Genomic DNA, 127,283 nt, shown 5'->3' with positions numbered 1-127,283 from the left:
CAGACCGGAATCAGAATCAGATTCTGTATTATGTTGTTTTGGTTCATTAAGAGGCTGGAATCAGAATTAGCCATGATTTCCAATTTTTCCCCTAACAAAAATAAAAAAAGTGCATGAAAATACCAAAAAATACAGAAATTGCAGAATTTTTGCAGGAAATGTAAAAATTACAATAATTTTATAGAAAATTCAGAAAAATTCATGAAAATACTCAAATTTTGTAGAAATTGCAAAAAAAAATGTAGAAATTTTGCATAAAAAAATGCAGAAACACCATTTACAGAAAAAATGCAGAAAAATGTATAAAAAGAATTTTATTAAGAGGTGTCTATTAATTGGGGTGCATATAAGTATTAACTCCAAATGGGGAGGGGAACCGTTGGCTGTACAAGGTCCAATACCACTAGCTCTCTACAACTACAAATACTATACCACGTGGAGTTAGTACTTACAACTAGACCTGTTCATGGGCCGGGCCGAGCTCGGGCCGGGCTTTTACTCTTCATTAACAGAAATATGTTAGCCCGAGCCCAAGCCTGACCCGACCAATGGGCCTATAACATGGGCCCGAGCCCGGCCCTAATAAAAAGCCCGAAGCCCGAGCCCGAGCCAGAAGCCCGACCTAATAAAAAAAATTAGAAATTTTTCCTATTCAATAATCAATATAAATCAGAACTTATTTACATTAAAAAAATATATAAATTCAAAATTTATTTATATTAAAAAATATATATAAAGAAGGGAAAGAGGATGTGGAGAAGAAGAATTCGGTTGGAAAAAGAAGAGAAAGGGGTGAAAAAAAGAGGGGTATTCAATTAGGGTTTTTAGGTTTATTTATAGGTCGGGCTGGGCCGGGCTCGGGCCAGGCTATTTTGGCAAATCCTGAGCCCGGCTCGAATTTATTGCGGGTCGGGCTTTTTGGCCCGAGGTTAAGCCCGCAGGCCTATATAGGTGTTCAAGCTCGTCCGGGGGCCGGGCCGGCCCGTCGGGCCACCCGGACCATGAACATGTCTACTTACAACGTACAACCATGTGGGGGAATGTCGTGTTTCATTGCAGGTGTGTATGACATTTTGGTAGCATTTAACACATGGGAACGGCATTCCTTGGGGTGGCGTTGGGAATGGGCATTCCCCCATAATGAGAATGAACCATTCCAATTCCTTAGGGTCGGGAATGGGAGAATCACATTCTGCCTAGAATGGGAATGGGATTTCCATTCCGTTTAACCAAACATCCAAAATGAGAATGAACCATTCGATTCCAATTCTAGACTCCTATTCCCTCGAACCAAATAGACCCTAAGATCGTTATGATCACCATCAGAAATGCATGAAGTTTTTGGCGATGGCATATCCTTTCGAACAAAAATGAGAGCACCAGCTGCTTTTTTGGGAATTGGAATCTTTTGCAAACAAAACAAATTCCAACCCACTACCGAATTTGATCTAACACCGCACATCTCTCCGTCAATGGCTTTTTTTGCGAATTATCGAGTTTAATTTGTGGTCTCACCGACTTCATGGATGGCTTTTCTTGCGAAGGACTGCTTGCCTCTCACCTTTCACAAATATGATCCATTGTAGAGTGAGGAGGGATAATTTCTTCTTCACGTGGTGGAACGGTTTTCTAGGGGTTGTTTGGCATCATTGCCATTTCCTGGAGCAATGGTGCTACATCAGTGCCACATTGGAAAAAACGGTGCTCTAGGAAACATGCATTTGTTTGGAACTGTTTTTCCATAAAAAACAGTGCTCCAAACCATGCCTCAGAAATCAGGAATCCATGGCTTGGAGCAATGCCAAATTTGGCGTTTCCTAGAGTTGCAGCTCGTTGCTGCCAATAGGGCAGTGATGTGGCACTAGATAATGGGTACCAGTGCTGAAGACATTTCCTGGAGCAATGGTACCAAACAGAAAAAGTTGTTGTTTCTCCTTAAAATGTCCTATCTGACAGCAATGATTCCAAACACGACAGTTTTCTCAGAAAACGATGCTCCAAACCACACGTCAGCAGCACAATTTTCTCGGTAAGCGGTGCTGCAACTGCAACATCGATGCCAAACATATACTAATTTTCCAAACAAACTGTAGAGGTTTTAAGCCAAAAAATGAGTAAACCAACCGAGGGCTGGGTCGTTGGTGTATTAGTGTTGGAAAATCATTTATCAAAAACATAACCTAGCTTACCTCTCCTTTCCGCTGCTTTCTTCCCCATTCACCGTCTTCCACTGAGTCACTTCCCTCAATGAATGACGTTGCAATTGATGCCTCCGTCGCCTCTGCCATCCTTGCCATTGCTACCTCGACGTTGCAATTGACTCGTTTTAACGGAGTCGAGAATTAACAGCATAAACTCAATGACTCATTTCGTCTACCAACACAGGAAACTTTCATGTTCCGGACATCATCTCTAATATCACTCACCCACACAGTGAGAAATATCCCAAGTCCCAACCAATTGTTTACTTGCAACTAAGCAGTACCTTGAGTGCCCTAATGATCTTTCTTTGTCCTCCATGGATATGACCCTCGCGACATTAGTGAGAAGAACCATGGTTGAATCCCCAGGCCCATTCTCGTCATTAGAGGAACCCCTATCTGAAATTGGGATCAAAATCATTTGACCTGTGACCAAAAATAACTCGATGACAGACAGTGAATCTTCGATCAAGTCAGGGTTGTCGGGTTGACAAAGTTATTATCCATCCTCATGCTACGAGTGAGAGGCTGAAATGACAGGCGAAGAAAGAATTGAAGATGAGGTTTTCAGCCTTGTTGGTCCCTCAAAATCTACATCCAATTCCACAATCGGATCAGAAATTGGGGAAGGTGTGTGGTAACCACCACTTCCATTGGTGCCACGAAGGTTGTTGAAAATCTTTTGAATGACAGCCAGCCATTTTCTTGTAGGACCATTGTCCTCTGCTCCCAAAACATTTCCAACATTCAGCAGAACAAATTCTTGAAATCTAAAAGAGAAAGTGATCAAATAAGGTTTTACTAACATTGGGGAAATTGCAGAGTTGGAGAATAAAAGACTAAATCATTTGGCATGTCTTTGCAGAGTTGGAGAAGGTTGGACGTTTCGTGGACCGTGAAAAGAAATTATCTCCAAGGAGGCAATCTTATTCCTGAGTTTTTCCAGGGCTCAATCTCATTTAGCATGTCTTTGCATCAAACAAGCTTCTGCTTCATCTTGGCAGAAGAGGGAGATGAACTAAAACTCAGACGTCATGGAGATGCTGAGAAAGACCAAATTTCTACGGGTTCTGAGTCTCGGGTTGCAGCGGCAGTGATCCAACGAGTTCTCGTGGGCAGGAGATCCGGAGTCAGAGAGGAATGAACGAGAGAGAGAGAGAGAGAGAGAGGAGGGGATGGGTTGGGTTGGGTTGGGCCTTGGGCGAATTAAGTTAAAATGAGTTTTGGAGTCCAGACTGCCATTAAGTAGGGCTGTCAATTGGACTGGATTTGGTCCAATCCAGTCCAGTCCAACATTGGTCATTTACAAATGGATTGGATCAAATCCGGTCCAAACCCCATACAAACCGGATCCAGTCCAGTCCAATTGAAATGCAAGTGGACTGAATTGGAACCAATCCAGTCCAAATTAAATGTATTCCTCAAAAAATGTTTTTCCTACTTAAAAATCAACATAAAAGGATATGATTTCATTTCACACAATCAGTTTATTGCGTCATTTGATCTGATTTGAAAGTCATTAACATCATCTAAAAGCCATTAAAAGTCAACATAAAAGGATATGATTTAATTTCACACAAGCAGTTTACTGCATCATCTGGCGGTTCAGTTGTGGGTCACTATCATTAACGTCTCAGTAAACCTTCTCATCTCTGTGGCTCTATAGTAATCAATTATCAGGGATGATACCAAAATCTATTGGGAATTGTAATAAATTGGAAGAACTCTATCTTACTGAGAACCAGTTAGTTGGAGTTCTGCTTGAGAGCCTAAACAATTTTCGGTTCCTTGCTTACTTGGATGTCAGTTCGAACAGACTTGAGGGCAAGATAAAGTTGGGGGGTTTAGGTAGTTGCAGGAGTAGGTCTTGACTTACAATTAATTTGATGGAGAAATACCATCAGGCTTGGGCAATTGCAGTGGCTTAAGATTCTTGACAGCTCTAGGTGATAAATTAACAGGTCAGATCCCCTCTTCCTTTGGATTACAAACTAAATTGGAGCTACTTTACCTCAATGAGAACTCTTTGTCAGGGGTAATTCCACCAGAGATTGTGACCTGTAGTTCCTTGAAGGTTAATCTTGCAGAAAAAACCAACTCGAAGGCAAAATTCCAAGTGAGTTGGGATCTTTGAGTAAATTAGAGGAACTTGCGTTGTTTACAAACAGATTGACTGGAGAGATTCCAACCCTCAAATATCTCTATGTCTATCAGAACAATTTGTCTAGGGAATTACCTTTAGAGATTCCAACCCTCAATGTCAGTGATGATGAGGCAGAAAAGGGCTTTAATGCCGCAGAGGCCTTGAAGGCTCAGGTGAATGCTGAAGAAAGAGATGAGCAGACTTCAAGTTCAAGTGGAAGCAATGAAAACAGTAGTGAGAGTGGGAACAGTAGCAGTGGTAGTGAAGCGGGTGATGAAGATTCAGTCAATTCTATCTGAAATATCAAAGTAAGGTGGGGTTAACTTTTATTTAAGCACCCAAGTAACATGTCTTAAGATACAACAAAAACAAAAATGTGCTCTGCAATCGGTCAAAGGGAAAAACAGAAAAAACAAGTAAAGTGTTCCTCCATGTTAGGGAGCATATTTGGATCATGCAGGAATATTTGTACAGGGTGCGTGATTTTTACCTGCATATGTATGGTCTCCAAACTCCCATTAATATCTTTTCATGTCTTTTAAAACTCTGGCTTGTAGAATTTGACATAGAGCAGTAGTCCACAGCAGCTAATCCCTCATATACCATCACATGGCTGATATCTACTTCCATAGTCTCTCTAATGAGAGCAACCCTTCAGAGCTATTTTCTATTCTATGTACTTGTCAACACATGAACTTACCTTAGAGATCAAGTGTAAGACATCATATGCATAGACTTCAGTTAAAATGAAAGAGTAAAAAGCCCAAATTGAAAAAAACAAATTTAACATCTGAAAGTATAGGCATCAAAGGCCAGAGTATAAACAGAAAAAATCAATTATTTTAGGCAAAAAAAACTTAAAATCTAATCAGTGATGATATTTTTTTATTAGGTATATTAAAAAACAAATTTATTGTTCATGGTCCAATAAGTGAAGTGGGTTTTTCAATTACATATCCAACCTAATTTATTGTCCTAAAAGAAATAGAAAGCCTAACCCAAATGATCAAAACCTCGTAATCCCAAACAATAGTTAAATATATGTACAGCGTCATTAGATAACTGTGAATACAGTTGGGCAAATGTTCAAAATATCACAATGTATCAGTGCATATCATACGATATGTATCCCTATTTACTAGGAGATAATAGATCTCCATAAACCCCTCTCAACGTAACGGTCAGTTTCCCTTTGGAAACTCCCATTTTTCATATCATGAGTGTTTATACAATGAATCATGCATTTGGCTTTCTAAAACAGAAAAGGAAAATAAAAGAAAAAATCTGAATAAATCTATCACTCTTTTAACTGAATCATGCGTTTCGCTAGAATGACTCCCATAGGTACCCATAGTAGCACAGCCGACACGTTTAATGGTGTAGGCCTTGCCACCGCCCGTTCGTCGTGGAAGATTAATGGCTTTGGATAATCCTTTCTTGGCAAGGATGGGGCCTTCTCCTCCATCGGAACGAAGTATACTTCCTGCAAGTGACAATGGCTCAAATGTAGGGGAGAGAGAGAGAGAGAGAGCACATGGCATCAAGCATGGTGAAATAACAAAATCAGGTGATCAAACGAAATACTGTCGTCCGCCGACGAGACTGAGGATGGAGCGATGGAGGAGCGGAGGCGCTAAACCCTAACCTTTGAAAGCTTCCACACTTGATGCTTCAAAGTTCAAACGAAAATGAACATTGAACGGACCATTCGAAGTAGTGGCTTTGTCCACTTTCGGTCCATTCTATGAATGGACTATTCATGTTCGGACCGATCCGCGTCCATATCATTTTTAGGACCGTCCAGTCCGTCCATATCACTTTCGATTCGGACGGTGTTCAACTCGAAACCGGTCCATTGACACCCCTACCATTAAGTCAGATTCCATCAAGTTTCAAATAAAAGATGGTGTGGTAGTTTTTTTTTTTTTTTTTGTCTCCTAAGGACAGGCGACGTGAATTCCTATTCGATGGCCCATGCTGGGTATTTGATGGATGGTGTCATGGTGATATTTGACTATAATAATGTGTTATTTATTAAAATTTATGGGTGGGCTTTGATTGGTAAAAACTGGTAAAAACTCTTTCCATATTATATTTTTATTGCAACAGATTTTCCCTACATTTATATCTTGGGTACAAATCAAAGTTCATATACAGTTTAAGTCTTAAAACAATTGTATAACACACACACAAAAATAAAAAAAAGACAATCTTCACAAAATGTTAAGATCTGAATTTCATAATTTGCATATAATGGTGGTTGCATATGCATCAGATTAAAACATCAATGCACCAAATCAATGATAAAATTGCACTAAATAGTATTACATATAGATACAATTCATCCCAATGAAACATAAACTTCATGAAGAATTAACGGAATGCCACTCTTAACCAATCTCCTTTTTTGTGATTATTTAAAATCTATGAAAATAATTACTATTATTGGTTAGGAATAAACTAAGCTATTATGTTATTTTTACTAAGTAACCATTGAATAGCAAAAATCATTATCTAAGAATAAAGGTTATTACAAGAGTGAAAACCTTGGACAATTGAATAAAACCCAACCTAAAATTCAGTCCTAGAGTAAAGATTTATGTGACTATTAAATAACTTACATTTAAGCCTAAAAACAGCTCATAAAAACATTTTCTTCTTACTTTTTAACAATGTTTTCAACTCACAATTGATTCGGTTGATTGAACTGTTCGAACCATCACCTGACTAGGATTTCTGGTCCAATTTTGTTAAAACCCATCAATCTGTCAAAAACCATTAACTTGGTCAAAAATTGTCTAACTCGGGTAGTTCAATCGTTAGCCCGTTTGACCTAGTCACTGTGTTGCGGGTTGCACACTCAATGGATGTAAACTTTCGGTGATCATAATTTTGCACTCTGATATCTGATTGGGGTGATCTTTTTTATTTTAATTTTTGGTAAATTTTCGAGATCTATAATCTCAAGGAGTCAAAGGCGCCTTGCCCCACTTTTTTTGCAAAAAAAAAGAAAACTTTTTTGGCCTCAAATTACAAATAATATTTTTTTATAAATAAAAAATTAAAAATGAATTAAAATCATAAATATAAAATAATACATATATCATATCTAAAACATAATTATATATTATTTATTGATAAAATATATATTTGTACACATACATACATACATACATACATATCTGATCCGTTCGACCCAAACAGTCAAACCGGTGACCCGCGACTTGGAGGAAAAAATGGTTTGACCTCCGGGTCGGTTTTTGAAACACTACTTTTTAATTAAGAGGAGATAAAGAAATTAGCTAGAAGCAAAATTTATCAACCAACCACTAAAGTAACATGTATGTGGAAACCTTTTCTTATCCAAAGAGTTAATTTCACACTATTCATGAGAAATTAAGATAAGCCATCAAGCTCTCATTTTGTTTTTACATCAAACTCTTAGTTTGTTATCCAAAGAATTATAAGAATAATCAAAATATGAGAAGAGAGACTAAATTAATTCTATTACATATTAAAAAAAACAATTTTTGAAGCTTATGGGGAATTGGTTATAAAAAATGAAGTCTTCGATTATAGTTTAATGATCAATCAAATTAGAAATTCATGCACATATATAGCAATATTACTGTAAGAAAACACATTCATAAATATGCAACATACTTGTCCTCATCTGCATCCGATTTTGGTTCACACAATTTGGCATCAAGTGCTATACCCAATGAGGCCTCCTTGTTTTTTCCTGAAAGGCCAAAATAGAACTTTATGAACATTTTTCTACTTAAATATGTTTTAGAAAATTATTATTATTCAAAGAAACATAGCATGGATGATAAATCACCTTGAAATGAACCTGTTAAGCATGAAAGACAATGTCATGAGATAAGAGGCTATTGTAAGCAACTATATACTCATTGAAAGTAATCTAGTGCTTCACTCTATTGCCAAAATCCTGGAAGTAGGCAATGTCCATAAAGTATCAAATACTTACATTAACAAAATCCATGACATGTTATAAACATTTTTTCTAGGATCAATTGATGTGTTCTGAAATTTCAAGTTCTACATTTAACAAAAATAGGCCACTATTCGTTGTTTATTTTGATTATTTAGGGTCTTGGGAGGGGTGAATTGGATATAGACCTAATCATTCGCATTTTCTTGCATAATATGGCAAGTCCTAGGTTCAAACACGTATTTCCATGCTTGCCCAAGATTTTATTATCACACTGTAATGGCCCTAACTTATGTTTCGTAAGATATCTGTGGAAAAAGGAAGAAGCAGTGGCACTTATTGTAGGTTCATTAGGTAGAAACTGTTTGAAAGTTGATCATATAGATTTAACATTCTCTCAAAAATATTTTAGTTAAGCTACTGATTTTAAGATGTTCAATTAATTTTGTCATGAATAAGGGATGAGGAGAAAAATTCATTGACCGCTAAACAACTGGCTATCAAACATGCCAGGAGTTGAGAGTAATGCCACTTTTAAGATGAAATCAGCTTTATAAACCTATAGAAAAAGGTTACTAAACCAACTTGAGGTATGGCAAAATTGTATGAATTAGTGGTCTTGTTACTTTTGTTGAACACCTTACTTCAAGGAACAACCTTACAACTTTAAGCTTTACCCCCTATTATTGTATCTGAAAACACAAACCTGCATTACAATAAGGTATTTAGTGTGTACACGTGCACAAGGTACTTGATGAGATATCAAATTAATATTGCCCTATCCTATTGAAAAGTGTTTGAAATCAAAATTGTATGACGACATGACGACATGAGACTATCAAATTAATATTGCCCTTTCCTTGGGTAAATGCAGTTAATTGGATAAGTTTTTTTTGGAAACACTTATTTGGGTAAGTGCATTTACCCATGTTCTTTTATTTCTCATGTAAATAAGTCAATGACCATTTTAACCATAAAAATTCATTATTAAAAGGGGCATTTTTTGTCCCATTCAAGTATTGTCAACTTTCCCTCTAGATGGGAAAGCTATTTACCCATCTAAGAGATGGGTATCACTTACCGGGGTAAGTGGTACTCAGGAAAATAAACTCTCTTTGGTCCCCACATACATTTAAAAAAAGAACATGGGATTCTTGGTCAATGAGATTTAAAATCCCATTGACCAACTTTCTCCTCCCTCAAAATCCGAAAAAAGAACACCCCCCTTAAGCTTATTTTTTAAAAAATGCACATAGGTGCAAATGTAAACAACTCCATAGGGTTTCTAATCATATCATTAAAAGTCTCATGCCCAATTTCACGGATATATATAAGAAGTACCTATTAGGCTTCATCTAATACTAAAAGAGATATGTTAAGACCAGATTACATCCAAAATGGCAAATTATATATTCATGCACATAATAAGTGATAAACTGCCATAGTGCCACCATTGTTGAATTTGCTGATTGAGAGTAGTATAACAAAGCAAATATACTTTAAGGCTCAGTTTGGAAGGAGTATAAATACAAATATGTACTACACAAATATATATAAAATAATACAAAATATAAGATTTTGGGCTCTACAGATTTGTATTTATACTCCTTCCAAACTGAGCCTAAGAGTCTAATCTTGTTAAATATTAACAAAGAATTCATAAATAGACTTAGCAAGTCTTCACCATCACCATTCATCTCAAGGGCGGGCCTCAAGAATCACTATCCTCGTTAGCATAGAAGACTTACTTAGCTAGCTTCTAATTATAAGTTCTATTTTTTGTTGTTGTTGGATGAAAGAAAAATTCCATCTAGTTCTACTACTACAATGTTGTAACAAAGAAAAGTTATTAGATCCGAGTAAAAGAAAGACAAGTATAAAAAATAATAAATTAATATAGGGGTTGAAAATAGCTGAATTGAACCAAGTATAAATCCTAAAAGAATAAGCTTAATGAAGAGGGAAGGGGGGACAGACAAAACCTAATATATGACAAAGGAAGCTAAACATCGATTTTTTTTTGTATCAAGGCAAATCTATATTGCTAGAAAGACATGATACCATAAGGGTTTTGATCAATCAAGAATGCCCCGTGAGTTTTGATGAATGCCGTACATATGAAAAGAAATTAAGTAGCTACATCAAGTTCATACTTTTTACCCAGAATGTGTAACAAATGTTGGAAAAGATGACACATTGAAACATATAAAAGGATATTAAATCCAAGCATCATAAAAGCACTAAAATGCTAGGGGATGAAGACCTAAAAATATAAAGGTTGGCCTAAAATGAATGGATTTTTGTTGCGGATAAGGAGTCATGACCGTCAACCTAAAACTCAACCTGATTGAACAATTGCACATGAAAATTTTGATGTAATCATTTGGAGAGTGGGAACAAACATATTACAACTCTAGAATTACAATACAAATCGGCTTTTCAACAACAAGCACATGTAATTGTTGATTGTTGAGCTGTTGTACATGTAATTGGAAACCTAGACTTTTCAAACTATAGCTTTACTAACAAAGAAATTGCTTCATACTTGACTTTCAGCAGTTAATTAATCCATCCACCAACTAAGATTTCATAACCGGATTACTAGCACTTGATAAATCCATAAAATATAAAAAATATAGTAAAATAAGAAATAAATATTTGAATAAATCAATATGGTCTGAAATTATAAAAGTCAGATCTGTTGGGTTTAGGTGTTGATCGGCTGCAAGAGATAATGAGAAATCACTTAGCGCTTCCAGGCATGTGATCAAGAAGACAGAAAGAGGTCAGAATTGAAAGTCAGTGCTTGAATGGTAAAGATGGTTTCTTGTGTATGATCAACAATGGCTTCTTGCCCTTACGGAACAACAACAGTTGAATGAAGATGTAAATAGAGAACCCTTGTTCACTTGCGTTTAGTTTGTAAAATCAGGTGTTAGAAATGACAATGGCTTTTGTTTTTCTTTTTTTTTTTAAATTTTGCCTACTCGCGTGTTAGAAAAGACAATGGCTTTTGCTTTTTTTTTCTTTTTTCTTTTTTGCCTACAAATGTTATGCAGAATAACCAAAAAAATAAGGGGTAAAATTGGTAAAAAAAATCAGGGTCTTTTGACCACACTAAGGCCCTGTATGGTTAATGGGAATAGGGTTCTAAAATCAGAATTAGAATGGGCTATTCTGATTCCAACTGTTTGGTTGGACGGAATTGAAATCTCATTTTCATTCCTGCTGGAATGACCATTCCCTGTCCCTCTTTTGGGAATAAAATCCCATTCTTGTTGGTTGTAATTGTCATTCCCATTTCTGTCTGAACCAAACAGACTATGGGAATAGACCATTTCAATTCCAATCAAGGTTCAAAGTATTGACACGTATCGACCCGTATCGGTTGATACGCACCTACAAAGATTGTATCAGGTCAGCCATTGGTTCAAAGGGTAACCGGGCCTTAAACCGGCCCCTCTGAACCGATTTTGAAAAAAATAAAAAAACACCAACACAGGCCAATACACCCTACCAGCGTATTGGCCCGTGTCGATATTTAGAACCTTGATTCCAATTCCAAAATATTTTAATTCAAATTCCAATTCTAACTGCAAACCAAATGAACCTTAACTGAATCATTCTCATTTTTTTTATATATGAAATATGAAAATGATAAATATAATCAAGGAAATGTCAAAGAGGGAAAGACAAGTAAAGCCATCCAACCGAAGCCAAAAATACAGCCATATAAGCATATGTAATTGGAAGAGCTTTGACCAATCAAAGCACCTGTTAATTTTTTATGAATACCACCTGATTGAGTTCGACATGCCCATTCGAACAACCTTGCATTGAAAATATTTCCGTACTTATACTTTATTTCATGGAAAGCTATTCCCAATGCAAAATTGCACGAGGCTGTTGGGACAGTATGAGCACCGGCTTGCCCTGACCAAAGCCGATCTCCACCTGATTGGTCATCTCTTTTTGGAGAGTTTACAATTGGCGCTCCACATGCACATTTCAACGCATTGAGAATGTCTCCAGAAGTTGTCATTGGGAGACGTTCCCAATACACAGTTGGGATGTCCTATAAGGAATGCTCTGTGGGGCACAGATGTGAATTCCTTTTATGATACAAGTTGATTGGCTGTAAAGTTTTCCGATATCATGTATTTTCAGTATCGTAGTCGAACCCATAAGAGAGAGAGATGTTGCTTGTAACACAAATTATCTCATTACAATGCAAACCCTAAACAGTATCTCAAAAAGACTTGGGCTCAAGATTACACTTTATACAGCATCAAGCATTTGTGACTTTACTAACCTTCCATGATCACCACAGCTACCAGGAATATTGACTGGGTAACAGGGTAGAATTGTAGAAAATAAGGTCCAAACAGATGAAACCTCCCTCTGCTATGACTGTTCCACATTGCAGGCAAACGCCTGCCTTTATTGTAAAAGTAATACAAAGAGAGAACAGATCCAACAGACAATGTTATTGACCCTTCTTTCTCTTCACCGTTTTCACCAAACTAATAAAGAATCGAGGAGAACATAAACTTACATGGTGATGAACTCGACTTTTGATTCTTCACCCCCAGAAGGGTGAGTTATGACCCACCCCCAAAAATATGATAACACAACCCATACATCTATCTACAGATTGCAGAATCTCACTAGATTGAACTCTCTTTTCTCTTTTGGAAGCTCATATGTAATTGTCTAGTAATGCAAACGAGTCTCCTGCGAAAATGGCATGACCAGATCAAGCTCCAAAGCAATTGAAAACCCCTGGGAGCAGAAAAATGCTAATTACAGTCCAGTCCACATTCTTCCAGGACAGGTCCATCCGACTTGGCCAAGAATGGATCAATCCGGACCCACAAAAGGGAAAAGATAGAAGCAAGAAGAATGGACCAGACAATGATGATTGTGGGTGTCCTGTTCTGCCGGCCCAATAGACCCTTGAGGAATGGGTAGAGATGGACAATCACCCAGAAGGCAAAGAAGAGCTTACCAAACAAAGGACCCCATGACTCATACCCGTTGTTTATTGCATTTGAGACACCAGCAACAACACCGATAAGGTTTATTATTAGCAATGTTGTTGGTGGGATAAGCAATGTAGTCCACTTAAATGCATATAGCTCTGAGAACTCATCATCATCCCCAGCCTTCGATGTCACAGTGAAGTTGGTATCTATACCAGCCAATACCTTTAAAAGACCCTGGAAGACTGCAAAAAGATGCGCAGAAACACCCCCAATGACCCAAAACTGCTCATTCCGCCACCAATCATCAAGACCAACACCACTCCATCTCATTTCCAGGATGCTTGTAGCGAAAATACAAATGAAAAGTGACATAAACCATAAACTTGCGATGTTGCTAAGCTACACCAGAAACAAGACAAAAACATATAAGGTCTAGTGCACTATAAAAACTAAGCAAGATGTTCCCCATCTGGAGACAAGTTTCATACCTCTGGAGTGATAAATTTGCCTGTGAGCAAGCACACAGCAGGTAAGGTACAGTATGCTAGCAGTGGAATTGATGTCAATGGATAAACTGTAGCACCTATGTAAGACCAGCGCTCCAACCATTTCAAGCCACCTCCATATCCATACCATATGGGACAGTGCCTGCTCAAGAAAATTTCCACAGAACCAAGAGCCCATCGAAGGACCTGATGCAGACGATCAGAAAGATTGATGGGTGCAGATCCTTTAAATGCTGGCCTCGGTGGGATACAATATATTGATCGCCATCCATGGCAGTGCATCTTAAAACCAGTAAGAATATCTTCTGTAACAGAACCATAGATCCAACCAACCTGATGACAAATATGATTATTGGCAGGTGAATGCAATTCTAAAAGAGAGAGCCCTCTGTAATAGATGACAAGAGAAGCAGCAGCCTAGTGAATATTACCTCTTTTCCCCAATCTGTCTTGTCTTCATAGCCACAGCTGATGACATGAATGGCTTCTTTCAGCAAAGATGCAGGGCTTGCACTTTTCAGTGTTCCACCATTCTCAAGCAGGGTGGATGCAACGAACACGGGAGACTGTCCAAACTTCTTTTCCAACTTCTCCTCAGATATCACAGTTGATTTTGAACTCTCAATCCCTGCATATAGAAATTGCAATGAAAAAAAAATCAATAGTAAATAACAAAGAATGGGCCTAATAGCTGGCAGAATCGCATCCTAAAGAATCAGAACTGACAGGATTTGCAAACTTTATTGATAAGGATGATTTTATCAATAAAGATTTCATAGCTGAGATGGATTCATAGGACTTCAATATTTGAGATGCATAATTCCACTTGAATTGCAACAGAAGTTGGCTCATAACAAAACAGAACTAGTTGAGATTAATAAAAGGCAACCTTTAAAAACTTTAGACATGAATTACAAGCCAGTACTTATTTTACAATTTGGTGCACCCTAGTCATTTTTAAAGGCATCAACCAATACCAAGTCATCAATTTGGTAGACCTTTTGCCAAGTTGGAAAATTATCCAATCCCCAGCAAAGTTGAGCTTGCACCAAAAAAAATAATAATAAAAAAACAAAGTTGATCTGAATTTGTGGATATATGATTATAACTGTATCAGCAAGTTTCTAAAAATTGCTTCAAATAGGCAAAAACCTATATCTTTCTAGAAATTTCGAAGGGATAATGAATAAAGAAGAATCTAAATACAAACTTTAATCATCACAAAACAATAAAATTTCAGATTCCATAGGGCATCAAACAAGAATTTTTTTTAGTACCTTCAATGCCCTCCAAAGAATATGCAGGTGGTATCAAATTTCGAGAACCCCTTTTCTTCTCAGACTTGGGCTTAGTGGTCTTCTTCCTCTTCCCAGAACAGCAGCATGCACAGCAACACCACTTTGGCCAACAATTGCAGGTCCTTGTTGGTGGCTTCTTTGTCTTTGGAGCATCATAACCATAGAGCGCCTGCCTTCTAAATGCACACCCAGTCCCCACATATATGGGCCCTTGTATCCCATCTAGACCTTTCATGTTAATCTGGTACAGGAAACTTATCCATTAGCTTACTCATAGAAACAATAAGCTTGTTGAGAATATAAATAGTAGATTACAGAAGCAACTTATAAGAATGGAGAACAACATGCTTACATCAAAAAATACAACATTTCGGTTGGCATATCGGTCATGCCTATCAATACCATCAAACCTTTGTGGGAATTGCACATAGCACACTTTCTTTCCCATCAATGGATCCATCATGAAACACATTGCCTCCCTGAGAGCTTTGCTGTTATTGATGTAGTGATCACAATCCAAGTTCAATAGATATGGTGCATTTGTCAGCACAGCTGAGACTCTGACCTGTTTATGAAAAACAACCAGCAAATAAAGAATTACAATCTTTTGTTTCTGACAGGAATTCAGAGACAAGAAATTGTTCATTTGACACTCACCAAAGCATTCATAGCACCAGCCTTTTTATGGTGAGTAAATCCTGGCCTCTTTTCTCTGGAGACATAAACTAGGCGAGGTAGTTCATTTCCTTCAGTGTCATGCCCTCCACTTTGGCCTAGAAACACCTGGAGTGGACCATAGAAGAAGCATTAGAACCACATTCTTAGAAAGGGTATTAATAACAGAACATGTTTGTACCTGAATCATGCCAGGGTGATCTCGGACATTATTTCCAGGCCATGGAGTCCCATCTTGCATTGTCCACCCTTCTTCCGGGACCTTCTGAGCCTTGGCAACCAAAGCATTGATCCGAACTTTGTACTCCTCATATTCTCTCTGCCAGCCAAAACATTCTAGCATATTTAGACACATGGCCAACAAAAACAAAATGTAGTTGTGTTATGAACAAAGATTAGATTTAACTAAGACATCATTACCTTCATGGCCCTTCGCTCTTTTACAAATGAAGGGAGGACCTTATCCTTGAGATAATCAATCTTCTGAGCAAAATACCACTCAGGTGCTCGTGGCTCAATATTGAACTTCTTGCAGAAAGGAACCCATTTCCGTGCAAACTCAGATGTTTCAGACAATGCTTCAAATGTCAGCATAGCAGCACCATCATCTGAAACGTAGCAAGAAACCTTTTCTACAGGGTAGTCGACAGCAAGAATGGATAGAACGGTGTTTGCAGTAACCAGAGGAGGTTCTTTTAATGGGTCTACTGTACTCACAAATATATCTACTGCAGAGAGTTGAGAAGGCTGGCCTTCTTTTTCATACCTGAAAAAATCAACTGCCAAAAATCATAAGCTTTGATTCTGTGGTTGGGTGTAAATGCAAACTAAAAAAAAAAGAAAAAGATAACTGAATTTGACTGAGCACTAACCGCAAGGATAGTCTGTCTAGATAAGTTTCCCGATCAATTGGTAGCCACTTTGGAAACTGATCAAGGATCCATGAAATGGCAAACCAAATCTCACAAATAACAGATATGAGCCACAATGCATATGCATCAGGTGCTGGATGTGTTATTCGGTAATGAAAGAAGAACCCAAGAACTACAAGCCGTATAATGATGATCATGCGATATGGGTTTATTTGGCTCGATGGAATTGGTAGTTTCCTTGATAACGGTTGTCTAGCCTCATCCATTCTGATGAAAAACAAGGTAAAGCACCAATGCTTAGCATTCAAAATCAACAGTACAAACTGAAAGGAGTTCATGGTAATAAAGTGCAAGAAAGGGAGGAATAATTGATTCAATATATCAAGTCATCATTACCATGACATATGATGATTAATAAATACTTTGGGATTTGATCTAGTTGGAGAAAACTTGTAGGAGTACAAAAACCAGTTAACATTAATGTTCTTAAAACTGTAATTGTCTCATAAATCATAGAGAATGTTGAGTTTGAATCATAAAACATATTGTGAATCATAACATTATTTATAAATTTTCCAAAAATTAAAAGTAGATATTTTAAAAATTTAAGTATTTTTTAATAAAAATTTATACATACATACATATATATATATATATAGAGAGAGAGAGAGAGAGAAGTGATTTTGGCCCATTTTTAATTCATTTTTTTCTGATATTTACCTAAACATTTGTATTGAGTGCCATAAAAGAAGCTCCCAAGCTTGTCCAGGCCAGACATCAGGGGTAAAGTATACAAACAGCATAAAGCTAACCATACACTAACTCTTTTTTTATAAGTACATACACTAACTCACAAATTTTAATTTGTATCTACCATATATGTACTTAACACAATAGAGCTTACCATTTATACACTAGAAAAATAAGATGATATGATCAAGTTTGACTTGAAAACTGACTAATCCTCTTTAAAATGGTTCTTTAACCTAAATATGATAGAAAATAGACTCAATAAGGTTCCTAAATAAGGCTTCAATAACTTAGACAAACCATATTATAGAAAGGGTTTTAAAACAAGAGACCCTTGAAAAAAAAATCAAAAGAAACAAATGAATGATAAAGTTGAGAATTAAATCTCAATTCCAAGGTGGTGGTAGGTGGTTGAAGAACCCTGAGGATGCTGTGTAGTGTTACAAGAATGAAATCAAGAAATTTAAGTGGCTGACAAGGAATTTGACTGTTTCTATACAATGGGTGGGGAGATCAGCAAATGCATTGGCAAATGGTTTAGCCGGGCAAGGGGCAAATAGGGAAGATTTGTTTTTGGGCTCAGCTGTAATGTTCGTTTCTTCTTTCTAGTTTCCTTGTAATCTGTTGGGAGAGGCTGCAGCTCATGCCTCCCCAAGGGCTGTTGTATGAGTTTAAAGTTCTATATTAAGTTCTGAATTAATAAAGTTTTCTCTTCATTCATAAAAAAATGATTCAAATCAAATGAATTGTATAAATCATATAATTCACAAAATTAAATAATAGAATTAAAATAGTAATTGCAACATATTTGCAGAAGCAGAAAAATATACAGACATAATATTTGAATCAAAACCATTGGGATTCATGATTTGAATTGTGAATTGTAAGATTTTGACAATTATGGTTAACACAAATAGGCCAAAGCCTCAACCTTTTATCAGTTGACTTATCAAGAGAGAAAGGTAAAGAAACAGCTAATCCACAGGTTACATAGATTCTATAAAATTTAATGGATTTACTGGGTACAGGAGCTGCACATGAAAACATTATCCATTAACATTTTCATATACCAGAGATGCTTCTCAAGTGCTTACAGGGGTAGATCTGGCCCATCACCATCATTGTCCCAATCTTTGCCACCAATTTCATTCTTCATGACTTGTAGCTTCTCTTGTTTTTGCTTCCAATTCTCCACCCTCTCCTTCCATGCAACACTTCCATAACCATAAGCAGCCAAATCCTTGGATGGATCCATGGATCTAGGTTGGACTGCAAATGAATAAAAAGAAATATCTCATTTTAGTGAATAAGATGTAACATAATAATGAATGGCATTGCAGCTATAATCATTACTGAAACATGAAAAATGTCAAAGCACCTGGGAGACTAGGATCTGCGAATGGAAGGGGGTGGACCCTTTTTCCTCCACCCCCCATGAAAGAAGGAACCAAAGCATGCTGTTCTGGAGGAATATCGTCAACCTACAACAACCCATGTCGCTAGTTCAATTGGAAAACCATTTTACCTTTGATATTAGAACAGTGAAAACTAGGCCACATAACAATGAGAGAGTAGTAGTTAGAGGTACTCATCTACAACATATATATTAGAAAAAAAAAAAGAAGTCAATTAAATAAACCACAGAGAAAAAAAAAAGGAATTTGCATAGTTGATTAAATACCATCTGGCCATCGGTAAGAAGAGGAACTTGAGGCATCGTATGAATAACTTGAGGCATGTATGCATCCCCGGCTCGGCCATAGCTCATGTGGCCATGAAGCATGGATTCAGCAAGATATTGCATATCTTGCTTTTCCCTCCCAGAAAAACTAAATTCGTTCTCAAGGTCATCGATGCCATCTTCTTCTTCATCACCCGCAACTCTAGCACACCCTGTAAATTTTCAACCTATTTAAACCAAAAAATGCCCCAAAAGAAAATAACTTGCACAATCAAATATTCAAATGGTAAGATCTTGGTCACAACAAGTAGCTCACCCTTTAGACGTTTGAACCTAGTTTTACACTGTGGGCAGACCTGGCTTCCTTCTCTCCGCTCATACTCGTAGCAAGTCCTGCAAATTGGGAAGGCACATTCATTGCAGGCAACAAAGAGCTCACCATCTACATTAAGCCCCACATCATCCCCACAAATTTGGCAGATTTGCCCACTGATTGGCCGCAACGGCTTCGGCTGCAACAACAAGCAACATCCACAAATTAGAAATTCTCGATTCTTCAAAAATGAAGCACAGGAACTGTAAAACCAGACTCTTCAAGACCAACAAAAAGAATTCATCGTTTTCCAATATCATATCTTTGAACTTACTCCAAATTCTCCCTCGCGACGGATGACGACCAGTTCATTCCTGTTGTGAGAGCCTGCCACCAAACCAGCACTGGCCTCCATGACTCAAAATAAAGAGGCCACACCCAAATACCCAAATTTTCTCCAGATCTGCTCTCCTTGGAAACCAGATAAAAATCCGATCTTTTTTGTTATAATTTTAGGTTTTGAGCAGAACCCAGTTGATAAAACTCGATGTTCAGGAAATCTAGAAGAAATACATCTCACTGGAGATGAAGCTCGAGCTCCCCATCTGAGCTGTAAAACCTGTGGAGGGGAAGCTAGAAGGGGCCTTATTTGTGAACGCACAGAAAGACTTCCCCCTCTTATTATTCCTTCCTTGTTACCTCAAACACTAGCAAAAATCCCTCTCTTTCAGTGAAAAAAAATATATCGAGCATCTTCGATTTTCAGGAAAAAATAAGAAAAATTATAAAAAATTAAATAATGAATACCATGCTAAGACTATTACACCAACCCTTTCTCTCCTACAACCTTCTATTTGCCACTCGTTTTTAACACCTCCGCCGACACAGTTAACACGTCAGAGATAGACACAATCTCTCACTCTCGGTTAGAGATTTTAACTGCAAATTTCTTTCTCGGTATAAAAGCTCATTCACGTAATGTAGATTAAAAACAAAACAAAATTGAGGGTTGATTTGGACGGGAACCGGATCTACAAGGCATAACATAAAGTAAGTACGTTAAATGCGAATTTGATAGTATTTTGACAACTGTCAAGTTTTAATCTTTTTCAAGGTGGGCTGAGGGTATTTTAAGTAACAGGTGTCAAAAAATTTTTAAGTGCTCATTAATCCTATTTACAACATTGTGGTTACATGATCCAAATTGGGTTTGGACATCCCTAGAAAAGACAAAAGAACCTTATAAAATAATGTTTTTTTGATAAATTACAAAGACCCCATATACTTAATTTTTATTTGTAATAAAGATTCTCTAAATTTTCACTTTATAACAAATACTCCCTCTATTAGACTTCCTCTAATTAACTTGAAAAAAAATCAGCTGTTTAAAATTTTGTAAATCCACAAAATACCATTTTCTTATTTATTTAAATGATTTATGATTTGAGTAGTTTTCTAAATATAACATTAAAGCCCCCTTGATTGCTCCAATAGATCCTTTCAAATTTTTGGTTGATTCAGTATTCAAATGAAATGGTAGAGATTTCTTTCTCAATATAAATTTATTGTTTTGTTTGGTTTTTCCTGATTTATTGGAGAAAGTAGTGGATAATTTTTATATTTTAAGATAAAGAGAGGTACTTGTGTGAGGAAAAATGAATCAAGAATTAAAAAAAAAATTCTATGCCAATGAAATGATTATTATTATTATTATTATTATTATTATTATTATTATTATTTTAGCCATTTTCATTAAGAGAATATATAGGTATTTTTGGTCAATTAGGGTTTAAAAGAAAAGTGTGAGAAAAAGAAATTAAGAAAAGTTTAGATGTGCATTTTAGTAATCAATGGGGTATTTGTTGCAACGTGGGTATTTGTCACTTACTCTATAGTACAGAGAGTCTTTGTAATTTACCCTTTTTCTTTTAAAAAATGCCTTTCTATAATGTGCCAAAGTTTGGAAGAAGAAAAGCACTAGAAAAATAGAAGGGAAATACATATAATTTTACTACATCAATAATTTATAAAATCTATTGGTGGCTTGCTGAACTGAAAGTTCCTTCGGGTTATGCTAAGCCAACCCATATTTTGGGTCAGATTCAGCTAGAGGGTGCGGAAGGACATGTTTGTATGTCCAGCAGAGAAATTTTTAATTACTTTTTTCACACTATGTATAGTCTTTCGCGGGTACTAGATTATATTCATTGAATGTAGAAGAATGGATTGAAGAGCAGATTGAATCAATACTTTTTTACTTAACTGACTGAGAGCTGAAGCTTTCCACCTATTTAGTTTCGAGTTGGATTGTCCAAAACATAATTCAAATTAGCATCTAGAGCAACACAAAGGAAGCCCTAAATATATAGAGTGAGGATTAAGGGGATTAATATGAAGTTGCCTTTTAATCATTCTTTTATGACGTGGATGAATGTTTTTACTGAAGAATATTCATGATTTTTCAAAATTTATCACCTTACCAGAAGAGGATTGAAATTGGTCTAAAATTTATTTCAAATTGTCCAAATCCTCCCTATAAACGGGCTTTAAGAAAAAGTATTACATCATCAACAAAAAAGAAATGAGAATTGGAGGGGGAGTGATTCGAGATTTTAATTCCTTGCAACTGCCCCTCATGTTCAGCCTTGAAAATCATGCGGGAAATTATTCAAACACCCATTTTTCCTCCGGAAAATTCAATGCATTGGGCTTGGATTCCTCGTAAATCATGTAAATTCACCACTAAAGAGGCGTATAAAAATTTACAACAGTCGTTCCTGGTATCTGTTCCTATTGACTTCCGATTTTGTCTTAAATGGATTTGGAAATTAACTATTCCCCATAGTTATCAGTCGTTTTTTTCTGGAAGGTTATTAGTAATTTTGTTCCAGTGAAAGAGTTGATATGTTTGGATCAGCAAGAGAAACATTGTGTATTATGCCATGGGTATGAATCATTTGTTTTTTGAAGGTACTTTTGCACAAGCTATCTTCTTTGCAACGCCATGGAATATTAATCTTAACAGTTTACTCCAAGGTTCATGAGTGCCTTGTATTAACGCTTTGTTTATTTTTGTGTCTGATAAATAATTGCTTACTAATGTTTTAGGTTGGATTGCAATTGCTTTTTATTATATTTGCTTGCTAGGAATGAAAAATGTTTTAGAAACCACCAAATTATGCCTCAAAATCTCTGAAGTATTATTAACCAAGCATTCCAAAATTCTAGATTGTCTCAATCTGATCGAAGTCGTACACAAGATTCTCGGCCAAAATTTTTGCTTCAAGTTAAACAGTCGACAGATATTATTATCATATTTACTGATGCTGGGACGATTACAAATACCTGATCATTCTCTTTTGGGATCATCGTATTATCCAGGAATCTATCATGTCTGAAAATATGGGGCAGGGTCGATAATTTCGATTCTATTGATCAAGCTGAGCTCTTTGCTGTTTTGCAGGCTTTTTAATTTGTACAGCAATGGAATCATGGGAGTATGGTTTTATGTTCTGATATGCAAAGGGTGGTGTGGGCGTTTGAAGAGAAGTTTCTGTAGACCTGGTTTTGCCATTGGCTTTTGATGAAGATTAAGGCTCTTATTAAATTTAGTGATATTTCTTATTGTTATCTAAATAGAAAGTATCAGCTTCAAAAGATCTCAGTCAAATTTGTTTATTTATTTCTGAGAAGGGCTACTCCGTCTTGTGTATCCCCTCAACTTTTCCTATCAAAACAAATAAAGTGTAATATGTCAGCCCATGCCGCGTTGCAGTTGGCCAAGAGCCATCCGCTAGAGTACCGGTGATTCAGGACTTTGTAGATAAAACGGTTTAATACAGTACTTTTATCTTTCAAAAAAAAGGAATAGATAAATTGCAGAGGAAGTTCTTTTGGGGAATAAACCAAATACAAAAAAAAATAAAAATAAAAAAAAGGTTTGCCTTGGGCGGATGGGAATGGATAAAAGTTGCATGTGTAAGGAGGAGGGCGGTTTGGTATAAGAAAGATGATAACTAAATAATGCAAACATGATAAAATTAGGATGAAAAAGAAAAACAATCTATGGGTGAAAGTTATTAACAAAAAATATTTAAGGAATAAAAAATTCTTGAATGCAACATCCCAAAATCTGTTTCCTGGGCTTGGAAATAAATTCTTAACAGAGAGAGAAATTCTGAAGGGAATGGGAATCTATGCAAACTATGGACACATACTTGGATCAATAATAAGCCCCCGACATTAGGAGAGAGAAAATATGAATATATATATATATATATGTGTGTGTGTGTGTGTGTTTGGGTTATGGATGAGTTGGTCAGGGATACCACGTGGCAGTCTCTGTGGTCACACGCGGGATAGATAATCATGACCAAGGAGTGTCTTGCACGGATGAGGAATTTAACTCCGCTAAGGAAGAGGAGACATCCCGATGACCTCGGTAGGCAACCTCATCCCGACAACCCTGGAAGCCTCATCCGTCTAGAACACGGACATCCAACTTTAAATAGGTAATATTCGCTCAAGGTAAATGACTTTTGGACTTGGAATACTTTTACACCATCTGCTCATACCAGCATTTTACTTACTCGGCCCGGCCACTTATCTCTCCATTCAACTGGCTTGAGCGTCAGAGTACCTACCTAGGGAATAACTCATCGGGCCTTTAACCTTCCCTCTTGGTTGCAAATCCTAATGTGCGGCTTTGTCCTTCCACCTTGGCTTCGTCTAATTGACAAGATTATCTGACTATGTCCTCAGTTCGGGACACCTTGGATCAGACAACATCAGATTGGCAACGTTTGTGGAAATGCACAAAAAGTCATTTCCAAAACCTCCTTCCACACACTCAAAACAACCATGCCTAAGAACACATCTGACCACTCTAGAGCCCGTTCCCATCTCAGGGCTCCTGCTCCCATTGCAGCTCTCCACCTCGAGAGCCTCAATAGCAAACCACGGTAGACCCTATGCAATTCCAGGCGATGTAACAAAAAGTCGACCACATTCTTGCAATGATGGAGACGTTGGGGCAGCTAATTCAAGCCCCTTAAACCGTTCGCCCTGCTGCGCATAGGGATGCAAACGGATTGAATCATATTTGAATCTGGGTGAATTCGAATTCGATTAGATAAAAAAATCAAATGATTTGAATTTGAATTTGAATCCTTCGGATTTTGTATTCAATGGTTCGAATTCGACTCGAACCTTTTCATTAGATATCCAATTCGATTCAATTGAGCATTTTCGAATCAAATATCCAATTCGATCCGATTTGAACATCACCCATTTAACCTATAACCTATGCATTATCAACAATTTAACACATATCTAAGCATAAATTTAACCTGTAAATTTTCACCAATTTAACTTACACTTAACACAAATTTAACCTGTAAAATTTCAGCAATTTAACCTCTTAATTATCAACAATTTAACATTGACTTCTAACATAAATTTAGCATGAAAATTTCACTATTTCACCAATTTAACTTGTGAATTTTTCAACAAATTAACATGTGACTTATCAGCAATTTAACCTATAATTTTTAGCAATTTATGATAAACTTGTAGAACAAATTTAACTTGTAAATTTTCAGAAATTTAATCTAATTATCAACAAATTTATCATTTAAGTCTAGCACAAATCAAATACACTCATACGAAAACCTAAATGGATAAACAAAATTTGACTCTAACAAACCCAAACGGCTAAACCTATTCCATATGATAAAACTCATAGAAAAGGGATTGGAAAAAAATAGAAGATGGGAGGAGAAAGATTACCAGCGGCACTGTTGAGTCGTGAATGGATGAATGCGAGGAAACCAACGACTAGCAGTTTTCAAGATTGAACCAAACAGGTCAAAGGCAAGTCAGTAAGTCACAACCTATGACCGGTCACCGACGATGGCAGCAGGCAACAACACACTGTCGTGTGACAGATAGGGTTCTTTGCCTTCTTCTCACTTTCACTCTTTCAGTTGTTTAGAAGTTAGAAGAGAGGAAGAGTCTAGGGTATTCGAACTCCACTTTTTAGTTTTTACTTTTGTTAGATAGGACCTCATTTTTAAATTTACAATTTTAGACCTATGTAATTAATTAAATTACATAGGTGAGAAGCAACAGTCATCTAGAATACGAGACCCCCCAGTTTGGTCCCATCCACATGACATCCACAGCAAGTGATATCACTCCACTTGAGTACCGGCAAAGGAACAGCTCGGCCAGCATCTACCATAATCGTCGTTCTCGATAGCTGAGTCCAATTAGGTCCAAGATCGGCCTGCAACCCAAAAGGAGAGAAGCCCGTGGACGCGACCCTAGCCGACAAAGACGCCGAGATTTGGAAGCCAAGAGAAAGGCTAGCCGAATTGGAACGAAGCCAAGCAGACAAAAGCATGGCTCCTCCAATTGCCCAACACCTAGAACAACACCGTAGCCAGCTTGTGAAGGAACATGTCTTCATTCAAGAGATCGTGGACGAGCTTCCACCAGTTGGTTAGCGACCTCCTCAGTTCGAGAAGTTCGATGGAGCCTCGAAAAGTATGGTAGACATGCCATGTGAAAGAAGGTGAAATCCATCATATGGATGGCCGAACCATGATGGATGGTTGGACGAAATTTCAAAAATTTTCTTTCATCCTTTTGGGAATTGCATTCCCAGTTTCAGAAAAAATGCATTTTTCTAGGATCGATCTTGCACCGAAATTGAATCAGATTTGAAACCAAACAAGAGGGAAATGTATACCTGATACGGAATCCACAAATGTAGCTCCCAAAGTGGTAGGTCACGCCAAAATCAAATCCCAAAACCAGTTTCCACTGAATATGGCACAGCTTGGAGTGAAACCGGTTCAACAACACAGTTTTCACCAAAATTGTAATCCAAATCTTTGGATCAAACAAGGGAGGCGAGCATGGTTTTTCGCTGTATTTTTCTTGCAAAAATCAGAGATAGAACTTATCAAGATCAGTCCCCAAAATCAGATATCTAACTAGGGTTTCTAGGGTGGCAAGTGCAGAGAAAGAGACCTAAAAGCAAAGAGTAATCTGAAGCAGTTCGATCTCTCTTTCTCTTAATCCTTAAGCAACAGCACTCCTAATCGAATTAAGAAATTTGATCCAAACCTTTATTTGGATCTGGACTCTATCAGTAGATAGGTCTTATCCTCTTATGAGAATGGGTGCTCCAAACCCAGATCCAAACCCATATTTGCCCATGTCACATGACACCTTAAACAATCATGTGACATCTTATTAATCATGGGCTTTAGGCCCATTAACCAAGTGGCTCATGTCCCAAGAGTGTTGCTAGCCCATTTAGGTTTGATTTGTATGGAATGAGACCCCAACAATGACCTCACATAAGCCCATGTGGGTTCAACCCAGCCTCTGTGAAAAGGCCTGCCCGAATTCACTATTGAATGTAGTGAACCCCTGAGCTTATCAGTATATACTCAAATTGGACCCACCATTTACAACTAAATGATCATTGAGTCTAGCAATCCTATGAAGGCCCAAGGATAATGGATTTAAGTAAGATATAGCCCATCAGGTAATTAGCCCTTAATGGTCTCTTACACTTAACCCCTTAGCCCACAATGATCAAACACTGCCCGACAGGAAAGGACCTCTCCCCTAACTACAAGGTGCAGTGTCACACTCTCTGCTCGAATGGGTCTCAGGAATTAAAACATTTTGCAAACACTTTTTCTTGAAACATAATATATAAATATATCATATAAATATATTTTGCAAAACAAATCTCAAACATGGTTGAAATCCATTACTGACAGTTTAGGTTTCCATTAGGGGAAGTGAAGTCTCGATCATTCACTTTGTCCGAAAAAAGGGCTGATCCTCACTATGATCACCCACTGAAGTGAATTCTCAGACTGCCCCAACATACCCAGGTTTTGACCCCCAAAGGATCTCACTGATTGGCATCTCAAAAATAACCCGATCCAACACCCAGTGTAGTACCATAATCAAGTCTAGGGGTTATGTATAACTTTCCAGTTTTGCCCATCAATCTCCAAGGTCCAAAGCATAACTGGAAAATTGTCATAGTTTAGTGCTTTAATCAAACACACATTACATGTGCTTTGGGTCTAACCCTAGCAGTTGAGACAAGCTACCCCAACTCTTTGGTAGCACATTAGTGTCAGCCTTGGCAGGATAAACTCACCAAGTCTATCCAATGGCTGAGAACATTCTAAACTAACACGAGTCTCTTAAGTGTCTAGTTTAAGGGGTAATTTTCATAGAAACATACCAATGGCAACATGAAACAATAATGCACTTTTATTCATTTACAATAAATGTATATGTACATCAATTTGATTGGAGCTAAGAGCATACACTATCTAACGGATTAATCCTGAGGTCATCACCCATCACTTCTCGATGCTGGTTTTATCCAAGAAGTGACCTACCTGGACTGGCTGGCAAATATGGTGATGGTCAAGGAATCCAATGGAAAGTGGAGAATTTGCACTGACTTCACTAACCTAAATAGGGCCTCCCAAAAGATAGTTTCCCCTGTCGAGGGTCAACCAGTTCATCGACACAACAACAGGGCATGAACTCCTGAGCTTCATGGATGCCTTCTTTGGTTATAACCATATCCAAATGCACCCATATGACCAAGAGAAGACAGCCTTCATCACCGACCAAGGACTATATTGTTACAAGGTGATGCCCTTCAATTTGAAGAATGTCGGCACTACCTACCAGCGGCTGGTGAACCATATATTCAAGGAGCAACTCGGTCAAAACGTGAAAGCTTATGTGGACGACATACTGGTGAAGAGCAAGAAAGTCGAACAACATCCGGTCGACCTAAAGGAAGTCTTCGACACCCTCAGGAAATACCAAATGAAGTTGAACCCGATGAAGTGTGCCTTCGGCGTTAGTTCCGGTAAGTTCCTAGGGTTCATGGTCATGCAGAGGGGGATTGAGGTAAACCTATAAAAGATTCAAGCCATCCTCAACATGCAATCACCACAAACATACAAAGAAGTGCAACACCTCACCGAACGGATAGCCGCGCTGAGTAGATTCATGTCGAAGTTCACGGGTTGGTGCTTGCCCTTCTTCAGAGCGTTAAAAAAAGGTGAATGACTTCTAGTGAACCGAGGAATGTGAATGGTCCTTTTGGGAATTGAAACGCTATTTGAGCTTGCCACCTCTACTCACAAAGCCAAGCCCAGGAGATCTACTCCTATTCTAACTATCGACCGGTGACGAGGTGGTCAGCTCAGTCCTAGTAAAGGAGGAAGGCCAGACACAAAGGCTGATCTACTACATCGGCAAGGTCCTCACAGGCACAGGAACATGGTATTCAAACTGGAGAAGTTGCCTTCGCCTTAGTCACCTCGGAAAGAAAGCTCATGCCCTATTTCTAAGCACACAACGTCCGACTGCTCACCAACCAACCACTCAATTTAGAAATGAAAAATTAATTAATAAGATAAAGTTCCTCAACTGAGGACCATAAATCTCTTCCGCGTCTAACCGTAGCCAAATACTACACTCCTCAACTTCAGAATTTGGGGAGTGGTGTTTGGGTTATGGATGGATTGGCCAAGGATGCTACATGGCAACCTTTGTAGCCATCTTCTCTCTCTAGCCACATCAGCACCACACAGGACAAATAATCACAAGGAGTGTCTTGCACAAACGAGCAACTTATCTCTACTGGGGAAGGGGAGACATCCCAAGGACCTCGACGGGCAATCTCATCCCGACAACCCTGAAAGCCCCATCTGTCTAGAACACGGATGTCCAATTATAAATAGGTAATCTCCGCTCAAAGTAAAGGACTTTTGGACTTGGAATACTTTTTCACCATTTCTTTTGCTTGGACCAGCATTGTTATTACTTGCTCATCCTGGCCACTTATCTCTCCATTCAACTATTTGAGCGTTGAAGTACCTACACAGGTAATAACTCCTTGGGCCTCTGACCTTCCCTCTTGATTGCATATCCTAGTGCACGATTTCGTCATTCCACCTCAATTTTGTCCAATTTGTAGGATTACCTGACTGCATTCTCGATTTAGAACACCTTGGATCAGACCATATAAAGTGAAGTGGAAATTAATGTATTAATGACCCTTAAATGCATTGATAAAATCGATGAATTAATATATTGATAACCACCTCGTACATTGGTGGATAAGGATGGTGGGACAGCTAATAGATCACATAAAGTTCCACATAAATGAATTAATATTTAAAATAAAATATATCAGCCCCATAAAATAAAAAATAAAGCCTCTAACAACTTCATTGAGTACAATAGAGCCAACAGTGAATGTGGAAGAAAGAACAAAAAACAAAAAAAAAATCACATAAATTAAATAACATGGAAAAGCCCATAGAAAGAGGAATTAAAATTAAATTTTAATGCATCAGTAAAATCAAATGGACAATGTGCCTATGGAGTTATATTAAGATATTTTAAAGGAGAAATAATCCAAGCAAAATGGGTAAGATTGGAACTACGACTATGAGATGTGAAGGATCTCATTCAACCTGAAGGTGTCAATCAATCCTAGAGGAGTGCAAGAGGATAACTCGTCTTCAAAACCATTCTTTTAACATAGCTTGAAGGCTGTTTGATAACTCACTTTTCAATCAATTATTGTGTTTTTTAAGCATTTATTAAGATGAATATATTTGGAGACTTACTTTCCCCACAAGTACTTATATTGACTTAAATGATACTTTTAACCTTCACTCCACACATACTTATAAACAATGCTTTCCATATCATTATAATACTAGTGAAATAAAAATATGGTTCAACCCCAAAACCAGGGGACTCAATGAACTTTATTTATTTTTTTTCATTTAAACCCTTTATAATTGTCCATCCTTGAAAATGGGCCCACCAACTATGCAAATAACAAGGAGGTTCTCACTGTAAGCATGGCGATTGCGTTGAATATGCTGAGGAGCTGAGCCCCCCCTCCCCCTACGGTGAAAGTGACGCTGCAAGCACGAACCCCCTTGGCACGGGCATACATATCTGCAGCTTATCCAGAATTGAGCTCGTTGCAACAACCTATGAGGTTAAGCTGCAGTTCAACGACGAGGTGGTCGAGGGTGCGACTAGAGGAGTTACCTTAGGTTTCTGTTTAATTCTGGATACACTATAGGACTGGCTTTATTTTGGGCTTCTACTATTGATTTTAGGTTTCTGTTGAAAGAGTGCGAAATTGTGAATCAAACAGAGTTAAGCTTAGGATGGTAAAGATGCGATCATGGATCTCCACCACTACCATACTTAAAAAGGGAGAATGGAGAAAAGAAGACATGAAGCAATGCCTAAAATGAGAGAGGAAGTGTTTCGATTTGATAATTTTACAGTTTTTGTTCCCTTCTTGTGTGCTGGAGCCTGGAGGGTTGTTTAAACTTTAAACTTGGCATGCAGGAAGATTGCATGGTGCATGCAACTATGCAAGAGGCCACGAATTGAAAGGTTGTTAAGAAAAATATTTTTTCTTTGAGACTGTGCAGAATGCAGATATGTATTATCCGTCGGTTGATCCTAATGGGCATACTTCATTACCTTCACACGTGATTCTAAAAGAAAATAAAAGAAGGATAAAAAATCAACACGTGAATATTTATTCAGACCCTCATTCGACCTAAATTCTCATGATGCAACAAAATTCATGTGCGGAAACTAATTCTTGCATGAACAGTGGGCGACGGAGAAAAGAAAACGATCAGCAATATAAGGATTGATTAATTGAATATATGATTTTGCTGTAGAAAAAAACGGATCGAATTAACTTGAAAAAACGTAGCAAAAAGCGAACAAGAAAAGATGGAGAAAAAAAATGACGTGGGTGGACCCTTGAGAACATTTCTTGATGATGCATGATGACCAAAACTCCGCAAAACCAGTCGGAACGGCCAAATCAAGAAGAAGAAAGAGTTCAAAACCAGGATATTCACATAGACACCCATACGCGTAAGAAACGAAGGAGAAAAAGAGAATCATACACATACGGGGATAGAAAAAATTGAGAAAAGAAAAACAGAAACTGGATTCAGAAAAACAGTAAAGGCTGTAAAGGCTGAACGGGGCCTTGCACTGATTGAAGCCGATCTCAGAAAAACAGTAAGCTGAGAAAAAAAGGGATATTCTGCAACCAAAAGAAACTAGGAAAAAAACAAAAACAAAAAAGGAAAGAGGCTTTTATTTTTATGTTTTCATCGTTTCACTTCACTGTTGCTCATAAATTTCGAGATTATCAAATTGAGAACAGTAACATAACTTGGACAAATTCAATCTAACAAACAGGGGAAGAGGGAATTCGATTAAAAGCTGCAAAACAGGGGCTTATAGATTATCACTTTTTACAAAGAAAACTAACAAAGAAGAAACACGGAAGATGCATTATAGACAATGTCATCCTAGCCAAGGAAATCACTCACAAATTCAAAACCCAAAAAGGGAAGAAGAAATGGGCAGCCTTGAAAATAGACATGGCCAAGGCTTTTGATAGAATGGGGTGGAGGTTTATAATTGAGTCAATGAAGAAAATGGGATTTCCATCATATTGGTGTGATCTGATCTGGTAGTGTATATCCACAACATCCTTCTCGGTCAAACTCAATGGGACAGTCATGGATTTCTTCAAAATCAAAAGAGGTTTAAAACAAGGAGACCTCCTCTCACTTTACCTCTTCATCATAGGAATACTGACTCTCTCAGCACTCCTCAATAGAGAAGAGAACCTCTCAAAGATCCAAGGAATAAAACTTTCAAGAAACTTACAACCCATCACCCACCTGTTGTTTGCAGATGACTGTTTCTTATTCTACAAAGCAAACCCCGAAACATTCCACCATATAAAATCCATCATTTAGATATTTGAATAGATTTCAGGACAGCATGTTAACACTGCAAAATCTAGTGTGATGTTTAGTAGAAATATGCACAGAACCCACCAAAAGTTGTTGAGCCGTATAGTTAAAATGAAAATTATAAATTACAACTCAAAATATCTAGAAACCTGACTGGAAGATGGGGAAAATGGTGTAAATAATAACAAACATCAGCTGTTATATAGCTTCTCCCATAGGATAGAGTACTGGCAAGCAAAAACCTTGTCCTAGGTAGGATGTACAACACTCAAAAAAGCAATTATCCAGAGTATACCAGTGTATACCATGCAAACAAATCTTCTCTCCTCAGCCTTATGTAGAACCTTGGATATAATGCAAAAACATTTCTGGTGGGCTAGTAGTTCAACCACAACAAGAAATTGCAATTTGAAAGGGGCAACAATCTACTACCCGAAATCCTTGGGAGGTTTGGGAATAAGAAAATTCTCTTTGATGAACAAAGCTTTAATCCTAAAGTCAGTCTGGAAACTACTAAACTCAAGGAGCAGCTTTTGGTCCTAGCAACTGGAAGCAAAATATTTCAAGGAAAAATATTTCTTCAAGTTAAAGGCAAAAGCCTCAGACTCCCTTTGGTGGAAATGTATTATCAAATTAAAAAATGAACTAAAAAATCACTTTTTTTGGAAGATTGGAGATGGCAGATCTATCTCAACATTTATGGACCCTTAGGTGCCTCAACTTGAAAACAACATCCTAGCCAAAAGAACTGAGAGCCCTGAACTCCCCCACATGAAAGTGCGTGAACTAATTACAGATCATCAAACCTGCAATGTTGACCTCCTCAACAACCTATTTGAAAAAAGAAGTGCAGAAGCAATACTAAGTATTCCTTTGATGAATATGCAACAACCTGATAGATTTCTTTGGAAGAATACAAACAATGGAGAATTCACGGTAAACTCAGCTTATCACTCACTCGTAGAACCTCCTCTCCAAACACAAATAAGCCCTCTAAGCTGCCCAAAATTTGGAAAAGACCGTACTCCCACAGATGCCAAATCTTCATGTGGAAGGTTCTCCATAGAGTTATTCGAACTAAGACAAAAATATGGAACTGTAGGAGAAAAGAAGAAACTAGGTGTACTTTCTGCAAAGAATCTCTAGAAACCCATGAGTATCTTTTCCTGCATTGCCCTCTCTCTAGGGCGGTCTGGATTTAGGCTTAGGTTGGTTTGGTACCAGAACTCTATTCGAATTCTGGCTAAGTGGACCTAATCCAATGGTGGTGGCAACACAATTCCCATCTGAAAAACAAAGTGATAAAGTATAACTATATTGCAAAGATTTGTGCCATATTCAAAAGCCTATGGATGCAAGAAATGACCAATTATTTAACAAAGTCAACCCAGAATCCCTTCAAATTCTGAGAAAGGCTGAAAGCTACTGTAGCTACAAAGAACCGGGGCATAAACTCCTCAATCCATCAAATCCTCAATCAGAATGGGATTTACAACAAGTTTTCTCCTTAGACTTTCCGATCATTCTTGTTGATGGATCATGGAATCCATTCACACAAACTGCATCTATTGGTATATATATGTTCATTCATAGGTCTCATCTTATCCTTGCAGAAGGAGAACCATGCTTGGCAAGATCCCTAGCAATAGCCGAGCTCTGGGCAGTAATTAGAAGACTAAGAAAGTTTTTTTGTATGGGTGTAAAAAGACCATTTTTTTTGTTTTCAAATGCCAAAGCAATGTTAGTGAAGCTCAAAGGGACAGACAAATAGATACCGTGGGACCAACAAGCACTTTATGATCACATTTTGGAACTTCTATCTTTTTTTGAAAATATTAAAATCATGTATTAAGAAGGGATGTCGTTTTGCCAGCCCATGATCTGGCAAGGAGAGCTCGGCATATGAACTCTTTTGTAAATAGTTATGCCAGCTCAGTAAACCTTAATCATCTTTTTGTGAATCCATGTAAAGGGATCCAAATGTTCCCTTATTTTCCCGTTAATGAATTTCAGCTCTATCTTTGCAAAAAAAAGAAAAGAAAAGAAAAGAAAAACTTCAAACAACAAGCCCATCATCCCTATCGTTATGGATCAAAAATAAAGAAATTGGTAACGAGAATTACACGAATATTCCTTGAAATCTAACTGCATCTGTGAATTCTTTGAAAATCTCTATTTGTCTGGAAGAAAGAAATGATTTTGGGCTGGAATTGAAGGAGAAAAGGGTGAGAATCTGGTCACAGACGTGAACTCGTGGGATTTTATTGTGAAATTGAAAAGCGAATCAAGTTATTGAATTGTGATAAAGAGATTCGAAAGGAAATTTTGGGGAAAAAAGAAATATTTGAGTTATATTTGCACGGACAAAAGGATTTTACGTGTGGATACCATTTCTTGTGGGAAGAGGAGGCTATGTCGTATTAACGATGACCCTTCCCACTTTAATATACAGAGTAAGTTTTTTAAACTACTCTTATGATTTAGCAAATTGGCTAAATGTACTTTACTGTTTAAAAATTGAGTAGATGATGCTAACTCTATTCTCGGGCATAGACCGGTTCTATTGTTGAACCAATCACTAGTTGAACCAGTCACCGTCATCAACACGACAGGGATCGACCTGTTGTTAGCAATCTCCGGCACCGGCACAGACATAGGAAGGGAAAAAAATAACATCTCCAACAGTATCCTTCGAGTCCGCACAACCGTTGTCATTCGGCTTCCAAATCCGAACGTGGATACCGCCCTGCCCAAATCATCAACCGCTGTTACTCGGGTTTCTCTCCATAAAGTACATAGTCACAACAGCGACAACGAAAACACCTTGAGGGAGAAACAGCGGCATCCTTTGCTCCGATGGAATCTCCAGATTGGGGAGAAGCACTGGCGGCGCGGCACCTGGGGAGAAGCACCAGCATCGTCTGCTTTGAAGGAATCTCCGGATTAGGTACCCTCTCTCAATCTCTCACACTACTACTGAAGCACTAGTGGCACCTAGGGAGAAGCACTAGAATCCTCAGCTTCAATGGAATCTCCGGATCAACACCGACATCCTCTACTCCAAATTGGAATTTCACTGGTTTGCTTGCTCTCTCAGACCAGCAGCACTACGATCTGCAAGGTATAGTTCCGGCCCCACTCTCACTACCGCCCACTCATTGGTTGTGCTCGAGACCTCGTATTCCCCTTCGGTCGGAGCTTTTCGCCGAAATCAATGGACCAGATGGGTTCTATGCAGATCTGAGAGATAATCAGTAGATCTGGGCACCTGTTCAAAAGTTCTGAGCAACCTACCACCGATCTTGCCACGAAGGTGCCAGTGTTGGAGGGGGTCGATGTAGACGACGGTGGCGGAGCTGAACCTGACTCCAAAGACAGAAACCAGAGCATCAAGCACTGGTTTTTGAAGAAATAAAAGCTTAAGGTACAGTTTCGGCACCGGCACTGTACCGGAAATAAAGCTTCTAAACCTGATCCCAACGGTGGCGAAGCTTCTAAAATTTCAGGCAATAAAAGATTGCTATCCGGTTTTTGTGTCCTTAGTGACCAAAGCTCTGTCGTTCTTAAGTTGCAGGCCGCCATCGTAGGCAATGGCGATGGTCCTCTAGGCATTTTGTTAAAGTGAAACTCACACATGCGTTAAAACGAGGAATAAAAAGGTAAATTTAATTTCCCGTCCAATGTTTGAGTTAAAGGGTAAAATGGGCATTTCAACTATTCCGTCTGGTAAGGCAAGGCTAGTCAATTGTAGAAACAATAAGGATAGTGTTAGATAATTTTTAAAAAGTAAGGATACACTTAGTTAATTCGCTAAACTATAAGGATAGTTTAAGAAATTTGTCCTAATATATATATATGGATATATTTTAATGAAAAATCGTCATATCATTATATTATGACACATGAGAGCCACGTAAGCCCACATTGAATACCACATGGATAATAATAATAATAATAAATACTTCTAAAAAGCATTTTAAATAATCAATTTTCACCAAAGTATTTCCAAAAAGTGCTTTTGAATAGTAGTTTTTACAAACTACTTCTAGAAAGCACTTTCAATGCACAGTTTTCACAAAATACTTTAGAAAGTGCTTTTATGGTGCAACTTTCACAAATTACTTCCAAAAAGCATTTTTAAGGACTAATTTTTATAAAATACTTCCAGAAAGTGCTTTTAGGGAGCAATTTTCACAAATTACGTCCAAAAAACACTTTTAAGGACCAGTTTTCACAAATTCCTTCCAGAAAGCACTTTCAAGGCATAGTTTTCACAAAATACTTCCAAAAAGTGCTTTTCGGGAGAATTTTTCAAAAATTACTTCCAAAAAGTGCTTTTAATTATTAGTTTTCACAAAATACTTCTAAAAAGTGCTTTTATGGAGCAATTTTCACAAAATACTTCCAAAAAGTGCTTTTATGGAGTAGTTTTCACAAACTACTTCCAGAAAGCACTTTCACAACGGAGTTTTTACAAATAGACTTCTAAAAAGCACTTTCAAGGCATAGTTTTCACAAAATATTTCTAGAAAGTGCTTTTAAAAAGTACTTTTCACAAAATACTTTCATGCCATGTTCATTTAATGTGCCCTAAAATGATATAAAAAGTACGAATGTTTGTAAAAGTGCATCTCACTTGGACATGTACATCATGCCCAGTGTAATTACACCAATTAGTATAACGCACGTGGATGTCCAGTATACATAGTTTAATCTAGATACATCATTTCTATCAAATGGCCTGTTAGTTAAAGAATCATGTGAAGACATGAAACAATGAAACTGATAATTTGCTTCTTCATATGTTTTATATGAGCAAAACACTGCACCACTATACCGGTGGACCTGCAAATTGCATTCGGCCCAGCTATCGTATATACTTGGGTGACAACCAATGAACACTACATAATATTTTCTACCAACCATTAATGACCTGTAATGAGAGAATCTATACTATCAAGTACTAAATTAACGTAAAGTATCCAAAACACAAAGTACCTACGTACAATAAATTATTCAAAACACAAAGTACCTACATAGAATAAAGTCAAATACATCTATATTCAACATATACTATTTATCAAAGCTAGAGAGAAAAACAAAGAACATGACCACTAACATGGATTATGTTGACCTACGCCTCCTCAATGGTGGCCGATTATGTTCAGCATATATTACATCTATAAGTTGTTGCCTAAGCAACAATATCTCTTGTTACTGATCCACATTGCCACCATCAATCCCATCACTATATTCCTCATCTGACTCGGATGGGTGTTGAATTTTGAACTCTTCATCATTTTCAAACTCGTGAAACAAGCCATAATTATCAGTCGTTGGTTGTCCCTAATAAAGTTGTGTATTGCCATACAAGCCATAAATATCAATCGTTGTGTTCTTAGTGGATAGCATGGCATGCACTTCAATATAGGGAATTGAGCTTTCAACACACCGAAACTCCATTCAACAACACTTCTCAATGAGGCATGGGCATTGTTAAAGTACCATTCTTTCGTTGTAGGTCATCATCCCCTCCAAATATCAGAAAAATGATATTGTGTATTATGGAATAGTGCCATATACCTAGTCATGTTGGGGTACGTAGTATCAACAACATAATACTTATCTGAGAATGTGTGGGACAAGAATATTATTTTTTGCACAAATTCATATTAATACACGAAAATTTAGATGTGGGAAAGTATATTTCGAATTACGTATGACTTCTGCAAATATGTGGTAATCATGTGTAGTCCCCTACCACCCAACAAGGACAATGTAAACCATGTTGAAATCACATGCGACCATCACATTTTGTATGCTAGGCCCTTTTTTATGCCAGTAGGATGTCTGCTTGTTAGTAGGGACCCATGCAGATATGTGTGTCTCAGCAATAACCCCTATGCAATTCTACAAAAAAACAAAACTAACAACTTTCAATATCCATTTATAATGTAGTTTTAAATTGGACTCAGTGTGTACGAAAGTTACCTTGAAATATGGCCAGTATTTTGGATTATGGAAAATGTGTGGATGAATAGTGTTGAAGTTGGGGGGGGGCATATTATTGACAATGATAGTTTTACTACCGCAATCAACATGTCATTGAAAAAATGACTAATCGTCTTGTCAGAATGTTGGAACTATTCTTGTATCATCTGGTTTCTCTCATTATGTCCAACAACATGAAGGAAAATGGCTAGTGGTTCCTCCACTGAAACATCTTGACTGTTTGCAATGAGGCCTCGCTCTTTCAATGCATTGCACTGCCATATAAACACATGTTTGTCCAAACAGCAAAGTTCATGCAATCGGTCATCGTGCCATTTTAGGAGAGATTGTGTGTGCATAGCTCCAATGCAATCCATGGTGTGTTTGGGTTCTTTATGAACCCACGTATCATAGTAAAACTCAATCACCACATAGGCACCCTCCATAATACACTCCATCTCCTCATCAGTGTCCATCACCCCGTTGAAAGGTAAGTTACTATCAGAACCTAACTCGGTATCCAATTCTACCTCAGTCTCCATTTCGGTTTCCTTATCATTAGCCATTTGTTACACTATCATGCAATTTAATAAACACAAACAAAACTTATAATCGTAGAATGAAAGGCATAAATGCAAAAATATAAAAATCACACACTTAATTAATATTAAAATATAAATCAAGTCCATCAATAATAATCCTAACACAATGCAATCAAAACAAAGAGTATTTAAGTTCTAAAGTTCATGTGACAAAAAACAAAACACATATTGGTGAAAACGTATTTCACACTCTATTGGAATGCTCGTATAACTCTTTAATCATCTTCAATCGCAAAGTAGGAGACCCGATTGCAATAAATAAGTCATGGAATTCACCCTTCATGAACTAGAGACTAGCAAACATGAATATAGGACTCCTCTCTTCAATCTCAAGGATCTCCTTTAGGAGGTTCATGAAACGTTCCGTAGAGGTTAGCCCGGTATCCTTGCCAACTCTATGAGTAGTTGTTAGCTCAAATGTAGAAGCAATTCTTTCCAAATTCTTGCTCATCTGTATAGTACCCGTCGTCTTCTTTCTCCTAATAGAGTTGCTACTCTCCCCTATGTCTCTAGGGGTAACCATATGCGTGTGAGAGCTAATTGGGACTGCTCCAGCCTCCTGCATTGTTTCGGATGCATCAATGGGTGCCTCTGGCTCATGGTATAATTCCTCATCCATCCGGTCATCATCCTAAGTCGGCTGGGTTAATGGTACCACCTCCGGTAGTGCACCTTCATTTGGTGCCCAACTATCATAACCGTGGGCAATCATGCCACCAAATATGATGTCCAAATCTGCTACATGGGGAAGACCCGTGTATCTAAACTATGCCGCACCAAGGTATGTCTATCATACAAGGACATAATTGTATAAGGTTCTGCCTAACAAATTAATTAACCTACATACCTTCAGATAGTCATCCCCAGCAGTGAATGTTTCGTCCACTAGATCCCAACCCAAACCAGTATAAGTTGATAGTTTATGTAATATCTTCCACTCGTTCTTCACTAAATCCTAGTGATTCTTCATTTATTTTTGGGTGTAGTTTTTCCCCATTATCCTATTGAACTCTTGAATCAAATTTGTACACCCTTGTCTATCTAGTATAGTATTGGTTTGGTGACCGGAAACTACTTGTTGCAAACATAGGTCCACCCAAATTTTGTGTAGTTTCGGAGTCCATGTAGCCTGGGAGCCCCCCCCCCCGTCCATTTTTCCCTTGACTACTGGCCATAACCTACAAATTATATATAAAATCAACGAATGAAAATTCGGATTATTCAAAAAAAAAACATAAAAAAGATAACCAATACCAATGAGAATTTAAAAAAAAAGTAGGATACAATTTATTATGCATATTAATATTTGGATTATTCAAAAAATAAAATAGGATAATTTCAACTATACATATAAACCAATAATTGGAAATTCAGATTATTCAAGAAAATAAAAAAACACCACCAATATCAAATTAAAAAAATAAAATATGATGACTAAATTCGGATTATTCAAAAAAAGGATAATATTAACTATACATATAAATCAATAAAAAATTAAAATAGGATAATTTTAACTATACATGTAAATCAATAATTGGAAATTCATATTATTCAAGAAAATAAAAAGACACCACCAATTCAATATACATAATAATATTCAGATTATTCAAAAATAAATAAATAAATAGATCAACAAAAAAATAAAAATAGGATAATTTAAACTATACATATAAATCAATAACTGGAAATTCAGATTATTTAGGAAAATAAAAAAAACACCATATCAAATTAAAAAAATAAAATAGGATGACTAAATTGGGATTATTTGAAAAAATAAAATAGGATAATATTAACTATACATATATAAATCAACAAATAAATAAAAATAGGATAATTTTAACTATACATATAAATCAATAATTGGAAATTTCAGATTATTCAACAAAAAAAAACACCACCATTATCAAATTAAAAAAAAATAGGATGAATAAATTCAGATTATTCAAAAAAATGAAAATTTAGGTTTATCAAAACATATTCTTATTTATTACACTTATTTTTGTTTAATATGATGAATATACAATATTCAACATGTACCCAAATTTTTCTCTAACATTTTCTATATTTTTAATACTCTTATGCGATTTCATCTTTTTTAATTTCATTATTTAATTATTACATCAAGGGTGACACATTTGACCCAAAAGGATGTTGACTTGCTACTAAACAAGAAAACAAATCCATTTTTTTGTTGGTTTTGAATTCTATTTTATTTCCATAATTAATAAACATTTAAAACAATATTTGTTTATCATGTTTAGTTCCTCATATGATTCATATAAAATATTAGAGATATGTCCAAATTTTTTTGTAGAGTTTCTATGTTTTTCATATTGTTTGTATGTTTACGTATGTTAATTTTTATTATTTAATTATGAGATCAAGGGTTGACACATATAACCCGAAATGTTGAATTTTTTAGAAAACAATTTCATTTTTTGGTTGGTTTTTAAATTTTATATTTTATTTCCAACATCAACAAAATTAACTATTATTTATCTTATTTTTATTTGATACGATTAATATAAAATATTAGATAAGTTCCTAAGTGTTTTTTACATTTTTTTGCATTATTACATGATGTTTATATGTTTTTTAGGTTTTTTAATTTTTATTTGATTATGACGTCAAGGTTTGGCACATTTGACTAAAAGGTTGAATTGTTGACCCGCCACCATAGATTGGTTTAAATTTATATCCCATTCCAACATCAATAAGAATAATTATTATTTATCACACTTTTTTATATGATTAATATAAAACATTAGAGACGTGTTTAACTTTTTTATATTTTTATTTTTTGTATTTATTCATACATAATGTATTGACCCATTTGACCTAGATGGTTGAATTGCTTACATGCCACAAGGATGTAAGAATAGTTCCATTTTTTGGTCAATTTTAATTTGTATATTTGTATATCATTAAAAGTATTAGATATATATCTAATTGATATAATTTATTGGTTTAAATAGCTTAAATATGGAATTCAATGAGAGAATGAGAACTAATACCCTAAATTTAAAATGTAATGGGAAAGAATTTAATGAGGAGAAATATAATAGTTTAAATTACATTTTGTGTCTTAACAATTAAAGAGGGACCAAATGCAAAAATAAAGATATTATAGTTTAATAGTAGGATTCAATAAATGATAATAGGAATTAATCATCATCCATACTCATAAGGGATAATAGGAGTTAATACCTTAAATATAAAATTTGATGAGAGAGAATTGAATGAAGAGAAAGTGGTTGTTTAAATTACACTTTTGTCCTTACATTTTAGTCAAACAAAATTTCCACACTCTCATTCACACTTTTAATAAAGCTAGTAAATGAGCACGCAGAATCTTCAATGATGATGATAGTAAATAATATATGTTTTCAAACTTTTCTAATTTTTTCAATTTCTATGTTTATAAAAATTATTCTTATTTGTCACACTTTTTTTTGTTTTATATGATGAATATATGATATTAGAGATGTTTTTTTACAATTTTTTTTGTATTTTGTGTACTTTTATATGTTTTCATCTTTTTAATTTTTATTATTATAAAATTATATAATTTTGACATATAGGATTGACACATTTGACCCAAAAAGGTTGAATTGTTAACTCGCTACCAACTTGGAAAACAACTCCATTTTTGGTTGATTTTAAATTTACATTTTATTTCTATCACCAATAAAAACAATTATTCTTTGTTACACTTATTTTTCTCTATTAACATAGTTAATTAATGTAGGACTCAACAAAAGAATGAGAGTTAATACCCTCAATATAAGAATTAATGAGAGAGAACTGAATGAGGAGAAATGTGGTATTTCAAACATTTTGTGTCCTCACAATTAGAGGGACCAATTAAAAAATAGGAGCATTTTAGTCACAAATAAGATTCGATGAATATTAATGGGAATTAATACCTTAAATAAAGGAGCTAATGAGAGAGTTCAATGAATAAAAAAGTGGTTATTCAAAATACATTTGTCTTTTCAATTAAAGGGGAATCAATTAAAAAATTAATATATTTTAGTCAGACCAAAGTTGCATACCAAAAGTCCCGTTGGGCTACCCGCCCCATCAACTTGTCTACTAATTATCATGGACTCCACAATCCGGGAGGTTGATGAAAGTAACTCTTTGGATTATTATTCAAAGTTTATTATTGATGGATGGAAAAGATATGATATCTGAAAAACTTCTAATCAACTGAAATCATAAACGTGGTAGCCAATCAGGTGTTATTTATCAAAATTGATGGGTTTTGATTGGTCAAAACTCTTTCCATACCATATCTTTTTCGCATCATAGATTTTCCCATTATTAATTGATTAAAACGCGATACCACATGGCGAGTTGGTCAAACGTGCTAGTTGGATAAAAAGAGCGAGGGTCGGGAGAATTGAGCATCTCTCTCTCCTTTGAGTAGTCAAAAACTTGTGGCTTAAAAGGTATGTAAGATGTGAAAGAAAACTAAATAAAGAGAAAATCTCCCGTTAAACTTGGGAACTATCCGAGTCAGTTCTTGCTCGTGTTCTGGCTTCCCCCTGTTGATCTTTAGAAATGTCATCCATTTCTCTTGCAATAACAGAAATTTCTCTTTTTATTTGATTGACACCAACAAAAAAAAATTAAATTGTCTAAAATTAATCATGACTTTTTAGTAGTTCTCTTAAACTTATCATAACTTTTCAAAACATTAAGAAAACCCATGTTGGTAAGTTGATGTTAAATGGACTAATATATGTGGGTAGATTACTATTTTACCCTTTTGTTCTGTTGTAAATGAAAATAAAGCAAATTTTTTATAAAAATAAAAAAAAAATATATCTTAAATATTTCGGTTTAAAAAAATTCACCCATTTTACATATAAAGGGAGCTTCAAATAATAATAATAAAATGCTTGTGATTCAAATAAAACTCATCTAATGCTCCATATCTACTTGCACAACACAACTATCATTTTATCCCTTTTAATTTCAAATGGAACAAGAACTAACATAAAAAAAAGATCTATGGTCATAAATAAGACACGTGGCTCTATAGAATACAAAGTCCACTTGACATGCTATGCTATTCAAGATTGGTCATAAAAATTGCATTTATATTGATTTGGACAATTTTTATTAATAAACAGTTACTCTATTCTAACACATGGTGAGTTTTGAAAAATAATAATTCACTTACATGGAGTGTCTTAAAGTTTTAAAAACTTACTATGAATTTAAGAGAAATGCTGAAAATGATGTGAGTTTAGACAATTGTAAAAACATAAAAAAAAAAACAAAAAGAATTTTACACCCTGTATGACACGAATGGACTAACGTGTCAAACGAAGGGAGAGTTTAATAGACAACAGAATCTGTCAAACGGTTAAGAGCCAAAATTTTCTCAACTAAATGGTTTGTAAATGGCAATGACAATGATCGACAAAGATTCAGAACCAATCCTTTAACAAAGTCCATGCCGCATTACCGTATGGGGAAAAGGGGGCAATTAGGTAAAATCAATCCTTTTGTCTGAAAACCATGTTTTCTTTTTTTTTCTCAGATCCATATAACCTTCCCTTTTCTTCCTTCTAGCTTTCCTTTCCACGGAAGGGAGGGGGCTGGACTCTGAGTCTCTGAAGACAGAGAAGAACCAGAGAGGAACCCCCCTCCCCCGTGAAAAACCATCTCCGATCATCAATGGCATTCCTCCTAGTCCTTTTCTGCGTCTTCCTTTCCACCACAAGCACCAGAAACCTGGCCTCCTCTAAAGAAGTCCCCTTCTCTCCACATGACAACTACCTCGTCAATTGTGGCTCCCCCACCATGACTACCCTCAGCGATGAGCGAACCTTTCGCTCCGATCGACAAGCTGCCTCCTTTCTCTCCTCCAAAGACGACATCCTAGTCGCTATCTCATCCACCAAGGATGTCCCTAACCCTCTGTATTTAACAGCCAGGATCTTCGTCCAACAAGCCACTTATAACTTTAAAATGACTAGACCTGGCTGGGTTTGGATCCGTCTCCATTTCTACCCTATTAACAACGACCAATTTGATCTCCGAAACTCTGTCTTCTCCGTCTCCACTGAGGAGGTTGTCCTCCTCCACAACTTTAGTGTCAATAATGAAACTAAGGTGGTCGTGAAGGAATACCTCCTAAACGTCACCACACCACTTCTTTACCTCAAATTCACCCCCATGAAGCACTCTGCTGCGTTTATCAATGCTATTGAAGTGGTATCTGCTCCAGATGGCTTGATTTCTGACGTGGGTTCTACGCTTTTCCCGGTCGGTGACTTCTCCGGACTATCGAATCGCGCATACCAGACCTTGTACCGGATCAACGTGGGTGGGCCCATTATCACCCCACAGAACGACACCATTGGTCGTACATGGGAATCTGACGACATGTATCTACAGTCTAGAGCCTTGGCTAAGAATGTGTCCGTCTCTCCCAGTATCATCAACTATCCTGCAGGCCTATCACCTTTGATCGCGCCCAATTGGGTCTATGCATCCGCTGTTGAGATGGCTGATGCTATTGAAAAGCCTAATTTTAACATAACATGGAAATTCGATACTGATCCAGCGTTTGACTACCTGATTCGAATGCATTTTTGTGATATTGTGAGCAAATCGCTCAATGATTTATACTTCAATGTGTATATTAATGGGAAAATGGCTATCTCTGGACTGGACCTGTCAACCATCACGTCAAATTTGGCTGTACCTTACTACAAGGATTTTGTCGTGAATGCTTCCTTGATATCGGATCAGCTTATCGTCCAAATAGGCCCCATGAACCAAAACCCAGGTGCAGTTAATGCAATCCTCAATGGCTTGGAGGTCTTGAAGATGAGCAGCTCTGTTGGGAGTTTGGACGGAGAATTCGGCGTTGAAGGCACTGATATGGGGGCAAGCAAATCCAACAAAGGGGCTGTTGCAGCCGTAGGTTTTGCAATGATGTTCGGAGCCTTTGTAGGTCTAGGTGCAATGGTGATCAAGTGGTATAAGAGGCCAAAGGATTGGGAAAAGAAGAACAGCTTCTCTTCGTGGTTGCTCCCTCTTCATGCAGGACACTCTACCTTAATGACGAGCAAGAATTCCATGGGGTCTCACAGGAGCAACTTCTACTCGTCGACACTTGGGTTGGGTCGGTACTTCTCATTTTCAGAATTGCAAGAGGCAACAGGGAATTTCGATCAAAATGCAGTGATCGGCGTGGGAGGATTCGGCAATGTCTATCTTGGGCATCTCGATGACGGGACCAAGGTTGCAGTAAAGCGAGGGAACCCACAATCTGAACAAGGTATCACCGAGTTTCAAACAGAAATCCAGATGCTATCAAAGCTCCGGCACAGGCACTTAGTCTCTTTGATTGGATATTGTGACGAAAACTCAGAGATGATCCTGGTTTATGAGTACATGTCAAATGGACCCCTGAGAGACCATCTGTACGGAAAGAACTTGCCCCCATTGTCCTGGAAGCAGAGGCTAGAGATCTGTATTGGTGCAGCTCGTGGGCTACACTACTTACACACGGGTGCGGCGCAAGGGATCATACATAGGGACGTGAAGACAACCAATATATTATTGGATGAGAACTTCATTGCAAAGATGGCAGATTTTGGGCTATCAAAGAATGCACCCACCATGGAGCAGACTCATGTAAGTACAGCAGTGAAGGGGAGTTTTGGGTATCTAGACCCAGAGTATTTCAGGAGGCAGCAATTGACCGATAAGTCAGATGTGTACTCTTTTGGGGTGGTGCTATTGGAGGCTTTATGCGCAAGGCCAGCCATTAATCCAGCTCTTCCGAGGGAGCAAGTGAACCTAGCAGAGTGGGCTATGCAATGGAAGAAGAAAGGATTGCTCGACAAGATCATCGACCCTCACCTCGTTGGCGCCATTAATCCTGAATCCATGAAGAAGTTTGCGGAAGCCGCAGAGAAGTGCTTGGCTGAACATGGTGTTGATAGGCCAACCATGGGAGACGTGCTTTGGAATTTAGAGTACGCACTACAGCTACAAGAGGCTTCTTCTCAAGGTAAGTTGGAAGAAGAAAACAAAGCAGAAGCTGCTACGACAACTACATCATCATCGGCTGGGGTTGTGGTTGCACCAACTGCTATTGCCCCTGTTAATTCTTCTACTCCAGATAATCCACAGGTGGTTGAAGCCAATAGCGCTCCCGCGCAAGTTCATGCAATTGATGAACATTCCGGGACTACAATGTTCTCTCAGTTTGCAGAGATCAACGGCCGATAATTGATTGAGAGATGGTTAGTTATATTTAATTTTTATTTTCATTTTTTTCCATGGAGTGGTCACTATAGTATGTTATTCCAGTGCATGGATCGGTTTGATTTTACTACCGGACATTGTGTGATTGTAGGTAGATTTACATTCTCTTGCTCCCACTAATTCCCTAGGCGGTTTTTGGTTGCAGTGCAAATTTTGACCGAGTGCAAAATTTTTATCCTGTTCAATTTTACTTTCGCTTGTTTGCAATTAATTATGATTTGCGACTATAAGAATTTGTACTTTTATCTCTTTTGCACTGACAGTATAAACTTTGCATCTCAAAAACTGATGCAAAATTTATACCACCTTACTCTCCTACCTCAATTCCTTGTGGGATAACATCATCTTACATTATTCCTAAAACAAATAAGTAATCCTCCTACCTCTATTCCTTTTCATTTAAATTGGAGGTCACTTCACTTTACTTCCCACAAATAAAGTCAAATCTGAAGCAAAAGGTGATCAGTACACTCAGCCCTCTTGCACTTCCATGCATTTACACTAGTACGAATAAAATTTGTACTGCAACCAAATGATGCAGCCTTATTCAATCTAATCCCAATAGTCTAGATCTCTTACAAGATTTTTATGCTTTTTTTGTTGAAATGACAAGGTAATATTTATTAAGAAAATATATTTTGTGCTAAATATTAATATTTATTAAGAAAATGGTAAGCTTTTATGCTAAATATTATACTTACAAATAGGAGGTGCATAAAATCTATAGGAGTGGTTTTGATTGATTAAAACCACCCCATGAGTATTTTTGAAATCTCAGTGATGCATGAGCAAAAAAAACATGGGAGATTTGGTCTCGGATTTGCTCGCAGCAACACTTTCCAACAAAGCTAAGGCATGCCTCCCATCTCGCTCGACGAGATCTTCTGCCAAACTATGGGATAGTTCCCATTTTCGGACCTTAAGGCTCAGTTTGGTAGGAGTATAAATACAAATATGTAAATAAAATAATACAAAATACAAGTTTTTGTACTCTATAAATTTGTATTTGTACTGCTTTCAAACTGAGAGCCTAAGGGGGCATTGATTTTTTATTTGCCTTCCATTCAATATATATACCTATTTTTTTTTTTGTAAAGAATCAATATAAACATTAAGGCTCAGTTTGGAAGGAGTACAAATACAAATACAAGGTTTTGTACTCTACATATTTATATTTGTATTTCTTCTAAACTGAGCCTAAAGATACATAAATAAACACAAAAAAATATGGTGGATTAAGGGTGGATGTAACACATGTAACTAAGAGGTTTTAGTTCAAATCCTTCTACTTGCATTTTAAAGTTTATAATGACTTAGTGACCTGGGCAGGTCATGAAAACCTGGCTAGTTTTCAACTGTTTTTTTGGATTTTAACCGGTTCTGATGGTTTTCATAAAAATGAAATGAATATCTTACCCATTTTGAAAAAAAGAGAAATGGATGAGTGTCCACCGTCCAACACCCTGATTTTACATTTCCAATTCTACCCTTCCTTGATTTCATATTTCTAATCCTACCCCTGCTTAAAACGACGGAATTATATATATATATAATATAATATAATATATTTGTATCTGTACCATTTATAAAAATAAGGATGGTGACAATGTTCCATCAAAAAGCCTGATTTTTTACTTTCCATTTTTACCCTTTATCATGTTTTTTATTTTAAATCTTGATTTTCACTTTCCATTTTTACCCTTTATTATGTTTTTTATTTTTCAATTTTATTTAATTAACAGTTAACACTTGTAATTGGATAATCTCTGTATCTCATCATTTTCTCATTCATAAAAATGATGATGGTGACAATGTTTTGTCAAAGCCTAATTTTCATTTTCCATTTTTACCCTTTATCATGTTTTTTTTATTTTAAAGCTTGATTTTCACTTTCCATTTTTACCCTTTATCATGTTTTTTTTTTATTTTAAAGCTTGATTTTCACTTTCCATTTTTACCCTTTGTTATGTTTTTTATTTTTCAATTTTATTTAATTAACAGTTAACACTTGTAATTGGATAAAACAAATAAAATGACAATAAGACTAATGTGGAACCTATTCCTTGTCTTATCTGATCTTCTCCCGAAGCACCTACTTAATGAACCTCTTCATTGATTAGAGCCAACACGTGTCAAGTATCGGATGGTTTACCCAAACCACGAATTTGAATTGAAGGGAAGAATGGATTTTTTTCAACCTCTCTTTTCATCAAGGAACAATCAGATGATTAAATGAAGCTTTTTTTTCTCCCTATTTTTTTTTTCAATTGTCTCTCTTAACGTAATAAGTTGTATTGGATCAAGAAATGCTCTTAGGTTCATTATATTGATTCATTTTAGGTGTTTTTTCTCGATGATCATCGGGCCAATCTAGTAATCTGACACCCTACCAACGTAATATCGTAGGGATTGTACTTGGTAGGGCCATAGGGGTTTGGAATGCATTTTGTTGGCAAGAGATCCAGATTCTTCTATATAAATTGAATGGATATTCGATTCGAATCCTAATATAAATGAATCAGAATTAACCTATATCCTAATGCTAAGCATTAGATATGCATATAACGGCCCCACCATTGATGAGCAAAACGACAAGAGGCAAAAGGCCAAATGTCATCATTCACACATGAAGCGAAGACATAAATCCTAAAACCCCATTTCTCTCCTTTAAACCCTTCTCTGCATAGTGTATATCTTATCCACTCCCCTTACTTTACAGTAAGAAGGAGGAAGCATAAATGGCATCTCTCTTATCCTACACACCTTTCTCCTCAAAATGAAGAAAACAATATAAATTACAGAAAAAACAAAGAAATACGCAAAAAATTACAAAAACATAGAAAATCATAAAAATTTCTATACCATACTAAAAAATGAGAATATTGTCTGTGACATTTATAAAAATGAGGACGGTGGCAGTGTTTCGTGAAAAATTCTGATTTTCACTTTCCATTTTTACCCTCTTTTAGTTTTCTAATTTTATTTAATTAATGGTTAACACTTGTAATTGGATAAAACAAATAAAAAATTAATAGTTTTTTTTCCAATTTTATTTAGTTAACAGTTCACGGTTGTAACAAATAAAATAATACTAAAACCGCTATGGAACCTACTCCTCTCTCTCCCCAATAAGGCTGTAATCAGATCAGATTTTGATTGGATGTAGCAAAATCCGCATCTGATCCGAATATTAAGAACCTACATTCAAATTTGATCCAAAATTCGATTGGATTTAGAGATCTCATATTTGAATTTGAATCCTAACAAGCTCATATCGGATTCAAATTTAATCAGACTCCACTTTAAATTCTCTAAAATACCACTAAAATTAAAAAATTATTTATTTTTCAACTTTTATATATAATAAACTAATATAAATATAACAGACTAAATTTATTATATAAATTCATATATAACATAATATTTAAAATACATTTTTATAAATTTTAATATAATTATATAGAATTTATATATTAAAATTAATAAATATTATAATATAATCATATTCAAATTTTAATCAAATCATATTGGGTCAAATCCAAATTTGATTTGATTATTAATTGGATGTAGATTGTAACATCCCAATCTGATCCGGTTACATAAATACGTAATTTGAATCCAAGATAATCAGATTGGATGTCGAATTGGGCCTCGGATTTTCGGGTACCATTGACAGGCCTACTCCTATCAGGCCTACTAGACGAACCTCTTCATGGATTGAGTGTTCACACCTCAAGCCTCGTCCACCTCACACCTCCTAGTACTAACTTGACCATCAGAGTCTCCGCTTCGGGTATCCACCTGAGGCCTCTAACGTTCTCCTTCACTCTTTGCAAGACTAACCTAATAGTCCCCAGCCACTCTGGACCTTAGACCATTCAACAGCACCTCAGATTGGGAGCGAATTGACAATGTTGCCTAAGTCCATTTTGACTGGCAACAATTTCAATTGAAAAACTTGATCAACCTCCATAATACTTCAAATTTGCAGTCCCCCCTCATTATAAGGAAGAGTGATCTTGCTCCAGGCCACCCAAGCATGTCAACTTTCTTGTTTTTCATCAGACCAAAGCAAGTTAGAGAAAATTCTCTCTAACCTTCTTAAAACACCCTTTGGTGTTGCAATAGTAGTGAGAATGTGGATGAAGAAACTCGCAAGAATATGTCTAATAAAGACAAGTTTACCTCTTGACAGCAAAACCTTCCTTTTCCACCCCGAGAACTTGGTTGTAACTTTCAAAAGAAGATCCTCAAAGTGAAGTGCTCTAAGCCGACCTTTTGTCATAGGAACACCATAAGTAAATGGAAGCTTCTTATGAAGAAAACTTATTGCTCTTTCAATAATATAAACCCGGAATGTCAATGCTTTTTTGGCCACGAAAAAACAACTTTTCTGTTTATTTATCATTTGGCCTAAAATGGATTCATATTGATGGAGGATCCTCATCACTTTTTCCAAGGTTCTCTTAGAACCTCTAGTGAAGATTATCGTGCATCCCCATAAAGAGTATGAGTTATTTTTGGACAACCACTAGAGGCTACACAAACATTTTCATCGGATTCGGCATGTTTTTGGGGGATCTACTTAACACTTCCTTAGCCAAGATAAACAAATATGAGGAAAGAGGGTCCCCTTGCCATTCCATACAAGCTAAAACCAACAATTTGTTACTGTTTTCATCACAACCCACGAGATGTTGAAGCCAAATATGAGAACCTTCTAAATAAAATTTCAATTGTCTATCATAAGCCTTGGCCATATCTAATTTGATAATGACATTTCCTCAAATATATATATATATATTTGTCAATATCATCTACTAGTTCCTAGACTAGAGATATATTGTCTACAATATTCCTTCCCTTGATAAAAGCCCCCTGTTCTAAAGAATTTCTCTAAAATACTTGACAGTTTGTAAGTTGAAATCTTAGCAATAATTTTATAACAAAAACTGCCTAAGCTGATAGGCCTGAGATCTGAACAAGATTTCGGATCCTGACATTTAGGAATCAAATTAATAAAAGAAGTATAACTTACCAGAAATCTTCACATCTTCCATTTTTTTCATTATTCCACGCATTTCTTTTTCCTCTTCTTCTTCACAGGTACTATTCCATATTTTTGTCTTGGATGAGGGTAAATACTTGTCATTCTTTGCCATGTTCAGGTATAACCTATCGTCATTGCTCTTTTTTTTTTTTTGCAAATTCCATTAATGCATTAAGATTTTACATGTTTATTTCTCCATGCTTAATTAGTTCCTTACAATTAGGGTTTAAATGTATATAATTTTCTCCACATCCAAATAATTCCTTAAGGTTAGGGTTCATCCTAGTATGTAGTTATGGATTTACTACCATAGTTAATAATCTAGAGTTGGATCTCCAAGACATTGATTTTTAAGGATTTTTCTTGGAGTAGAAAATTCCAAGTACCACCCCTTCTATTATCTAAGAAAATATCCCCAAGTCTCTATGGCAATCACTTTTAATGACTAAAGTTGAAGTTATTTCAGCACTAAATGTGATCCTGTAATTTATGTTCCTATAATAATAATAATAATAATAAAACTAGCACCATTAGAGGTTGTTCCCATATTATGTATTGAAACCACTTGAAACATGAAAGTTATATTCTCTTTTCCTTATCAATATTTTGTCATTTGATCTCTTACAAGTCATATATTGGTATTGTTGTAAATTTGCAATGCAAGGGTCTACAATTTTACACGGGCTGGGCTTGGATTTTCGGTTCTTGGGCTGGACTCAGGCCCAAGAAGTCGGTTTTTTTATTTTTCGGGCCGAGCTCAGGCCTAGACCTTAGGTAGCCCAAGCCCGGACCAATTATATACATTTATACATATGTATGTGTATATATGTAAATGTTGCATACATATTTACATATATATACATACATATTTGTATATATAACATTTGTATAGATATTTTGTATACATATTTACACGCATACATAAATATATGAATATATATTTGCATAAATACATTTAATATGTGTAATTTTAGAGTGGGTTCATTGACCAACCCGAGCCTGGCCCAGGCCTGAACCCAGCCCAAGTGTATCAAATTACAGGGCGAGATAGGCTTGGGTTGGAAAAATCGGGCTTGACCTCGAGCTCAGGCCGGGCTCGGGCCTGGGTTGACCATAAACCCAACCCAACCCGCCTAACTTGAACCCCTATTTTTGAGGCAACACCTTTTTAATGTTTGTTATTGGGCTTGAATTAGTAATGTTGCTACCTGGAATGGGCCGAGGGAAACAATGTAATTTTGCTTATGTTAGCCAATATCTTTCGAGGCTGAGGGCCTATTGATCTGACCTGTAGGGGAGAAAGCACATCAAAGGCCCCAGGTGTTATCCCAGGGGTGGAGGCTCCAACGGCCAAGTTAGCAAGGGTGTAGCAAAAGGGTCGGGCGAGACCTGAGTAGAGATAGCTCATACGGGGTCACCAGATAGCTAGGGAGCTTAGAGCAATGAATGCCAAGATGTCTTACCTCATTGTGATGCCACTTATTTATAGCTGAAGTCACCTGGAGTTAGTTATAAGCGATGGCAAGGATGCGATCTGCCTTGCGCCACGCGTCGCTATCCTGAGTCTTCCATGTGCGGTCACACCATTGGGCCTACACCATTGGGCCTGCCATCTCCAATAACAATCACCTTATAAACATTTATATTGGATTTGTTTTCTTGCAAGGTCTATATAGCTTGTCATCTCAGCTTTTATGTAATAATAAAATTATATTGGGTTAGAAACCATTATCTTTATTTTCTATTGTTAGTTCCATAAGTACATAGTGAGCCTTCCCTAATTGAAATCCTATTTTCAAGTAGATCTAATGAAACTTAGAATAATTAGAGAAAATGAATGTTTAACATAATTTTTAATGTGTGAGGAAAATTGCATCATTACAATGTCAATTTGAATTTACTTGAGTGAGACAAAAGTAAATTGGTATGATGCCAAAAAAGACAAACACCAAACATGTCTTGCACACATATCTATGTTGTTCAGCCTTGGCCCTTGACTAGTGGTTAAAATGGATGTAAAATAGATGTAAAATGGTTGCAGTCAAATATTAAAAGACCTTAATACTTTTGTATCTTCCTATCTGAATTGCTTGATCAAATGGATTCCTAGGCATTATGATACTTTGGAAAATACTCTACAAGGGATTGAAGACTAAGAGTTAACAAAATGAATTAGAATGGAAACGATAGGGATGAGTGCAAATTTGCAATTGAACTTGTATTAGTATGACTTTGACAATCAATGGCTGTTATGAAGTACCCGCCTACTCCAAGTCATTTGGAGAAGAGTGTTTTATACGTTAACCTTCTCTTCTCAACAATGTCCACTATGACTAATCAAATGAAAAGAGGTTAACCATTCCTCCCATATCAATTCCAACTCAAGAAAATAGTTCCATATGCATGTGTTTAAGAAGTTTTATGTCAATGTTAAATGCTTAAATTCTTGACGGCACCATGGTTTGTTGAGTGGATTACTCTTTTCCTCTAGGATGTTTAAGTCAAGTGATTTTGAACTAAGTTGAGAAAATCATATTATCAAATGGAGTTTAAGACTTAAATTCTTTCCCTTATCTCCACTTATCTTATTTGGGTTCATAACCAATGAAAGTAGAAAACAGGTTAGAGCTTAGAAGATAACCCTTCATATTTGTAAAATTTATGGAGCCACTCATCTATTTGGCAAATTTTGGGGTCTTCCAAGAGAGGAATTCCATAGAACTTATAAGATATACAAGATGTACAATGTCTAATATCAAGTCCATCTCCTATAATTTGTAACCATACACTTGACTTGTTTTGAGGTTCAACCATTTTATCTATTTTAGTTCATTCCTGCAATTCAAATTGCATGAATCAATTATGATTCCTAAATGGAAAGTTAATATTGTAATCATTAGTGTTTCATTGTTGAAAACAACTTTTTTTAGAATTTCTTATTGGAACGAATTCTTTGTTTTCATAAATAGCGTGTGTCATGTTAATCTTAGTTTTGTCATATTATCTACATCTTAACTGAAAATGATTTATTCATTTATTTATTTAGTGAAGTAGTAGTATTCCTAGGCCTAGCCCTGAAGGGATGGGATATCCATCTCATGGACGCCCAAATCTTGCGGAATGGATAGGGCGAATTTCAAAAATTTCTCCCATCTTTGCAGGGAATCGAATTCTCTATTTCAGAAAACATATTTTCAATGACCAATCTTGAATCAAGAACCAAATCAGATTTGAACTAAAAGAAGTAGGAGGGAGGATATACCTGATACAGAGAATCAATATCTCCCAATAGAGGTGTTCACGCCCAAGGAAGGATCCAAAATCTGCTCCCACTGAAGATGGCGCAGTGAAGGATGGAGCAGAATCAGCAACGTTCTTCCAAAAGAACTTGACCCTTCGTAAGAATCAACTGGATGGCTTGTGGGTACAGCTCCAACCAATCTTTTCCCAAAAGATTGGAATCAAGATCAAATCTTGATTTCTCCCAAGAACTGGAGATCGAACTAAAGGGAATGGCAATGATAGGAAGGAGGCAGCATGAGAGAATTCAAAGTATGCAGGAAATCTCTCTTTCTGTGATTTCTTTGCTCTGAAGAGAATTGAACCTCAATCACAAAAAACTATATTCGCCCATTTCTTCTTTCATAATCTTAAAGGAATCAGCTCCTAATCAGATTAGGAGTTGCTAATCCAAATCATATTTGGGTTAGAAGTCCCTTTAAGTGATAAGGGATAATCATTATCTTACCTGCAGATCAGATTAGCCATCTCCTAATCTAATTAGGAGGTTTCCAGATCTAAATCTCATTTAGATCATGGACTCTCTAAGTGGATAGGGTCTAAGCCCAATCCCATCAGCTGATCCACTTCAGAATTCGCCCCCTTTAATTGACTGATCAAATCAGCCCAGTTCGAAATGGGCTTGAGGCCCATTTAAGGTTATGTACTCAATTAGCCTTCCAAACTGCTGCCCAGTTGGGCTTCCTTGTATGGCATGGGACCCAAACATTGATCTACACATCAGCCACATGGGTTCAACCCAGCCTTTGTTACAAGGCCTGGCCGAATACACTGTTATGGACAGTGCACCCCCTGAAACCCATCTTATGGGCTCTATGGGCCCAACACTTACCCTAAGTGGTCCATGGGCCAAGCCACCTTGTAACACCCAGGGACTGTGGGCAGATGCAAGATTAGCCCATCAGGTATTATCCTCAATGGTCTTACACTTAACCTCTCAGCCCATAATGATCAAACACTGCCCGACAAGGGAGGACCTCTCCCTCGACTGCAAGGGAACATGAATCAAATATGTACTTTTATTCATTTACAATAAATTCATAAAGTACATCATTCTTGATTGAAGCTAAGGGCATACAAAACTGTCTAACAAGCCCACCATTCAATTTAGCTTACTCAAGGACATAACCATAACAAATATGGTATCACTACCCATTGAATGGATGTTAGTATGTGTAAACATTTATTGGGTTATATCATCTAATTCTTGCAATTCTTTTTTTTTCTTTTAATTGGTTTACAAATGATACCAAAATAGATGTCTACTAGTATAAGAAATAACATTACATATGATAATGCATCAATTAGTCAAGCTAATTGGACTTAAGTTTATTAGTTGAACAAATATAAAGGGAGGGGGATGATTAAATAGAGTTTAAAGATCAATGCATGGAATGAAATTAAAAATAACTTTTTTTGCTAGACTTGGATTGAAGTTTAACATAAAGGCCTTTAACAATAAGGTTCAAGATTTAAAGTGTAGGTACAAGAAGTTTTCAAAATTGAGATTTGGACAAACAAGATTTGATTGGGATGATGAAAAACATATGGTAGCATCATCAAAAACAAATGACATTAATTTAGCAATATAACTCAAACATCTTTTTTACAATGACTTTATATTATTTACAACTTGGTTTTGAATATAATCTATATCCCTTGTCTAGATTATTAGGTTAATCCCATGGTAAGAGATTCCACACCATGAGTTGTCCAACATACAATCGTCTATATTTAGGGGGACCTCCTACTAATCAATTTACTACCTCATTGGCACATAGGGTATAATCTCCCTAGATCTCAAGCAAATGACACTAAAATTGATCAATCTAATGAAAATGTCCAACATCCTCAAATTAATGAACGTGATAATGCTACCATTGATATTATTGAAATCTCTATTTCAAATACTATGTAGGAAAGTTTTAAAAAAAAATATTTGACATTGGTGAAAAGATGGCAGAATCTATTAAAGTTGAATAACTTAATGAAGGTAATGAATGGATTTTTATTTCATACTTGGACACATTGGATTTTATTTCTTATTGATTGTTGTTTTAGATACAACTTGGATAATGAATTTTATTACTTTAGAAAGAAGTTGATAAGTGGATTTTAATGAGATCGTGGATTGCTTTATATATTTGATTGCTTTAAAGATAATTTGATTATTGAATTTTTTCACATTGTGCATAACATTATTTCTTATTGATTATTAAACATTGGCATGTGTTCAAATAAGAATGGATTATATTATAATTTGGGAACAATTATTGCATATAGTTGTAGTAGTTGTATATGAAGAGGAAAAATTAGAGCATCTTAAGATGAAACTATTGTGTATAATAGTGTAAGAGTACAACAATATTATTCCTAAAACATCTTATCATGATGATACCCTAATTAGATCAAACCATTTGTATAATGTCATTTTGAACAATTTCAAAGGTGTCTAAACATATTTAAGATGCTTACACCTATTCATCAATTTTGGTAGGTTTTTTAAAAGAAAGGGTTTAGTAAAAAATAATTGATATGTCTCTACTAATGACAAAGGAATGGCATTGAAGACAATTGGTCAAAATAAGTCACTTCAAGATACAACTTATTATTTTCAGCATTCGGGGAAACAACATTTTAACACTTTAATTTTATATTAAAGGCTTTATATGAATATGGAAAAGAGATTATGCGATTAAAAAAACCTTAATATTGTTTTGCTTTAGATTCTAAACAACTTTAAATATTATCTATAGTTAATTAGAAGTAACAATCTACACTCTCCTCATTTAATAATAATTTACTTTTTAGTAAATTGCATCTAAATATATATATATATATATATATATATATATATATATATATATATATATATATCCTTGTAGAATTATGTTGTATACATTTCATGCATGTGTGCTAACTATTAATCAAGTTTCATTTTAAGTAAGAAAAGCAATGACAACTCAAAATGTGATGTATACATGTAGAGTTGTCAATGGGTTGAGTCTACTTAAAAAAATTGAACCAACTGAACCAATTATGTTGGTTCTGGTTTAGAGTTCTATCCCATTTTGTTGGTTTCAATTCTTTATTGTATGTCCTAATTATTATTGGTCTGTGACTAATTATGGTTTTTCCAAATTTACTTAGACCCAAAACCAATTAAATATTTATTAATAAGACAAGTACCTATTATTGTCTTCATACTTTCATGGCATTCTTGATATTTACAATTATAGTAATGTTTATAATTGTAAATATGGCGGTCAATATAAAAGACAAGAATGAGAAGATGTAAAACAAACCCTAATCGACCATGTTTTATCTTCCCATTCCCATTTCGTTGTTCATTGACATTGTCGTTAAAGAGGAGGAAGGATTCTAGACATTAGACAAGATAGAACTCTTTCTTCAATCTTTTCCAAGTTCGACTAAAAGAATAATTGTGTTTGAGTGTTTTCCACCATCATTTGATGTTCAATCAGTTGATTGTTTGAAGAAGAAGAAGAATCATGACTCTGGAGTGCTTGTTCTTCAAGCCTTCAACCCAAGTAAACAATTTGAACACTAGTGACCAAGTTCTATAGTTGGTTGGTTGAATATGATGATTGAACTTGCTAACTTCTACAAAGACGATTCAAACAAAGAGGAGACTAAGCCCTAAGTTGTAGTTGCCTTTCTCGTTGGCTGCAGAGACAAATAGACTTGTTCATATGGATTTTCTTCCTTTGATTAAAAAAGACAAACAATTGAATAGACACTTATTCATTGGTGATGCCAGCCTTGCCAAGTAATTAAGGTCTAAAAATGAACCATTTTGTAATAGTAAAACAAACATATTATGTGAAATTGATTAAAACAAACATATTAGTAGCGAGTAATTGGTTGTTTTTTTTTCTTTTTTATTGTTGTTTTGTGCTTTATTTTTTGTTTAATCGTCTATAGAGTGTAGTTACTAAATTGTCTATTGTGTTTTCTTTGCTTTATTACTTGGCATTTCGTCTCTGTTATCTAGGCATTCAATAAAATGTTTTTTTTTGTTTATAAAAAACTATGAATTTTAGCAATTTTTAATTTAATTAGTTCTTATCAGGCCAGGCCTTATTGTCTCGATAACCAGCGGGGCCAGTACCGGTTCTAATTTTATAGAACTATTAGAGTCTGGTTCGATTCTGGGTCTATTAATTTTAGCAATCGATTTAGAATGGTTCTACCCTGTCTTGAACTAAATCCGAACCATTAACAACCCTATGTGCATGCTCATTTTGTATGTTCTTTACATTTGTCGTGGCAAGATAAGATAGAGTTACTCATTACTTGAGATTATTCTTAAAAACAATTCAAGACTTTATAAACTTGTTCCCCTTACCCCTATAGGTTTATTAAGTTGCAACTATTTAGTGATATAATTGTAATTTGAAATTTGTAACATTAATTTCTTTTTTGTTCAATATAAGAAAATCCTATGTGATTAATTAAGGATATGCAAATATGCCTAGGTTTTGTCCCTTTAAAGTATTAAGAAATACCATTTAAAAGACTCCATGGGAATAGGCAGCCATCCTAAAACTATCGAAGAACAATTCAATTATCTACATTCTTCATTAAGAAATGTTATAGAACATTACTTGGCATCCTAAAAGCAAGATTTTTAATCTTAAAGTTGATACCACCATATCCAATGCATACGCAAATACAAATTGTTTTTTGCATATTGTGTATTGTACAACTTCATTAAGTTGCCACATACACAAGATACATATTTGAATAATTTCTTGGTACTAGAAGCACTAATTGAAGGTGGGGGAGGAATGTTCCATAATGTTTCTCAAATAATACTTAATGTTGGTTCGTAAGCATGTAGACAAATGGAACTAGTGTAAGATGAAATCATGTTCCGGATGATAGAGTATTAAACTTGAGAGTCATTTGCCCTCGACCAAGGAAAATTAAAATAATATGGGCAAAACAATTAGTGTTTTTTCCTTAATGTGTTGCATTTTTATTTGATGACATGTATTGGATTGTTTGTGTTAAATTATTTGTCATAAAGAAATGTTCATGTTAAACTAATTTCATGTATTAAAATAGTTACTTGTTATTTGTTGGAAATAGTTACATTGATTTTTTGTATTACTAAATACGTGAATAGGGCCTATAAGTGATAACATGATATGTTAATGTGTAGATAGAGATTATACAATAATATCTTATGTAGGAAAATGCATGAGTAAGACCTACTTTAATATTTTGTGTAAGTGGGACACACAATTATTATTTACATGTTTGAACGTATTATTGGGTCCAACACTTGACATTTCATATGTATGCAAGAGAGACCCGCAAATATGAATACCAAATGGTCTTTCATTTTTTTAGCTTTTGCCAAAATGCCTCCTAAAATATTATTAATAGAAATTAATGGTTATAATTTATTTAATTAAATAACAGAAAAACTAAAAAAGATATAAGAGAGTAAGTGCATGGTTATCAAACCTTCTTTCACATTATGGTCAAACTAAAATTGATGTTGGGAGAAGATTTTTTTTGTCAACAAATATGTATTGCTCATTAATATTTTCTTTGTAAAATTTGGAACCCATAATTTGAGATTAAGTTACACTTATTTATACTTATTTATCTTTTATAAATTCTTTTCTCCACACTAGTGGCAATAAATACAAGCCGATAGAATCAAATTTGGATAGGGGCTATATCCGACTTTGAATTGATAAAAAAATATAAAATATATACCCAAATTCAAATCAAAGCCAACGGATCTATAAATTACTATATTTAAATTTGGTTTGATTAAATAGTCAGATATCCTATTAGAACCCAATTCAATTTGATCAATATCAAATCTAATATTTTTTTTTCCATACAGATTAAAAAATAGACAAAAGTTATTAGTTTTCACATATCATATCATATGCCATATCTTATTAGAACCCCATGAAAAAATACTGAGGTTGCTCATTTTGTAGTACAGCAGCTAAATTGTTCTAGCATGAGGAGTGGATGATTAGTCCCAAATGCTTGAATGAGACTTCAGGCAATTGATGTACATTGCGTTATGAATTAATTTCATAGTTTATAGGGCAATCCACTTATCCCTAGTTTTTATATGCCCATCTTTTTCACAATGGTGGTGTTAGTTAGTTACATCTGCAGGAAGGAATTGAAATCCGATCCGACATCAGCAGCCAGCAGGGGCTCCGAAAGGCTCATGGAGCCGATTTGGCAAAATCACGAGTCACCATTCACCACCGACCCGGGTTCCTCTCTCAGTAGACTGCTTCTCAGCTCTTTACGCCGTTGGGCTCCGTTGAATGATTGAATCCGTCGTGAGTGAGATTACTGATTATACATGGGGTGAGGGTGATGGTGAGGGCCGTTTCGTAGATTCGAGTAAAAGCAGGGTGTTAAAAGAAGGACCGACGCTTTGAGTAAAAGAAAGCACGGGAAAAGAAATACATCGCTTCGTACAGACAGAGGCAGTCCGAGGCACAACTGGTTCGTAGGGCTTCTGAGCCTGAGACCGAGCCTGCATCCCATCGGTTCGTCGTATCTTTTTCCCTTTCTTTTTTTTTAGCTCATCTTTTTTCTTTCTCAGTCCCTGCTGCTTACACGCTCGGGAGAAGAGAGCTAAGGAAAGTACTGTGCATACAGCATGCATTATCTGAAAGAAAATCTGAGGGAGGGGAACATAGGAGCGAAGATCGCGGACTTAACGAGGCCAGAGTCCCGAGTACTCCTCGGCTGCGCACTTTCTTATCCTACGCACTCTCTCTATTCCTCCTGCTCCTCCTCACTTTACTAGCCTTTTACACTACCCTCCCTCTCTTTGTCCGAATCCAACGCGCCTCTCATTCTTACATCTCTCTCTCTCTCTCTCTCTAGTTAAACTTATTTCTCTCATGTTTACACTTACAGTTCTGTGCTCTCTCTCTCTAAGCACATTCTTTCCCGGATTTAAAGTTTCAGAGCTCTGTCCTTCAACACCCTTCTTAACTCTTCGTATCTTTCTTTTTCTCTTTCTGGCTCTATATCTCATTCTTTCTCTTTCATTTCAATCTACTGGCGCTTCCCCTTACCTGACTTGGAGAGTCTGAATTCCAGTGATCTTTCTCTGCTTTTCACTAGAAAATCCAGAAGCTGCTGCTTTATTAGGGTTTCTATTAACTTGGGTTCTTCAATTGGAAAAATTGAGAAAGGAAACTTTGAAGCATGGCTGGCAATGGCAATGGCAATGGCAATGGTGGAGCTTCGCTAAGTGCTGCTGCAACTGCGATCGGCTCGGCAGAGACTCGGTTTCAGCGGGAAGAACGGGTATGTTGAGTCTTCTGCGTCGGATCTAAAATATTGCCACGGAGGTTTCGATGTATTCGTTGGATTCGTATGTGGGTTTGGGAATTCAGAGCTTAGTATATGTAGTTTAACCCAAAATAGTTGGGAAGGCTGAGTTGAGTTGAGCCACGTTCTCATCTCCGCGTGCAATGTTCAGATTTTAGGGTTTTCCGAAAGTTATGCTACTTGATTAATTTCTTGCATCTCTACTTCTGCTATTTCTACTGTTTTACCACTGCATCCCGTTCGTGTTTTGGCAGGTAAAGTATGCTATTTCGATTTACCATGAGAGATTGTTAAGACACCTCTTGAAGTTTATAGTACCGTTAGTACGATATTTTTTACTCGATGTCTTAATCGTAAGATTGCAATCTGAATTTTGGACTGGATATTTTTGGGTGGGCCTTGGCGCAACGGTTGGGTTGCTCCGTTGCGACCTGGGTGACCAAGGTTCAAATGTTGGAGCAGCCTCTCTGTATGTACAGGGGTAAGGCTGCGCTGGGCTGCATTGGCGGGAGCCTCGTGCACTGGGCTGCATTGGCGGGAGCCTCGTGCACTGGGCTGCCCTTTTATATTTCGGGCTTTGAATAGGGAACGAATTCTAGTAATTCCTCTCCGTTGAGTGGTTGGGGATGATTTTGGAGAAAGAGGGTTTGGAGGATTTCTCATATTGAGGTCCACTTGCTTGAGAAACAAATCAGATATCTAACCTTTAGTAGAACAATTATGGTAAGTGAAGGTTGTTTTATTTGGAGAGGATGCACTTCATTTTTGGGTGTACAACGTTTAAGTTAAGCTTGCTCCTTGTTCTATTACCACTGTTCTCAAAGATGATTATTGGTTCGAGGATGTATCTTAGGAGCTCAATAAACTGGCCCTGTAACTTTGAGAGAAGAGACTTCCTAATCTAGCAGACAGTTAAATGTCTAATATAAGTGTCTCGTGCTAAAAATTGTGAAGAGATTAGTAAGATAAGCACTCTGGTGTTAATGCATGTTTGTGTATGGTGCTCAGTTTGATTTCCTTTCAATTTTCTTGGTGAAGGACGAAGCAATTGTTTTCCATCCAATTTTCCTTTCAACTTTCCCCTATCCAAATAAGTTGGCTCCCCCCTCTCTCTTACCATAATTCAATGGTGAGAAGTGAGCAGCAAAAAGAAGAGTATAACTGGTGTAGTTGAACTGCAATCTAGTCCCAGAACCACCTAAATAAAAAACAGACCAATGAATTACCTAATCTTGGATTTGAACAAAATGGGATGTTCATCCCACTAACCCAGAAGTCAAGGCATGGTATTCTCTAATATAATGAGACAAATTTCCAAGGACCCTGTATCAGGACCAAAATTAGCCTGTGGTAATGGTAGAATCTCCTATGAACCCCTGAGGAAATGGAGTTTCATGCCTTACTACATTGTGGAAGATGTGTTGCAAGGCCTAAAACAGCTAATATTTGAATTCACATTACCAACTAATACGACCTCAACCTTGGATGACAATGCTATCTAGAGGTCGTTTGGATTCAGCTCCTCCCCCCTCCAAAAAAAAAAAAAAGAAAGTAAAAAGCAAAGAAAAGAAGAAAAGGAATGTAAATACTATAAAATGGTGAAGAAAATGAGGGCAGGCCTTGGAGACTTAGTTACTTTGTGGCTGAGGCCCAGACGTTTTTGGGCTCATGAATGTAAACTCGCTCTGCATTCCGAGGGATCTAAGGGTTTATGTGTAAATTTACCCTATTAGTATAGGGTATAGTGAATTAGGTTGCAAACCTAAGAGACTCGTATAACCTTTTTTTGGTGTCTTCTCTTTTCCTCTTCCTTTTCTCTTCTTTATCTTCTTTATTCCCTATTCTTATTTGCTTCTCAGATTGAACCTCTAAAGTTACAACTTGGTATTAGAGATTAGGGCTCTGATCACAAGAACTGCCAGCTTTTGGCATCACCGTTGGTGTTGGCTAACGTCAGCAGGTTGTATGGTTGGCCGATGCCTGAATTGGAGATGGTTATACCTCCCTGACGGTGCATGAATTTAGAAGAATTTCTATGTAGGTTTCAGATTGATGTGAGGATTTGGATGTTTTTGTTTAGAAATAAACAAAAAGAAAGGGGTAGAAGAAGAAGATTGTTTTAGAAAAAGGAAGGTAAAGACTTAAAAAATAAAAAGGAGAATGGGTGGAACCCCTATTTTTTGTCCCAGAAAAAGAAGAAAAAAACACTAATTAGGGCTACCTTAGCCAATTTACCCATTTACTTCCTGTCAATGTTCAAAATTCCAGCAAAGGTGTCTAATAGATTGGAAAAGATATTGAGAGACTTTCTATGGGAGCTAGGAGAGGAGAAGAGGGACCATAGGATGAGTTGGGAGGTGGTGACTAGGAGTAAAAACTTAGGTGGGTTGGGGCTTGGGAATATCAATAAAAGGAATGTGGCTCTTTTGGGGAAATGGTTATGGAGGCTCTTTTTGGAGAAGGAGAAACTGTGGGCTAAAATAGTGGCTAGCATTCATAGGCTGGAGGACAATGGATGGGATCCTAGAATTCGAGCAAGGACTACAAGTGCATCACCTTGGAAAGCCATCCATGACTTGTTACCAGTTTTCTCCCCTCCGATCAGGTATGACTTAAACTCATGCAACCTTATAAAATTTTGGAAACAAACCTAGGTGGGGAATGCCCCTCTGAAGGATTAGTTTCCATCCTTATATGCCCTCTTTGACTTGAAAAATGAATCAATTTCTTCCTTCATTATCCCATCTTCTTCAAACTCTGGGCTTGGGTGGAATTTGGGCTTGAGGAGGGCTATTAGAGATATAGACCTAAACAACATCATGATTCTCCTAGAATATCTTCTTGGTCCCCACAAAGGAAGACACTAGAATTTGGACCCCCACCCCCACGAGCTCTTTCTCTTGTGCCTCTTTCTTCAAAGTCTTAACTCAGCCAACCAGCTCCATAGGCCTTCTTTTCCCTGTCAAAGAGATTTGGTACAAACCAAACCAATTCCTCCTACGGTTGGTAGTTTTTGTTGGGAAATGTTTTTGGAAAGAATCAACACTAGTGGTCTGATTTAAAAGAAGAGACCCAAGACATGTTTATCCCATCACAGGTGTATTCTTTGTAAAGCTAATGGGGAGACTGGTTTTCACCTATTGGTGTCATGCCAGTTTGCAAAGACTATTTGGGAGTGGGTTTATTCCCTCTTTGGGTGTAGTTGGACCCCCCCCCCCTGAACATGCAAAGCCTTTTTTCTTCTTTTTTTTTTCCAGGTGGCATCTGAAAAGGGGCAGGACCATGTGGAGATGCCTAAGGGCTGCGGTATGCTGTTCACAGATTATACAGTGGATGATCTATTAAGGAAATGGGGAGAGATTGCTAGATGCACCCAGGTCAAAACAGGACTGAGTTTGTGTTGGACCCCTCCCCCCTCTAGCTTTATAAAACTGAACTTTGATGGTAGTAGTAGAGGGAACCCTAGGCATTCAGGGGCTGGGGTGCCTTTAGGGATGAGAATGGGAATGTTTCAGCCCTGTTCTCAGGTCCAATTGGGGTGGGTGATTCTCTCAGAGCCAAGATCTATGTAGTTGTGGAAGGTCTCCAAAGAGCAAAGGAAATGAATATAAGAAGACTTGTAAATGAAGGGGATTCGGAGGTGGTTGTAGGGTGGCTGAATGAAGACAATACTGGGTTGTCGAATTACAGCAATGAAAGGAGAAAGTTTAGGTAGCTAGTTAAAGACATGGAAATAAAGATCGGCTGGGTGAAGAGATATTCTAACTTGTTTGCTGATGGGTTAGCTAAGCAAGGGGTGGTGAGGGGATCTATGTTCTGGGCTCAGTTGTAACTCTAATTTCTATTCATGGGGGCTCAAGCCTCAGTTGGGGGAGATAAGAAAGTTTATCTCCTTCCTTGTAATTAATATTTCTGATTGATTAATGAAATGGGTTATTGATAAAAAAAAAAGGAAAACATACCTTTGGTTGTTCATGTGTTAATTGAATAAAGTCTTCAAGTTCTTTCTTGTAGGTCCAGGTTTTGATGTCTTTCAAGGGTTGAAGACAATGTGCACCAAGGGTAAGGTCACATTTTGATATGACATGATCTTACCATCATGGTTGCTTCTTAGAATTCTTGGTATCTATGTAAGAACTGTCATTTCTTACTGATAGGCATTAGAAAAAGAATGAAGGTGGGCCTTGGTGCAATGATTGGGTTGCTCCATTGCAACCTGGGTGACTAGGGTTCAAATCTTGGAAACAGCCTCTCTGTGCATATACAGGGGTAAGGCTGTGTACATCTATCCCTCTCCAGTCCCTGCTTGGCAAGAGCCTTATGCACTAGTTTCCCTTTTTTATGGATAATTTGGTACTTCAGATCAAATGGCTGATTGGAAAAGGAGAGATTAACTTTTGAATGGATAAATGGCTGGAGATTGTTCCATTGATTGGCTTTGCCATAGGTATTAATGGTGAAAAAAAAGGGATAGCCTCAGATTGGATGGGAGAAGGAATATGGATAGTTCCAAACGAATCTAGATGAAAACATCTATTAAGTCATTTTGAGATCTCAAGTGAATTTATTGGAACATAATGATAAGTTGATTTGGATGCAAACTATGATGGGTCCTTTTCTGTAAAAGCAACCAGGAGTGATATGAGAACTAGAAGAAATTGGACTGTTGAACTGGATTTGGAATATGCCTATTCCCAACTAAGATTTCTTTCTTTAGCTCAAAATGTAGTAGACTCTGAATTCTGATGGATAGAAATGTGCATGACCTAGAAATCCAAATGGCATCCATATGCATTTGTTGCAAAGAAACCTTGAACCACCTTATGATTCATGGTGTACTAGCTCGCAAGGTCTGAAATCATTTTGGTAAGTCTTTTGAATAGCCTACTAATATGTTTGATTCCTTGTTGCAGTGTTTGAACTTTGAATGCATGGTAAAGTAGGGTTAATGCCTCTAGAAGCCAATGGGGATAAAATGGTATAAATACACCATTTATAAGGAATGTGTTGGTGATATTGGATGTGAGAAACATACTAGTGTAAGGGGATTGTGCTGAAAACATGAGGAGTGTGGTAGGTTTATTGGTACCAACTCCACATGGCAGAGATAAGGTGAACAGAAATAGGAGTGTTTGTTCAGGATTGTGGCAAGGCTTCAGAAAGATTGGAGCTACTTGATGCTTGTTTAGTGGACAGGTTTATTGGTTGGGATTATGGTTTTCAAGGTGCCTTGTTGCCTAGTCACCTAGGTGATGGATTTTTTATGTAGAAAACATAGATCCTAGGGTAGTTCCCTAGGTACCATAACCATATTTCCTTAAGAATTATTCATAATTTTCATAAGAAAAGTATAGAGTTCATGTTAAAGTATAGAAAATCAACATATTCATGAGAAGAAAAAGAAGGAAAAGAAAATTCAAAAAATATAGGGGCTGAACCCTTATTTTTGTTATAGGAGAAGAAGAAAAGAAAATGTGTAGTAGTAGTGCCTATTTTATAAACACACAAAATGAATATTTTAGTTTAATAGTGCCTATTTTATAATTATAATACATAGTACAAAACTGTTTGGTGATTAGGTGAGGCAAGCCTCAAAGGGCGCCTTGTCGCCTTGACAACTATGGTTGGGATCCTGAATTTCTGATGCAAGTGATGTTTAGAAATGGGCTTTGGTTGAATGGAGCAAGCTTGGTTTCGTTAGAAGATTGGATGCATGGCTTTTCTTGTTTCTATTTAATAAGAAGGTTGGAGCAGAGGGAGTTTTGCAGAGTGAATTAAGAGGGCCTCTTCGTTACCCTGATCTGAAATTAGGTAGGTGGTCACCAATGATTAGTCAAGTCAGGAATACAAAGGGCAGGAGCTTCACGTGGATTAGTATCTTTGGTATTCCCCTTCACACTTGGTGCACTCAAACCTTCAGAGCTATTGGTGATGCATGCGGTAAGTTTAGAAAATCTGATTTTCGAAACAGAGTCTAGGATGAATTGTAGTTTGCTCGAGTTCTAGTAAATGAAGATGTGCAGTCACTTCCTTCACGCATAAGTCTATTCTTTTTTTTTGATAGATAACAGGAAGCATTTCATTAATATAAAGAAGAATATACAGTGAATTACAACTGGGGTATGAGTACCCCTAAAAATCAGTTAAACAACTGAACCCAAGACAATCACTCCCTAACCACCCCTTGCCCACAGGAGCAGGTGAAACCTTTGTTCCTTAAAACAGCTGAGCCCAAAATAATTGCTCCCTTACAACCCTTTGCTTTGCTAGAGAATCTGCCATCCCATTAGCAGCCCTTGGAACCTACTGAGTGGTTACTGTTACACCTCTTAGATGCCACTTGGTCTTCTTTACCAAATCTTGCTAAATCCAGGCTGCCTTCTTTTCATTTTTTAACCAGCTTACTACTACTTGGGAATCTCCTATTAACAGCCTTCTTAAATTTAGTTTTTCTACTAATTGGACCCCACACAACACAGCAGACAATTCGGCTTTAGTTGAATCTCCTTGAGCAGTAGGACCTGAGAATAAAGATAAAATAGTTGCATCATCATCCCTGAATACCACTCCTGTGTCAAGTACTCCTGTGCCTGAAGGGCCTGGGTTGCCAAAACAGCTCCCATCAAAATTGAGCTTTATAAAGCCACTTCCCTCCAATTCCTTTTTATATTGTCAAAGGATAATGGTGAGAACAAGTCCAAGGACTTAACCCAATGAATCACCTTAGGAGGATACAATCTAAAATTGCTTCCACATTTTTTTTTTATATCTTTTGAAGGAATACACAATGGGGTGTAGCCCATCCCCTAACCCATAACCCCCCCATCCCAGGTGCAGGCGGGTTTCGATCCCAAGTCTCTGCTATGACCAGCAGGAGACCTTACCAACCAGCTGGTTGGCACCTTGCAAAATTGCTTCCACATTTCTCTCATCCTTGAATTGTCTTGCATTTCTTTCTTCCTTAACTGTCCAAACAACAGAAGCCCTAGTTCATCTCCATAAAATTCTTCCTCTTTTCCTTGGCCACTTGAAGATTTCACCTGCAAACAAACTAGGTAAGTTTGTAGGTAGAGTCCACTTGCACCCAAGGTTGTGTTTGGTTGCAATGCAAATAAATTTGCATTGATGCAAAACCATGGCATTGCAAATGATTTGAGTGTAAATTCTGACCTATTTCTGTTTCAAATTTTAGCTTATTTTGTTTGATTACAGTACAAACGAAGTAAATTAAGACATGAAGCAGAATAAAGTAAAATCCAAAACAAAATTAAACAAGAATTTGCATTTTTTACATTTGCACTCCCATGCATTTGTACTAATGCAAATAAAATTGCACTGCAACCAAAAACAGCCTAAAGAGGTAAAAGAACCACTCCCAAATAGGGGTTACAAACGGACAGAAAATTAGAATGTGATAAGCAGTCTCACCATTTGCCTTACAAAGTGTGCACCAGCTATTGGATAACCAATAAACAAACATTTTTCCTTCTCTTTTGAAAGCATGGCCATTGTGTTGATTTTTCCATGAAAGACCTCCCAACAAAAAGCCTCTATTTTTAAGGGAACTATCTGCACCAAACCTTACTTGCTGGAAAGGAAAATCCAAAAGGAGCTTGAGTAATTGGAGAATGAAAGGAGGCACAAGAGAAGAAAGCTTTAGGGTCCAAAATCCAAATTCTTTCGTCTGGGGTAGAGGGAAAAACAACTGAATCAAGGATGAGCAACAACTCAGAGATTAAGACACATTCAACCTCTCTTAATCCTTCACTGAAACCCAAATTCCAAGCCACTCCCTCAAAAAACAAAGTAAAAAGAAGAAATAGGCTCACTTTTAAACAAAGATAATGAATAAGAGAGGGGAAAGCATCTTTAAGAGTAGAATCACCCACCTAGAGGTCTTCCCAAAACCGAATTTTATCATACCTGACTTGCTTGAGGAAGCAAGGAAGAAGTGAAGAATTGCATGAATAGCTCTCCAAGGAGAGGAAAAAGTAGCTCTGTTTGAGATTCTAATATCCCAACCATTTTGCAACAATCCATGTAGACTAATTCATCAAAAAAAAAAAAAAAACAATCCATGTAGACTAGCTATTACCTTATGCTACAGTTTCTCACTCTACAAGGGGAATCTCCATAACTATTTCCTTAGCAATGCTTGATTCTTGCATGTCACATTCCCCACTCCAAACCCCTTCTTCCTTACTTCTGCTCACTACCCACTTCACCAGGTGATCCTTCTTTTCCTCTCATGGTTCCCAAGAAAATCCCTCATTTCCTTTTCCAGCAAGGTAGCCACTTTTTTGGGAATCTTAAAGGTAGAGAGGCAGTACACTAAAAGGTTCACTAAGGTAGACTTGATCAAGGTTAATCTACCACCTAAAGAGATGTAATTCCGCTTCCAAGCTGCTAATCTCTTTTCAAACCTTTCTATGATTGTAGTCCAAAAATTCACACTCCTTGGATTTACCCCCAAAGGCAAACCTAGATACTTCAAGGCCACTCACTAGTTTGACAACCTAGGGTCTTTGCAATTGCTTCTACCTCCCTCTCAACTAGGTTTACTCCTACTACACAACTTTTCTTGAGGTTAATCTTCAAGCTAGAAATCTTTTCGAAGAGGTTTAGCAACAACCTTAACCTGCTCACCTTTTACTGATTGAACTCATCACAAAATATCATCTGCAAACTATAGATGAGTGACTGCCACATCATTTCTTCCTACTCTCCACCCTCTCATTAGACCTTCTCGATCGGCTTTGGAAATCAATCTACTAAGGACATCTTTTATTAAGGTGAGAAGGAAGGGTGAGAGTGGGTGTTAGAATTGTGATAGAGGGAGAAACAAAGAGAAGAGAGGGGAGGAGGAATTGATGCGAATGGATGAGGATGAATGGGTATTTTTAGAAGTGGCAGAGAGGGAGACTGGTGGACTTGGTGGTAATTTAGGGGTTGAGAAAGGTGTAGTTCTCGAGAGTTCTGTACAAGCTTTTAATAACTTTGTGGAAGGGGTAAATTTCAGTGGGCAAAAGAATTTCATTTTAGAAGCAAAGCTAAGTAATTGGTGGGGCTAAAATATTAATAAAAAGGCTTTTGGTAGTTAGGGTTGGGCTCAAAACTTGGACTGAAAGGGAGTTGGGCTGACATTTATGTTTAGAAAAGAGTGGGACCATAAAGCTAGGGGGTGGAGGTGGACCCAACTTTTAGGTAAAGGAAGTCTTAGTGGGTCGAAACATTTTCACAATTCAGGGAGGACTCGTGAAAAAAATTATTATTTTTTGCTATGTGACAAAGTTCGTTTATAGGGATAAACTTGTGGGAAAAAGTGGAGAAAGCTTCTGGTAGACAAGGAAAGATAACTCAAAAAACGTCAACGGAAAAGAAGGGTGCAAATAGAGTTTCTAGAAACGATGAGGTCTGTAAGGACGAGGAGTCTATTTTGGTTGTCTTTTCACAAGAATCAATTGGAGAAAAGGCTTTAGGGATTAACATGGGAGGAGGTGGAGCAAATTCTTACAATCTTGAAGACATTCATCAAGGACAGTTAAGTAGAACTGATTTTGTTGGGGAAGAAGAGGGAAAGGAAAATAACAATAACATGGAAGAGGGGTTGGGTGTCAACAAAGGCATGGGGAAGAGTGGGAGTGAAAAAAGGGGAGATAGAAGGGGAGAAGGCCCGAGAGGTGATAGCAGTGGATAGGGATTTGGAGAAAGGGGAAGTAGCAATTGATGTATGAGAATTGACAAGGTTTGAAGAAAGGAAGGGTCAATTTGGTGAACAAAATGAGAGGGGAGAAGGTAGCTTTGCAGAAGGAGAGGATAACAAGAAGGGAAAAAGGAAGAAAAAAATTGTTGGGTGAAGCACACATGTTTATAAAAGGAAAAGGAGGTATAGGACTGGACCTTTGAAGGATCCTAGTAAGAAGCGAGAGGATGCGGAGGAAGAAGACTTTCAAAATGAGGAGATAGAGATGGATGAAACACATGCAATTGAAGGATCAATTGATTTGGATTTTGTCGTGAATAGAGAGGTGAAGAAGGTGAGCAAGATGTTGGGGCTTTTTTTTTTGAGGGGGGGGAAGAATTTGCAAGGAAGGGGTTTAAAAGAGTTGGAGGAAGGGAGAGTGGGAGAGGGAGCAAGAAAAGCGGGCTCTCAGTGAGGTTGATTCCATTTTCAAGGAGCACGAGGTTCTTGACACGGTGGGATTTGATGGAAGTGATGGGGAGAATGATAAAAGAAGAAATGAGGGGAATTGAGTTCAAGACTTTTGATAAGAATGCGGTTTTGGAACTGAACTGGAAAAGATCCATGATAGTTCTAAGCAAGTAGAGTGAAAAGAAGTCTTAATACAAGGAAAGAAGGAAGTTGTGGTCGAGGTTATTACCCTAAGGGTGGGTGGCACATTGGGTGAGCACCTTAAAGTCAGTCCTTAAAGCTTTTTACTGACTTTAAGGTAGAAGATTTCTTCAGGTTGTGGGGCATAATTGCTGGTTCTTCATCTAGTAGACATCTAATACATGAGGCCTGGTCTCCTCCATGTGTTGGGTGGAAGAAATTAAACTTGACGACAGCTGTATGGGCAATCCTAGCCCATTGGGTATGTAGTTCGGCAGTGATAAAAGAGAGAATAAAAGAAGGAAGAAAGAAAGAAGAGAGAAGAAGGAAAAAGAAGTTCTATTCTATATGTTGTGGTTGGCGGCGCCTAAGTTAATATTTGTACTTAGGGCAATAGCTTATAACAAAAAACATAGAAAAAAAAAAAACAAAAATACCCCTACTAGTATGATACATGTTACAACACTCCCCCTCAAGTTGGAGCGTATACGTCAATCATGCCCAACTTGCCACACAATTCATTATGTCACAAATAGTTAAGACCCTTTGTAAGGATATCAGCTAATTGTTCCTTGGAACTGATGTAAGGAAGTGCAAACTTCCCCCTTTTCAAGTTTTTCCCTTATGAAATGCTTGTCAACTTCAATATGCTTGGTCCTGTCATGAAGAACTAGATTGGCTGCATATTAATGGCCGCCTTGTTGTCACAGTAGAGAGACATTGGACCATCAACAGAGAAGCCCAACTCTCCAATCAAATTTTTTACCCATAGCACTTCAGCAACTCCATGCGTCATGGCCCTATACTCGGCCTCAGCACTAGATCTGGCCACTACACTTTGTTTTTTGCTCCTCCAAGGGACCAAATTTCCACCAATAAAGGTACAATATCCATTAGTTGATTTCCTATCATCAACTACACCGGCCCAATCTGCATCTGTGTAGACTTCCACTTTCATATGACCATGTTTCTTGAATAGTAACCCAGTTCCTGGATATTTCTTTAGATATCTGAGTACTCTCTCAGCTGCCTCTAAATGGGAGGATGTTGGTGCATGCATAAACCGACTAAGGACACCAACAACATAAGCTATATCTGGCCAAGTCTTCCTACCAACCTTTGAAACTTCTTGACATCTATCACTGGTTCTCCAGTATAATCACCAAGCTGATGGTTTTCATTAATAGGGGAATCTACAGGCTTTGCTCCTAACTTTCCCATGTCTTGCAAGAGATCTAGGACATATTTCCTTTGGGAAATGAAGATGCCCTTTTTTGAGTAGGCAACCTCAATACCAAGGAAATAACATAGATGTCCTAGATCTTTCACCTCAAACCACATAGCAAGGGATTCTTTAACTTTCTGATCTCAAAGTCCCAATTCCTTGTAACCACAATATCATCAACGTAGAAAATCAATACTACAACATTCTTCTGGTTTCTTTTGACAAATAGAGTATGGCCAGATTGGCACTACATGAACCCAATTTGTTGAAGAACCAAGTGAAATCTGCTGAATCAGGTCCTTGGGGATTGTTTAAACCATTTAAAGATTTTTTTCCAGATCCCCATTCAAGAATGTGTTTTTTATGTCCAGTTGGTGGAGTTCCCAATCAAAGTTAACAATTAAGGATTGTATAATCCGAATAGTGTTCATTTTAGCAACTGGGGTAAATGTTTCTACATAATCGACCCCATACACCTGTGTATACCCTTTTGCAATTAACCTGGCCTTATACCTCTCAACCGACCCATCAGCTTTGTGCTTTAATGTAAATACCCACTTGCACCCCATTGGCTCTTTACCTTCAGGAAGATTTGTTTTTGTGTAGAACACACATTTCTTCCTTTATTGCATCTGTCCATTCAGGTATAGATAAGGCTTCTGCAACACTTTTGAGAATGGAAACACAATCGATGGCAGTCAAAAAAGCACGAAATGAGGGTGTGATGTTTTCATAGGACAAGAATTGAGCAATTAGGGGTGGATTCGAGTTGAGTCGAGCCAAATAGTACGAGGCTCGAGCTCAGCTCACCAATGTGGTACAAGGCTCTTGATTCTTGGTTGCCCATTTTCATAACTTTTTGAACTTCAGTAATATTAGTAAAATGCCATTAGAGCTATTTTAGGTGTTAGAGTCCTTATTTGATTGTCCATGTGGGTTGGCTTAGTTTTGAAGCAATTAGAAGTTGTTTTGGGTCAGTTTTTTAGTCTAAATTGGAGTTTTTGAAGGGAAAACCAAATACTTGTGTTTAGTCTACAAATAGAAGCATTGTAATTGGAATTTTAGAGATAATTTATAACATCAAAAAAAAAATATAGATGATTTAATATAATAAAAGTTTGTTTTGAAGTTGCTTATGGGTTTGCCTTACTTTCGAAGCGAGTAGAAGTTGTTTGGTGTCAGTTTTTAAGTCTAAATTGGAGTTTGTAAAGGGTGATCTAAGCCCTTAATGTATAGAGTCATTATAATTGGAATGTTAGAGATGATTAATGGAATAAAAGTTTATTTTGAATTGGCTGATAAAAAAAAATAAAAGTTTGTTTTGAAGTTAACTGTGGATAAGAGCGTTATCTTATTCTTTCTCTTTCTTCTCTTTAGATCACGAGTGTTTTATTCAGGAATACCTTGTTACTTTATGGAATTGAATAATTAAAATGAAAAGTATGAGAACATTGTGTAACCCATCTATAAAGAATGACTATCTGGTCTTATTTAATAGTGTTTTTTTCTTGGGTGCAGTGTGTAGCTGGCATTTAAGGCCAACTGAGGGTTGTGTTTTGTTTTGCCTCTCTTTTTTGATATGTAAATTTTGTACTCCTACATCTTCTTAAGGCAGTGCTTGGCAAGTCTTTCCGTGTGGTCTTCTGGGCTTTAGCAAGCTCGAAAGACCAAAAATCGGTCTTTTTCCATCTGGTAACCAAAAACTGGAAAGATAAAAAGACACGTGCACGGAAAGACCTGAAAAGACCGAAGATGCTGAATTTCAGGATGCTTCAAAAGAAGCTTTCTGGTCTTTCTGTGTGATAGATAGCCTCTAAACACATTTTTAAAAGCCTGGTAGACCGAGTCACTTACCAAATGGTATTTGTCTTTAAAGACAATACCCCAATATGTCTTTTGGTCATCTGGGTTGCTGAAGATCTTTCTAAAAAGACTTGCCAAACGTCACCTAATTATCTTTATCCTGTTACTAGCAGAAAAGAAAAAAACAAAAATAAAACAAAACAACAGCCATATGGTATATTATATGTGCATAATAGAGCTTAGATGCTGTGCTAATAAATTTGATTTGAGATAATGAAGTGTAAATTTCTGTATATTTTTTAGCCATCAATTGCAAAACTTATTGGAAGTATCGAACTACTAACTTCTTATGCTGTACTTTGGTAGAGGAGATGTGGGAGTTGTTGGGGCAGGCTATCGTGCTTTGGATCACAGAAGGGCGGAAAACGAATTGTACCTGCATCTCGTATTCCAGATGGGAACACATCCAGTAATCGGACAAATGGACCTCAACCTGTTGGAGTGACTAACCAAACGACAACAATAACTCCCTCACTTCTAGCCCCACCATCTTCACCAGCATCTTTTACAAATTCTGCACTCCCTTCAACTGCCCAGTCACCCAATTGTTTCTTGTCACTGTCCGCCAATTCCCCTGGAGGTCCTTCTTCAACCATGTTCGCAACAGGACCATATGCCCATGAAACCCAACTTGTCTCTCCTCCTGTTTTTTCAACATTTACAACTGAGCCGTCTACTGCTCCTCTCACTCCTCCACCAGAGTTGGCACACCTTACAACTCCTTCCTCCCCAGATGTGCCTTTTGCTCAGTTTCTTTCATCTTCAGTGGATCTTAAAAGTGCTGGAAAATCAAGTTATTCTGCTTCAAGCGATCTCCAAGCAACATATCCACTTTATCCTGGAAGTCCTGCAAGCAGTCTCATTTCACCTATTTCAGGGACATCTGGCGATGGTTTATCTTCTTCTTTTGCAGATCAGGAGTTTCCTACTCAATGGGGTGCTCCATTTTCTGTTCAAGACTCTCAATATCCTCAGAGTGGCTCATCTAGGTTATTTGGCCTCGGAGCGGCTCCCTCCAAAAATTTCATGTTATCTCAGGATTCGAGTTTCTTCTGTCCTGCTACCTCGGCACAATTTTATTTGGATCAGGCTCAACAATCTATTCCTTCATACCCTCATTGTGGAGGTAGGTTGAGTCTTTCCAGGGAAGCAGATGTCTATTCTAGTACTGGGAACCATCAGAACAGGCATGCTAAAAATTGCAAGTCAGATACAGAGGAAATTGAAGCATACAGAGCATCCTTTGGATTCAGTGCGGATGAAATCATCACCACACCCCAGTATGTAGAAATTTCTGATATAATGGATGACTCCTTCACAATTGCACCCTTTGCTTCTCATAAATCTTACATGGAAGAAAGCATGGCACCTGAGTTGACAAATGGAGTAGAAAAAATGCAGTCAAAATGCACAAATGCTCTGGATCGGAGTATCTCAAAATGGACACAAGAAGAGGTTAATGGTGGAGTGGATGGCCAAGTATTGGACAATTCATCTGGACATCAAGGTAGATTATCTTTTTATTTAGGGTGTTGTTTCTCATTTCATGCAAGCATTCAATCATATATGCACCTGTGTGGTGTGACTTGGTCCAAGTAGAACTTCTAAAATTGCAATGAGAATACCAATGAAAACAGGGGTTGAAGTGGACTTAGAAATTAGGCAGAAAACATGACTCCTGACAGAGAACAATGGCAGGTCAGGATTCATGTAGCTGACCGAAAATAGTTAAGGATTAATGTTAAAGTAGTATAATCTAGTTTAGAAAGGGTTCTCATATTTTGAATCACAGCTGATTCTCAGTGACATCCTTTAACATCTTATTTTTACGTCTATCTAGCCTTGCCCATTGGGGATTCTCATGCCAGAGGAGGGGTTATGATGCCTTTTTTTCCCCATAATCCATTCTCATCTTTTTGGGAAAAAAATGTAGCCTTCTTTTTGGTAGAGGATTCCATTGACATCTTGTTAGATGGGCATAAGTCAGCCTTCCTGTTTTTACTGGGCCAAAATAACTCTTCTGTTTCTGTGCATCAGATGATAAACAAAAGCAACTTCAATCTGTTGATATTTCTGGGCAAAGTAAACCTGTTAATCATGCTTACACCGATGAAGACATATTTTCGAAGATGGAGGATTCTAAAATCAGTAGAAGATATCGGCTGGGATTGTCAAGCTCTGATGCAGAAATTGATTATGGAAGGGGAAGAAGTTTTAGAATACGCCAAGGAGATTTCAATTGGTGACTAGTCATCTTTTGATGCTAAATGTTTTGGGGTTCCTTACGATGGGTGGAAGAATCTAACCTGATTACTTCCTTTCCTGGTCTAGATGTGTATTTTGGTTAGTTACATTTATGTTTCCTGCTGCTCTGTTAATATATGATGAATGTTTCTAATTTCTTATAAGTTTGTGTGGAAAAGTGAATGGAGAATGAAATTTGGATTCTGTTATATATATCAGGCTTCATTAGATTTTGCATTCCTGTTTGATTTTTCTATTGATCATGGAATATGGAGTGGAATGTTCTCAAAGTCATGAGATCTAAATACTGGTCTATTAATGCACATTATTCAGTATGTTCTGTTCCTAAATATATGCTTATATGGCTCCGGATCTGCTACAAACGTGTACAATGGACTACATCACCCAATCAGGAGTAAGCACTTCAGTGTCCATATGGTTATCAGATCAGCAACTGATGTGTTTTACTCTTTGGTTGGGTTCTGTAGCCTGTTCATGTTTTGTTTGTAGTAGATCTGTTATACAGTGAACTAAATTGGGTATGGAAATCAAATATAAAAATGAGTTTTAGAACATCCAGTACAGATCAGTGTTATCGAAGCATCCACTAGTCAACTAGTTGGCCAATTAGTCAGTTGGGGGCTATTTGACTGCATTACTAATTAATCGGTTGATACTCATGATCCGGTCACCTAGGTTAAAAAGCCATTTTAAAGATTTATTAGTTTGTAACCCTAATTATTGAGATTATATAGAATATGTTTGCATTTTGTCATGTCCATGATGTTTTGAATATTTGTGATGGAATATAATTAAATGATGGTATATAAAATAAAAAAAAAGCATAAAATAAAAGAAGGCAATGGAGTTCTTTCAGGGTTTCTTTCCCCATTGGTAGTGTATTGGTATAGAGTTGCCACAAACCAAGGTTCAAAGTAATGATATGGTATATCAAATACAAAGATGTGTTGTACGTTATTGAAGTCATGGGTACGTGGCACCAATGGAATGGTATGATCCAATTGAGGATTATGGTGGCAGTTATGTCCAATACAGGGTGTTGTATGGTATTTGAAGTCATGGGCATGACACTATGAAATGGCGTGAATGCGTGATGCCATTGAGGATTATGGCGGCAGTCATAACTATTATTAATAGTTTTTGATGCATAGGACAATGAATTGTATTTAATATGGGTGCGACTATGATGTCTAAAAAACAACTGACCAATAAAGTGGAATCATAGAGGTGGTAGCAAATAAAGGGTTTTTTATTAAAGTTCATGGATGAGTTTTGATTGATCAAAACTTTTTTCATACCATATCTTTTCTGCATCATAGATTTACCCATTATATATTTTCATCCAAACCTTTTAATAATTTTTATAGGCTGTCTTGATGGTTTGGACTAATATATTAAAATATAGGTAGTTTTTATACATTTTTCAGTAGTTTTGATTAAAAAATTAATTAAAAATGTAATTTTGTTTATTAATACAGGCAAGCCTAGATAGCTGGCCCAGGCCCATGTAATTTTATTTTGTTCTCTGCAATGAATTTAAACCAAATCTATTAATAAATATATGCTAATTTTATATTATCGGATTTGAATCAAAATGGGGTGGATCCAGGTTCAATAAAATTACAAAAGAATCAGAATTTTTCAGATCAAAATCAGGTTTAATCAAATTGAATTTTAAACTCAGATTCCAATGATTTGGCAGTGTTGACAGCCCTATAAAAAAAATGTTCAAATGTAAATATAAGATGACACCACTAGGTGTTGGAAACCTCTCTGTATGTTCAGGGATAAGTTTGTGTCCCCAGACCCTGCATTGGTGGGAGCCTCATGCCCTTGGCTGCCCTTCTTACACCATTAGGGGTTAGAGTGTGGTAGCTTCTTCCTCAACCAGATCACTAGAAGTTTATCGCTTATTTAAATCAGGTGCTTAATACAATTGTTATACTTAAAGTAATTCACCAGCACATATTACAACAGAATATAATTTTTCCAGTATCAGATTTCTCCGGCATCATAGTCAAACCATTTTTTAGAGGAAATATCTAATGTTGGAAAAATATCATACTCGAAGAACTTTGACCAATTAGACCCCCCCCCCCCCCCCACCCACCTACGGGTGAATTTTGTTGAATACCAGACCAGCTGATTGGCTACTAGTTGATTAGTTATCAAATGTTCATGTATGATGTATAAGACTCCGGATCTCCTGCCCATGCCTACCCACACTACACTACCCCCCATGAATTGAGAATATCTCATCCTCTGCATAGTGGCTGTGATTAATGTGGGCAGAGTTCTCGTGGGCAGGAGATCCGGACTCGATGTATAATGCCCTTTTTGCATGATAGTCGGGGTTGTTGAATACCAATTAGACCCCCCCCACCGGGGGGTTGATTAGTTGTCAATTGTTTATCATTTTTTGTCATTTCTTAACTGCCCAGCAGTAGCACTCTTTTCTAAATGGTTCTTTTTTCTGAAATAAAAAAGAAAATAAAAAAAAAAAACTTTGCTATGATGCATAACAGATTTTCTCTGTAATTTGTCATAGTACTGCCACATGATAATCCACCTTGACCATTGAAAGTTTCAGTTGAACTTGGCCAAACCGCCAAAAAGCAAGGTTGATTATAACCGTGTGACAAGTATTTTTGAGTGGGCAACTTTGGGCCTTAGAACGATTTCACATATGGAAAATCCTCTGGTCCTTCAGCCTCCTTAGTATTCCTCTGTGTCCTCACATTAGACTTTATGAGAAGCCAATGTTCAAAAACTAGATCTAATAGAAGCCTCCTTAGTTTACCTCCTTAGTATCAGAAGCCTCCTTAGTATCCTTCTGTTGAGATATCTTCGAAGAGACATTGGGATACGCTTCGAAAATGTTAGGATTAGATAGAATAATTAAGATATGCATGAACAAAACAGGGAATCAACTTACTCTTAAAAACACATCAATAACACATTGTATATACATAATGCATCCAAAATTAGAAGGCATCTCAACAGAAAAATCTAAAACAATCAGAGTTTTCAAATGCAGAGAGTTCAAACAAAACTACAACAATCCAGTTCCAGACTTGAGAATGTATCCTTGTCAGGCAGCGAAAACAAAATATAACAAAATGCTCAAAAAAGCCTTAACAGGCATTAAGACTAAAGGATCACAACACCCAACAAAGTTAGAGTATCGATTAATGAGACATTTAATTGTGCATTTCTATGATATTTTCATTAATAAATTAACATGTCTCATCGTTCTGTGCATCTCAGTAGTTTCAAAACATGGTTTCTTGTTACAGAACACCTACGTACTTGTCTGAAACAAACTAGAAGAACCAGGTTTAGGGATTCATATTTTGAGTTCCTAGCTCACCCATGCAAAAATATAAATACACAAAAGAAACAATGAAGGTTATGCCAAAAATATGCAGCCACTAAGATATACAGATAACCATACAGTTGGCATTGGTGTTGGTGGAAGTCGATGTTTGCTCAAGGTATGGTCGAGTGCATCTGAACTGGATGATCAGATGACTTATTCAAGCTTTCTTGTTCGGCTTTCACACTGATTGGTTCATCTATCGACATAGAAGCTGCATCTGGAGCCTGACAATGGCCAAAAGAAAAACCGTAAGAAGCTGCAAAAGCTGAAAGACTCTATCGGTGAAGGTAGTTGTGTTTCAGGATTCACCTTTGAACATGAGACCTCTGCTGTTGCATCTACACCTTTGTCATGTTCTGCAACTACTTTCTGATCATCCTGAGCATGCACGGAGTTATTGTCAGAACTAGAAAACTGCCATGGCAAAAAGTATCATGTGATTTAAAAGTAACTTTTGCAGGGTCCGAGGCTATCTATATATCCTCTTCTAAGCTTTTGAAATTATTTTCTTGACTTTCTTCCCGATCTTCACACAAGAAATCTGGATCTCATAACAAAATAAGTTTACAGCCACCCACCCACCCCCTTCTGTCTTCTACATGTGAAATCTCCTTCTCATAGACTACGAAAATTAGGTTTTGTTTTTTATCGTAAGGGAAAATAAGCTTCTATATTGGAAATTGCACAGTGCTTAGAGGCAAGGCTCAAGAAACCGATCATAAGACAACCCCATGCAAGTAACAGACATCAAAAGATGGGTTTCAGTTAAGGTTGGGCACACTAGGTCCAGGCTGGGGTCACTTGAAGACCTTAATCTTAGCTGGGGTCAGGATTAGTATACCAAGCACAAGTACAAAGTCCAACCCCTGCAAAGCTCAGGTTGGTTGAGCCAGGTTCAGAATGGATATTGCCAAGCAAGAACTTCAACTAAAACGCAAGGGGTTATTGGAACTTTGAAGACATAACATAGCAAGTTGCACCTCCTACATAGATGTACTTTTTCTTATGTACAGATCTTCCTAGACTTGGATTAGATTCAGATATTATATACCATTAAAAAAATAAACTAACATATGAATAAAATATTATATTTTATTAAAACATAAATTAGAAAATGGTTATTACATATTATAAAGAATATTAATTAAAAATAACTTCCATGAGATTTCAACGTATGAGTCTTCAATGCATTTAAACCAAATCTATTTATAAATATATGTTAATTTTATATTATTGAATTTGAATCAGATTGGGGTGGATCCAGGTTTGATCCAATTACAAAAGAATCAGAATTTTCAGATCAATAATCTGGTTTGATCAAATCGAATTTCAAACTCAGATTCCAATTATTAGGTAGTGTTGACAGCCCTACTAGAAGATGTCCAAATGTTAATATAGATGACACCATTAGGTGTTGGAAACAACCTCTCTGTATGTGCCGGGGTAAGGCTGTGTCCCCAGACCCTGCATTGGTGGGAGCCTCGTGCACTTTGCTGCCCTTTATACACCATTAGGGGTAGGAGTATGGTAGCTTCTTCCTCAGCCAGATCACTGTTTTTTTATCAGCAAAAGTTTATTGCTTATTTAAATCGGAAGTTTAGTACAATTGTTGTAGTAATTCACCAGCCCATATTACAACATATTACAACTTTTACCAAAATAAAAGAGGTCTATCAGCTCCTTGTTTTGCTAGAACATCCGCCATCCCATTTGTAGTTCTTCTTACCCAGCTGAATTTAGAAATAATCCTCTTTGCCAGAAGATCAATTTCCCTGAAGGCAAATCTATATTTCCAAGGTACTGAGTTGATTTGCTTGGTCCATGAAATGACTAATTGTGAGTCTCCTTCAGCTTCTAACTCCCTAACTCCTAGCTATACTTCTAGTCTCATTCCTTGTAAGAAAGCCATTATTTCAGCCTGAGCCGCATTTCCAATGCCAAATGGTCCTGAAACAAAGCCACTACCACTCCTTGGTGGTCTCTAAATACTCCCCCTATACCTGCCCTCCTCAGATTGCCCAAAGAGCTGCCATCAAGTTCAGCTTAAGCTTATTTACCTCTAGATGCTTCCATTCCATTCTTATTATGTCATTAGTTGAGACGTTAGTTCCACTTCAGTCCATTTCCTTATTATGTCATTAGTTGAGACATTTTGAATGAGATCCGATGTTTTTACCCAATATGCAGTCCTAACTTCTATGGCTCCAATCATATACCCCATTGACTTACTCTTCTCATTAAAGATCTTTTGATTTGTTTCTTCCCAAACAGTCCACACCACTGCTGCTCTTATTACCCCCGACAAGACTCTTCCTCTTTTTTTCTGTTGCCTCAAGAAGTTGGGGTTGAACAAACTAACCACATCCTATGGGGGGATCCATCTACAACCAAAGAGAGCAAAAGTATTTCCAAATGCAAGCCAGAAGAGAGCAAGAGATTAATAAATGAGGAAGGGTCTCACCACTAGCTTTACAAAGGATACACATGTGAGATCTTCCTATAATAAACTCACGGAGGCAGAGATGGTGGATTTCCCAGAAGTTGTAGTGTGGAATATGGAAGCCCCTCCAAAAGCTGCTTTTTTTATTATGGGTGCAGTGTCAGGCAAGTGTTTGACAGCAGAGATTTTGGATAGGAGAGGGATGAGTGTGCTGCCTAGCAAGTGCATAATGTGTGGGGAAGCTTCTAAAGATTTAGATCATCTACTGATCCACTGCAGAGTTGCTCGTTTCCTTTGGACAAAGTTTTTGGGTCTGTTTGAAGCTCAGTTCTGTTTCCCAAAAAATCTGATAGCAGTGCTTCAGAGTTGGCACTTGAAGAGCCTCTCTAAAGAAGGCAAGGTTATTTGGGGAATAAGACCAGATTAGTGGTTTGGACAATATGGGCGAAAAGAAACAAAAGACTGTTTGAAAATATGTATGCTTCAGAGGAAAATTTATGTAAAGGATTCTGTGGCAGGATGTACTCATGGGTAGGAACACATAAACAACTTAGTAATAGATCTTTTTTTATGAATAATAAATCATTTCATTAATTTTTTTTAAGATGGATTTACAACTGATACAGCATTTAGTTTTCCCAAGAGGCGCGAGATGCAGCCTCAAAAACAATATAAATTACAGTGTAGCCCAGAATAATTGACCCCTATTCACCCCTTGCTTAGCTAGTAGATCTGCCAGCCCATTTTCTGATCTTCTCTCCCACTGAACTCTGGCTGCTATATTAGAACTTAGCCATTTGAATCTTGTCAACGCCCCCCTGAAAGGCCAAGTCACTGTCTCCGGTTCTTTCAGCCACCCTATTATACCACTTTGGAGTAGATTTCTAAGGTTTATCTCTTTAGCAAATTGAGACCCCTGTAAAACAGCTTGGACCTCTGCACTAACCGCATCCCCACTCCAATTGGACGGGAGAATAAGGCCACTATCTGCCCTCTGCATCCCTGAATACTCCCCTAATCCCAGAGGGGCCAAGATTACCAAGACTGCTTCCATCAAAGTTTAGTTTTATGAAACTTTCTTCCAGAGGCTTCCAGGCTATAACAGGTTTGTCCTTAACCGAAGAACCTTTAGCAACTAGTTCCCAATTTCTCCATACATCATCAAAGGAGAAAAGTGAAAAAAGATCCATAGCTTTAGCCCAGTTAATAGCCCTAAACAGCAGACACTCCCATACAAAATCCTTGTCCCTTTATCATTAAAAATTCTGTTAAGTTCTTTCCCCCCAAACTGTCCAAACTAAAGCAGCCCTAACACACCTCCATAAGACTCTCACTCTTTTCTTAGGCCACTTAAAAGTTGTAGGGTCGAAAAGCCCCCCGATTTGCAAAGGCCTCCTCCACCTGCACCCAAAAGGACCAAAGATCTTTTCCCAAAGTTTCACGACAGAAGGGCAGGAAATTAGCAGGTGGTAAAAGCTCTCTCCATTTGCTTTGCAAAGGAAACGCCAATTTGGGGAGATACAGAGGTAGGGTCTTTTCTTTTGTAGGTTATCCAAGGTGTTTAATTTCCCAAAGGAAACTTCCCAATAAAGCAGCTTGATCACGTCATACCTCTCTCTCTCTCTCTCTAAAGGCCAACTCTAGAGCCTTTCAGGAATAGATCTTATAGCTTTTTTTTGTAATTCTAGGGCTCTTTTTGCATCTATGCACACAGAGTAAACAATTTAGAAGATGTACAGCTTTTGATTGAGCACTGCACAACTCCTTGTTGTGCAGATTTGGTTGCTTTTTGTCTAAGACGCTCCACAGGCTAATTTTTCCACTTCACTCAAACTTCTTCTCTTTGTTTTGACGGACCACTGTTTCCTCCCTCTTTTTCTTGATTTGGACCAACTTCCCCTTCTCTCTCTACTGATTCTGAATTGAACCCCTGCTCCTCCAGCCTTTTCTCATTTTGCTCCTCCAATTCAACTAAAATTGCTAAATTTCCTAGCACCAAGTCCATAATCTCCTCCTCCAATGTCATTCCTCCACCTCCTCTTTCCTTTTATAATACACTAGGGTCACTTTCCGCAACAGGTGCGGTGCCAATGACTAGAACTACAATAACAATAGGAGAGTTAGCACAAAAATTAGGGATGACAAAATTATAAAAGTAACATAACAGGGGAGAACATGAGAAGGAGAAAGGTAGGAAGAATCTCCATGAACCAAATGAACACTATCCTTCCCATAGGCCGGCTTTGAAGGGTTAGGTTCCTTTTCAGCAACAACCTGTCCTTAGGTACACCTAAGTTTGGCTCATAGTGAAGATCTAAACCCCAATTATGGACACCCTGTGCTTGTACTTGATTTATTCCTACATTCCCCTCACTTTAAGGTTCCTCCAACAACCCCCCCAAAGTCTGCAATAGATTCTCCAATGCCCACTTCCTTTAGCTCCAAAACTTCAGTACCAGAGTCTTCTCCAAAGTCTAAATAACAGTTCTATTCCAAGCTGGTCAAAGTCCACAAACTTGTAGCCTCTTGTTGAATCAATAGTTTCAACGCTTGATGGTTGATGAACTTTCTCTTCTTTGATTTCCCTAAGTTCCTCCTAGTCGGTCTCATCCTTAAAGTCTTCATGTTGTTCTCTATGGTAACGAGGATAGGTTTATCAGGGGTCATTGAGTTTCCCACCTAACAGTTTTTCCAATAGAGATTCTTCCCTAGAAACTTGGAACCATCTGCCATCAAAGAGGGGAGGAAGGGAAACCACTCCTACAAGAGACTAAGGTTGGCTTAGAGGAGTCGAAGGGGACGAACAAACAAACTCTAGCACATAGTTCATTAAAAACTGGCGTGACCCGGCCTGGACAAACAAACAAACTCAGTTCTTGGGCTAACACCATTCTCTTCCCTCAGCCCGGCTCCAAATGACCCACCTTGATTTGGTTTTGATTTCAAAATCTCCAAGAAGCCTTATGGGCGGTTGGATTAAATTCAAAAAAATATATAAAAAATTTAACCTTCTAAGGAAAGAGACCTGTTCTTAAATTTTCTCCTGTCTTTTCAGTTTCCAAAACTTAAACATCTTTTTGACCTTTTGGGTGATCCACCCAACTTCTTCCACATAGCAACCAACTGTCCACATCAGCATTGTCCTCTACCTTCGCCCCTGGAAATGAAAGTATCTCTTCAGCCTCCAACGTCAAACAGATTGTTCTCCAGCAATCATCAACAAAAATCTCCATGTACAAGGAACTTTCTTCTGGTCGCACTCCCACAATCTTAATCTTGGCTGGTCACATGTCTTGCAAGCAGTACGCCTCTAGCAAACCACCACATACTATTGCAATCTTGTGGAAAATATGTTCCTTCCAGAGGTTGAATGGCAGACCAAGAAGGTTAATAACAAGGCTACTTTCTAGTAAAGTCTTCCCATTACAAGAGGACGACCAGTTTTCTATTGTTACCAATCTGAAGCTTATTTCCACTTGAATCTCCCCCATATCTAGGATTGCCTTCTGTTCATCACACGGGATTAGAAACACCTCCTTTGATTGCAGTCTCTCCATTACCACTTCCAGAATTTCTCTCCAATTCTCAACTTTATTCTTTGCCAATAACTACCTTTCTCTTGAACCAATCTGTCTTATTCCCTTTCCACACTACTTTTGGAAAAGTTGCAGAAGATAGTATCATTGATTCTTCTTGTATTGCGTTTACCACTGTTTTTTCTCGTTTATTATCTACCTTCTCCTCTCCGATGCCTAACTGTTCCTCTTCTCCCAAATTAATGGTGTTTTCAGTTCTCAAATGCTCCCCATACTTTAAAACAAGCTCTTCTAATGCTGCAGCCAACATCAGCCAACCCTGCTTTCCTCTGCCTTCTGGTAAAAAAACTCATTTTTTTCTTAAACTCGCCAAAGACTTTGTTATGTCCCGAAAAGTTCACACACAATTCTCAGACACAAGGCAAGAACTCCACAACTCAGATAAAGAGAAATTGATATTCATTCAAAGGAAAACATTAACAGTAGGTCGGTTCTTCGAGAGACCGCCGGCTCTCCCAATCACTCACAGTATTCTTCACTCAACAAAAGCATGCCCTGCCCCATCCCCCAAAGACCCTTCTTATATTCTTCTGACAGCATAACTGACTCCCCCCCCATAAATGCCCAGCTGGCCTAGTTATAAATGCCCAACACTCTTCTTATTCATAACTGACATAGCTATAAATGCCCCAAGACTCTTCTTATTCCCTTCTGACTTCCTCTATAAATGCCCAGCTGGCAAGCCCCATGTGTTCAATTATTTCCCCCCTTAACCGATTGCTGCCCTTTCCCTTTTCCTAGCATACGTAAGGTTAATTGGGGGCCTATCAGACTTCTGTTAAGGTAATGAACCAACCGTTATTGTTTCTTCTGTTATCTACCAAGAATCTCTTTCCTTCTCTGACCAGCTTGTTCCTCCACCCTTGCTTCTTCACCAAAAAGATTAAATCGTCCATAAAACCTCTGAACCATTTTAACACCTCCATGTCCAGTAAACCATTTCTTTTATGAATATGTCCAGTATAACCATTACCCTTCTATCTTCTCTGATTTTCAGATTTCTCTTCCTCTAATCTTTGAGTCCTTGAGTAGAAAGCATTTCTTCTCCAGCTTAAGTTCTATTCTCCTTCTAGTCACCTGGTTGAAGTTCTCCATCACCCTCATACCTTTCTCGACTTGGCTCTTTAGCTCTCAACCTGATCATTTTTTTTTTATGAATGACTCTCAACCTGATCATTGTTGACATAAGTTCTGGTTCCCTATGCCATTGGATGTTATTTGATGATTGCAGCCTGGTGCATCCTCGTCATTCAGGAATTGGAGGGCTTTCAGAAATCAGGAGAAATTTTGGTGATTTATTCAGGTTCAATTGATGGAACAACAGTCCAGGCTGAACTATTATCACTTCTTCAAGGGGTAAGATTGGCTCATTCTGTTGGTTATACCAATCTAGAGATTGAAAGTGACACCCAAGTGGCCATAGGATGGATGAGGCAAATTTTTTTTCCGTATCTCGGCTGTATGCTATTAGAGATTGATATCATTGGCAATCAGATTGAACACCTCATCCAGATAGGTCCAAAGATCTTCGAACTCTCTAGTAGATTCATTGGCTAGGGAAGGAGTGAACAAGACTTGTATTTGGTCCTACTCAGGGAGGTAGGTGACTCCCAAAATGGTGTTCGACTTTGTTTCTCTAAATACCATGGAGAAACCACAAATATGGTGGCAGAGTGCTGATCCCTTTTGGTTGACAGCATAAGTGGCATCCCATCCCCCCCCCCTCCTGGTCGATTGGTACTTCATAGAGGCAATTCGGACAGTTCCTGTTTAGTTTACCATTCATCATATCTATAGGGAAGTAAATCAGGTGGTAGATTCTCTAGCAAAAATGGCTTTTGAACTTCGACATGATTCCAGCTTCTTGTCTCTCATTGATTGCCCTTCACACGTTAAGAATCGCATTAGGCTTTTTGGACAGTTCCTTATCTTCGTATTCATTAGGCTTTTTTCTTATGAATGCATTCGGACAGCCTTGTATATTTATGAGCCAAATGCCTATTGTATAGCTTTTTTTGAGGGGTAAGGTTTTTATGCCCCCTCCTAGGCCTTTCATTGATTTTATTAATAAAATTTACTATGGCCCCCTCCACTAGGAGTAAATTTTGGGGTTTGAAAAAAAAAAAAGTTTATTTATTTTATAGTTGAGGCATAGTTGTCAAGGCAATGCCTAGGCGACTAGGTGCTTTTCAAAGAACGCCTCGCCCAAACACCAACTATGTTAGGCGCATGCTTATATAAATATTTATTAAATAAAAAATATAAAATATATAATATTTTACTAGTTGTTTTAGTTATTATAATAGAACCTATTGCATGTTATCATGCTTTTGTATTAGGAAAGTAAAAACAAAGTTAATCTTCAAGGGTTTCACATTGACAATAGAATCGAAGTATCGAACTGAGGAAGATGAGAGAACAACAGCCTCCATCGTTCCCACACAGTCTTCTTCTTCTTAGTTTTGTTATTTGTTTCCTGTAGGGCTATTCATAAGAAGACCCAAACCGACCAACTCGGACCGACCCAAACCGAATCGGCCGGGTTTTCTTCAGCACCGGTCGGTTTCGGGTTGTAAAAAATCATAAACCGATGGTTCGGGTCGGTTTCGGTTTTCATAGTTAGTAGTTAGTTCCTAGTTAGTATTTACAACCTACTTAGTTCCTACTTAACTAATTTGTCTCTATCCTAGTTACAACCTAACTTAATTTCTAGTCTTCTAGTTAAGAATGACATTAATGGCAAGTATTGTAAGACAACTAGACAAGGAATTTTTTTGGAAAAGTTTAAAGAAAAGAATCAAAGGATCCTAGTTTTTATGGTCTTTTACACCAAATAGGCAACCAATTACAATTAGAATTAGGTGTCCTTTTTTACTTCGATTATAAGGTTTCTTGAAATATACAAATTTCAGTCTTCTTTCTCTAATACAGCTTGACTTTCTATTTTCTTGATAACTTCTATTCTAACTTGGTCCGCCCCCTACCAATTTCAGTCTTCTTTCTCTAATAGAATTAGGTGTCCTTTTTTACATCAAATTTCAGTCTTCTTTCTCCAATCTACCAATTTATTACCATGGTTGAACTTAGAGCCGAAACCGACCCAAACCGACTCAAACCGACCCAACCCGACTCAAACTGACCAGGTCAATTTTGCTTAACACAGGGACGGTTTCGGTTTCAATTTCAGGTAACCCGACCAGGTCGGGTCGGTTGAAAAAATCTCAGTAAACCGACCCAACCCGACCCGTGAACAGCCCTAGTTTCCTGGTTTAAAACAGTGGCTACGCCTCATTTTCTCCTCTTCCTTTTTGTATCTTTTCTCTAAGTTTTTTGAATCATTTTATTGGACTAAAACAGGGGCTCCGCCCCCTTCTTTTGTTCTTAAATTTCCTGCATGTTTTCAGCTTTTTTTTTCTCATTATTGGTGTATGAAACAGGGTTGGAACAGGGGCTCCGCCCCTTCTTTTATTCTTCATATTCTTCTTTTATTTTAATATTTTTTCACCAGCTTTTCTGGGTCTAAAACAGGGGCTCCGCCCCCTTCTTTTTTTTCTTAATTTCTTCCATTTTTTCAGCTTTTGTTTGTTCTCATCATTGATTTCTGAAACAGGGGCTCCGTCCCTTCTTTTCTTCTTTTATTTCAATATTTTTTCACCAGATTTTCTGGGTCTAGAACAGGGTCTCCGCCCCCTACTTTTCTTTTTCATTTTCTTCTTTTATTTTAGTATTTGTTCCTTGTTGATCTAAAATAGGGGCTCTGCCCCTTCAGTTCTTTCAAGTTCCAAGCACAAAAGCAAGTGTAGAATACATAAATCCAAAAAAAACTAGTTCAAAAGGGTAGAAATCCATCAGAAACCTTAGTTTTAAATTCCATCGCCTAGGCGAGGGCTAGGCGCCCGCCTAGGCACCTACGCACCTGGGCGCCCCCATGGTCGCCTAGCCTTGCCTTGGCGCCTTGAAAACTATGAGTTGAGGTTTGCTGGCTTTTGTCAACCTAGCAATTCTTGCTACCTCTACATCTTTATCAACAGAGAAAATTGAGAAATTATAAATGACAATTTGACCTACATGTATAAGATTATGATTTGATAGCATGGATTCATTTTCCTGTAACTCCCAAAGCATACCCGTGCAGGTTATCATAATAAAATGCTTGTGGTAGGAACAGTGCTTTTAACTACAATCTAACAGAAAATTTTATGACGTAATTTTTTTTAAAATAGAATAGTGACAAGCTAATCTGAGCATATATGTTGTGCTAAAAGAATGCAAAATAGAATATACCATGTCTTTCAGTTCAGGTTCAATGATGTCTTTCCTCACTCGGTTTGACAAAGGCTTTCTGTAGACAAACAGTATATTAGCAGCCTCCAATTAAAATGAGAAAAGAAAACATGGAAATGAAAGAAAGAAGAAGCCACCGCTCATCATCAACTTCCATGTCAGAATCAGGATCCCATCGCTCATCTCCATCATCTTGATCTTCATCTGCCTAAACATTCAAAATTTTCATCAGTCACAAAACTAGAGTGATTGACCAAATCTATCTTTTACAGATCATATCACTTGACTTTTCCTAAGAGCAGCAGTGGTAATCTTAACGATGAGCAATCTAGTTTTATACTTGTATAACATTTGATTTCATAAGAACCAAGTCAATCCAAGGGATTGCAGACACACGAGGTAAAGTGACAAGAGCAAATTATGTGCCAAATGCTTTCATTTTATAGGGAACTTATCATCTATTCTAATTATGGTACTTAAAAACCAGCAGGGAAAATCCTTCTGATCTGTTAATCTAATTATGCTACAAATGCTAATTCTTTGGACTCGACGCACTATTCAAATAGGCATACAAATAGCACTACTAAATAGCATTAACACTTCAGAAATGTAAAAAAGTGGTATGTTTAACAAATTATACTAAAAGAATTAGTATGGGAGAGGTAGGCTTATTATGGCTAAAGTGGTATGCTTTTTGGACTAGAGGCACAATACAAATAGACATACAAAATAGCATTAACACTTCAGAAATATAAAAAAGTGGTATGCTTTAACAAATTATACCAAAAAAGTTAGTATGGGAGAGGTAGGCTTATTATGGCTAACTAGACCATTTAACAAGACTAGTAAATGTGCATGTGCGCTGCATGTGGCAATCTCAAATCATAATAATAACTTTAGTGTTGCTATCAAGACCCATGTAACAAAGATAAGTAATTGAAGCATGGGGAACTAGTAGATTTATTGCCTTTCAACCTAAAGACCTAGCGTCAAATCTACTTGTTTGTAGCTTATGTCAATGTTTTAATGTGCAGTTGAACTAGACAGTCAGATTGATAGGCGTGTTACTGAAACAAATTTTTGAGTATGTTTCAACTCAAACCACTTTGTTGCAAAGAACCATTGACTTGGTCAATAACCAGATAATCTTATTGGTTGAATCTTTGATCTAATTGATAACAATTATTCTTTTTTTTGTATTTACTATTTAGTCATTTCCAACATTAATAACAATTATTCATCTTTAGATAATTTTGTTTAATGCAATGAATATATAATATTAAAGACATTATCAAATTTTATTTTTCTATTTAATTTATGACATCACAAGATGACTTGTTTAACTGGGAGGGAATATGGTTCCAATCAATTTTTTGAGCATTGGTTTTTCATTAGTGTTTTCCGCTTGTGGTCAAATAAGCCGGTTAGACAAGTTAACCATCGCCCAACCAAGATATTGTGCCCACTTACCACCAAACTACATTCTTGTAAAAACCATTGACTTAGTCAACAACATGGTGACCTAGCTAATTGAACCATTGAACCATTTGGCTGGTTATTTTGGTCACGAGTTAGACATTAATTCTCTATTCTTCCTAATTTTCTTATATTCCATTTTCGTCATTAATAAAAATAAATTTTATTATCATACATCATGGGTTAACCTATTTCACCTAGACGGTTGAACTGCTAGCCTACAACCTAGATGGAAAAACCATTTTGCTTTTGGGTCGATCCATTTGATTTAGAAAGTTGGACCATTGACCCACCACCAAGACAGAAAAATAGTTTCATTTTCAAATTAGTTTTGATTTTTGCTTCGTTTATCACACTTACTTCTTATTATGATTATTATTTAATATTAGACTATGTAAACTTTTTTATTTTCATATTTTTCTACAATTCTTTGTATTTTTTCAATTTTTCAAATTTTATTATTTAACTATGGTTGTATGGCATCATGAGTTACCCATTTAGCATGAATAGTTGAACCACTGACCCACCACTCAAACAAGAAAATGTTTTAACTTTTGGGTCAATTTTCATTTTGTATTCCATTTGCATGGCATCATGAGTTACCCATTTAGCATGAATAGTTGAACCACTGACCCACCACTCAAACAAGAAAATGTTTTAACTTTTGGGTCAATTTTCATTTTGTATTCCATTTGCATTGTTAATACAAATACTTCCTATTTAGCATATTTATTTTTATTTAATATGATAAATATATAATGTTAGAGATGCATCCAAAGTTTTCTACAAAATGTCTTTGTTATTATATTTTTATCTATTTTTAATTTTTTTGGCATTTAATTATGGCTGATTTATTCAACCCAAATGGTTGAACTACTTGCTCGCCACTTGGAAATAAAAAAACAGTTTTGTTTCCAGATTGAGTTAAAATATATTTGTTTTTATACTACTAAATTATTGTTCATGGATTTAATTAGTAGAACTTAATGATGAGAAACAAAAGTAACTTAAATATAGGATTCAATGAGAGAATGGGGGTTAATAACTCCAACATGGGATAAGAGGGGACAGAATGAACTGAAAAGTAGTACTCAAATTACAATTTCTACCCTCATATAGACAAAGACCAAATTAAAAAAGAGGGACATTTCATTCAAAAAAAAAGTCCCAAAGTCTTGGGGAGCTATTCCCACTTTTTTATGGTAGTAGGGATAATAAAAGCAACAAAAACATTAGATGAATGAAGAATGAGCATTGTAGTGCCTATATTTAAAAACAAAGATGATATACAAAGGTATAATAATTATCATGGGATTAAAGTGACAAGCCACATAATGAAATTTTGGTAAAGAATAATTAAGCAAAGATTATGACATGAAATAAGTATATCAGAAAATCAATTTAGGTTGATGCCAAAGAGAACGACCATGGAAGTCATCTTTTCATGAGACCATTCATACAAAAGTTTACAGAGAAGGCTTCGCACTTGGTACTTATTTATTTGCACTAATCATAGATGTATTGACTGAACATTGGTTTGGTTTGGTCACGTGCAACAAATTTCAGTAGAAAATTCTCACCCAAATTATTGGAATGTAAGAGAGGATTAAAGATGAAGCACAGTATCCTCCATATTTTGAACTAAGAAGACCGACTCCAGTTTGGCTAGTAGTTGAACAAGGGAATTATACTCATTGTCTCTTAGGCCCCTTCTAAACCCAAAATCCCAATTTAAACCAACCTAGGAAAAGGTCCTAAAGGATGAAATAGGCTCAAATTTGTAACTGAAGAGTGTAAAAAGAAGGTATTGCACCTTAAAGGGGGGACCCACCCAACCAGAGGTCCTCCCAAAAGATAACTCTATTTTTCCACCCCCGACTTTTAATGCCCTTACTTATTCCATTTCCTCCTTTCCCCTTTAATACAAAAACTTTTTATCTCTTTCCACATCCTTATCAGTCATTCGGCCTCACTCAACTTCCTCTTTTTTATCTAAACTTCTTTTTTTTTGTAAGAACACTTTGAGATCATTTGGATCTTTCAATTTGCACCCTAGTTTCCCCACAAAAGCTGCCATAGAATCCTCGCTATTCAGCTCTCTTTTGTCAAGTTCCATGTTCCCTCCCTCCTAACTTGTTTCCCCACCTCTTCCTCCTTCTCCTTCAGTTTTTTCCATATTAACCACATTTTCCCCTTCCTTCAAAATTACTCTCCTCAATTTCATCCAACCTCTCTAGAATTTCCAGGATCCTTTTATTTCTCCTTACCCCCTCTTTTCTTCCTTCATCTCTCTCTTGACCAATGTTTTAAAAGCGCAAGGCACAAAAAAGGCAAAGGTCAATTTGCGCCTGAGGCACAAGGCATAAGGCGAGGTGTGCGCCTTTTTGAAGCAAGGCGCAAAAATAAATAAATATATATATATAATCCAAAAAATGTCAGAAATTTCGAAAAAATGCCAAAAAATTCAAAAAATAAAAAATATTAAACATAACATTAATAAAAAATATAACTTAAATTTTAAAATAAATGTTTTAGAAAACCTATTATCTAAAATTAAAATACATAAACATAAGATGTAAAGCATATTCAAATGAGAATTTAAAAATAAAATCAAACATATAAAACATTTTTCAAGCATGTAAAACCTCTAATCTCTTTTTTCACTCAATTGCATATCCTGATTCTACGAGTCGCCTTTGTGCCACGGCCCTTGAGGCAAGCCCAAACAAGTCCATGATAGGTGTCAAATTCTTAGTTCTTACACAAAAAATAATGAATTTATAATTTTAATAATGAATTTATAATTTTAATTGCTTTTTAAGAAAACATTTTATTAGGATGAATGAATGAACATTAGCAAATAGGGGGTTCTCAGAGCAAAAAAGCGTCCAATTTTCAAAAGGTGCATGCCTGGGCTGAGGTGCAAGGCGTACCAGGTGCACCAGGTGTGTGCCTTTTGACAGGGCTGCGCCTAGGACCTAGGTGAGGCGCATACCCTAAAATGCGCCTCGCCTATGCGCCTAGGCGCGCCTAAGGCGCACCTTTTAAATCACCGCTCCTGACCCTCTTCTCCCACGAGGGTTGCATCCTCTAGAATGGGATCGATATCTGGCACAACAAACACAGAGCAGTCATTAGTAACACAAACCGAAAGAACACAAATACTTGAGTTATGCTGAGATGGAAGGGATTGCTAGAGCTGGGAGCACAATCTGGCATGCCCTGTTTTGTAGAGTGGGAGTCGCCTAACTAGGGATGCAAACGGATCGGATCGGATTCGAATCAAGGTATATCTGAATCCGACCTACCATTGTCCATGGGGGATCTGATCCAATCCGAAGATTGGATCCGATCTTATAGGCCTCGATCTGAATTTGAATCCTATAAGTAAGTCGGATCTTCGGATCTGATCCGGTCCAAATTGTTTTCTTTAAAAATTAATAAATTATTAAAAAAAATTTAAATATACCAATTTAAATAAAGAAAAAACAAAAAATACAAGTATTTTTTCATTATTTTCAGCATATATATACATGTTTTTATAAAAAATAAATAATATAACAAATTTATAAAAATACAATATAAATAATATATTTATAAATAAATAAATAATACATATATGTATTATACAAATATTTATATAAATAAATATATAGCATATATCGGATCAAATAAGGGTGACCCGAATCCAATCCAATGTTTGATCGGATCCTATTGTCCAATCCGATCTGATCTGAAGATTCGAACAAGGGTGTTCCAAATTTGACCAAATAGGATCGGATCTTGGATCGGATTGGATCATGATCCGATCCATTTGCACCCCTACGCCTAACGCCTTGGCTTGGTTTAGATGAGAATGCTTTCCTATCTCATTTGTTGTACAGTGATCTCTTCCCTCGCCCTCTTGTTTGTCCCTCACTAATGTATCTTTGTCTTGCCTTCCTATCTCATTAACAAGAAACTTCCACAACTATTTTCCATCTCACTACCGGCTTCTGGTTCTAGACTTCGACCAGTCCCTCTTCATATTCAAATGTTGTAAATCTCCGATTTACTTTATCACCAATAACTAGAATAGCCCTCCTGTCTGAAAATGGCTTCAGGGCAACCTCAGCTTCCAATTTCAAGTTATTCACCACTAAGTACAGTAATTTCCTCCAATCCTTTATGTCCATGTTGGTTGTTATTACCATTTTCCGCTCCCAATCACCTTGTTCATCCTCAAGCAACAACTTTTGCACACCAGTTGAACTTGCAACTGCTTCACCACAATGAGAGGAGCTCTGCTTTTCCTTCTCCTCATCACTGACCCCAACTAAGCTCGAGTTTTGTTGAAGACTAACTTCTGTGTTTAGGTCCTGCCCCTTGTAAGAGTTCCTGTCAACAAAGACGATGAACTGTTGTAGTTTGTCTGCAAAAGCTATCCAACCCTCTACTTCCCTTCTAGTAGACATACCATTTGCTTCCTATCAACAAGATACTTTGTGATGGCAATGAATAGAGGTGTAAATCAGGTCGTGCTAGGCCGGCAAAATACGACCCGCGTGCTCAGCCCGGCATGGCCCACAGCCTGAGCCCGTGTGGGTCCATGCCAGGGCGCAGGCTATAGGTTGTGCGTTGGCCTAGCTCGTGTCAAGCTAGGCTACAAGTCAAGCCTTGGACTTGGGTCAAACTAGGCCAAAATTTTTTGTTTTTTCTACATTTTGATTTTTTTTATTTTTATGTTTTTGCTAAGTAAACACTAAAACTAAAATACTTCACCTTCCTTAATTCCTTTGAGCTTTGGAAACAAATTGGAAAAATAAAAAATCCAACAAAGAAATGAAAAAATACTTAAATACTTAACAATGGTCAATGGATGAATGAAATATAGAAAACAGAATAAAATATAAAAAATATAATACAATTATAAATTGAAAATAAAAATTAAAGTGTTGAAAAATAACAACTAATTTAAATAAAATTTAAAAAATACAAAAAATTTAAAAATTCAAAAAATTTACAATAATTGAAATATCGAGTATACAAAAAAAATAAAAAATATTGACTTCATCATTTTGTTTCAAGTTCCACCTCCGCATGCATCTTCATCTCCTCGATTTCCATCATCTGCTTCAGGTGAAACATCAGGTGTAATGTCATGCCCTCCTTTGTCTTGTAATCTATCCTCAGCATCCAACCAATCTTTAAGGCAGATGCACATCTCCAAACTTTCATCATTCATGCAGCTTCTCTTGTCGTCCAGCACCCTAGTACCTACACTACGACAAGACTCCGATGGAACTGTAGACACCGGAGGGGTTAGTAGATCACGTGCCATGGCGGCAAGGACTGGATAGTTTTTTTCATGTCCTTTCCACCTGGCTAAAATATCAAAACTATCCATTCCTCCGAGTCGAAGGAATCAGCTAAAGTAGAAAAACTTGCTTGTAAATAAAAATTTAAGTTTAGTAAATGAACTTGTTGATCAAGTGGTAGTAGATTTTTGCCTCTTATTTATTAGAGACCGAATTTTGTCTTTTCCACTACTCGATCTAGCTATTTCAGAAGTAGAACTTGCACCTATACAAGATTTCCTATGCCCTACCACTTGAGATTCATATAAACAATACATCTAAAATAATAAACTATTTACGTCTTTTTATTTCCAATTTCAATATTCATATTTTCACAATATGATTCAAATAAAACTTCTAAACCATCTTTCCTAATCCTAGGATCTAATATTGTAGCTAAGCAATAAAGGGGAGAAATTTTCTCACAATATTTTTTAAATTTATTTTTCATTATTTCAATAATACTTTGAAATTGTGGATTTTCCTATATTTTGCAAAACATTCACTAGTCATAAATAATTGATTAATTAAAAGACAACTAGTTGAGTAATAAACACCCAAAAATTCATTAGTTGCATCATAAAAAATTTGTAAAAAGACTTTATACAAATTGTCATTTCCCAATCTTCCTCAAGTATAATATCGTGTGGCATTTTTGCATTATAAAAATCAGTAAGAATTTTTTTGTGAGCAATACACTTTCTAACATAGAATAGGTAAAATTCCATCTATGTTGAACATCTAATACAAAATATTTATATTTTAAAACCATAATTTTGACATAAATAATTAAATTCTTGTTTTCTTGCTTCATAACTTTTAATATATATTATACAATTTCTACTTTTAGAAATATGATGATAAATAATATTTAAAGCATTTTGAATACATAAATTTAAGATGTGACATGCACATCTAATATGAAATAATTTACCATTTAAACATGGTTTTAATTGAAATTTTAAAATATTTATTGTTGAATCATAATTACTAGCATTATCAAAACTAATAGAAAAAAGTTTATTTTTAATTCCATAAATATGTAAAGTATTTAAAATACTTGCAGCAATAATTGGGCCAATATGTAGCCATTCAAGCCTAGTAAAACTTAAAATTCTTTTATGTAAAAACCATTTTTCATCAATAAAATGTTCGGTAAAACAAAATATAACTTATATTAAATCTAGATGTCTAAATATTAGAAGTAATTGCAAGTTTATAATTAAGATTTGATAATGTATAAATTAAATTTTGTTTATATGAATAAAAAAAATTAAAGCATTTGTTCTAATAGTATTTCTAAAAACATTTTTAAATTGTGGATTTACAAATCTACGTAAAAATTTTTCAAGTATAGTATCTTCAACTAATAAAAATGAATGTTCAGCATGCACAATATATTTTGCTAACTCTTGCCTCATTTTTCTTGGGAATATTTAAAAGTACCAAAAATCTCACTTCCTATTTGTGCTTGTGATGTTTATTTCCCTTCTTCTTCTTTCATCATATGGTGTCTCAAATATCGGCCCAAGTGGCCAGTACCACCACTATTACTGTAGCTAAAGTCGCTCCTACATTTTTGACAAACGGCCCTCTTTCCCTTCCCCTCAACCTCTTCTATTTTAAATATTGTCCAAACCGGGCTAATCAACCTAGTGTTCTTTTTCTTTCCCCTACTCTAGTAGCAGTACTAGGGGTGGGAATGTTGGCAATATCAACAACATCCATATCGGCGCTAACAGTATCATATTGTAACTGAACATCGACATCGTCAACATTGAGCACATTAGGGAATTGGTGTCGAGAGCGAGATGAACCGGCCATTTTTCTTAATTATAAAAAATAAAAATTAATTAAATTGCCAGTTCGAAATCTCAACTTGATGGTTGAAGCCTCCAAGTCTCCCAAATTGCTAACTTGAGATACCCGAGCAAGGCTTCTTTTTGTTGAAACTTGAATCAAGTTGAGAATTGGAGAGTAGAGAGAGTATGAGAGTATATGTGAGTATGATGTATGAGAGATTGAGATTTTAGAGAGTATAAGAGAGTATGAAAATTGGTGTGATGAGAATGGTGGAGAATAAGGCTATTTATAAGATGTGAAAACAATTTAATTCCCCAAAATACCCTAAAAACTAGTCATTTTTTAGTTGTTGACTAAATACCCCCCTAAACTAGCTGTAATATAGTTGTTGGGGGGCATTATTCTCATTTTATCTCCCTCCAAAGCCAAAATACATAAACACCCCTCTCATATAGTTGTTTATAGTTGTTGGGGGTATTTCTGTAAAAAAACCCCAAAAGTTGAAACTAGTCGTTTGGGGGGGAGGGGGGTCTCCAACCGCTAGTTCTTCAGGCAAGCCACGCTCGGCCCGTTGCAAGCCTGCAGGCTAGGCAAGGCCGTGCTAGCCCATGGGCCACGGGCGATACGACCGGCACTGTCGTGCTGGCACAGCCCAACCCGCATACCTACAACCCCAAGCCCAGCAAGACCCATACAATCGTGTTGTGTTGTGACATGGCCCGTGAACCATCAGGCCGGGCCGGGCTGGCTCAAATTCGTGTCAGGCCGCGGGGGTACAGCCCGATTATCCTTTCCCATTCCGCCTCAACTCCACTTCACATCTCTTTCCTTCCAACTCTAGGAAATTTCTCCAACCTACTATTCTGATATATTGGAGTACTCCACCAATAAACCCCTTCAGCCACAACACTGCTTCCTCAAGCAAGAGTACCATCGCCTTCCTATATTCTTTGATTTTTAGCAGGTTCCTACCTTTGGCCCTTCCATTTTCAAATAGCAATCTTTTCGCTTCAATACTCAATTCGGACTTCCACCTGGAAGTCTTCGTCCCTTCACCTCTCCATAGCTCTATCTACTCCAGATTCTTGCTCACTTCATTTGTACTACGCTAATACCAAATTATCACTCCACCATCAATTCCATAACATCTTTTTCTATAGGACCTTCGACCTTCTTCTTTGCCTTCCCATCATACTCTCCATGTATTTGGTCACATGCCAAACTTAACCCTCATTCTAATTCTCCTTTTGAACCACACTAATACAACCAAGGTTATTAGATCGCATTGAGGACAATGATGGATGGTTAAAATCATCCACCATACTCTCCATGTATTTGTAAGACTCAAGGAGGGGCTGCAACTCGTGCCTCTTGTTGGGATGATGTATGAACTCACTCTAAAGTTACTTCTGAATCAATAAACTTATTAATATTCATCAAAAAAAATCATCCACCATCCTCTCCAACCCAAAAGTCGCGTGACCACTTAAATTTTCCAAAGACTTTGACGCACCCAACCTTTTTATGAGCGACCAACCCAACTTTCAATTGCAAAACCCTAGGCCCAAAGCTAGGCACACAATCATTTAAGCTTCACCCATCGCTTAAATTCACTTGGCTCAAAAAAAGGTTTCAACCAAATTTCCATCAAGCAACCAGACCTAAATTCTTTTCCACATGTGAACACATATTATCACATTTTGGGCCTTGGTCAATTGATTTACCCAACCAACCTTGACCTAGATCCTCACAGGAAACCTATTCATTTTCCTTGAGCACCATGCCATCATTTATTGTATTAGGACACTCAACAAGAAATTCATTCACCGACACTTGTGCATACGACTTATCTGGCACCAATTGAATATTTCTTCCATGATTACCAATAATTGTAATTTGGTGCACTTCACTCTCCTTCCCCAAACCTAGTTCTACTCTTTGCATATTGAAACCCTCTTCATTTGAAACCACCAATCCTGACCACATAATGCATCCATGTGAACCACTTCATCTTCCTTCCTACAACCTTCACTCCATAGAAAAGCTTCAATGGAGGTTGCCAACCACATATTGACAGAAATCGCATGTGAAAAACATCTCAACCTTTCTAGGGATGCATTCTGGTTTCACACCACTAAAAAAAATTCCCTCCAAGTGGGGACGTTTGGAGATAGCTACCTAGTGGAGATCGCTAAGAAAAATTCACTCCAAAAGCCCCCCACTTAAAGAGGCAATAGACTGAAATATATCTATCTTCCAAAGATGAAACAAGTCAAGTACCCTTATAGTCACACCATTTTTTGAATGAATTTCGTTGGTGCTTGAAAGCATGCACCATTTAGGAGTGAATACTTGACCAACATGAGTGTGAATTGTTTCAGTTGTGAACTCCAAGGGTGTGTCAATCAAATATAATAGAGCTTTGCACTTGTAATAGGGAGTGATTATTATCGGTCCAGCCCCTTCAACTTGAAATGTCTGCAATTCCAAGCTTATTCCAATCCCCCACTTCTTCCTTAGATGAAATTACAATCTGCCATCCCAATTTCCCTTACCCTGATTAACCACCATCTTGCCCACACTAGGGTTGTACATGGGTCAGTTGGGCTCAGCTGAACACAATTCTCTCAACTGAACCAAACCACTCGGGCTGAGGTTTCTACCAACTGAAATCGACTGACTTTGCATGAAAACCAACCTGAAAAAATGACTAGTCAATAATCAATCAAAAAAATGAGTAGTCGCCTAGTTGGTTTCTCAGTTTGGTCGGTTTAAACCCAAGCAACTGTTGATAGTTAAAAAGTCTGCTTGACCTGCAAAAAAAAAGAGCCTGTATGACCAATTAACACTTCTGGATTCTCTTAGAAATAATAGCCCCAATACAAGTGATATGATCATATTTGCAGATTTTACAAAAAAAAAGTATGACTGCAGAAGGTTAAAAAAAAAGTCAGGACAATTCAGACTTACTAAAATAGCATCCTTTTTATGAATAACAAAAAAGATTCATTAAAGAAGCTGAAAATAGTACAAGAAAGCAGTCATCCCAGAGATTGGATGACCAAGAACTAATAAAAAGAAACAGAAAGAACCAGCCCCCAAGCAGCAGTTACAAGTCAAACCCCATAAATAGCGATAATTACATGTCAGAAAAGAGTCGCATCTCCCCAGAATAGATTTTCTCTTTCTACCCCTTGTCTGACCAAGCCATCTGCCAACCCATTTGCAGATCTGTAAACCCATTGAACAGCTATAACTCTGTTTCTTTTGAATTCAGAGATCTCTAAGAATGTGCCTGTACTGCCAAGGGCACCTCCCTGATTGCCTAAGCCAACCCACCACCACCACTTTATAGTCCCCTTCGACAATAATGTTGGTATAATTATTCCTCTTGGTCAGCTTTAGACCCTGTAGGACAGCTAGAACTTCTGCTCTAATTGGTTAAATAGCATTGGAATCCGTCAAATATTAGGCTAGAAGATCTCTAGCCTCAAAAGGAGTGAAAAACAACTTTTTATGAAAAAGACAGACAGACAGAGACAACAGACGTTAAAACTTTTCGCGAGCTAGGCTAGATATTACTTGTTAGAACAGAAACTCTATTTATATAGTTTTTGTCTACTAATACTAGACAACTCTATCTATCTATCTATCTATATATATATAACACATAGTCAGTTCAGGTCAGTTGTTTTTTATTTCCAAACTTAAAAACCGAAACTGAACCCACCATTCGGGTTATACATATTGATGAACCGAAGCCGACCCAAAAACTTTGGAAACCGACCATATCGGGCCAGTTTGCTTTTTTTCTGATAGATAACAAAGACTTTTATTAATAGAAAAAGATACAAAAGGAGGGGTAAAAACTCTTAACCCTCCCAAGAAAGCAGTTCAGATTACAATGTTGCCCAGAAAAAATTAACTCTTCCCACCCCTTGTTTGGCCAATGAATCTGCCAAGGAATTGGCACACCTCTTAGTCCACTGAAACTTGACTTCCATATTTTGTATGAGATGTCTAACTTTCTTCTTTTCATTCAGAAACTTCCACAGACTAGAATCATCCTTCATTAACCAGTCGATAGCCAACTTAGAATCACCTTCCACTATCAGATTTCTGATATTTAACTCTTGAGCTCTTTTTAACCCTTCCAAAACAGCCAACAGCCAATATTTCAGCTCTAAGAGAGTCCCCCCATCCAATAGAACCAGAATACAATGTGATAATTCGACCTTCATCATCCCTGAAAGCTCCCCCTATAACCAACAGACCTGGATTTCCTTCGCTACTACCATCAAAATCTAGTTAAGTGAACCCTGAAGCTGGAGGGGACCAAACTGGGTAAGATACATTCTTCTTTGGAACTGACCAAGCCACTTTTTTCCACTTCCTAATGATATCTCCTTCTGAATAGTTTTCAAAAATTTGCAAAGTCTTAACTGGGACAGTTTACTTGGTCTGGTGATTTTTGTGAACAGCCCTAGCCCACACCCTGAACACTCACTAGGACCATCCGCCCTTCAGCAAGCTTCTTCTTAACTAAGGCATCCTCTTTATGTTGAGTAAACAAAGAATGCCTTGTTCCACATTTCCTTGCTTTGGGAATAATCTTGGAGGACTTTGGACATCTCTTCCCAACCCGAGCTTTTCCTCCCTTCCGGGAGATGCACTATTTGTTTACCACCTTGCCTGAAAACTCAGAAAATGGTAAATATGATCCTTTATTGTTCTCCTTTCTTTCAGCCACATGCCTCCAACTGCCTTCATCCTTCAAGCTCTCCATTTGAGATTTCTGATGGCTGTAATGGCAACAGCAATCCAACTTTTAAACCACCAAATCAATTCTCCAACCAAAAACACAGTAGCCCTTTTCCACTCTCTGATCTCTAAGTATTTGAACCCTTGATCTTTGTCTCCTCAAGAACAAAAGTTCCTGCTTCTATTCTTAGACTTCACCTTCTCCTCAAGAACAAAAGTAATTTTCTCCCATGACTCCTCAAGAAACAATGTCATTTTTCTCCTATGCCATGTCCAAGGATTCCAAAGCAAAACCTATCTCTAGAGTATTATTGTACTTAATACCTGAAGATATACCAAAAGACATTTTCTCCTATGGCTTAAGGAGAGATATTGGCTGGTCCAAATGTCCAATTACTATTGTTGGGGACACCAGGTCTGCACATCAAGAGTGTTGATTAATCCATACTAAACAGATGAATAAAAAATCAAAATAAAAAACAATAAATAAACAGCAAATACTACTCTCCTTAAAATCCACTTCCCAATATGAAGTGGTGCTAGCCCCATTCTCTAGCAATATCATGTAATGACTAATATTAAAGATGAACATAATGAAGTGAAATTATGAACAGTTACACTTCAAAAAAACAATTTGAATAATTTACACTATATCAGGCCCAGGCTTCTGGGCCAGATCCAATGCAAACTTTAATAAATTTTAATCTAAGCCTGCTTAGGCTGACTTCTAATGTAAATCAAGGTGATAAGAAATCATCATAATGATTTAAGATAGCCTTGGATCTAATTGCAATAATCGGGTGTGTATGTGTGTGTGCACGTGAACACACACGTGTATGCATGTGGGAAAAGCATACTTGCATGTATCCATATCTTAGTATCATAGGAAGCTGGAATCTTGTCAACTCCCTTTTACATAAAGGAGTCAAAACTTGACCACATGACTTGAATTTAGTGTGAAGTGCCATTGATGGGACTTTTCAGTAACCTCTTTGAACAAGACCAAGACCTTGTGAACACAATGTAAACCGAAAAAAGACAACCATTTTATTGGCATGAGTTGTAGTCGAATAAGGTACCTCTTTGGTTATTTTGGAATCTATTAAGGACTGGCAATAACCTGTCTAAAATCATTATGGAATTACAGCAATGAAAAGAGAAAATTTAAGTGGCTGACTAAGGATATTGAAATTCAGTACAAATGGGTAAAGAGAAGTGCAAACTCACTGGCAGATGGTCTAGCTAGGCAAGGGGTGAACAGAAACTCTATATTTTGGGCCGTATTGTAATTGTATTTTAGTGTTCAATGATTGTTTTAGGGAGCTAAGATTGTTTAGCCCCCTTGCTTTGTAATTTTTCTTAGTCTTAATTAATACATTTCACAGTTATTGATCAAAAAAAATAACCTGTCTAAAATCTACAAAAGGCCCAAATTTGTAATAGAATGAGATACATTGAATGCAAAGATCCAAGTTTTATAGTTATATTTTCTTCTTTAATCTAAGATCTTGACTATTTCACCAATAAATCCCCTTCCACAATCCATATTTCAACCATTACTAGATTTAAAAGCAGTTCTTTCCTTTCATATTTCAAATCCAAGCCCCCTTTGCACATCACATGCAGTGCTTGTAGGACACCCTACCATCCCAAGGGCTCAGAGCCTTTACCTTGGAACACTTTCAGTTGAACCATGACCTCACAGTCGATTCTTGATCCGCCGGATAGGAAATACCAAGAAGCTTCCCCGAGAAGATTGCCTTGTCTACCTGATTTGTGACACTATCTTGGGCATTGCATACGTCCTCCTTTGGTAACTCACAAGGAAAATCATTCCCCAAGTCACCAACTGGGATTGACTCACCCTCGCTTGGGCTCATTTACAAGCATTGTCGCTTACCAGAGAGATCACAGCTAGGAACCTCGATGCTTCCACAGATATGGTTAGGGACATCTTGGGAAAGGTTCTTCCCACCGCCAGCTGAGGCACCTTTGAGTGCTTCAAAGCGTTGCCAAATAGAGGGCAGGGGAATCAGCCCAGAAAGTTTCCCAACAGAATTAGGCTTCAACACCGGATTGGGCAGGCCCAATCCCATCTCTCTAGGAGGGGTGCACCACAAGAAAAAACAGATAATTCTGTTATATTAAAGATAAATCTCAATACAACATAACTTGGGGGATCAAAGTTCCATTTTCTGTTTTATTCTTGTCTTATCAGGAAAAGAATCAAGAAAAGGTCATGACCAATTTTTGACAAACAACCTACAAAAAAGATGCCAAAAATAAAAATAAAGGGCATCCATAAGTAATATTTAAGAAAGAAAGATTTTCTCCTCCCCCCCTACCCGAATAACCATGTGCTGATTCTGGAGATCCCAATAATGAAAACAAAGGGCATCCATAACCATATTCTGTTAAATAAAAAAATAGCTAATACCTAGGCTGACTACAATGGCAAAATTGAGCTTTAAAAATGAAATGGCATCTAAAATATGAACTATTGATGCAGAAATAGTAACAAAGATAGCATATGCAGATACATACCTCAGGAAGCTCAGTATCAGGTGGTCGTTCCTGAAATTGGACACTGGGTGCATGCCGGAGTTTTGAGAGATTTTCAAGAAGTTTTGTTCTTATTTCATCCAATAACTGACGGGAGTTCTTATTCTCCATGTTACTAGGGGCAACGTGAAGAGTATAATCTGGACCAAAATACTCGTAATATTCATGCTGTGGCATTTTGTCATCAATTTCTATACCAAGTGCTACCGCCGTCTGCTCAAAACATAGCAAAATATTGGAACTCAAAACATAGAAAAAACAAAATATCCAAACTGAAGTGCTACCGCCATCTTGTCAATCTTTTTTTTTTTGTTTTTGTTTATGATCAGCAAAGACAAGGAAATTTTTATCAAGTGAAATTTGAGAATAACACAACATGATGGAGCAACCATCAACCCAAGAACATAAAAGTTTACAATGATGCCCAAAATAGCCGCTGTCATATGCCCCCCTGTTTTGCTAGGGTATCAGCCATACCATTGACAGCTCTGCTCACCCACTTAAATTCAACATTTAAGTCCTTTGAGATACTTTCCACTTCCCTAAAAGCATGCCTAAATGTCCATGGAACATGAGAGCTGCACTTTACCATGAAATGATCAACTTTGAGTCCCCTTCCACCTCCAACTGTTGGAAACCCAATTGCTTTTCTAATCTTAGGCCTTACGAAAATGCCAACAATTTGGCTTTCAAAGAGTTTCCTAGTCCAATAGGCCCTGAATACAAAGCCACCACCATGCTTTCATAATTCCTGAATACACCACCCATACCTGCCAGTCCCAGATTTAGCATAAAGCTCTCCTCAAAGTTCAATTTCAACTTGTTAACTTCTAGAGGCTTCAATTCCATGATCATCCTGCCTTTTTCTTTAGAGGATTGTGCCTCCTCTGTCCAAGATCTTATTCTATCATTCACATACCTGCCAATCAAGGCAGTGTTTTAAAAGCGCAAGGCACAAAAAAAGCGCAAGGGGCAATTTGCGCCCGAGGCGCAAGGTGCAAAAATAAAAAAAAAAATGCTAAAAAGTCGAAAAAAAAAAGTCAGAGAATTCAAAAAATGCAAAAAACAAAATCCAAAAGTTAAACATAATATTAATATAAAATATACTTAAATTTTAAAACAAATGTTTTAAAAAACCTATTATCTGAAATTAGTATACATAAACATAACATGTAAAACATATTCAAATGAAAATTTAAAAATAAAATCAAACATATAAAGCATTTTCAAGCATGTAAAACCCACAATCTCTTTTTTCCTCAACTGCATTACTTCAAGTAGCTAATGCGATGTAAAACAATTGCTTTCCTGATTCTACGAGCTATCTTTGCACCACGTCCCTCAAGGCAAGCCCAAACAAGTACATGTTAGGGTCTTAAATTCTTTAATCCTTTTTTTCATCAGTAACAGAATCAATTCTTTAATGATAAAAGGATAGGTACAAGGCAGGGGAGATAAACTCTCTTAACTCCCCCAAATTAAAATATAAAGATTACATGTAAGCCCAGAACAATTGATTTCTTCCCACCCCTTGTTTAGCTAGTGCATCTGCAAATGAAATAGCACACCTCTTTACCCATTGAAGCCTCACTGTCATGTCTCGGATCCACCATTTGAAGATTCTCTTCTCGTTTAGGTAATTCCACATTCTACTTTCCTCTTTCTGCAACCAATCTAATACCAGTTTTGAGTCTCCCTCAATAACTAACCTCCTTAAGTTGAGCTCCTTCACCTTCTTGACACCTTCTAGAACATCTAGAACTTCAGCTCGGTGAGATTCTCCTTCCCCAATTGGACCTGAGAAGATAGCAATAATCTCACCCTCCTCATTCCTAAAGACCCCTCCAATGCCCAAAGGGCCAGGGTTTCCTTCCATCAAAGTTTAGCTTTAAGAACCAGGAATTGGAACAGTCCATAATGGATGAAAAGCATTCTTCTTGGGAGCTAACCAAGCCACTTCCTTCCAATTATTCAGCAAAGCTGTTGTGGATACATCTTCAAATAGCTTCAAAGATTTTACCCATTGCAGCACCCTTGTGGTGATTAGTTCAATTAGTGCCCCTTTAGACCTTTCCTTGTCATTAAAAATTCTGTTATTCCTTTCCTCCCAAACTGTCCAACAGACTACTGCCCTTGTACTTCTACATAACACCTTTCCCCTCTTCTTTGTCCAACTGCCAACAGCAGAGCCAAAGAGACCTTGAACATCTGGTGGGGAAATCCATCTGCAACCATACAAAGAGAAAAACCATTCCCAAATAGAAGACAGAAAAGAACAATAAACTAATAAATGATAGCAGGACTCACCATCAGCTTTATAAAGAACACACCAATTAGGAGAGAAGCACCAAAAAGGCTTCTTTCTTTGAAGGAGATCGCCAGTGTTAATCCTTCCCAAATAGGCTTCCCAACAGAAAGCCCCAATTCTAGGAGGAATCGGTTTACCCCAAACTTCCTTAACCGGAAATGTTTGCCCAACATTATCAGAATCCAAAGTTAAAACTTTGAAAAAGGAGGCACAAGAAAAAAGCCCAGAAGGGGAGGGAGCCCAAATACGTGAATCCAACTTTGAAAGGTCCAAGCAAACGCCTTGTAATAAATGAAGAAGAGACAAAAGACTGTTTAGATCGAAGCCCATGGTTCCTCTTCTAAAACCCAAATCCCACGTAAGCTCAAGACCCTCAGCGAGGTATGAGAGGAAGGTGGAAAATGGTTCATTTTTGTAATCAGATAAGGCAAAGAGAGAGGGGAAACGATCCTTCAAAGACAAATCCCCCACCCACAGGTGTTCCCAAAATTTTACCAAATACCCAAAACAAAGATTATGCCGGATAAGAGGAAGGAATGAAGGAAGGATGGCATGTATAGATTTCCATGGAGAGGCACTAGTAGCTTGAGCCAATACTCCCGCATCCCAACCTTCAACCGTCAACCCATGTATACTGACAATCACCTTGGCCCACAACCTCTCCTTTTCTATTGATAACCTCCATAGCCACTTCCCTAACAAAGCCACACTTCTTTTCTGAATATTACCAATTCCTAGACCTCCAGAGTTCATACTTTTGGTTACAATTTCCCGATTAACCCTCCAGAGTTCTTAAATTCTTAATTCCCACATAAAAATGATGATTTTATAACTTTAATTGCCTTTTAAGAAGATATTTTACTAGAATGGATAAATGAACAACATCAGCAAATAAGGGGTTCTAAGCGTGAAATTTTCAAAAGGCGCATGCCTAGACTGAGGCTCAAGAAGCACCAGGCATGCACCTTTTGAAAGGGTTACGCCTAGTACCTAGGCGAGGTGCATACCCTAAAATACGGATAGCCAGTGCACCTAGGCACACCTTTTAAATCATTGAACCAAGGTTTAACATTTCGACACAATACACTCCAAACAGGGTGTATTGTATCGTATCTTTAAATGGTCAACATGAGAAATAGTGGCAAATCGGCTGTCATATTTTTTTCCACCGTATCGAACCATATTAGAAGTGTTTCAAGCATTTCAGTGGCAACCAATATGCCACCGATACTATAGTGCATTGGTCGATATGCTACAAAAATGATATGGGCAAAAACGAGAAAAAAAAATAAAGGGGTTCACCCCCAAACCACTCTAGAACTCTAAAGCTCATTCCCAAATTGCTAGATGTGCAAAAAAAAAAACGCAAGAAACAAATATGAATCATCAAGATCTTTGAAGATTTTTCAAGTTTTGAAAAATATTGCGGAAATGGATAAGTTTTTTCAATTTTTCCATAATATCTTGTAATTTCTTTTTTTTTTGGCTTGAATGCTTAGAAATGTTTAAATCCATGTTGATTTACATTGCTTAAGTTGAAAATCACAGTTCCTTTGGTTTTCTGAGTAGATCTATGAAAATTTTATGAAGAAATCACAGTTCCTAGCAAGGGGAAGCTAGGGAAGTTCTGTATTGGGCACAATTGTAACTTATTACTTTTGTTTTCTTCTTTAGTGGAGAGATCGCAGCTCGTGCCTCTCCAAGGGCTGCTTGTATGTGCTATTTCCAAATTAATAAAAAGATCATTTATTTATTAAAAAACAAAATATATATATAAAAAACAAAAAATTTAAACATGAAGAAATTATGGAATCGAAATCAGAATGAGCTATTTTGATTCCAACTGTTTGGTTGGACGGAATCGGAATCCCATTCCCATTCTTGTTGGAATGGCATTCCCCCATTTGAGGGAATGGCCATTCCCTGCCCCTCCCTTTGGAATGAAATCCCATTCCTGCTGATTTCAAATCCCATTCCCATTCCTGTCTGAAACCAAACAAACTATGGGAATGGACCATTCCAATTCCGATTCCGATTCCGGTTCCAGAGGATTTCAATTCCAATTCCAACTGCAAACCAAACAGACCCTAAATATATTGTAGATTTATGAATGATCTATCATATCCATAGAGCAATTAAAATTTCCTCATCAATATTTTTTTTATTTTTTCTAGTTTTCATAAATAATTAATAATCATATTTGTTATGATCTAACTATAAGGATTTTTTTGGTATTTACCATAAGGATTGACTATACTGTAGATCTATTGATGATTTATCATATCATATATAAATTGAAATTTCTTGTACAATTTTTTTTTATTTTTTTTTATTTTTTTAATATTTTGAATTAAAAAATAGATAATAATTATTTAAATAACAAATAACTATTAATTATATTTTCACCAAGAAGTTGTGCCAACACATGTTTTATGGTTGGATAGGATAGTTAGGCTTTTCCCATACACTAAAACTTAAGAATTATAATTAAGCATTGGTTTTTCAATGAAAATTTGAAAACCAGATGGAATTATACAAAAAAAGGTATTAATATATTCTATGATATGAATCATATGATAATACAACTTTATGATTTCTATTTAATTAAAAAAACAAAAATTGTTATATACATAAACCCAATATAATTTTACGTTAAAATTTTAATTTTAAATTTTTTATTTTTAAAATAAAAATAAATAAAAAATAACCATTTAAATACCAAAAGAATAATCACTTTATTTCTTGTGAGTTGTGAATGAATTACAATTTTGAAGTGTTTTCCAATTAATTTTTATGGTCGATTTACGAACTATGATAATTAAATTAATTGGATCACTTACAAGTCTTGGATATTTGGAATTTCGTCTTCTAACATGGTACCACCTAGAAGGGAAGAAGAACTAGATATTGGATGGAGATATGGTACAAGAGTGGATGAAAATAAGCTCCACACAAAATGTAATTATTCTGGGCTCAGTTGTAATTTTGGTTTTTTCACTTTGAGGGCTCTTGCCTCTGTTAGGGGGAGTTAAGAAAGTTTATCTCCCTTTCTTTGTAATTAATTATTCTGTTTGATTAATGAAATCTTTGTTATTGATCAAAAAAAAACATACAAAATTCAAACCAATTTATATAGATATAAATATATGTGTTTAAATATTATCAGATTGGATCATATTAAATCAGATAGGGGTGTATCCATTTGCAGTTCTGCACCAATTATAAACAGATTGAATTAAGATCTCCCTTAAACAGATCAAGTTTGAAACCGAGTTCAAACAAAAGATATGGTTTGCAGCCCTACTAAGCAATGCCTTGATAACTATGCTTCTATCACAATTTCAAGAACTCATGACGATACATGCATATCCAATCATAATGCAAAACAAAGGATGTAGGTAAGCCACACCTCATAGCACCAGCAGCGAGCAACATTCCGAATGGTATAACCACCACCACCCAACAGCAACAGTGGGACATTAAATGATCTCATATATCTGACACACTCTGCATGACCTCTGATGGAAAGATTGAAGCAGCCTAACCTGTCCCCAGATAAAGAGTCAGCACCACACTGAAGAACCACAGCACCAGGCCTAAAAACTTCCATCACTTTGCCGATTATTGGTTTGAACAAGGACTGGTAACTCTCATCATCAATCCCATCATCTAGAGGGACATTTAGGGAGTAGTATTTTCCTTTTCCATATCCAATATCACGTATATCTCCGGTTCCAGGGAAGTAATCACCAAATTTATGAAATGAAACAGTCATAACCCTGTCAGTTGTATAAAATGCCTCCTCGACACCATCTCCATGGTGGATGTCGATGTCAACATATAGAACACGCTGTAACATGAATGATGAATACAGATAAGTTTTAATAGTAGTCTTTTAAATTCATAGCATTATTTAAAATGGCCTAAAAATGTTGATATACCTCATGCTGTTTAAGAAGTTCTAAAATTGCCAGCACAATGTCATTAACATAACAAAATCCAGAAGCTTCACACTTCTTTGCATGGTGAAGCCCACCAGCCCAATTAACAGCAATATCACAAAGCCCATGGTTTAGCTTGACAGCACCACCCACTGAGCCACCAGCATAAGTCTGACAGAAGGAGTAGAGGCCATCAAACACAGGGCAATCTTCTCCAACATTGAACCTCTTTAGTTGCCTTATCTGATCCTGCTGTGTTTCTGGAGTTATGTTTCTCAGAAAGGCCACATAATCATCAGCATGAAACCGGCAAAGATCCCTGTCTCGAGCAGGAAAGGGCTTCAGGACCTGCATATGTTGAAGCAATCCATAATGCGCAAGGAGAGCATGGGTCATCCTAATCCTATGTGGCTTCATTGGATGGCCTTGCCCATAGTAGTAATTACCAACTTCTGGATCATAGAAATATGACACCTTTCTCTTAACTGCATCAGGTCCAGATTGAAGAGAATTGCCTCCAATTTCCATCGGTTAATCTAGTGTAAAGTTAGCAATGGAGTTTAACAAACAACTGATTAAATAGGGAAGCTTAAAAATAAGAGTATAAACCAATAGAATACAATCAAAAGCAAAATATTTATACATATAGGGAATACAAAAGCCTCATTTTCGTTGCTACCTACTTAACAAAGTGGTATAGATACTACTCAATTTGAACAGGACTGTAACAAACCATATAGGAAATTTATCTTTTATCGCACTAGCAAACATGCATATGTATTTGCACCTGGAAATTCATAAAAATTACTAAAAAACAACTATTGCTAACAATGACCAAACTCCTAAGTTCCTTGAAATGACTTCATTTCTGACCCTAACCTTTTTAGCTTTTTCACCCACCCATCTCGGCATGCTAATTTCTACCACACTCATTTTTTGGACATGTTTCTTGCCTGTCCAACGCTTTGTATCATACAACATTGCTGGCCTTACAACTATTTTATAGAATTTTTCTTTCAACCTAAGCAATATTCACCTATCACATAAAACTCTATATTACATGAACTATTGATTAAATGCCAAATAAAAAAAAAAGAGAGAGAGAGAGAGAGAAAGGAAACTGTTACACAAAAGTGTCCCTCAAGAATCATATAGTGTTGAAATCTGACACATGTCAGACTGTAACGTGGACACTTCACATGTGTTTTGTTCCGTGGACGTTTTGTGATAGGCATTTATCAAAACGTCGCCACATAGGCACCACTTCAGCATTTCCCCCATTATGCGGATCCACACGCATAGAGACTTGCAAAAGCAGGCCTTGACTTATGTGCACACATACTGTTGGGGGAAGCTTCATTTTAGCGCTTCCCCCAACGAGTAGGTGTTTATTCACTGTTTTGCTTATGTGGTGCCTAATGGCACCTAGCGGCGCCTGAGTGCCAATAAACGGGTTCATCATTGATTTTCTCGGCTTTGCAAACAAACCAAGTACAACCATTTAGTGAATAAACGCCTAGGGTTCCAAACACATACTTCATCCATTTAGAATAGTCCATGCAACTCTACCACAAGGTCCACAGTATGACCGAATCATTCAGAGTATTTTGCTAATTTCTCAATGAAGTTCTAGGATATCCAAAAAATCACTTTCATGTAGAATATCGGTGTATATAGATACAAATATTCAAAATTGCCTATTATCTCGTATACGAAAACGGCAATGTTAAAATAAAATACATGTAATCTTGCACAAAGGGGGGGCGCTCCAAAAATGCTTTAAACGGAAAACTGAAACAGATAAAAAAAGAACTGGGGAAAAAATCGCAATATAGTAAACTCTGACGCAAGGAAACCCCGAGAATCAACCGAATAAACTTGATTGAACTTCGATAAAAATGAAATAAAACCCTAGATTCCTACAACTAGTACATTATTACGAAAACCCGCCAATATGGCCATGAAGTGAACATTATAATCAAGTAAGGATCTCTAGATTCACCAAAAATATCAACTAGACTTAATACACAAATATGACAACATAAACTGGCCTATATAAGAATAAACAGTTCGAACAGCAAAAAAAAAAAAAAAACAAGAAGGGAGGGAAACACGCAAGATTTGATGCAGGATCCATATGAAAAAAATACAAAATGGACGTCGTATACAAGAACAAGCTCATCTTTATAAGAAATCAACACACACGGCAATAGATAGGAATTAGAGAGGAAACTAGTGAACACACATAGCGAGAGAGATAGCCGAGACAACCTCCGGGACGCTCAAACTCGTCGACCGCCAGGGACTAGAGAGAAGCAGCCTGAGAAGTGGAAAACTGAAGAAAAACCGAATGCACCTTACCATCTATTTGCCTGTTTGCCAAAGCAATGTCGCCATTGGACCCGACCCGACTAATCGGACTATGATTTTTTGCAAGGACTAGCGGAAAGGCGTGCCCGTGCGACGTTAGGGATTAATGTCCCCTTCCGAGAACAGCTTGGTCATGTCATAAAAGTTAGTAATTGCAATAATCTCCCCTAAACTTTCTAACTAACAAGGTTGCAAGTAGACTTATTCTCACGTTAAATATTTTATTTAATGTATTATTTATTTAATAAATTATAATAATTAGGTCTCTATCACACTTTTTAACAATATGAGGCTTGAAAACCATATTTTTTAAAGGGTAAAATGCTAAAACCTCTCCAAATGTTCATCGCCATTAATGAAACTTCACCTAAAGTTTGGTAAGTGCAATCACCTGCCCATAACTTTCTAACACGATTGCAAATTAGACCATTTTCTTGCAATCCTCTAACAAAATGCATGAAAATGTCAAAAATAATCATTTAGTTACATTGACTAAAATGTTTATTTCCCAAAATTTCTCTTCATATCAATCACTACCCAAACCCTTCCAATATATTTTTCAAAAATTGATTTATTTTATAAATTTTCCCTGTATATGAATCCCTCAAAGGTAAAGTTGTAATTTTAAACTATATTTATTTTGTTGTTCATAAAGTTTGTATTGTTGGTTATGCAATAACCAATCTCAATAGTAACAACATAGGTATTTTGGACATTTGTTTGCCTCTTGTTAGAGTATTCTAATAGTGGGGGTTTAATTGCAACTATATTAGAAAGTCAAGGGAGGTGATTGCAATTATCAATTATAAGGGGAGACTTCAACAATGATTATAAAAACTTCGTGGGAGGTTTCAACAATTTGACCCTTTGTTAAAAAAAAAGGCGAAACCATTCGTCCATCCAAGTGGTGGGTGTGTCAATTCAACCATATGGGTCAATTGGTTGAATCCATGATGTCATATTTAAATAATAAAACAAAATATTTAAAATAGAAACAAGTTCACAAAATAAATAAATTGATAATTTCTCTAGTATTTTACATTATTCACATTAAAGAAAAATAACAGTCGTAAACAATAACTGTTTTATTGATAATGGATATGAAATAAAAATTTTAAAACCAACCAACAAATGAAATTGATTTCTTGTTTGGTTCAAGTACACTATTCAACTTCCAGGTAAAATGTGTCAATATTTGATGTCATAATTAAATAGTAAAAATGAAAAAAAAAAGAATAACAAAAAAATGTGCATCTCTAATATTGTATATTCATCATATTAAACAAAAATAAGTGCCATAAATAATAATTATTTTTGTCCACGTGGAAATATAAAATGTAAAAAAATGAAAATGAACTATTGTTTTCACCTCATTAAAATCCCTCTCATTAAGTCATCTATTTAAGATGCTAACGCCAATTATTTCTAATTAAATGATATATATGAGATATTTTCTAATCAATAAATTCAGTTATTAGATATATATCCAATATTTTTTACAATATAAATCTCACTTTTCAAAATTGAACAAAAAAGATAAAATTACCCTTTTGTCTAGGTGGTGAGTAAGCAATTTAGTCATCTAGGCCAAATGGGTCAATCCATTAATAATAAAAATTAAAGAAAGACAATGACACAAAAAACACATAATATTTGTAGAAAACATTTGGGACATATCTAATATAGAATTATTTTATACACATGGAAATATATAGAAAATTAAAATAACTTGGATGTGTATTACCATCTTCATCATCAATAAATATTTAAGATATTATTTATATTTTAGTTTTTATTTAAAGTAAATTTATTGTTTAAAATTAGCTTTAATTAAGAAACTTTGGGACTTGGGTCCATACGAGGAACCCATCTCTATTGGCTAAAGGAGTGCAAAGTATTTTTTATCCGTGGTAGGTATCATGGTTGGGGACAATGATTTCTTCCAAAATCAAGGTCGGGATGGGGAATATGATATCTACTCTGTTGTCATTCTTATCCATGCAATTCTATGAATACCATGGTGTTTGGAAGCGTGGGTGCTTTTTGGGAGCGATTTTCAAGAAAAAACGCCCATGCTTCCAAGACCCGTTTTTCACAAAAAAAAATGCTTCTACCACGTAGGCAGTGAGCAAATACTATACTGTTTGGTAAGGTGATTTTCATCACCGTTTTTCATGTATGTGCTAAAAGGTAAGCACCACATAAGATACACATTAGTCAACCATTGGGGGGAATGGTTCACCGATGCATGAAACGCCAAACATCCCCGTTTTTTAATAATCGGTGGGGTCCCAATTTTTTAATAATTGGTTGAACCAAACAATGAGATACATGGGCGTTTGTTGAAACACCTATGTGGATTTGATGTGGCACCATTTTTTTAAAAAACAGCCATGGTTCCAAACATCCCCATTCAACTCCAGCCTCCAAGGCGTAAAGCTTCCACACACCCCAGCCTCAATATGGCAATACCATGTAGCTATCCTCAAAGGGGCTTAAAAAAATTTAGGGTAGGCATAGGATAAATCCAACTCATATATTAAATTTATTAAAATGTCCCTAATAATTATAATTAAATTACCAACATAAAAATGGATACGTCTTGAACTTTATTTGAATGATAATTGATAGTTTATGTATTTTTTACATGTTGCAGCTTGCAATTAAATCATTGAACATTTATTGTGTTTATTTTTATATTTTGTTTTTTTGGTTGCTTGTACATAACACGAAATAACAAAAAACATTACGTGTGGGTTTTGGACCTAACTAACCCACCCTACCTTCAAATGCGATGATGGTAAGGTTAGGGAAGGATTTTGGATTTTCATGTGTGCGGATGATTTGGATAATAAGAATCAAACCTGTAACAGGTTTCAGGGAAGGTAGGGGTTAAGATACTTAGGGAGGTGGTATGAGGGTACTAAATTTACAAAACCCTTCCTGCACTTTTGGGTAGTGATATTTAGTTTCCAAAACTTTCATTCGTAAAAAGGACTCGCCCTAAACTTTCAGATTTAGCATTTTGTCTCCACAAAGCTGATGGGCATAATGTAGAGGTGATCATTTTAGCTCAACCCAAAAATTTCGGGCTTGGGCCTGGGTTTTGCGTTCAGGCCCGGCTTGGTTTTATGTTTAGGCTCAGTCCGGGTCCGGGCCCACATTAGGCCTGCAAATTTTAGGACCGGGCTTGAGCCCGGCCCAGCCCGCATATATTTAAACTTACACATTTTGTGTATAATGTATACATGTTATTTTACATTATATTATATTATATATATAAATATTATAACATGACATGTATAATTTATATTATATAATATATAAAATAAGTTTATATACATGTTATGTCATTTAATATATAGATATGTAATGTTTTACATATTAGTGACATCGACCCGGGCCCGTATAGACCTGGGTTGGGGCTTATGTTTTAGGCGCATAACCCCAAGCTTGGCCGGGCCCGGGCCCGGGCCTAAGCTATAACCCTTAACATAAGTGCAAAGCCCGGACCGGCCCATGATTACCCCTAGCATAGTGGTAAAAACAAAATTACAAAAGTGTTGATTAAAAAGTACAGGTTCTCTGTAATTTTCTTTACGATCCCAAACAACGCCTAAAAGTTTAGAGTGGTTCTTGGTTGTACCATTTCCAATATATATATAAAGAAGGAAGTCTAGGAATTTTCTCTTTTTTTTTTTGGGTAAAATACAAAAACCTTCATTTCGTCATTGATTCAGATGGAAAACATTAAAATGATGTAACTACAATCTAATCATCAAGATTGAAATCTATTTTCACGAAGTTGTGCATAACCACTAAATTGAAATCTATTTTCACGAATGAACTCATCACTCTCGAAGTGACACAAGGGTTCAATCTATTGCTTGTTTTCATTTCTTTTAAACTACAGTCAGCCAACGTTGTGAAGTGTGAACCTAGTTCTATTTCAACTATCCATCAAGTTGAAGGGCATATCAGCAACCTCCACATCACAACAGGGACACAATCATCACTTTAGCCAGATCTTTTGAAACCAAGCAAGAGTGAGTGTTTGCAAAGGAAATAATCTTCGTTTTTAAAAGAAACCTGAATCTAGACTCTTTGCTGATCAGGAAAAAAAAATATAGGAGTTAAACATAGGCTAAGGTTCAAGGATGCATAAACAAAAACCAGGAAACACAAGGAAAGAACAACAAACTACCAAAAATGTGACTCTAATTGAAACTTGCATTGTGATGGAGAGCTGATAGAGCTTACTGTCAATGAGAGCTAAGGAAATATGGTAGGTGGAACTAAGCAATACCGACACACAATAGCCACGAACATTGACATCGTTGCTTGTATGGGAGATAGAGAAGGGAGGGAGTCTGGGATGCTTCGAAGTAGAGGGGGATTCATCAACTTTTATGCATGCCACCCAAAAAAGAGGGGGGTACAAGACATATTCTTTGATTTGCAAGTCAAATCTTTACGAAGTACCTCAAAAAATAGGGGAGAACACTTTACTATCAAATCCAAAACTTGACAAGACCACGCAAGTAGATAAATGTGAAAAGAATCATAAAAACCTATGTCCAAACTCCCCCGAGAGAGACACTGATAGACCACCAATCAACTTGGAAAGAGAAAGGAATTTGAAAAGGGAAAAAATGATGAAAGATCGAAACGAAATCTGTTGGAGTTCAAGGACAGGAAAAGAGGTCGAAGGGAGATTTTGAATGAAATACTTAAAATGATGCATAATTTTACAATGGGTAAAATAGGTATTTGAAAGAATTGATACATTGGTTTAACGTTTTCCATCTGAACCAATGACAAAAGGGAGGTTTTTGTCCAAATTTTCAAAAGTTTAAGGGAGGTTTTTATGTTTATCAAAAACTTAAGTGGAGGTTTTTGTATTTTACCCTTTTGTTTTTCATTCCATGTCATGTTTGAAACAACCAATGAGATGCTCTCCTTCATCATAAAAATTACCTAAAATCTCTCTCTCTCTCTCTCTCTCTCTCTCTTCCACACACACGTTTCCAATAACCCAAATAATCTCCTATTCTAAAATTTCTCCTAAACTATTCCCACTATCCCTTATTTTTCTCCTCAATTATCTCTAATTCCTATTTATTCTCTACCCCACTTTATAACTATATATACATAAAGAAAGCTTGAATTAAAAAATAATAATTATTTAAATATTCCAATGAAATTATGGAAAAACTTTAAAATATTTATCAAAAATAATTATAATAGATTTAATAATATTCATATTATTAATAATTTGATATTTTTGCAAAATTCATCACAAAATTATGTACTAAGAATATAAATTATGATTTTCCGAATCATTCAATTCAAATGCTATTCAAATAATACAAATTTAACATTAAAAGAATGAAATATTATTTAAGTATTTGAATAACTAAATATCTTAGACAACAAAATATTAAAAAAATATAAATAATTGTATAACAAAATATTTATCATTATGTAATAACTTTAAAATAAATAAATTTCAAATAAAAGTTAAATATTTTAATTTGAATAACTAAATATTTAACATAACTGGATTTTAAATAATTAACATATGTAATAATAGTATAAATTATAATTTTATGGATTACTAAATTCAATAAATAATTAATATTTTAAAATTTAAATAGTTATATTATTTAAATAACTAAGTAATATTATAAATGACTAATTTCATTTATATCAATTAATAATTATAGAAATAGCTTTAAAGGATATTAATATTTATTAATAATAATTTTAAAATATTAATCTATATTTATATATTTTAAAATTTATGTTTATTGTATTTTAGTAATTATTTATTATTTTTTGGATAAATATATTTTCAATAGTTATGCATAAATCTATTATTATTTTGTTATTCAGCAAAACAATTTTCAATAATTAACAGAGATTAAACTAATGTCATTTAACTTTTTAAATTTAATTTATTGTACACTGAACTATTATTTGTAATTATCAAGACTACACTATTTATTAACTAATTCAATATATTTTTAGTATTTATTGTATTTTTGTAATTAATATATGCATTGTATTTTTATTAGTTATTTGTTGTAATGTGATTATAGCTGATATGGGCAACTTTTGGGCCCTAGTATCAATAAAAATAATCCTTTTAATATAATCTCTAAAATATGTTAACTTTTTAAAAAATATATCAAATAAGGGCAAAAAATATTGTTCTCTATCTATCTCTTGCTCCGTGTGTATGTGGCATTAGGCAAGACATTGGAACCAGGTTTTGCACATATGCTTGTCTAATTTAATATCTATAACGAGATTATCATGCCCTTTCCCGAAAATTAATAGTGGGCAAGGTTCTAAGAAAAAATGGAGAGGCAGTTGTAGGATGAAGATCAGTTCATTTCTAATTGGTGGTTAAGCATTTCCTTTAGTCATATGTATATATTATTTTGACATTTAATCATACCTTATTTTCCATGTCCAGGCTGTGTACAATGCCATGAAGAGGGACAATAGGATGAAATACTTTTTGTAAATAACAAACGTTATGACTTATGATGTTTCGTATACTAGTATTTGTGTACATGTTTTGCACGTGACAAATTTTATAATGATGATAATATATAATATGATTCTAAAATTTTTACATTTTTTTATATTTTTATGTTTATAAAATTATCCTTATTTGTCACGCTTATTATGGTTCATTAATATAGAGATATACCTAGATGTTTTCTATATCATTTATATATTTTTTGTATACTTTTGTGTTTTTAGCTTTTTAAAATAAACTTACATTATTTAATTATAACTTTACAAGTTAATACATTTGACCTGAAATGTTGAATTGATCTACCATCAAATAAGAAAACAATTTCACTTTTTAGTTAATTTTGAATTTTGTATTTTATTTATATCAACAATAAAAAGTTAAAAACAATTATTATTTATCGTGTATAACTTTTTATGTGATTAATATCAAATATTAGAGATGTGTCTAAATGTTTTCTATTGAGCTTCTATTTTTTTTCATATTTTTTGTATTTTTATATTTTTATTGTTTAAATATGAAATCACTGATTGACACATATCGTCCAAAAGGTTGAATAGTTGACTTGCCACCACAACTATAATTTTTACTTTTGGATTGCTTTCCATGAACAAGAATAATTATTATTTACCTTACTTATTTTTGCTTTAATATGAGTTATATATCATTTTTTATACATTTGTTATTTGTTTATATTTTAAAAGTTTTTATTTAATTATGACATCATGGGTTAGCCCACTTAACATAAATGGCATAATTGCTTACTCACCACCATGATGGAAAAAATAGTTCCATTTTTTAGTAAATTAAAAAAAAACATGTATTTATATCGTTTAAAGCATTGCACGTAGATCTAATTAACAAAATTTATATTTTTTATTTTGTAAAAATAATACATTAAATAAAGGAATGAGAGTTAATAATACACCTTAATGAGAGGGAATTGAATGAGAAGAAAGATATTTCAAATTATATTTTGTGCCCTCACAATTAGAGAGGAGTTAAATTAAAAAATAAGGGTATTCTAATACAAGGTTCCACACCATTATTCACACTCTTAATAATAGTATAAAAGCATTAAATGAAGATGTAAAATAACAATTTTGACTTATATTGTTTTCCAATTCAAACTTTAGAGAGGTGGCATTTGTGGTATAATAAAAATTCCAAAAGTCAAAGACATGAAGTGAGGTTCATGATCAATATAATCCCGGCCGGATGATTGGAATCAGTTTTAGCTTCGGGTCTTAAGATGAATGGGTAATTAGTGTTGGATTTTAATTTTTGGGCTCCCCGTACCTATAGATTTATGATTTGATGTGAAATGAGGTTCAATATCAAAATAACTCTGACCAGATGATCAAAATTGGTTTCGGCTTCGAGTCTTAGGATGAATGAGTAAACGGTATTGGATTATGATGATCTTGGTGTCATTGGATTTGGATTTTTTGGTTCCATATACTTAAAGTCTTGGATTTATGATTTGATGTGAAATGAGGTTCAATATCAAAATGACTATGATCAGACGATTGAATTCGGTTATAGCTTCGAGTCTTATGATGAAGGGTAAACGGTATCTGATTCGGGTGATATTAGTGTCGTTGGATTTGGATTTTTGGGATCTACGTGCCTATGGCTTTGGATTTTTTATTTGATATGAAATGAGGTTTGGGATGAAAATGACTCCGATCAAACAATCAGAATCGACTCTAGCCTTGGGTCTTAAGATAAAGAAGTAAATGGTGTCAGATTTCATTGATCTAGGTGTTGTTGGATTTGGATTTTTAGGCTCTATGTACCGATAGTGTCAAATTTCTGATTTGACAATAATTGAGGTTTAAGATCAAAATGATCTCGATTAGACGATTGGAATCGATTTTGGCTTCGTGTCTTATGACAAATGGGTAAACAGTGTCAAATTCGGATGATCTTGGTGTCATTGGATTTGGATTTATGGGATATACATACTTATGGTTTTGTATTTCTGATTTGACATGAAATGAGGTTTATGATCAAAATGACTCTGGTTGAACGATCGAAATCGGTTTCGGTTTCGGGTCTCATGATGAAGGGGTAAGTGGTGTTAGATTCAAGTGATCTTTGTGTCATTGGATTTGGATTTTTTTGTTGCTCTACGTACTTATGGTCTCATATTTTTGGGGCCCTAACTTTTGTAAAATTGAAAAAATGCCCCCAGGTCGGTTGAGATGTTAGCTAAAGCATGCTTGAAGCTTAAAGTGCTACAAAAAGACTGAAAGGGCACAAAAATGGGGTGTCTATTTTATGTTTTTATTTAGTTTTCAATTTTTTATTCATAAAAAATGTTAAAATTTGCAATTTGAGACAAAATGGGGTTTTGATAAAAATAACGGGATATGGAACATTGGGATGCACAAATATAAAAAAATTACCCAAAATAAAAAAGAAAAATCACCACAATTGGACATCGAAATGCAAAGTTAGGCCTCCCAATGTTTGCATACATGGTTAGTATGCAACCCGCGACCCAATCATCGGTTCTAATGTGCCAATGGTCCAACTGTTTAGGTTGGACGTTTTTTTATCAAGTCATTGGTTTTTAACCTATCTTCGGGTTTTACTCAAACTAGACCTAGAATCTTTATTGAGTGATTGTTTGAGCAGTTAAACCAGATAGTTAATGGTGAGTCGAAAACACTAGCCATCACTACTCAAACAAGCCATGATGAGAAGGGTTAACAACTTAACGTTACCTCTCTTCCACTCTTACTAATTTCGTTTTTTTTTAATGCATGTGCATTTCCTTGTATTCTTTCCATCAACCTATTCTCATTTTTCATGTAAACCTTGCAAGGATTTTATTAAGTTTGGTCCCTTCTCTTTGAGCTTAAAATCCTATATGGATATAAACTATTCTGTGTGAGTTGCAAGGGGAATTAAGTGCTTCTTCCTAGGCTTCATATGCTAAAGTAACTAGCCTCATTTAATTATATAAGTTATAAAGAAGAAAGTAACGCCAACTATATCTATTAATTGGTTGTTTCTTAGACAAAAACGAAAGCCAGTTATATTCATTCTTTAATTGTGTCAATTAATGTGCAACATTTTATCAAATTATAGTTACATGCATGCCCTCTAAAGACCTCGAGATATAGGGCTAGAACTGTCAAATGAAAAATCAGAAGCCAACACCCCCATTCGCACTTTTATAGATATGTTATAGATATTATAGATTTACGTTTTTATAGAAAGCAAATTAATATTGGGCTCTTATTACTGCTCCATTTTCAATTTTCCCATGTTCCTTTTTCCCCCTCCTTGCAGTTTAATTTAGTGGTTGTTAACTCATGACATCAATTGCTAATGGTCGTTCAGTGGGGCTTAAAAATATCATCAGTATAAGATTTGTTCGTAAACTTAAATAATAAATATTGCCAAAATAAGCCTTGTTAGAAATATCATTGAGATCGGCTCCAGTCCAGGCACCCTCAGTCAGGGCACCGTTCACACGGTTGGAGGACGCGCCACGTGTCCACCAAATCGTGTAAACGGTTGAAGCATATGAAGGTGCTTCATGCCGTTGGTTAACCGGGGCATCATTTTATTCTCCTATCCTCTCCTCTCCTCTCCATTGAGTATCGTAGACGAGACATTTGTTCTCTTATCCCTCTCTCTCCCCTCATCCACCCGGCGGCGACAACATCCATTACCGTCCGCGACAAACAACCATCACCAGCGGTAATGTTTGTTAAGTCACCACCGGGTGGATGGCTAATATCACCTGACTGAGGGTGCTTGGACTGAAGTCAAACTCGTTTCTATAACCCATCCAACTTTTAGTTTTTCACTACTCGCTTATTTTTGCAACATCTCTTCTCTCTCTACCAACTTTACAACTTTAGTAATAGAAAAGAGAGAGATTAAAAAAAAAAAGAAATTTGTAAGTTGTTTC

The 127,283-nt window shown here is 36.5% G+C and overlaps 4 protein-coding genes and 1 non-coding gene across 7 annotated transcripts; 2 read left to right on the top strand and 3 right to left on the bottom strand.

Moving 5' to 3' along the window:
* Positions 1-4,989: 4,989 nt before the first annotated feature.
* Positions 4,990-5,065, bottom strand: LOC148791168 (small nucleolar RNA snoR101). Its single transcript, XR_016076985.1, has one exon. It is a non-coding gene; the product is annotated as a small nucleolar RNA snoR101 (small nucleolar RNA).
* A 7,433-nt stretch (positions 5,066-12,498) lies between these two features.
* LOC104603854 (putative cellulose synthase A catalytic subunit 3 [UDP-forming]) lies at positions 12,499-20,216 on the bottom strand. Its single transcript, XM_010268019.3, has 14 exons — positions 19,714-20,216; positions 19,383-19,578; positions 19,067-19,278; positions 18,764-18,866; positions 18,480-18,654; positions 16,636-16,902; positions 16,184-16,529; positions 15,945-16,082; positions 15,746-15,871; positions 15,441-15,653; positions 15,068-15,329; positions 14,222-14,418; positions 13,773-14,123; positions 12,499-13,683 (listed from the first exon to the last, which is right to left on the bottom strand). Exons 1-14 carry the CDS (start codon positions 19,792-19,794, stop codon positions 13,099-13,101), a joined length of 3,252 nt encoding a protein of 1,083 aa, XP_010266321.1. The 5' UTR covers positions 19,795-20,216; the 3' UTR covers positions 12,499-13,098.
* Positions 20,217-44,426: 24,210 nt separating this feature from the next.
* LOC104603855 (putative receptor-like protein kinase At4g39110) lies at positions 44,427-47,384 on the top strand. Its single transcript, XM_010268021.2, has one exon. It carries the CDS (start codon positions 44,551-44,553, stop codon positions 47,119-47,121), a length of 2,571 nt encoding a protein of 856 aa, XP_010266323.1. The 5' UTR covers positions 44,427-44,550; the 3' UTR covers positions 47,122-47,384.
* Positions 47,385-61,985: 14,601 nt separating this feature from the next.
* LOC104603857 (hydroxyproline-rich glycoprotein family protein) lies at positions 61,986-78,769 on the top strand. The gene is made up of 3 exons (XM_010268022.3): positions 61,986-62,839; positions 76,591-77,791; positions 78,322-78,769. Exons 1-3 carry the CDS (start codon positions 62,738-62,740, stop codon positions 78,528-78,530), a joined length of 1,512 nt encoding a protein of 503 aa, XP_010266324.1. The 5' UTR covers positions 61,986-62,737; the 3' UTR covers positions 78,531-78,769.
* A 2,968-nt stretch (positions 78,770-81,737) lies between these two features.
* On the bottom strand, positions 81,738-116,920 carry HD1 (histone deacetylase 1). 3 transcript variants are annotated; one of them, XM_010268024.3, is made up of 8 exons: positions 116,707-116,920; positions 114,436-114,971; positions 113,904-114,344; positions 108,169-108,399; positions 92,386-92,456; positions 92,249-92,306; positions 82,238-82,306; positions 81,738-82,152 (listed from the first exon to the last, which is right to left on the bottom strand). In XM_010268024.3, the coding sequence occupies exons 2-8, from the start codon at positions 114,961-114,963 to the stop codon at positions 82,039-82,041; spliced, it is 1,512 nt and encodes a 503-aa protein (XP_010266326.1). In that variant the 5' UTR covers positions 114,964-114,971; positions 116,707-116,920; the 3' UTR covers positions 81,738-82,038. The 3 variants fall into 3 exon arrangements, with proteins under 3 accessions (XP_010266326.1, XP_010266325.1, XP_088743871.1); XM_010268023.3 differs by having other exon boundaries at positions 116,681-116,869; XM_088887745.1 differs by lacking the exon at positions 108,169-108,399.
* Positions 116,921-127,283: the final 10,363 nt, after the last annotated feature.

The sequence above is a fragment of the Nelumbo nucifera genome, chromosome 5, assembly GCF_055504915.1.
Source record: "Nelumbo nucifera cultivar China Antique chromosome 5, China Antique-T2T, whole genome shotgun sequence".
Lineage (NCBI taxonomy): Eukaryota > Viridiplantae > Streptophyta > Magnoliopsida > Proteales > Nelumbonaceae > Nelumbo > Nelumbo nucifera.
Note: the sequence above shows the minus strand (reverse complement) of the source record. Positions and strands in the feature narration are given on the sequence as shown.

Coding starts and splice junctions, on each gene's coding strand:
- LOC104603854 (XM_010268019.3), bottom strand. CDS start 19,794: ATGGAGGCCAGTGCTGGTTTGGTGGCAGGCTCTCACAACAGGAATGAA. Junction 15,872..15,944: donor ATCACCCTGGCATGATTCAG/GTACAAACATGT, acceptor GGTCCACTCCAG/GTGTTTCTAGGCCAAAGTGG. Junction 13,684..13,772: donor GCAAATTTATCACTCCAGAG/GTATGAAACTTG, acceptor TTTCTGGTGTAG/CTTAGCAACATCGCAAGTTT.
- HD1 (XM_010268024.3), bottom strand. CDS start 114,963: ATGGAAATTGGAGGCAATTCTCTTCAATCTGGACCTGATGCAGTTAAG. Junction 82,307..92,248: donor AACCTGAACTGAAAGACATG/GTATATTCTATT, acceptor GTGCATGCTCAG/GATGATCAGAAAGTAGTTGC. Junction 82,153..82,237: donor CAGAGGTCTCATGTTCAAAG/GTGAATCCTGAA, acceptor GGCCATTGTCAG/GCTCCAGATGCAGCTTCTAT.
- LOC104603857 (XM_010268022.3), top strand. CDS start 62,738: ATGGCTGGCAATGGCAATGGCAATGGCAATGGTGGAGCTTCGCTAAGT. Junction 62,840..76,590: donor GGTTTCAGCGGGAAGAACGG/GTATGTTGAGTC, acceptor GTACTTTGGTAG/AGGAGATGTGGGAGTTGTTG. Junction 77,792..78,321: donor CAATTCATCTGGACATCAAG/GTAGATTATCTT, acceptor TCTGTGCATCAG/ATGATAAACAAAAGCAACTT.
- LOC104603855 (XM_010268021.2), top strand. CDS start 44,551: ATGGCATTCCTCCTAGTCCTTTTCTGCGTCTTCCTTTCCACCACAAGC.